General features: G+C 46.1%; 2 protein-coding genes across 4 annotated transcripts; both read right to left on the bottom strand.

Annotated features, from left to right (window-relative positions):
* Window positions 1-52: 52 nt before the first annotated feature.
* JPT2 (Jupiter microtubule associated homolog 2) lies at window positions 53-22193 on the bottom strand. Of its 3 annotated transcripts, none has more exons than XM_065411558.1 (5): window positions 22050-22193; window positions 13280-13428; window positions 11752-11894; window positions 3706-3754; window positions 53-2602 (listed from the first exon to the last, which is right to left on the bottom strand). In XM_065411558.1, the coding sequence occupies exons 1-5, from the start codon at window positions 22091-22093 to the stop codon at window positions 2433-2435; spliced, it is 555 nt and encodes a 184-aa protein (XP_065267630.1). In that variant the 5' UTR covers window positions 22094-22193; the 3' UTR covers window positions 53-2432. The 3 variants fall into 3 exon arrangements, with proteins under 3 accessions (XP_065267630.1, XP_065267631.1, XP_065267632.1); XM_065411559.1 differs by lacking the exon at window positions 22050-22193 and adding an exon at window positions 21720-21794; XM_065411560.1 differs by lacking the exon at window positions 22050-22193 and adding an exon at window positions 19257-19281.
* A 17476-nt stretch (window positions 22194-39669) lies between these two features.
* CRAMP1 (cramped chromatin regulator homolog 1) lies at window positions 39670-142947 on the bottom strand. Its single transcript, XM_065412180.1, has 22 exons — window positions 142878-142947; window positions 142065-142414; window positions 123065-123258; window positions 121693-121846; window positions 117583-117666; window positions 110956-111004; window positions 94950-95035; window positions 93611-93734; window positions 91941-92022; window positions 86264-87044; window positions 85782-86194; window positions 79874-80048; window positions 73565-73746; window positions 68963-69037; window positions 59181-59262; window positions 58236-58340; window positions 50633-50811; window positions 49844-49924; window positions 47433-47667; window positions 44469-44633; window positions 41494-41639; window positions 39670-39834 (listed from the first exon to the last, which is right to left on the bottom strand). Exons 1-22 carry the CDS (start codon window positions 142925-142927, stop codon window positions 39670-39672), a joined length of 3957 nt encoding a protein of 1318 aa, XP_065268252.1. The 5' UTR covers window positions 142928-142947.
* Window positions 142948-144179: the final 1232 nt, after the last annotated feature.

Below are 144179 nucleotides of genomic sequence, written 5' to 3'. Positions count from 1 at the left end.
TGCTATAGACTAGAACAGTGACTTATTTACAGGAGTACCCAGCTACACACAGTGAAGTAACAAAATATGGTGGTTTATTGAGAAGTCCATGATTTAACATGAATACAAGTTCCATTCCCCTTTTGCCCCTGTGTGTTTTAAAAAAAAAAAAAAAAAAAAAAAAGCAGCGTCCTTATCAAACTTAGACTTGAGACACTGAGCAGAGTGTATGCCAATGAGGGAAATGCTAGCCAACACATGCAGACAGAAGTCCATAGTAGTTTAAGACTTAGCTGGAAACTGCTGTTTAAAACAATATTTCAGCTCCTGTTAGTCTATAAGATATCAAGCTTTGAATCTAAGCTCACTGACTTGCCCACAGACAAACCCTTCAATACAAAAGCTGAAGGCAGAAGGGCAGACTGGTTGGCCTTTCCAGTATGAGCTAGGCTTTTCCAGGGGTTAGCAGGTAGGAAAGGAAAGTTAAACACTAACAAGGCAGAAGGGGACAGGAGATCCCTTACAAAATAGGAATAGCAACTAGGAAACTGCTATAATAGGGGAATATGAATCTAAAACAGATGTATTGGGATATCACTCCCTCAATCCTGATCACCATCGTCGTACAGTTAGAGGCAGCCAGCAGCAGGAGCGCCAGGCCTCCTGTGGAAGAGGCACAGGAGGCATTAAGATTCCTGCCACTTCCACCCTATAAGAGGGGATTTTCACTTCCATAAGTTAAAAGGCAGCTGCGAGTCTCTGTGGTACAGTCAGTCATTCATCTTTGCTGGGACTTTAACAATCATTATGACCTCTAAGCTGTTGTAGCACCTAGCTAAGAGATAACTATTTCTGTGACAAACTATTCAGAAGAGCTTTCAGTGAACCTGGGCTAGAACAGCTACTGGTATGTGGAGCCATTGTGTAGATAAGGCCACTTGGTCTTTGGTGTACCTGAACTCCTGTATGTAATGAGTTAGGTAGTTTAAAAAAAAAAAAAAAAATCATTACAGGTGGCCAACAGTCTAAGCACCTAGTGTTATCCAAAGTATCAATATTTGATATGTTTGAGGAAAGTCCAGTTAGAATTAACAACTGAAATTTGAGAGCCCTCCTTCAACCCCCCCCATCCCCAAACCCACATACCTAATTAGAGAAAACAATGCACATTCTTGCAAACATAATTCAAAACAGCCACTGTGCCAGAAGAGTAGTGCAGTGATCCCTAGACTGTCCCAAGCAGATGAACAGGGATTAACAGTCTTGAAATAGCTACAGGAGTATTTGTGGATGAGCAACTTGGATTGTCCACACTACCAAGGAATAACTGAGGCAGTCAAAGGCAACCCATGGCTAACAAAACAGAGGTTTCACTAACAGAGTCAGCATAGAAACAAAAAACAAAGCTACAGGAGGATACAAGCAGAACAGTCCATTATTTCTCCAAGACAGAGCAGGGGGGGGACCCTGCAGAAGCTAAAGCATCGGTACATGAGGGCTTTTAGAGGTTGGTGATGGGACATTAAAGCTGGCTCACTAGAGATCTCCCGGGACAGCTTCCAGAATCTAATTATACACTACTGTAGTTTGTCAGAGTTCTTTCAATAGATGCAACTGTGTGTAGGCAAATCACTGCCCTCCCTACCAGGAAAGCTGGAGGCACCCTTGCATGACATCAGTGAAATAAGATCTTTCCAGGAGTGCCTGGATGAGACAGTACACTAAACTATAATTTTTCTCTTTGTCTAGTGAATATCAGCACAGATTATTACTGAAGTGCTCCAAAAGTTTACACAACTTGATGGCTTGCGAGACTGCCACAGAAGAATGAATGAGAGTTTTAACATAATAAACCTGGGGAGGAAGCCTCTTCTTATGGCCAAGGACTAAGCAGAACTCTTCAGAACCCAGCACCACCACTTAGAATGGAGCATGTCTATATTAAAATGGTTGCAGATCAATTTTTAGCTTCTTAAGGTTAGGATACACTGCCTAAGAGAGCATTAGCTCCTGTTAGGCTCAATTGGACGGATGCCACGCCTGGCATCCAAGTCCCCATCCACTGGGATGGAATTTCACCATACTGACTGTACCTAAATGCTTCGGTCCAAGAGTCTGAGCTACTAACTGGCTGAAAGCTTAAGAGTATTTTTTTTTTTTTTTTAATTGCCCACCACAAACGGTCACTCCTCTTGCACCTATCTAAGCTGCTGTCCCGCCGAATCCTGCACTGTCTAGCACATAAGAGTCTTCAGTTATTTCCATAAGCACCATAACTAACAGGTTTTACAGAAGTCTTGAACATCAAGATGTCCTGCATTTGGATTAGATGAGTCACTAAAGTCCCCATCCTCCCACCTAAAGTATCTGTCCCCATACAAGTGTCTGAAAACAAACCTCAGGACCCATAGATAAAGTTTCTGTGCTGACTCCATTAGTGAAAGTGAATGTTCCTAATAGAATGCAATGCTGGATTTGCCACCAGGGGGATTGAGGACTTTGTTGTGGGACCGTGGCCTTGGTCCCAGTCTGGGTTCATGATCATCTATCTTGGGGCCTGGCTCGTCTTTCCCAAGATCTCTCTTCTCGCCTCTGTCTTCCATCTGTGGTTTGTTTTCTGTAGCTGTGTGATGACAAGGGCGGTTAGAATGGTTACACTGCAGTGCAATAACATTACCTTTTATACACATCTTCAATAGTCTGTACATTCTTCCCTCCTTCCAACCCTCACATCCTTCCGCTCCCTTTATCTCCCCTCTTCACTTATGCTGTCCCGGCTCTGAACACTCTCTCTCTACCCCTGCACTTTTCCTGCTCAAGGCCTACTTCTTCCAAGACTCTCCTATCTTGTTCTCACCAATTATTTATTCCCCTCTTTAGACATCTTAGGTCATTACTTATTCTGTAGAGTGCTGTGTAAGATTATTATATACTGTAAAATGTTGACATCACACACTTATTACTGATAGTGTGCCAACCCATAAATGCTATGCCCTGCCAGGTAGGAGCTTCGAGCTCACAAGTACAGCTTACATTATGCTCTCACCTAGCAGAGAGTAATGGAGCAATAATGCATTCTGGGAAAATCAGTTACTCCATAGCTACAGTTAAGGAAGGCCAGAATTACAAGCTATGAATGCGGGAGAAGGAGGAACAGTTTACCACAATATTTTATATATCATAAATAATTGCACATTCCCCCACTTAAATAAGGAGATCATTCCGCTCAAGATTCAGATACATTACACGAATAGCTCAACTGCTTGAGAGAGCTGCAGAAATGGGAGTTACATCTGAATTTGTTCAGTTAACTTGTGTCCTTGCTGCTTCAGAATGGGATGGTCCAAGTTGGCCCACCACATTCTAAGGGCTTGGGCTTAAGTACAAAAATAGTCTCCTATAAAAACAGACCGACCATCTAGGAGGGCAGGTATCAAGGAACACACTTCCCATATCTAGATATCAGCCTAGCATAGGGCCCACTTTCAATACCCTACCTAAAGTGACCCAGCTTAATAGAAGAAGTTGGATGGTTATTTCAGGATCACTTCCTATCATGTAACTGATACTGAAAGTCTGACTGCCCAGTTTGAAGTTCTATAGCCATGACCTTGTTTGACTGTGTTGTCCTGAAAACCAGGATTAGGCTTGTTTATTCTTCCTCTTTGCATACACAGGCCAAAATACTCTTCACAGCATCTCAGAGAAAGTTTTCTCTTGCCTTACCTTTCAGTTCCTTTGAAGCATCTCCTGCCTCTTGTAAGACAATGTGATCCTGCAGTAAAATCAGAACTGTTTTAGGGCTTCATAGGCTATAGGTCAACTACTACTCCACTGCAAGCTTTTCTTAAATCTTAGACCTAAAGGATCCTTTACACCAAGACCATGTGATTTCTGCATTAAGAGCCAAATGCTGCAGCTTGCTCTCCATGAAGCCTCCTGCAATGGCATTGTGAAAGCAACTGTAGCATCAAGTTCTTTAAGGAGACAGTGATCCCTGTGACGGGTTTGGTCACAGAGATCCCCTTGGGACTGTCACCTGATGTGCTGAGACTACCTCTGAGCCAGTTTGGGCCTTCAGAACCCTGCCTTGTTGAGCCAGACACGCAAGCCTGCTGCAACACAGATGCAGGGTCTGAACCACACCCCCAAAGCTGCAGACTTAACTCAAAACAGCTTAAGAAGTGCTCCTGTCTCCAGCACCCAGACACCCAGCTCCCAATGGGATCCAAACCCCAAATAAATCCATTTTACTCTGTATAAAGGGTAAACTCAAATTCTCCGCCCTCTATAACCCTGATAGAGAGATATGCACAGCTGTTTGCTCCCCCAGGTATTAACACAGTAATTAACAAAAGTGATTTTATTAAGTGTAAAAAGTAGGATTTAAGTGGTTTCAAGTAATAACTTACTTTGTTCTGTTACCAAGCCAAATCAAATACACAAGTCTAATCCTAATACATTAAGAAACTGAATACAGGTAAATCTCACCCTCAGAGATGTTCCAATAAGCTTCTTTCACAGACTGGACTCCTTCCTAGTCTGGGCCCAATCCTTTTCAGGCCAACATTGTAGTTTATGGCTTGGGTCCAGCAATCACTCACACCCCCGCAGTTACTGTCCTTTGTTCCAGTTTCTTTCAGGCATCTCTTTGGAGTGGAGAGGCCATCTCTTGAGCCAGCTGACGACAAAATGGAGAGGCCTCCAGGGCCTTTTATATTCTCTCTCGTGGGTGGAAACCCCTTGGTTCTTCTGTGCAAAAATCACAGCAACAAGATGGAGTTTGTAGCCACCTGGGCAAGTTGCATGTCCATGAATGATTCAGCTTTTTGCAGGCCGACGCCATTGTTTACATGTTAGTTTGAACGTTCCCAGGAAAGCTCAGATGTGGATTGACATCTCCCAAAGTCTACTGTCAGTTAAGTGTTTCCTGATAGGACTATTCTGAGTAATTGCCCATTCGCAAGAAGCTGACCAAATGCTTCACTGATGCTACTTAGAATCAAACATTGAGATACAAGTACATAGCCAATATTCATAACTTCAAATATAAAAATGATACAGTCAGCATAATCATAACTAGCAAATTCCAACCTTTTCATAGACACCTTACTTGCCCTCCTTTGTACAGGATTTGGTGCAACTCTAGGACCTTGGTTGCAACAATGATAACAGTCACAGTTCATGTCAATAACGTCACACCCTCCTCCTGAACTTACTGCCAGAGACTTGGACACTGTCCATGGCATAGGCAGTACTTGTAAAATCCCTGTTGGTCTCTTGTCACACATTCTCCCAGTACCTTTAAACCCTATGATGTCATTTACAGGTGTTCTAGCAAGGTTTGGGGTTCCTGGTCCCCAGGTGCCTGAAAACATGTTGGGGTGTAGTATTGTTAACAGAATGCAGATCACAATATCTGTTAAAGGGTAGGTGTCTTGGCATTTAGCCACCAATGCCATGAGGTGGTGTGCCTCAGTTTCCCCTTCCACACAGCAGTGTAGACCTGTTATGCTTTTGCTGCTGTGCCAAGCTTCCAGCCTGTTTACAGGTATAAGATGAAAAGCAACATGCTTGTGGAACTGTCTTGTCACCATCCTTGGCATGTACAAAAGTTTTCCCCACAAATCAGGTATGTCACACATCTTTAAAGGGTTTACCATTAGTATTAACTCCTTTGTCTTGACCCCTAGATGAAGTAGCAAAAGACGCAAGATTAACAGCAAATCTATGGCAGACAGGCTCTGTTCACACAATTTAGCTTGTTCAGTGTCTATTGCATTTCCCAATTCCTGTGTGTACCATGGTAGGGGTTTAGACACAGAGTCTCCCGTCTCTTTGGAGAAGGCTCCCAATTCAGGCATCGGTTTGAGGATTTGGCAAGGAAATGGGTGCACTGCGACCATGCCTGCCCTCCGCCCCTCCCTTGGGAATTTCTTTGGGTTGTACCCCACCCCCTTGTGAAGCTTCCAAAATGCAAAGTTTTTCTTCCCCCAGCCTTGAAGAGACAATGTTATCTTTTACAAGAGTAGCAGGAACAACATTCTTTAATGGAGTGCTTTGGATTGGTAAGATCCCCTCTTTGTTCCCAACAGGTCAGCTAGGTGGACTCTCCCCTCCAGGAGATCTAACCCCCAGTCTTCTCTCAAAACCCGATCCATAGGTGAGGGGTCTGGCATTTTAGATGCAGATCCTTCACCCTCCTCCTGGTGAAAAGCCTTCCTACAAAACGTGGGCAGACCCTCCTGTCCCCCCCCCCCCCCCCACCTTCCATCTGGACTTCCCTCTCTGAGCTCCCCTCTGAGGCTGACACTTCTGTGTCCCCCAGAAGGGAAGGTGACCCTAATCCAGCTGTGGGCTCACAGCTACCAGCTATGACAGACCCTTCACTGGCCAGCAAAATCCCCCCCTTTCACTCAGGTTGGGCTTGCTTCCAGCTACAGAGTCCTTGGGGTCTGTTCCCACCACAGCGGTTGTCAGGACCCAAACCTCCATCTCTGGGATACATGTCTCTGCACCGAAGGGCAGGCCCTATCCCCTGCTGACCTGCAGCTTCCGGCAGTCAGCAGCTGGGAACACCTCCCTGTTACAAGGTGGAACATCCCTCTCCCCAAGGAGATGATTACAGGACAGTAGCTGGCTTTATCCAGCCCTTCCCACAGGGACCTGCCTTGAGCACCGGGGCGACAGGAACTGGTTATGACCATCCCAGAGCTACATTCTCCACTGCTACAGAGGAATTAAAGAGAGACACTCCTATTCCCCCAGCAGCATGTGTGACTTTAGCCTCCCCTCTGGGGCTTTCAGCACAAGATTCCTTCTTGCTGCTAACAAACCCTGGGACAGATTCTGACACAAAGAATTCATCTCCCAGTAGAAACGGTACAAAATTGTGTGCCTCTGCTGCAACAGTCAGTTCAGCCTGCAAATCACCAGTTTCCATGTGTACTTTAGCTGAAGTTGCAAGGACTTTGTAACCTCCCACCAATTCCAATTCTGCCATTTTCCCTGGTAACAAATCCTTTTCCTGGATCAGGTACCTTCTGACCACAGAAATTTCTGCACTCTCCATCCTTGGAGCACTTTGCCATTAAGTTTAACAGCATGCATATGCTCACTGCTTGGTTGTGTAGAAGCAACCTTTACAAATCCTGTGTGGAAAGAGGCAGCAGCCTGGGATACCCCTGTGCTCTGAGAGGCAGCAGCTTCATGTGTTACCTGCTGCCTGTTCCCACTCAGCCAAGGACGTTTATTCCTCAGATGCTCAGTGGACTTACCACGATAGCACCTTTTGGGCTCCTCTGCTTGTACAGGAGATTTGGGACGAGTAACAGGGGAATGGGGAGGTGAACACCCAGCCTCCTTTTTCCCTGGGGTAAAATGGTGATTCTGCTTTCCACCAACCCTGTAGCCCTCTGCCAGTGGTTTATGTTTAATTGCAGCTTGTGACTGCTCGTAAGAGAGTCTTCAAACTCAGCTAATTCCCGCACTGCATTCACCTTTCTGTCCCACAAATACTGTTTTACATCATCACCGCACATATTCAGGAACTGTTCCTGAGTAATTAAAATCACACATTTCTTCAAAACATTTAATGCCTTTTCCCCCCCTCACCCACTTGTCTAACAAATCTCTCATTTTATTTACATAAGCCACATTACTTAATCCAGATCTCCTCTTAAGACTCCTGAATTTAACCCTGTAGGTTTCAAGTGTAATCTGAAACTATTTCAAAACCAGTTCCTTAAATTTACCATGGTTTGAAGCATCATCAATAGGCATCTTATTGAATACATCCAGAGCTCTCCTAGTCAATTTTGCAACCAAAGTGGTCATTTTTTGATCTTCAGAAATCGCATGGAGGGTGCACAGTCTCTCAAAGGTGATGAAATATTCAGCAATATCACTGGATTCATCATACTGCTGACATAACCACTCCCATTTATGGATTTTTGGGGATGTGGAGCCAGCTGCTTAAGGGTTCTGTCTCTTCCACTACATTACAGCCAGTTCATGCTTCTGGGTCTCAATTTGGGCCTGTATTTCTCTGGTTTTTTAACTCCAGGGCAGCTCAATTTGAGCCTGTTTCTGGGCCTCCATGGTTTCCCTGGCTGCAGCCTATTTCTGGGCCTCCATGGTTTCCCTGGCTGCAGCTGCTTCTTTGAGCCTCAATTCTGCCTGCCACATTTGAAACTCACGGTCCTTTGCCTTTTCTTCCGCGTACAGTCTGGCCAGCTCTAGTTTTGTAGCTGCCTCACTGGTAGTCATTTTCCTGTTTTCTTGTGCTTATTTCCCTCACCCGAAATAAACAAAAAGATGAACCAGTAACCACTTCGTCTGTTCTCCGGCCACCACACTTAAAACTCACTTAAAATCGCTACTAGTGTCTCACAGCAATCAGCTGTGCACAAATCCTGCCGACTACGCCACTGTGACAGGTTTGGTCACAGAGACCCCCTTTTGACTGTCACCTGATGTGCTGAGACTACCTCTGAGCCTGTTTTCTCTGTCAGTTTGGGCCTTTAGAACTCTGCCTTGTTGAGCCAGACATGCAAGCCTGCTGCAACACAGACCCAGGGTCTGAACCACGCCCCCAAAGCTGCAGACTTAACTCAAAACAGCTTAAGAAGTGCTCCTGTCTCCAGCACGCAGCTCCCAATGGGATCCAAACCCCAAATAAATCCGTTTTACTCTGTATAAAGCTTTATAGAGGGTAAACTCATAAATTCTCCGCCCTCTATAACACTAATAGAGAGATATGCACAGCTGTTTGCTCCCCCAGGTATTTATTAATTAACAGAGTAAGTAATTAACAAAAGTGATTTTATGAAGTATAAAAAGTAGGATTTAAGTGGTTTCAAGTAATAACTTACTTTGTTCTGTCTGTTACCAAGCCAAATCAAACACAAGTCTAAGCCTAATACATTAAGAAACTGAATTCAGTACTCTGAGATGTTCCAATAAGCTTCTTTCACAGACTGGACTCCTTCCTAGTCTGGGCCCAATCCTTTTCAGGCCAACGTTGTAGTTTATGGCTTGGGTCCAGCAATCACTCACACACCCGTAGTTACTGTCCTTTGTTCCAGTTTCTTTAAGGCATCTCTTTGGAGTGGAGAGGCCATCTCTTGAGCCAGCTGAAGACAAAATGGAGAGGCTTTCAGGGCCTTTTATATTCTCTCCCTTTTGTTCTTCTGTGCAAAATCACAGCAACAAGATGGAGTTTGTAGCCACCTGGGCAAGTCACATGTCCATGAATGATTCAGCTTTTCGCAGGCCTTCGCCATTGTTTACATGTTAGAACGTTCCCAGGAAAGCTCAGATGTGGATTGGCGTCTCCCAAAGTCCATTGTCAGTTAAGTGTTTCCTGATTGGGCAATTACTCAGAATAGTCCTTTCTCAAGAAGCTGACCCAATGCTTCACTGATGCTACTTAGAATCAAACATTGAGTACAAGTACATAGCCAATATTCATAACGTCAAATATAAAAATGATACACAGTCAGCATAATCATAACTAGCAAATTACAACCTTTCCATAGACACCTTACTTGACCTCCTGTATGTCATACCAAGACAACCCACAGAAGCAAGATACAGCAATAGTCCATTAGATCCTTAAGACTTTCTACCTTTGGATCTATATCCATTCTAGACTATTATCTTGCAAGACTCTTTCTACAAGTACCCACTGGCACCGAAAAATAGCAGGAAGTGTTCAGACCCAGAACAGCAAGCTCTTCAGTGCTCCAGTGGGTGTCTCAGCAATAAACGCTCAGTGAAGTATCCAGAGTAATTTGAATTACTGTGTCAGATGAGCCTAAGGACAGTTTTCACCCACCCTCCCTGACCCATTTTCAGATTTAGGAATCAGCTGTGATGAGCAAGCATGGCTTCAAAGGATCTCCTCACACCAAGACTGCTGTAGTCAAATCAATACAATTCATTAAAGTGCCTAGTACATCAAATCATTACGGTTCTACTGTTTCTATGATAGTTTCACCCCCAGCAGAAAGGGCTGGCATGAAAATGACATTAAAAGATTTTTTTACTTTTAACCCCCTCTTTAAAGACAGCATCACATTACCCAACAGTGTAAATTCTCTCAAGCGAGTACTCAAGCATTTCTCAATCATTGAGGTGAGAGCTTAAAGTAGGTTGCAAGAGGATACACATACTGGGCTGCATGCTCTGAGGGTGAGCAACTGACTAGAATTCTACCTAAAACCCAAGAGAATGATTTCATCCCCCTCCTCTTGCTGCTCCCACTGCATCCCTGCTCCATCCCAAATTACAATGGTCCATGCAGCCCTCCCCACATCCAGCGCTAAGTTCCAGGGCTGGGCAAAATTGTGTTTCTAGAGAGTGGAGCCAACTTCACAGCAGTGCTACCCCAGAGCTATCCAATGCAGAGGGTAGGAAGAGAAGCAAAACACACCTCCTCTAAAGTAACACCAGACCCCTGAGCAGGCATACACCCAGCCCTCAAAATTCTCAGTTTCTTCCTATGACCCAAATCCCTTGGAGTCAATACTGGCAGGACTGCATAAGAGGTTGGGACAAAGAATATTACTTCTGACTCCTGCCTCAAGTTTAGTTCTATGTTCTTAATTTAGATAATAGTAACATTGGTCAACTAGAACTTTAGAAGCAATAAAGCTACCACCATCAGTTTCCCTTCAGCAGAAATTTTAGTGGAGCACAGGTTCCATTAACACTACTGCTTAATAGATAGTATGTTTCCAAGACTCTCCACTTGTCAAGAACTTTGCCCGTATGATGGCTGACTCACTCAGTGGTGCAATTTCAACTTAAGGAACGAGTTAACCAGCCAAGATGCAGGAGCCAATCTACTATGCAAGAACATGGTACATAAGTGGCAAATATTTACATTCTTGTTTCCCCCCAGAAGAATGTTTGCTCATAGCTATGACCTTGTGTCTAATGTGATTATGCAGCCAAGTAAATTGCGACATAGTAGTCCTATGACTGCCACAACTGTGCACCAGAATCTAAGCTTCTGTACACAAAAACAGGTCTCTAACCATTGCTGTTGAGAACCTCAAAAATGAAAATATAAACCGATATATTGACATGTGCTTGAATCTGCAGATAGTGTGAAATAACGGGGTGTTGGGACTAAAGCTTAATGGAGGGTAAGGCTGACATTAAAATTAGCTATTTCATTGCTGATCATTTTAGTAGAAAGTCAAATGAATGTTGTTGTGTATATTGAGATGGGATGCAAAAGGCAGCTAGTTTATGTCAAGCCTTGTGAAGAAGGTGAATAAATAGTAAGAAATTCAGCACCTCCCAAATTTGAAGTCAGCACCCCCATTGAAAAAGCAGCAAGGAGATCCATCTCCTTCCAATTCAAAAAGCCTGAAATGCCTCCTGGTTGTCAGAAGACAGCCTCCTACACCTTATCTGGATGACAAGAGCACCAGTTCTCCTGTATCCAACTGCAAAAGCTTTCGGCTTCCCCCTCATACCTCCACAGTGCAACTGTATATTTTTACGTACAAAAATCTGCAACACACTGAGAACTGATGCAGCATAAGTGAGTTTACTATCAAAAGTAACAAGGGATCCTTGACTAGAAGAGGGTTGTGGAGGCAGTGCTGACTAATTTGGGGTTTCCTGAGGCATAATGTAGGATTAACATGCCACATAGTACATAGGAGCCTTGTTCAGAACATTAGCTCTACCAGATTATAGCAAGCCCTCTTAGCAATTTGTTTTAAACCATTTTCAAAGCCACAGCAGTACAAATACCTTGGGTTTGTTTGGGTGTGCTCGAACAGGGCTGGCAGGTACTGGAGACCCAAAGATATCACTTGTCTTCCCACCAGGCGGATTCATGCGTTGACGAGACTGGACAGGGCTAGGATCCTCAAAGATACCACTTCCTTTCCCCCCTGCAAGGTAATTAACAGTTACTTGGAAAAGGGTTTTAACTGTTCTGTATTCTTCCCTTATAACTTTCTTTAAAACGTTAACTAAGATGTGATTAAAAACAGTCAAATATCCAAGTTTGAGGTTTTCGGTATCACTAACTGAATCTGTACCTTAAGTCCAGAAATCTTAGAATTTTGCTTACTACAATATCCTGAAAATACTTAATACTTTTGTCACCAGAATTCAGAAAAATCTTGGATTTACATCTGTTAGATAGAGCTGAAGTAGTTTCTTTGTGTATGTCACCATTTCAGCTGGAAAAGTCTCTGGAATGGATCCTCCAAGTGTCTCTCCCCCCTGCCCACCTCCCCGACACTACATGGTGGCTACATTAGGAAAGAGATCTCCAATTCTCTAGTAGGATTGGGCAACCTGGTGGTATCATACCTATGCTATAGCTTAGGCCAAAAAACTACAGGCCTGAGTTCTGCCAATGCAGACACAGACTTAGACATCATACAGTAGTTACTGTATAGTCTTGAGCACTTGCATCTCAATGGCTGCAAACAGGCAGGGCTAGAAAGTTGCCTATGGTTTAAAAAAAATAAATTATTTTTTTTAAACCAAGAACTTCTAGTAAAGTCCAATGTAGCAATCTAACTTTACATGCCATTCTAATTCATGCTTTGTTCAATTCTGTACAGTAATTTCACTTCAAACAGTAAGTTTTCATCAGTGGTTTGTATAGTTAATAGCTGCCATATTGGACTAATGGTAACTATTTACCTAATGCCCCATATTTCACTGCTGGCAAGCTTATCACCACTAAAACTATCCATGTAACGAAAGCTCACACTAAATATGCAAGCAGAAACATCACCCTCATGTACATTTACACAGTGCAATATCAATTCTATTTCAAGCATAAAAATGGCTACTTCAAGGTTCTTATAAGTGGGCAGAGTAGTCTCATTGCTGCCTACAGGCAGAAAAAAGGCTACCAAAACTCTTATCCCACATTAGCTTTGTTCAATGTTTTAAGTCCTTTAAGCCTAGCGGGTAGATTAATGATTTCCCCAATCCCTATATTTAATAAAGTCAGCCTGATGGCTCATCAGGAGAAAAAGTACTCTATTTTACAGCACAAAGTTCAGTTTAGAGCTAAACTCAGCACTCATGATTGAATGTTCCCTGATTGGGTTTAGTGCGCAAGCTCAATCAGCTAGCAGCAGTGTATAGTTTACAGGGACAGCAAAAATTGCTGTTGCATTGATATTTACCTGCTACATTGCTCTAGAATACTGAGCTGGAACATGAACATTGTACAAGACCCAAATATATCTTCCAACCCAGAATCAGATATACCTCTTCTCAGTGGTTTCCCTAAAGAAACTGGTGTTCTCACCTGGAGGGTATGTTCTTTTTGGAAAGTTCTGCGGTTCCTCAGCTGCTCCAAAGATGCTAGATGCCATTCTGTGTGGTCTGCTGGAAGAGGAAACTTCTTCTGTGCTCCCAAACAGATTACTAGAGCCTCCTCCAGGGGGTTTCAATACTCTGTTGCAGAACATTAACAGTTACTGACAGATGCCAACTTATTTGAAGTCTACTGCATTCAGCATGTTTGCCACATTCCTCCCCATCCCCAAAGTTAAGATTAAATTTGGTTAAAGTGCTCAATTTTTTATACTACATAATTTGGGATTAGCAGACCAGAGTTAGGAATACTGTGTGCAGGTCTATCATTAAAATTCACATACTTGTCTGGTTGTCAAGGACCAAACTATAACAAACATTTGTAAGTCAACATTGAGCAGTAGTGGGGTGCCATATCTGCCTCTTCCAGAAGATAAAATATTCAGAATGTTATTCTAGTAATTAGTTTGACAGTTTGATACAGATACTAGTTCTGGCCTGAATATAATCCCTTTGTGACCTTATACTACTGTAATAATTCCAGCCTGAAGGGTTACATTCCAGGACTTGGACATAACCCTCATGTTAATACACAGCAACATTTCCTTTGGCTTGACATTTTCTTGTATAAAAGTGTAGATTTATCTGTAGTTTCCACTTGAGCAAAGCAAACTTAGAGATAGTAAGCAAATGAAGGAAGACCGATATACTTGCTAAAGCAAGATTAGAGTCAGCCCTATGTTAGAGGGCTTTCCCTTTACCCTCCCACTTCCCTGGTTCTTGTCACACAGACAGCAAGCAGCAAAAGACCAGAAGTCCAAAGTACAGACAATGCGATGTTTATTGGGATCAATTTCTAGCAAGCATAAGAACAGCTATACTGGGTCAGACCAAAGGTCCATCCAGCCCAGTATTCTGTCTACCGACAGTGGCCAATACCAGGTGCCCCAGAGGGAGTGAACCTAACAGGTAATGATCAAGTGATCTCTCTCCTGCCATCCATCTCCACCCTCTGACAAACAGAGGCTAGGGACACCATTCCTTACCCATCCTGGCTAATAGCCATTAATGGACTTAACCTCCATGAATTTATCTAGTTCTCTTAAACCCTGCTATAGTCCTAGCCTTCACAACTTCCTCAGGCAAGGAGTTCCACAGGTTGACTGTGCGCTGTGTGAAGAACTTCCTTTTATTTGTTTTAAACGTGCTGCCCATTAATTTCATTTGGTGGCCCCTAGTTCTTATATTATGGGAACAAGTAAATAACTTTTTCTTATTCACTTTCTCCACCACTCATGATTTTATCATATCCCCCGTCTCCTCTTTTCCAAGCTGAAAAGTCTTGGACTCTTTAATCTCTCCTCATATGGGACCCGTTCCAAATCCCTAATCATTTTAGTTGCCCTTTTCTGAACTTTTTCCTAATGCCAGTATATCTTTTTTGAGATGAGGAGACCACATCTGTATGCAATATTCAAGATGTGGGAGTACCACGATTCCTGCATTAGTAAGAGCATTGCCAGCAGATCGAGGGAAATGATTATTCCCCCTCTATTCTGGTGAGACCATATGTGGAATATTGCATCCAGTTTTGGGGCCCCCACTACAGAAAGGATGTGGACAAATTGGAGGGAGTCCAGCAAAGGGCAACGAAAATGATCAGGGGGCTGGGGCACATGACTTACGAGAAGAGGCTTGAGGAAACTGGGCTTGTTTAGTCTGTAAAAGAGAAGAATGAGGGGGGATTTGATAGCAGCCTTCAACTACCAGAAGGGGGGCTCCAAAGAGGATGGAGCTCAGCTGTTCTCAGTGGCGGCAGATAACAGAACAAGAATCATAGAATATCAGGGTTAGAAGGGACCTCAGGAAGTCATCTAGTCCAACCCCCTGCTCAAAGCAGGACCAATCCCCAACTAAATCATCCAAGACAGGGCTTTGTCAAGCCAGGCCTAAAAAACCTTTAAGGAAGACTATTCCACCACCTCCCTAGGTAATCCATTCCAGTGCTTCACCATCCTCCTAGTGAAAAAGTGTTTCCTAATATCCAACCTAAACCTCCCCCACTGCAACTTGAGACCATTACTCCTTGTTCTGTCATCTGCTACCAGTGAGAACAGTCTAGATCCATCCTCTTTGGAACCCCCTTTCAGGTAGTTAAAAGCAGCTATCAAATCCCCCCTCACTCTTCTCTTCTGCGGACTAAACAAGCCCAGTTCCCTCAGCCTCTCCTCGTAAGTCACGTGCTCCAGCCCCCTGATCATTTTAGTTGTCCTCCCCTGGACTCTCTCCAATTTGTCCTCATCCCTTCTGTAGTGGGGGGACCAAAACTGGATGCAATACTCCAGATGAGGCCTCACCAATGCCGAATAGAGGGGAATGATCACATCCCTCGATCTGCTGGCAATGCTCCTACTTATACAGCCCAAAATGCAGTTAGCCTTCTTGGCAACAAAACTCATATCCAGCTTCTTGTCCACTGTAATCCCTAGGTCCTTTTCTGCAGAATTGCTGCCTAGCCACTCGGTCCATAGTCTGTAGCAGTGCATGGAATTCTTCCGTCCTAAGTGCAGGACTTTGCACTTGTCCTTGCTGAACCTCATCAGATTTCTTTTGGCCCTATCCTCTAATTTGTCTAGGTTCCTCTGTATCCTATCCCTACACTCCAGCATATCTACCACTCCTCCCAGTTTAGTGTCATCTGCAAACTTGCTGAGGGTGCAATCCACGCCATCCTGCAGATCATTAATGAAGATATTGAACAAAACCAGCCCCAGGACTGACCCTTGGGGCACTCTGCTGCCAACTAGACATGGAGCCATTGATCGCTACCCGTTGAGCCCAATGATCTAGCCAGCTTCTATCTACCTTATAGTCCATTCATCCAGCCCATACTACTTTAACTTGCTGGCAAGAATACTGTGGGAGACCGTACCAAAGCTTTGTTAAAGTCAAGGAATAACACATCCACTGCGCTTTCCCCTCATCCACAGAGCCAGTTATCTCATCATAGAAGGCAATTAGGTTAGTCAGGCATGACTTGCCCTTGGTGAATCCATGCTGACTGTTCTTGATCACTTTCCTCTCCTCTAAATGCTTCAAAATTGATTCCTTGAGGACCTGCTCCATGATTTTTCCAGGGACTGAGGTGAGGCTGACTGGCCTGTAGTTTCCCGGATCCTCCTCCTTCCCTTTTTTAAAGATGGGCACTACATAAGCCTTTTTCCAGTCATCCGGGACCTGCCCCGTTCGCCATGGGTTTTCAAACATAACGGCCAATGGCTCTGCAATCACATCCGCCAACTCCTTTAGCACCCTTGGATGCAACGCATCCGTCCCCATGGACTTGTGCTCATCCAGCTTTTCTAAATAGTCCTGAACCACTTTTGTCCACACAGGGCTGGTCACCTCCTCTCCATACTGTGCTGCCTAGTGCAGTAGTCTGGGAGCTGACCTTGTTCGTGAAGACAGAAGCAAAAAAAAAAAAAAAAAAAAAAAAAAGCATTGAGTACATTAGCTGTCACTGTACATTAGCTGTGACATCCTGTCACTAGGTTGCCTCCCCCATTCAGTAAGGGGCCCCACACTTTCCTTGACCTTCTTCTTGTTGCTAACATACCTGAAGAAACCCTTCTTGTTACTCTTAACATCCCTTGCTAGCTGCAACTCCAAGTGTGATTTGGCCTTCCTGATTTCACTCCTGTATGCCTGAGCAATATTTTTATACTCCTCCCTGGTCCCCAATCTTCCACTTCTTGTAAGCTTCTTTTTTGTGTTTAAGATCAGCAAGGATCTCACTGTTAAGCCAAGCTGGTCGCCTGCCATATTTACTATTCTTTCTACACATCGGGATGGTTTGTTCCTGCAACTTCAATAAGGATTCTTTAAAATACAGCCAGCTCTACTGGACTCCTTTGCCCCTCATGTTATTCCCCCAGGGGATCCTGCCCATCAGTTCCCTGAGGGAGTCAAAGTCTGCTTTTCTGAAGTCCAGGGACCCTATTCTGCTGCTCTCCTTTTTTCCTTGTGTCAGGATCCTAAACTCAACCATCTCATGGTTACTGCCTCCCAGGTTCCCATCCATTTTTGATTTCCCTATTAATTCTTCCCTGTTTGTGAGCAACAGGTCAAGAAGAGCTCTGCCTGTAGTTGGTTTCTCCAGCACTTGCACAAGGAAATTGTCCTCTACACTTTTCAAAATCTTCCTGGATTGTCTGTGCATTGCTGTATTGCTCGCTCAGCAGATATCAGGGTGATTTAAGTCCCGCACAAGAACCAGGGCCTGTGATCTAGTAACTTCTATTAGTTGCCTGAAGAAAGCCTTGTCCACCTCATCCCGCTGGTCTGGTGGTCTATAGCCGACTCCCACCATGACATCAGCCTTGTTGCTCACACTTCTAAACTTAATCCAGAGACTCAGGTTTTTCTGCAGTTTCATACTGGAGCTCTGAGCAGTCATACTGCTCTTTTACATACAATGCAACTCCCCCCACCTTTTTTGCCTTGACTCTCCTTCCTGAACAGTTTATACCCATCCATGACAGTACTCCAGTCATGTGAGTTATCCCACCAAATCTCTGTTATTCCAATCACATCATAATTCCTTGACTGTGCCAGGACTTCCAGTTCTCCCTGTTTGTTTCCCAGGCTTCTTGCATTTGTGTATAGGCACCTAAAATAACTCGCTGATCATCCTGCTTTCTCCATATGAGGCAAGAGTCCTCCCCTCTTGCACTCTCCTGCTCATGCTTTCTCCTGGTGTCCCACTTCCCCACTTACCTCAGGGCTTTGGTCTCCTTCCCCCGGTGTACCTAGAAGCAATGGTCTCAAGTTGCAGTGGGGGAGATCTAGGCTGGATATTAGGAAACACTATTTCATTAGGAGGGTGGTAAAGCACTGGAATGGGTTACCTAAGGAGGTGGTGGAATCTCCATCCTTAGAGGTTTTTAAGGCCCGGCTTGACAAAGCCCTGGCTGGGATGATTTAGTTGGTGTTGGTCCTGCTTTGAGCAAGGGGTTGGACTAGATGACCTCCTGAGGTCTTTTCCAACCCATATCTTCTATGATTCCAATTTTCCCACCCACTTCCTGTTTGACTCCAGTTTATATAGTAATATTCTCAGCTATACTTTAACCAATCATTTTACTGAAAATGATCTAACCAATCCTAACATATTGTAACATAATTCTCTAACCAATTATATCCCACTATCCTAATTAACTTACACCTAGCAAAATTAATTATACAGCAGACAGAAACAATTAGAGAACCAGACAGATTAACAATAGAAAAGTGAGGGCCATAAAGATAAAACAATACAGAAATGAGGGTTTCACAACCACAATCATTGATAAGTGATTTCTTGCCAAACAGGATGCTATCAAACTAAGTTTTCTTTAACCATCTTAAGATCTGTTTCTTTATCTGGTGGTGATGGGCACCATCAAGACAGGATCGTCTTCTTAACAGCCCAATACCACCTTATTTCAATGTGACTGGATTGGAATGTGAGGATGTGACTGTACGCTTCCCAGCTAATGGCTGCCCCTGCTGCTTAGCCAAAGGCCTTAGCCTAAGAACAAGGCCTCAGACTATCCCAGTGAGAGAAGGCCAATAGACAGGCACACTTGTGATTCTGATTCTTTCTTTTATACCTCTATAACTAGCTACGTGATACAAATACACTTAAGTTCTTAAAGTACAGGCAGGCCTGAATATCTATATTCTAATCCTGAGCTGATGGTGTCAAATTTGCAGATGAACAAAGAAAAACTGCTGAGCTTCAGTTCATCTGCAAATTTGACACCATCAGCTCAGGATTAAACAAAGACTGTGAATGGCTAGCCAACAACAAAAGCAGTTTCTCCTCCCTTGGTGTTCACACCTCAACTGCTAGAAGAGGGCCTCATCCTCCCTGATTGAACTAACCTCATTATCTCTAGCCTTACTCACTCTTGCTTGCATATTTATACCTGCTCCTGGAAGTTTCCACTACATGCACCCACGAAAGCTCATGCTCCTATACGTCTGTTAGTCTATAAGGTGCCACAGGACTCTGTTGCTTTTACAGATCCAGACTAACACGGCTACCCCTTTGATACTTGACTTCCTACAGAAAGAAAATGTTATCAGGTTCATAATCAATTCTAATTAGGCAGGACAGATCAGTCTGTTACTTTTTTGCACTATTATATACTACCACTGAGATGACTAGTAAGCAGCCAACCAAAAATGCAGTAGTCGGTCAGCACACTTGGCTCTTATGAGATAGCCTTATTCTTAGAGTGCTTCAGCTGCCCGGATGTTGTTCCCTTTTCCGCTTCAACTCCCACAACAGCTAGTTCTTTGAATGGAAGCTTCCAATACCAGATGTTTATGACAAAATGCAACATCTTTAAACCAGACCTCCAGCTTTACTATCTTTCATCATACCCAAGGAGTTTTTATTACTCATTAAATACTGCTTGCTAAGTTACAGCTTTTTAGTCCAGTAAGCAAGTAGGGGTTTTACTAAATACCTACTCCCAGAGAAACACAATGTTCTTCTGCTCTGCCATTATTGATTTAGAAGTGGCATCTTTGTGTTCCAAATCAATACACACCAGTCAGAGCAAGACTTTAGCTGCCAGGTGAAGAAAAGACAAGTAATGTGCAAAGCAAAAAATAAATTAGTTCTAAAGGAAACTGAAGTTGGCACACACAGTTTTGTTGAAGATGCATAAGACAGAGCAGCACAGAACTACTATTTCTGCAGCACCAAAAGCCAACCAGGAATGATGATTCAAAATGTATGGTAAAAAAGGTACTAAGTCATTCTTTGCCATAACTGCTTTTAAAATGATAAATCTGTCATTTGGATAGTCTTTTGGCTCTATTACTTTAAAGATGATTTAACATTTAACAATGTGTACATTGCTATAGCAATCCGGGTGACGGTGAAGAACCGTCCCTGAAGTAGGTTTCTTGATTGGAAAATTACTCAGCCAGCAGCTTTAATATGAAAAGTTTTATAATGGTATTCAGTGTGCCCCATTGCAGTGTGTGATTTTTAGTAATTTCATACAAAGAGTAGTTTTTACCTCCTTTTAGAGGCTTGCTGTATTACAGAGAGTCTGTGTTAAGAGGATTTATTTTGCCATGCTTCCAGATGTTGATGATTGATTTTGAATTAGGCACACAAATAAAACAGGCCTCTAAACATGACAACTGCAAAGGGTATCTGTATTATCAATGAATAAATTGTCAGCATGCTGACTAGAATAAGTGTTGGGGGAAAAGTTCCATATGACTAGTGATGTGAATTCTTCTAAAAGCACCATTTGTTCATAGATACAGGAACCATCTCAGAGACCACAATACAGCAACAGGGCATAGATCCAATATATGATGCACTGCAGCATTAGCAAATCAGATGCCTGCCTTATTTGAAGATCCACTCAAATAAATGTTAGTGTTACTGTATACAACAGCTGAAGAAGATTTTGCCTTCCAAACGCAGCGTAAACACTGCCACGATACAGATTGTTCCTGCAACCACAGCTTCATGGTTTCCTATTAGAAGAGTTCATCCCTACAGTCCAGACTCCATGCAATACAGCCTATGAGTTATGAAGAAAACAGTTCCCAAGCTGCCAAAAGTGAAAACAGAAAACTCTTCAGGGGTTATACTGAGTGTGCAGTTTTCATGGCAGCCCTTCAAAATTCAAGTTATAGCTTATTTTGGACTTTGAAAGTTAGATAAACTGAAAGGGGCCTCATAATTTCGTAACTTTCTTTAAAAAGAAACTTGAACTGCAAATTCAAAAGTAAAACTAGTCTCCTTCCATCATATCACAGAGCCACGTGGCCCCATTGAGAAGGAAGGAGGAGTGCAGACACATTGTAAGGGTATTTGCTCATAAAGAAACCCAACAGCCACTTAAATAAAGCTTGCTGCTGCACGGGATCTCTGCAAAGACATATACAGTACCAAACAGCATGATCCAGTTCCCTTCCGCAAGCCAACCTAAGTTAGCCCTGTAGTGGGAAGTGGCACCAGGTAGCCTGGCCCTTCTTCCAGGACTAGAAACCTTCCTGGGAGCCAGCGAGGGACAGACCATCTGACTCTCCTCCCAGCAGTGTAATTCTCCATGGAAAGACTCCAGCAAGGAGTGGGGTGTGGATTCCTAGTCACTGACTCTCACATACCCAGCACCGCCAAAGCCTGGTAGTAATCCGGGCAGTCAGGAGAGACGGAACGTTCTCCAGCACACCGAATACGTGTTTACACTGTCCAGCACAATAGGGCCCCATTCCATATTGCAGCCTCGAGATGCTACCGTAATCTGAACTACTGGAGCTTCCCGTCCTCCTCCCACCGCACGCCCAGGCCAGCGCACTGCAGGCAGCCATAGAGGGTAAGCGCCCGGCCCCTTTAAACGAGAGCGAACACTCACCTCGCCCCCTCCAGGCAGCCCTTTGGGACCAGCCAGGGACACTGAGGAAGGGCAAGGTCACCCCCCCTGCCCACGGTCACACGCAGGAGCCCGAGGAACAGAACCCAGGCGTCCTGCCTCCGCCCCTGGCGGTGGGGGGAGGGTAACACCCAGATAGGGAAGGGGGATATGGGCGCAGTCCCCGGAGCGACCCCGCAGCCTACGCCCGCCCAGGAGGAAGCCTCCCCAGTCCCCAGGGCCGCTTCCCGCCGCCCCCGCGGGGCAGAAGCCTGCGCTCCCTGCGCCCCGCCCTGGGGAAGGCCGGGCCCTGCCGCCGGCCACCGCAGGTACCTAGAGCTGGGCTTGGCGGACTCGGCCTCCGGCCCCTGGAACATAGCAGCAGCGAGCCAAGAGATCGTACGCTGGTGACTCGGCTCGGCGGCTGCCTCTCGCTGGCTGAGCTCGTTCCGGCCGCCTAGACAACAGGTAGCGCCCCGGCCCGCCCTGCTAACCCATTGGCTGGCGTGTCCGCCAATCACGTCGAGCAGCCTACCACAGGCAGCACACTCCCACAGGTACACGCCCACGCGACCTGGGTGGGAAGCTTTAAAACACCCGCTTCGTGGCTCACCCTGTCCCCCTGCCCATTGGAGCAGTCACCTGCCATTCAGGAAAAGCCGCGTGGCCATTGGGCAAAGTGTGGGGCTAGGACCAGGAGCGCAACCCTCGATATTTAACGGGACAGGTCTAGGCACTTCCCCCCTTCTCTGTTCCTTAAGGAAGGCCTGTCCCTAGGATTCGTCCCCAGCTGCCCAGGCCAGGGGATCTGGAGCCACGCTGGGCCCTAGATACAGGAGACACCAGGTAGATGAGGTGATATCTTTTATTGGACCAACTTCTGCTGGTGAGCAGGACTGGCTCGAGGCAGCAGCAAAGCAAGCACGTGGTTGGGGGCGGCATTCCGGCCATCCATTTTTTTCGGAAAAATCCACCAATATACGGGGAAAAAATACCTGAAGATCAAAAAAATCTCTAATAGTGCGATAGGAGTGTGACGTGAAAAATATCATCTCACGTCGTGACACAGTCACTCATAATGTGAACGTGCGTAAATGTGTAAACGTTAATGGTTATTAATTAAATCAGATATCATGATTACTTGTGTGTACTGTGCCGCCCTATTGGTGCCATTCGCGCCAATTTCCGTGACACGTTGGTGCCAGTGGTTATAGGGCTAAAATGCCGGGACAAAAACGACTTTCCGGTGCTGCCTACCGGCTACAAAGAGAGAAACGGCAAAAAGAATTAGAAAAATTCTCTCGTACTTCAAATAAGTATTTTAAAAAAGTCGACAATCAAGGAGAAAGCTCTAAGCAATGCATTGAAAGTGATTATTCATCAACTGATGAAGACCAATCGAACCAAAGATTATCTTTATCAACTGCTAAAGATGAACAACAATCCGATCAAAGATTATCTTCACTAACTGATAAAGACAAACAATCACAATCCATCCAAATTTACTTCTTCAGCTGAAGAGTCCAGAAACGAAGAACTGTTATCCAAATCTAAAACTGAAGAACAATTATTAGAAGGTAGAGAGACTGACATAGGATCAGATCCAAGTACATGGCCGACAATAATTACTGATGCAATGCTAATGATTATTGTGAAACACGTCCTTCAAAACTAGATCCTACATTTGAATATCCATTTAATGAATCGAATCCTCGATTTATGCCATCCAGTATGAAGAAAAAAAAATGAAAAATGGGGAACAAATTAACAGATCGTGGTTAGTGTATTCACAGATCAAAGATGTCGTTTTTTGTTTTTGCTGACTACAAATTCTCTGTTTTAATTTTTTTTGTAATTTTAAATGGTAAAAAAAAAATTGCAAAGTGCAAACATGTGTAAAAGAAACAAAAAAAGGGGGGGGGAGGGGGAGCCAAATTTTTTTTTTTACTTGTGGCGGCAAAAAACCTAGAGCCGGCCCTGCTGGTGAGAGACAAGTTCTGGGTAGCTGGAAGCCTTGTCTCTCTGGCACCAGCAGAAGTTGGTTCAATAAACGATATTGCCTCACCCATTGTCTCCCTAATATCCTAGGTGAGGCCCAGATCCTAGCCAGGCCTGCTTGGGCCAAGGCAAGGCCCGCTGAAGCACCTCTAAGGCTGCCCCCACCCATCCCAGTTGGGCCTACTCCTTCAGTGGCAGTTGATGTTGTTCCATCCCTAACAGGGTTAGTAAAGAAGGCTGTTCCCAGCATTCGCTCCAGTGATCATAGTGGCCAAGAATTGCAGTTTCTATGGCTTCAAGCTCTGCGTGGAAGCGTGGGACTGTTCTGAAAACAGCAGGGTGGGGTTCCACATTTGTGTCTCCCTGAAGCCCCTATCAAACATGCTCCATTTACAAGTAAAATGATTTTTCTTTTCCATCTCCTAGCCCTCCAACCATCCCGTACTCACTGTGAAGCTGAACCTTATTTTGCATTTCACCATTATTAATAAAGATTTGACAGGCTAAATTATACCCTCAGTCTTTGAACAGATGTGGAAGAGTATTCATGACTTACTCCCCACTTACCTTGTGTCTTCTCTTTAGCACTGACCATAATAAGTAAAAACATGTCAATGGCCAATGGGAGCTGCAGGGGCGGCACTTGGGACGGGGGCAGCATGCAGAGTGGAGCCCCCTGGCTGCCCCTATGTGTAGGAGCCAGAGGGAGGCCATGCCGCTGCTTCTGGGAGCTGCGTGGAGCCAGGGCCGGCTTTAGCAAGAGCGGGGCCTGATTCCTGGGGGCGGGGCTTGCTGCAAGCCCCACCCCCAGGAATCGAGCCGCGCTCTGGCCGGGGTTGCCGGGCTTGGGTCCGGCCTGGAGCCGCGCCGCGGGGGCCGGGCGGGGGCTGCGCCGGGCCGGAGCCGCGCTGCGCCGCGGGGGCCAGGCCGGAGCCGCACCGCGGGGGCCGGGCCAGGCCGGGCCGGAGCCGCGGGGGCCGGGCCGGAGCCGCGCTGCGGGGGCCGGGCCGGGCCGGAGCCGTGCCGCGGGACCCGAGCCCGAGCTGCGCCGCGCCATGGGGGCCGGGCTGGAGCCAAGCCGGGCCAGAGCCGCTGGGGCCTGCGTGCTCAGCCGGAACCGGGGCCAGACTGGGCCGCGCCTCCCCGGAGCCCTTCTCGCGCCCCCCGCCACCCCAGCTTACCTAGTGCTGCCTGCCCGCCCCTGCTTCTTTTCAGACTTCCCGCAAAGATCTGATTCGCGGGAAGCAGGGGCGGGGGAGGAGCAGGGGGCGGAGCGTTCAGGGGAGGGGAGGAGGGGGAAGTGAGCTGAGGGCGGGGTGGAGAGCTGCGGCGCGGGGCCCTCTTGGCGCAGGGCCCAATTCAGCCGAATTGGCTGAATTGGCCTAAAGCCGGCCCTGCGTGGAGCGGCCCCTGACTCTGCACCCTGACTGGAGCAGGACAAGCCCCAGACCCCACTCCCCAGTGGGAGCTCAAGGCCTGAATTAAAAGGGCTGGTGGGCCAGATCCAGCCCATAGTTTGCCCACCCCGGTCTAGTTCATGTACATCCTGAGTGCAAAGTGGATTGCCTTTCCTCTGATCCCCAACAAGTACAAAAAGCCAGAGGTCTTATGACGAAATTCAGACATGATGCCTTTTGTGATGTATATTAGATCCCCCTTACACACACCCTAGCTATGCATAAGAGAGACTAAGTAAATTTGTGCTTAAAAAGAAGTGGGTAGCACAGTGACCAGTTGGTGAAAGTTAGTCCTTACATAGAAGAGGCCTTCCTGCAAAACATAGGATCGTCCTTGTGATGGGTTCGGTCACAGAAAGCCCCTTGAGGCTATCACCTAACGTGCTAGAATTAACTCTGAGCCAGTTTTCCACTGCCAGCTTGGGACTCCACAACGCTGCCTTGCTGAGCCAGACACACTAGACTGCTGCAACACAGACCCAGGTCTGGTCTACGCCCACAAAGCTGCAGACTTTAACCAAAAACTGCTCAGCAAGTCACCTATCTCCAGCACCCAGACACCCAGCTCCCAATGGGATCCAAACCCCAAATAAATCCGTTTTACTCTGTATAAAGCTTATATAGGGTAAACTCATAAATTGTCCACCCTCTACAACACTGATAGAGAGATATGCACAGCTGTTTGCTCCCCCAGGTATTAATCACTTACTCTGGGTTAATTAATAAACAAAAGTGATTTTATTAAGTATAAAAAGTAGGATTTAAGTGGTTTCAAGTAATAAGACAGAACAAAGTAAGTTACCAAGCAAAATAAGACAAAACACGCAAGTTTAAGCCCAATACATTTAAGAAACTGAATACAGGTAAATCTTATCCTCAGCCATGTTCCAATAAGCTTCTTTCACAGACTAGAGTCCTTCTTAGTCTGGGCCCAATCCTTTCCCCTGGTACAGTTCTTGTTAGTTCCAGCTCAGGTGGTAACTAGGGGATTTCTCATGACTGGCAGCCCCATTTGTTCTGTTATACACCCTTTTATATCTTTGGCACAAGACGGGAATCCTTTGTGTCTCTCTAGGTTCCCACCCTTCCTTCTCAATGGAAAAGCACCAGGTTTAAGATGGATTCCAGTATCATGTGACATGTTCACATGTCCTTTGAGACTTCATTACTCACTGGCTGGCACCCATGTATACATGAAGGCTTACAAGTAAACAGAGCCATTTACAACCAGTTGTCCTAGTTAATGGGAGCCATCAAGATTCCAAGCCACCATTAATGGCCCACACTTTGCATAGTTACAATAGGACTTCAGAGTAATACTTCATATTTCTAGCTTCAGATACAAGAATGCTACAGTCATACAAATAGGATGAACACACTCAGTAGATTATAAGCTTTGTAATATCTTACAAGAGACCTTTTGCATAAAGCATATTCCAGTTACATTATATTTACACTCATAAGCATATTTCCATAAAACATATGGAGTGCAACGTCACACCCTCCTCCTGAACTTACTGCCAGAGACTTGGACACTGTCCATGGTGGAGGCAGTACATGTAAAATCCCTGTTTGTTTCTGGTCACACCCTCTGTGACATTCTATACCTTGGGGGAACATGGTGTCACCCCCATATTCCTCATTTTCATATAATCATGATCTTACATATAAAGCATGCCTTGTAAGGTATCAGGGAAAGGTTATGATCTGCTGAAAGTCATTTCTCTATCCATGTATGTATATCATTAATGCATATGAAGTTATGAGAATTGTGTAGTATGGTTGTCACTAAAACATGCTGTAAGTTGGGGGAATCAGACAGATGATAGCTCCCCAGAGGCAAAAGCAAGGAAAGTAACCAGCACCCGAGCAGGGTGTGAAACAGCCCATCAACAGCCATTGTCCAACAAGGGAGCTACAATGCAATGACTCACCTGCATGAGGCCCCACCAGGGGAATTGCTCAACCTTGCTGGGAGAGACTCAGCAATGCCCCACAGACATGCCTGGACTTGTATTTTACAAGCACATGGACTGAGAGTATAAAACAGAGTGGACACATACTATGCCATTCTCCTACCCCACCTATGCTGCAAGCAACCAAGACACTGAGAAGAAGACAAGACTCCAACACAGGAGATTGGCCCAGGTTTAAGGAACAAGCCTGTATATTAAGGACTGCAATATCCAGTGGGGTGAGAAAAGCTGCTTAATCTAGTTGCTGCCCAGTCTAATAGGGTTGAGAGTTTAGACTGCGTGCTTATATTTTCTTTTCTTTTGGTAACCACTCTGACTTGTTATGCTTTGACTTATAATCACTTAAAATCTATCTTTATAGTTACATTTGTTTGTTTATTCTACCTGAAGCAGTGTGTTTGGTTTGCAGTGTGTCAGAGGTTCCCCTTGGGATAACAAGCCTGGTACATATCAATTTCTTTGTTAAATTGACAAACTCATATAAGCTTGCAGTGTCCAGGGGGTATAACTGGACATTGCAAGACGGAGGTTCCTAGGATTGTGTCTGGGACCGGAGATATTGACTAGTGTCATTCAGTTGCAAGTAGCTAGGAGCAGCTTACATACCAGAGGCTGTGGGTGAACAGCCCAGGAGTGGGGGTTCTCACAGCAGAGCAGGGTAAGGCTGGTCCCAGAGTCAAGGATTGGGGTGACCTAGCAGATCATTGGTCCAGATAACACCAGAGGGGAACGTCACACCCTCCCAGTACCTTTAAACCCTATGGTGTCATTTACAGGTGTTCTAGCAAAGTTCTGGGTCCCTGGTCCCTGAAAACATGCTGGGGTGCAGTATTGCTAATAGAATGTAGATAGCAATATCTGTTAAAGTGTAGGTGTCTTGGCATTTAGACACCAATGCCATGAGGTGGTGTGCCTCAGTTTCCCCTTTCACATAGCAGTGTAGGCCTGTTATGCCTTTGCTGCTGTGCCAAGCTTCCAGCCTGTTTACAGGTATAAGCTGAAAAGCAACATGCTTGTGGGACTGTCTTGTCACCATCCCTAGCATGTACAAAAGTTTTTCCCATAAATCAGGTATGTCACTCACTTTTAAAGGGTTTACCATTAGTATTAACTCCTTTGTCTTGACCCCTAGATGAAGTAGCAAAAGATACAAGATTAACAGCCAACTCACGACGGACAGACTCCGTTCACACAGCCTGGCTTGTTCAGCGTCTATTCCATTTTTTCAATCCCTTTGTGTACCATGGTAGGTGTTCAGATATAGATACTCCTGTCTCTTTGGAGAAGGCTCTTAATTCAGGTATGTGTTTGGGGATTTGGCAAGGAAAGGGTGCACTGCAACCGTGCCTGCCCTTGGCCCCTCCCTCTGGAATCTCTGTGTTGGACCCCACCTGCTTGTGAAGTTTCCCACATGCAAAGTTTTTCTTCCTCCTGTCTTAAAGAGACAGTTTTATCTTTTACAAGCATAGCAGGAACAACATCTTTCAATGGAGTGCTTAGGATTGGTAAAATCCCCTGGTCACCCCAATCTGTTCCCAAAAGGTCAGCTGGGTGGAGACTCACCTCCAGAAGATTTGACTCCCAGGCTTCCCTTAAAACCTGATCCACAGGTGAGGGTCTGGCATTTCAGATGCAGATCCTTCACCCTCCTCCTGGGGAAAAGCCTTTCTACAAAAGGTGGGCAGACCCTCCTGTCCCCCCTCACCTTCCGTCTGGACTTCCCTCTTTGGGCTCCCCTCTGAGGCAGACACTCCTGTGTCCTGCAAAAGGGAAGGTGACCCTGATCCAGCTGTGGGCTCACCCTTCACTGGCCAGCAAAATTCCCACACTTCCACTCAGGTTGGGCTTGTTTCCAGCTACAGAGCCCTTGGGGTCTGTTCCCACCACAGTGGTCATCAGGACCCCACTCTCCATCTCTGGGATACATGTCTCTGTGCACCCCAGGGCAGGCTCTGTCCCCTGCTGACCTGCAACTTCCTGGCAGTCAGCAGCAGGGAAGGCCTCCCTGTTACAAAGTGGAACATTCCCCTCCCCCTAGGAGATGATCACAGGACAGGAGCTGGCTTTATCCAACTCTTCTGGCAGGGACTTGGCTTTAGCCCCGGGGCTACAGAAACTGGTTATGACCATCCCTGCTGCTACCAAGGAATTAAAGAGACACTCTCCTATTTCCCCAGCAGCATTTCTGACTTTACCCTCTCCCCTGGGGCTTTCAGCACAAGATTCCTTCTTGCTGCCAACAAACCCTGGGACAGATTCTGCCACATCGAAAAAATCATTCCCTAGTTAGGGTGACCAGATGCCAAAGATGAAATATCGGGACGCCGGGGGGCGGAGCAAAAACAAAACAAGTCCGCCAGAGCGCGCCCCCCCCCCGCCCCGCCCCGCCGCAACCCTCTGCAGCCGCTGGCTGGGCCCCCGGCTCTGCAATCAGAGATGCAGCGCTCGGCTGCTCCTCTGCCCTAAAAGCCAGCCTCCCTCCCAGCACGGGCTTGTCCCTCCTCCACACACAAAGGCTGGTGCAGGAGGCAAAGTCCCGGGGGGTGAGGCCAGGAAGGCCGCAGGAGCAGGGGGCAGCGAGAACCCACCCGGGGCCGAGAGAGACCCGCAAAGGAGGCACAGACCCCCCCCTTCCCCACCCTGTAGCTGCCATAAGCTCCAGTGAACAAAATGGAGCGCTCCCCCCTTGGTGTGTGTGGGACTGCCCAGCCTAGCCGCTTCCTTCTTCCCCCGCCGCCTCCGCTCCACTCACAGGCGGGAGGTTTCGGGTTACAGCGCCCGCACCCCGGACCCCCCACAGCCACCGCGCCAAGAGAGAGGCACGGACTCGGAGCAACTGCCCGACCCTCCTCCCTCCATCCCCCCTCCACACATCCCTTCTCCGCTGGCCTCCAGGCGCAGCTGCTGCACCGCACCACCTTCTTAATCTTCATGGTGGCGGCGCCACACACGCTGGTGTCCGGCCTCCCTCCAGCGCTTGCGCCGCCGCCATACAGCTGATCGGCGCGCAAGCGGCGTGCATGGGGAAGAGGCGGGGCCAGGGCGGGGATTTGGGGAACTATCCAATGGGGAAAGGAGGGGGCGGAGTCGGGGCGGGGGGGGGGGAGCGCGAGCCAGAGCAGAGGGCAAAAATTGCTTCTTTGTCCAGTGTCCCGACCAAACATCAATCGGGACGCGGGACAAACAAGTAAATATCGGGACAGTCCCGATAAAATCGGGACGTCTGGTCACCCTATTCCCTAGTAGAAATGGTGCAAAGTTATGTGCCACTGCTGCAACAGTCAGTTCACCCTGCAAGTCACCAGTTTCCATATGTACCTTAGCTAAAGGTGCAAGGACTTTGTAACCTCCCACCAATTCTAATTCTGCCATTTTTCCTGATAACAAATCCTTCTCCTGGATCAGGTCTCTCCTGACCGCAGAAATCTCTGCACCAGTGTCCCTTAAACATTGGAGCACTTTGCCATTAAGTTTAACAGCATGCATATACTCACTGCTTGGCTGTGTAGGAGCAATCTTTACAAATCCTGTGTGGAAAGAGACAGTAGCCTGGGATACCCCTGTGCTCTGAGAAACAGCAGCTTCCTAAGTTACCTGCTCAGTCAAGGACATTTATTCCTCAGGTGCTCAGTGGACTTACAATGATAGCACCTTCTGGGCTCCTCTGCTTATACAGGAGATTTGGGATGAGTAATAGGGGAATGCAGAGGTAAACGCCCAGCCTCCCTTGTCCCAGGGGTAAAACAGTGATTCTGCTTTCCACCAACCCTGTAGCCCTCTGCCAGTGGTTTATGTTTAATTGCAGCTTGTGACTGCTCCTAAGAGTCTGCAAACCCAGCTAATTCCCCCACTGCATCCACCTTTTTGTCCCACAAATACTGTTTTACATCATCACTGTACATATTCAGGAACTGTTCCTGAGTAATTAAATCCCACATTTCTTTAAAACATTTAATGCCTTTTCCTCTCACTCGTCTAACAAATCTCTCATTTCATTTACATAGGCCACATTACTTAATCCAGATCCCCTCTTAAGACTCCTGAATTTAACCCTGTAGGTTTTAGGTGTAATCTGAAACTATTTCAAAACCAGTTCCTTAAATTTACCATAGTTTGAAGCATCATCAATAGAGCTCTCCCAGTCAATTTTGCAACCAGAGTAGTTATCTTTTGATCTTCAGGAATTGCATGGAGAGTGCACATTCCCCCAAGGTGATGAAATATTCAGCAATATCACTGGATTTATCATACTGTGGGCATAATCGTTCCCATTTGTGGATGTTTGGGGAAATGGAGCCAGCTGCTGAAGGGTTTTGTCTCTTTCACTCCATTACAGGCAGTTCATTCTTCTAGGTCTCAATTTGGGCCTATATTTCTCTCTCTGGTAACTAGGGGATTTCTCATGACTGGCAGCCCCATTTGTTCTGTTACACACCCTTTTATATCTTTGGCACAAAGCGGGAATCCTTTGTCTCTCTCTAGGTTCCCACCTTTCCTTCTCAATGGAAAAGCACCAGGTTTAAGATGGATTCCAGTATCATGTGACATGTTCACATGTCCTTTGAGACGTCATTACTCACTGGCTGGCACCCATGTATACATGAAGGCTTACAAGTAAACAGAGCCATTTACAACCAGTTGTCCTAGTTAATGGGAGCCATCAAGATTCCAAGCCACCATTAATGGCCCACACTTTGCATAGTTACAATAGGACTTCAGAGTAATACTTCATATTTCTAGCTTCAGATACAAGAATGCTACAGTCATACAAATAGGATGAACCCACTCAGTAGATTATAAGCTTTGTAATACCTTACAAGAGACCTTTTGCATAAAGCATATTCCAGTTACATTATATTTACACTCATAAGCATATTTCCATAAAACATATGGAGTGCAACGTCACACCTTCCACTTCCACTTGTCAGGTGAAGAAAAAAAACAAACAAACAGCAGAGAGCAACTCTAAGAGAGAGTTACTGTAAAGAATAGGTTTGTAAGCATCTCCCCTCCCCACAAAAAATGTCCAGGTCACATCCACTTGAAGATCCTCCCTACCCACCAACCCTAAAAGGCATACCTGGAATTGCTTCAGTTGCAGTTTAGACTAAATTATTATCTGTCCATTAACTGATCTTGGGCTTAAAGGTGCAATCCCATCACTGCTTTTGTAAAGAGCATTTGACAGAGTAGGCAGGAGAGTAACTATGTCACAAGGAACCTTGTTTCATAAGAGAAACCACCTCAAAATGTAATTGTATAAATTTAATAAGTCACAGGCAATTTTGTTGCTAAGATACTGGAAGACATTTTGGTTGAAGCTTGTACCAGTGGGTTGCTTTAATGCAAGGGTGGCCAACCTGAGCCTGAGAAGGATCCAGAATTTACCAATGTACATTGCCGAAGAGCCACAGTAATACATCAGCAGCTCCCCATGAGCTCCCCCGCTCACTCCCAGCGCCTCCCACCCACCGACCAGCACCTTCCCATCAACTGTTTCATGGCATGCAGGAGGCTCGGGGGGGGGAAGAGTGAGGGCACAGCAGGCTCAGGGGAGGGGGTGGAGTGGGGGTAGGGCCTGTGGCAGAGCCAGGGGTTGAGCAGTGAGCACCCTCCGGCACATTGGAAAGTTGTCACCTGTAGCTCCAGCCCCGGAGTCAGTGCCTATACAAGGAGCCACATCTTAACTTCTGAAGAGCCGGTCTGGCTCCGGAGCAGGGCCGGCTCCAGGCACCAGGCACCCAAGCAGGTGCTTGGGGCGGCACGTGGTAAGGGGCGGCGGGAGGAGCGCGGCTCGGCATTCCACGGGGGGGGGGGGGCGCTCCGGCAGCGCTCAGCGGGGGGGACAGCGCTCGGCAGGGGCGGGCTCCGGGGGGGGCGCTCGGCGGGCTCCAGCGGCGCGGCGCTCGGCGGGGGGGGCAGCACGGGGCTCGCGCGGGGTTCCGGCGGCGCTCAGCACGGGGGGGGGGCGGGCTCCGGCGCGCGGGGCGGGCTCCGGCGCGCGGCAGTCGGCGGGAGCGGGCTCCGGCACGCGGTGCTCGGCGGGGGGGGGGCGGCGCGGGGCTCGCGCTGGGGGGGGGTTCCGGCGGCGCTCGGCGGGGGGGGGCAGGCTCCAGCGCGTGGCGCGGGGGCGGCGCAGGGGGCAGCGCTCTGGGGGGGGTTTCCTGCAGCACTCGGCGGGGGGGCGGCGCGGCCGCTCGGCTGGGGGGGGGGCTCGGGGGCGGCGCTTTTTTTTGCTGCTTGGGGCAGCAAAAACGCTAGAGCCGGCCCTGCTCCGGAGCCGCAGGTTGGCCACCCCTGCTTTAATGGAAGATCTTCCCTGTCCTCATCTACCTGAGCACTGCCTAGGCTTTTGTTATTTTTCCACATTGTTAAACAGCGTTCAGGTACCAGTGCAGTTACTGCACAGGCTTGGTGCTTTATGCAGCCCCACAATCAAGTTAACTGTCCTCTTTTCTTCTTTCTCTGCAACCTGGTGGAGGGGTGTTTGCCTCTTTGGAAGAAAAGGAAGCATTAAAAAAGGAAAAATATAAAAGTTCTTGCTTTTATTTATATTCTCTTCCACCCTGCCCCCAAAAAATCAAATCTAGAGCTTTTGGAATTTTTGTTCAGATGGTATGAAACAAAATAATACCTCAATTACATAGCTCCACACTGTGAAACTGAGTAAATGCAGGTATGACATTAAGAACATAGGGTGGCAAGGATTAAGAGTAACAAGAAATGTCTTTATAGGGAGTCTGAACTTTTTTGTAGAATGGAACAGTTTAAGGCACTTTTACACTGAGACACGCAGGAAAATTAATCCAAATTAACCATAGGTGTGAATTTAAAGCATATTCAACCACATTAAGACCCTATATGGGCACTCACTTGGCATTAAAATGCCTTTAATTCAGTTCAACTTTATTCCTGAGAATTAAGCTAAACCAAATTAAGGTCATTTTAATTCCAGATGAGTGCCCACACAAGTGTTAATGTGATTAAATAAAGTAGTAAATCTAAAGCATATTCATTCAATCTGGATTAATTTACCTAAATTCCTCTAGCTCAGGGGTCGGCAACCTTTCAGAAGTGGTGTGCCAAGTCTGAATTTATTCACTCCAATTTAATGTTTCGTGTGCCAGTAATACATTTTAAGATTTTTAGAAGGTCTCTTTCTCTAAGTCTATAATATATAACTAAACTATTGTTGTATGTAAAGTAAATAAGGCTTTAAAAATGTTTAAGAAGCTTCATTTAAAATTAAATTAAAATGCAGAGTCCGCCGGCAGTGTGAGTGCCACTTAAAATCAGCCTTCGGCACGCGTGCCATTGGTTGCCTACCCCTGCTCTAGCTAGACAAACCCTTAGTGACTCTCACATTTGACCTAGCCCCATTCCCACCCGAACATTCCACCTCCCCTCTCATTCATCCAGCTTTGTTTTAACACCCCGAGGCAACTACAACAATTGCTTATATGTGTGAAAAGTAATATTATGAAGGTAACATTCAACTGTCTTTAGTGTGATGCAGAGCAGCTGGAAAAAGGGGCAGGATCATGTGATTAGACAGCTCCTTGAGGCCTCTAGTCCACAGAACACAGTTGAGGACTTATGTTGCTAAGACAAATAGGAGTGGGGAGGGGAGTTGCAAGATACAGAAATATCTTAAGGTGATTCTCTCACCAGTATCTTCTAGACACATGGGGTGAAAAATCTTGGCACCACTAATCAATGGGAATTTTGTCACTCACTTCAATGGAGCCAGGACTTCACCCCAAGAATTTAAATTTTGAGGACAAATCTCAATCGCATTGTTTCCAATGGGAGCGTCACCAGTCACTACCAAGTAAATACTGGTTAAAACCCAAAACTTAATGAGAGATTGCAAGGCAGAAACTGCACATGTAACAAACAACTGAACATCAGTTAGACCAAGTATTAGTATGTATTTATGCACAATAAAAACAGCTTTACAAGTTGAACTGGAAATTTAAACAGGAAGTTTAACAGCTTTTGTATATTATATTAAATAACCAAAACACCTTTTTCCAAAATTGGTAAAGAATAAATAATATAATTTACAATATGGTACAAAAAATCAGTAAGGACAGGCATTCTGCTTTATACATACACTATATATGTATATTTATAATCTATAAAACAAATTCACATTTCAAACAAGCCAAAAACCTTAGATGATATGGCTTAACTATTATTAAAAAACAGCAATAAATTTTGCTGCCAAACCAAAAGCTCTAAAGCCAGTTATCATGTTTCAGTAACTAATGATAACTTATTGCCGTAGTGCTTGCCAAGGTTTCACTTATTTAACATTTATAAATCATTGTGAACTCAGGAGATTTAAAGGTTTGAAAAGATTAAAAAAGTGCAGCACTTTCCTTACAAATGCATCTGTCTTTTGAGTGTAAAAAAAATGCAATAGTAATTTCCACTGCAGGATTGATCGTCAGTAGACAAGCTTTCTTTGTAGATTATGTTTGATCCAAGCTATTTACTTCAATTTAGAAATATAAGTAAGAAGGGTGCCAAGGAAAAGTTACACAATGCCATTTTAAAAACCAATTAAAATTCCTATACTGGGTAGATTTACTGATGGACAGAATGAATTGTTTGGCTGAGCAGAATCTGATGCCCTGGTAGCTGGCCCATTACTAAGTGCACACGTGCAGAAAAAGGCAGATGTATTCTTTAGGAGGTAATATTTTTTTATACCCAAACTACAATGACAAGTTTCATGTTTCCAACATCCCACTTTAGGGGAATACAAAGAAACCAGTTACATCATTCCATGTACACTCACAGGCTTGCCAGTCAAACAACTGAGGTAAAAAAAAAAAAAAAAAAAATCTAAACTTTAAGTCAGAGCACAAGCTTTACAGGAACTTACATCAGAAGTAGAAGCCAGGTTGTCAATGTCTATTCCCCCCTCCCAGCCTCCTCACAGTGCCTCATGAAGATATGAAAATAATGGAGTAAGCATTACTCCCCTGAAACAATCCTGCCTGCAGTTGACTAGCAACATACTTGAACATCTGTTCAGAAAAAGCTGAAAAGGTTACCCAAGTTGTTCTGGTTACTTAGTCATGTTGGAGGAGCTGAAATAGCATAATTCAACTTTTATTTTTTTTTACTTTAAACAAGATGTTAGCTTTCCCCACAGCAGCCCTAGGTACAGTCTGTTGAAGTCCAGCATACAATGGGGCATCTGCTAGAGATCCACCAATTCCTAGAGAAAGCTATCTCCCAAGGTGTGTCTACAAGTAACTTCACGAAGACTGTAAGTTCTCTATTGATCTGAATTTAAAATTTTGTTTTAAAATTTTCCCTGATGACAAGAAACTTTGCATTGTAACAGCAAAACCCAAGCAAAACAATGTGCAGGGTATCATAACATTCCTGAATCAGAGACCAGATATAGCAGGTGGGAGTATTCTCTGTGCACTGCAAATATCAGGAAGAGGGGAGCGAAGGAGGGGGCCATGGAGACCATGGGGAGAGGAGAGGATGTTCAAATATGTATTTATAAGAAGAATTTTTTAAAAGGCAGATGCTAAGCACATTTTTATCATAGAATTTCTGGGTGCTGAAAGGTGGCTCTGCCCTATTGTTCACATTTGCCTCCCCACCTAGTGCTCCTGTTCTGCCTTGAGAAGTCCAGGATATTAAAATCTGCTGGCCTCATGGGCCATTACAAATATCCACTACATTGAGATTCATCCTGTAACAATTTTTTTCCTGTGGCAAGGCATATGGGCTGTAGACAGCTCCCTACATTCTGGCGATAGACTCATAAGCAGATCCTGGTGAAATGTCATACCCTTCACTTGCAACAGAGTTGGCACTCTTCCCCGCAGGGGGTCTAGATTATGCCTCACAAGATCAATGTGACATCCATCCTATTATCAATATCTATTTTGGGGGGCAGGGGAAGGTTGAAGTAACTAAATATACTTGCCAGCATAAGGCTAACTTCTCAAAATGTAAGACATAAAAACCAACTGAAGGCTCAGATTTGTTGCACTTGACTAAAACTTGTCACTTCTCCTCCTTCTACATGTGCTAAATGTCATTATGTTTCGATAATCCACAGGCACATCTATACTAGGAAGCCTCTGTTAGTTAGCAGAAGTATTTCTGGAGAATACAGACGGCATTACTAATGGGGGTAGCCAAAACCTGGAGTTGGTGCTTTGAGAAAGACTGGACTGAAAGACATCTGAACTACAACAATCACTGGAAAGATTCAGACAGTGGGATTCTTGGGATTAATGGAAATCCTGGTTTCTCCCAAGTTTGAACCCTTCAGAAACAAATATACATGTCTAAGTGTAGATTTGACTGGCAACCTTAAATATGTTTGTGTTCTAGGACTGTGTGAGACCCTGTAAACTGGGATAGGATTTTAGACCGCATGTTCTGAGAGGAAAGAACTCAGGTGACCTATAGCCAAAGAAGGGAGTTAGCTTATTAGTATGAAATCTGCCCCCCCTTAATGTGCAGACCCACTGCTTGCTAGTGATGCAGGTCTGAGTCCCTGCTGGGAATACCCAACTGTACGAATGCGGTGTCTAGCTGGGCAGGTGGTTCCAACATCCAAGAGAAGAACGAAGCAACCAGACACAAGGCATCCTACAGCATGAATCAAAGGAGTGGCCTCCAAGTCTTTCCACCCATTAGAGAAGGAGGTAAATAAACCTGCTCTGGGTCACAGAGTATGAACATCAGAAAACTGGTTAAATTCTCTCTTAAAGCTAGAGAAGCACAATGCAAAGAATATGCCAACCAATATCAAAAATGTCTAACTAGGTGGGGGTAAAGTGACAGGGAACATTGTATGCCCAATCAGTGCTTTGTGGTCAACATTTTAATAAGACTCCCAGTCAAATGCTTTGTAGGAGTGGGTAGAACTACATCCAGAGCATAGCACAAGTTGAGAAAATGAAGCCCTGGTAATGGCCTTAAGGATAGAGGGGTTTATGTTTGACTCATTAGCAAACAGCTATGTATATAAAAGTTTGAGGTTTATACAGGACTAGCATCTATTTTCTTCAGAGCTACCTAAAATAGTCAAGGGGAATCCTTTTACTGGAGGCTGCAGATAAATGCTTTAAAAACAGGTACAGTAAAAGTATCCTTTTCAAGACTGATGAGAAAAGCAATAGGAGAAGGATGTATCCTGAGCTATTAAAAGCAAAAGGAAAACCATCTGTAAAGGAAGTAACGTTACTAGAACTCCTTTGGACCTGCTGATATCAGGACTTGGGTCTTTCAGGCATTAAAACACTATACCATAGAAATGCATAACAGCTTAGCTGGGAACTTCTGGACCCACCAGTGCCAGGGAGGGACTACAGTGAAAAATGATGCCCTGAGGTACCACAGAGCATCTAGGTAGGCCACGACAGGGTGAAGAGGTCAGATTAAGATGAGACTTGACACCTCGCCTCCTCATTTGAAAGACATAAGATTGTTGAAATCTAACTTAGTTAAAAAATATTATTTATATGAACATTATTCTTTCCTATCTCCTCTCCCATAAGAATCCCCAATGAGATGCTGGATCTGGTGTTTATGTGGAGAAAGATGGTGATATACAGGTTTCCTAACAAAAACAAAACCTATTAAGACAAAGCGTTAAGAGTGATTCCAGGAAGACCCCTTTCTGCAGTGTTTTCTCTCCTGGAAAGTAACCATCTTCCAGGGAAAACAGACTCCCATTGGTGGGGGGTGACTCACGGCACTGTCCAATGCGATGAAGAATCCTGTGTCAGCCTGCTAAAAGGAGCAAATAGATTCAGTCAGAAGGATGGTGGCTGTGATGTAGGGTAGGATTTAAAAAACAAGAAAAATCCACAGAGATCCCCCCCAATATTTAGGGGAGCCTACATGCGCCCCAAAACAAGAATGCAGGCATCTGCCCCACTGGAATGTTCAATAAACAAGGTGTAGCCAAAGAAACAATGTTTTTTAAATTGCAGCACAAGCATCACAGAGTAATGGTGCCTTTCAGGAGAGTGCAAGAAACTTCAGTTTGACTGATTCGACAATCGTGCCAAACAGTACGTTTCAAGATGTGAATAGAAAAAGGATTTCCCTCTCCCTCCACCCCTCAATTTCAATGTGGATCCCAAATCATGGTATGTTGATCAGCATGCAAAAAAAGATTCAAGTCGAAGAAGTTTCTAGCCATACTCTTGTCCAAGCGTCTTGCCTAGGCCATGCCAAAAGTACAAATCCAGGACCACCTCAAACTCATTTATTCACCATCTTATATCATTGATGCAGACACATCACTCCCTGTAATGTTTCACGTTACATTTTCCCCAGCGTATTGCACATTCTAGGACTTGCAGATACTTCTTCAGACCTCTAAAGACAATGCTGCTCTTCTAGAAAGGCGTGCACTGGACGACAGCATTTGGACATCAATTGCATATCCTCAACTTGCCTCTCAGATCCAGTACAATAAATTCCACTAAGCTGAACAGTCTCCACCAGCGTACTGGTCTCTTATGCTCACTGTGAGAGGTCACCAATGGGGGGGCCGCCTCCTCCTCCATCAAAGAGGATTTCCCTACGGGTTGGCTCAGGTATTGACAGCTCCTGGGCAAGATCGTTGAAACGAGATATGTAATCTATGCTGTTCTCATTCATCATGCAAGCCAGCTGGGAATCCACCACCTAGAAAATGGATAGGAGAAAAGAAACCCACAGATCAGCAGAGGTTTGTCTCATTCATTTGGGTTAAAGAGAGTAACACTTGCCTGTGAGTACTAAGGGACCAGATAATTCAAGCTGAGATCAGGGCCACATAGGAAAGTACAAGATTTTCACCTCCAATTCATCTGTTCCAATGCAGCCCAGCTCAACAGTTATCTGCTGGCTCTTCAGTGGCCTCTCTGAAATGAATTAGTAGCCTCAGTCCAATTTTAGCTGACAAGTGTCCACTTCACACAAAAATTCAGTTTGGTATGTCTGTGGCCACCTAAGCCAACAGGCTAAGAATGAATGGAACATACCAATACATCTTTACAGCTGACCCTCCAGATCAGCAGTGGGATGCACTGGCAGAGTGATGTGGGGTAAGCTTGCACAACTGCTGCCTGCACTGTACCTGTTCTGTACATAAACAAGACTTCCTTCTGCAGGACCCTTGATGACAGACCTTTTAGAACACTGTTTTTGTTAAGAATATTATTAAACTGTTGTGGCTGCTTCCCCCACCCCCAACAACAACATGACAGCTTGCCTAAAGTAACAGCTAACATATCACCTTCTCTTTGAAGGGAATGTTAACCAGATGACTGCACTGAGTCAGTTAAATTCTATACAAGTACAATGCTATGAGCTCTGAGTTAACATAGGCTTCATTAACTACAGCAAAAACTGGCAGTCTTTGCTGACAGAAAGTTGGACTGGAGGCTGCAGTGGCATAAAGGTGCTCACTCTCTCACCTCCCTGTCCAGAGTGGAGGCATAGTTATAACAGCCAGCAATGTATATTGAATCAGCATAGTTCTGCTGCAGGTCTATGGATCAAGGTATGGAGAACAGCTGGATTAGAACTCCCTGTATGCTGAGTTCAAAGCATATCATCTATAGCAGCATTTCTCAAACTGGAGTCATGCTCCACTGATCAACTCCTCCCACTCCCTCCCAGCACCTCCTGCACACCGGGGAACAGCTGTTCAGCGGCATGCAGGAGGCCCTGAGAGGGAGGGGGAGGAATGGGGATGAGGCATGCTCGGGGGAGGGGTTGGAATCATGTCCTGGGGCCTCCAGCCACGCTGATCAACTCCTCCCCCTCCCTCCTAGCACCTCCTGCATGCCGGGGAATAGCTGTTCCATGGCATGCGGGAGGTGCTGGGAGGGAGGGGGAGGAATGGGCCGCGCTCAGGGGAGGGGGTGGAAGGAAGCAGAGAAGGGGTGGGGGCTTGAGGGAAGGCATGGAGTGGGCACAGGGCCTGGGACTGAGCGAGAGGCTTGGGGGTCCCCAAAATTTTTTAAATCAAACTGGGGGTTCTTGGGTTGCTAAAGTTTGAGAACTGTTGATCTATAAAATAGACCTGATCTCCACCAGCCAGCGAGGCAGGAGTCATAAGGTTGCTCACAAGAGTTCCACATAGCAACTCATGCAGAACATACCACCAGTTCATTTCGCACCTTCTGTGTAATTCTGTTTCTCTGCTCTGTTAAATGTAAAGCCTGGCATCTGCCATAAGCATCCCAAGGACATATAATGAGTAACATGAACAATATTATTAAAAAGGGAAGCAAGCAGGCCCATTCAATGGTAATTATTTCAAGTGCAAATACAGCCTGATGTGATTTGACCACTTACCTCTGCTACATCTGCCAGAGATCGAGACACAAAAGAGTCCCGTGAGTTTCCATCCAGCAGGCTGGGTCCCAGTAAGGAGGTGCCACTGGCAGTTCCAACAGGAGTTGGCAACATTTTCCGGCCCTTCTCGGGAGAGATGAAACTTGCTGTATAGAGAGGAAAAGCATAAGAACATAAGAATGGCCCTACTGGGTCAGACCAAGGGTCCATCTAGCCCAGTATCCTGTCTTCCAACAGTGGCCAGTGCCAGGTGCCCCAGAGGGAATGAACAGAAAAAGGTAATCATCAAGTGATCCATCCCCTGTTGCTCATTCCCAGCTTCTGGCAAACAGAGGCTAGGGACACCATTCCTGCCCATCCTGGCTAATAGCCATTGATGGACCTATCCTCCATAAACTTATCTAGTTCTTTTTTGAACCCTGTTATGGTCTTGGCCTTCACCACATCCACTGGCAAGGAGTTCCACAGGTTGACTGTGCGTTGTGTGAAGAAATACTTCCTTTTATTTGTTTTAAACCTTCTGCCTATTAATTTTGTTTGGTGACCCCTAGTTCTTGTGTTATGAGACGTAGAAAACAACACTTCCTTATCTACTTTCTCTATACCAGTCATAATTTTATAGACCTCACAATCATATCTCCTCTTAGCCATCTCTTTTCCAAGCTGAAAAGTCCAAGTCTTATTAATCTCTCCTCATATGGAAGCCATTCCATACCCCTAATCATTTTTGTTGCCCTTTTCTGAACCTTTTCCAATTCCAATACATCTTTTTTGAGATGGGGCGACCACATCTGCACACAGTATTCAAGATGTGGGCGTACCATGGATTTATATAGAGGCAATGTGATATTTTCTGTCCTACTATCTATCCCTTTCTTAATTATTCCTAGCATTCTGTTTGCTTTTTTGACTGCTGCTGCACATTGAGTGGATGTTTTCAGAGAACTATCCACAATGACTCCCTGATCTCTTTCTTGAGTGGTAACAGCTAATTTAGACCCCATCATTTTATATGTATAGTTGGGATTATGCTTTTCAATGTGTATTACTTTACATTTATCAACATTAAACTTCATCTGCTATTTTGTTGCCCAGTCACCCAGTTCTGAGAGATCCTTTTGCAGCTCTTCGCAGTCTGCCTGGGTTTTAACTATCTTTAGTAATTTTGTATCATCTGCAAATTTTGCCACCTCACTGTATACCCCTTTTTCCAGATCATTTATGAACATGTTAAATAGGACTGGTCCAGAACAGACTCCTGGGGGACACCACTATTTACCTCTTTCCATTCTGAAAACTGACCATTTATACCTACTCTGTTTCATATCTTTCAACCAGTTACCAATTCACGAGAGAACCTTCCCTCTTATACCGTGGCAGCTTACTTTGTGAGAGAGCCTTTGGTGAGGGACCTTGTCAAAGGATTTCTGAAAATGTAAGTACACTATATCCACCAGATCCCCTTGGTCCACATGCTTGTTGACCCCCTCAAAGAATTCTGTAGATTGGTGAGGCATGATTTCCCTTTACTAAAACCATGTTGACTCTTCCTCAACAAATTATGTTCATCTATATGTCTGACAATATTGTTCTTTATTATAGTTTCAACCAGTTTGCCCGGTACTGAAGTCTGTAATTGCCGGGATCACCTCTGGAGCCCTTTTAAAAAATTGGCGTCATATTAGCTATCCTCCAGTCATCTGGTACAGAAGCTGATTTAAATGATAGGTTACAGACTACAGTTAGTAGTTCTGCAATTTCACATTTGAGTTCCTTCAGAACTCTTGGGTGAATACCATCTGGTCCTGGTGACTTATTGCCGTTTAATTTTATCCATTTGTTCCAAAACCTCCTCTAATGATACCTCAATCTGGGACAGTTCCTCAGATCTGTCACCTAAAAAGAATGGCTCAGGTTTGGGAATCTCCCTCACATCCTCAGCCGTGAAGACCGATGCAAATAATTCATTTAGTTTCTCCGCAATGGCCTTATCCCCCTTTAGTGCTCTTTTAGCACCTCGACTGTCCAGTGGCCCCACTGGTTGTTTAGCAGGCTTCCTGCTTCTGATGTACTTAAAAATTTTTTTGCTATTACTTTGAGTCTTTGGCTAACTGTTCCTCAAATTCTTTATTGGCCTTCCTAATTGTATTTTTACACTTCACTTGCCAGTGTTTATGCTCCTTTCTATTTTCCTCACTAGTATTTAACTTCCACTTTTTAAAGGATGCCTCTTTGCCTCTCACTGCTTCTTTTACTTTGTTGTTTAGCAGCAAGTCAGTGTATTGAACTTGTACATTTGAAGGAGGAGGAGGAGAAGTACATGGAAATGTAGCACAAAGGAGATCTAAAGCCATCTCTCTCCTCTACCTCCTCAGAATAAGAAATTACTAGCATGAGCACTACCAGCAGGCTGCCAAATGGATCAACTAATCACCTTTGCCCAAAGGAGGTAAACACACATTACACTGGAGACACTAGCCATAAAGCTATTCATTTTTTGAGCTAACTCAGAAAAAACAATTCTCTCACCTCCTTAGAATTATACACCATGCATACAATGAAACCTACAAGTTCCAAACAGAAGAGCTGGTGGCATCATTTTGCTGTTTTAGCAGAACACTCAAAATGTTTCAACCTAAAAGATGAGTCTGACTTGCAAAACCTAGCAGACTACAAAAAGGTCTCAGTTACTCGCTCCAAGGTATATGCTGTTGCCCCGTGCCAGCTAAGCAACTTCTATTTCAGGAGCAGACTTCCAAATCTGGGCTGAATGAAAAATTAAGTCCATCTAGGGGTAACAATTCCAGTTAGAGAGGAAGGTGGGAAGGAAGGGGAGAAGTCTTCCAATGTCCTACTGAGTTTACTCTCTTCCAGGGACTCCCTCCAAGTCAAGGGACTGGGGCTGGGTGAAGAGAAGCTCTTTAGAAAAGATAGGACCATTCCTCCATCATAGTTCTCTGTGTACTGACACTCACAAAACAGGCTGCTGAGAGATGAGTCGGTAGAGTCGTTGGGGTACCACTGTGGATCATGGCTCGGAGAGGCAATCCAGTTCTGCTGAGGACTGCTGGAGGGGGATGGAAGACTTTTGGAGCTGTCACTGCCATTCAGTTTCGCAGGGGAGAGGGAAACACCTTCATCTGTAAGCCAATGCAAAGAATCAATGACCGAGTCAATTCTGTAAAGCTACCAGGACAACTTCAAGTACTTTGGGGTGTTCAACACATTTTCAGGCAACTGGAATCAAGGCACTACATAATACTCTTAGTAGTAATGCCATTGTACAGAGAATCAACCAACACCAAGCTATTCTGAACTACAATGGCACTACTCAGTGGAGTAAAGGGAACTGGATTTAGTCCTAAACTAACTCATCTTAAGGATATTGACTGGTTGATGAAAGAATTTAGCTATGGTGCAGTGCAATTTCCCGAGGGAGGAGTGTGATAGTGGAAGGTGGGGAACTGAAAGGCCCAATTTAGCTCAGTCCTAATTGGACTAGGTGTGTCAAGATTTCTGTGGGAAAAGGAAATAAGATGGAAGCTACTGTCCATACTCATTTAAAGAAACTATAAGCAAACTGAAAATATAAAACCTTTAGAGGACAGTTGGTCAACTGGGTAAGTGGCACAAAATCACCATAGTGTGAAAGATCATTTGATGCTGTATCCATTGGGTGTTGGGTCTCTCTATAGGTTGTCTGCTAGTAGGTGAAGAGGTTTAGGCCCTTATTGACTGCCAGGTAAATGAGACCTAACCCACTCCTGCATGCCCAATAGGGAAGGGTTCTGATGTGCAACTGGGCTAGCCAGACATCTGGAAAAGAACACCAAGTTGCTCAGAATTCAGATCCACAATTCTTTTTTAAAAAATTCCCCAAGATGTAAATTTTTAAAAACTGATGTCAAAATTTTTTTGCGTAAAGAATATTGTTTTTAGAAGCATACACCATTACATCGTAAAGCATGTTCACAAATGAGAAACAATACAATTATTCAATCTAATGCAACACTTTAAAGGTGAACTGCAAATCTGAACAAGTAGAGTTAATCCCAGATTTTTATGCCAAGTATGAGTGGGTGCTTAGTCCTGCGGGAGGTTTTGACTGACTTGTTTTAAAACTGCATCCCCCACTTCTCAGTACATGCTGCAACTTCATAGATAGTTTACTAGATCAGTTACACTATCCGGCTCCTTACAACCCAATCCATAATACTTCTGGTATCTGCAATATCCAAAATTTGAGTTTCAGGCTCTGACACTGACTTTTTGTGGGGTCTTGGGCAAATCAAATTAGTATGGCATTTTAAATGACAAAAAGTGATATGATGGGCTCTATGTTTTTTTTCCATCAACATTTCTAGATCAAATTTCCTCAGCTGACCAGTAAAAGGATGTTTTAAATGTCAGTCCTACAAAGTCACCCTGGAAATGGCTCTTTCCTTCTTCTGTAACCTCAAAGATACTAAAGATGATGTAGGTCAAACTATGCAACCCCATTGACCTTTATTACCGATGAAGATGCAGGAGAAGTAAAGAACCCACTTTGAGTCTCAGATCTCAAGGTGAATTTGCAGACCTGAATTTAAAACACATTTTTCCTGGTAAACTGAGCAAATTTTACCTGGAAACACTGACACACAAACATAGAATTATAGAAGTGCATGATGAAAGGGACCTCGAGAGGTTATCAAATCCAGTCCCCTGCCCTCAAGGCAGGGCTAGTAATAACTAGACCATTCCCGACAGGTGTTTGTCTAACATAAAACACTGTTTCAATACTCTGTATTTTTACAGAGTAATATTTTAGAGCAGTTCACTTTAACCTCTGTCTCAGTTTTCCCTATCTGTGAAATGGGGATAAATGTTCCATTCGCTTGCATATTTATTACTTTAAAAAATCCCTTACATATGAAAGTCACGGTATAAGACCACCAAGGCCATGTCTCTGCAGGGTTAAATGAAGGACAGGATGACAATACTTAGGCCATATCTAAACTAGCACTTATGTTGGCAAAACTTTTGTCGCTCAGGGGTGTGAAAAAACACACCTCGGAGTGTCATAAGTTTTGCCGGCATAAGTGCGTTTGTGCACAGCACTCTGTCGGTAGGAGACGCTCTCCTGCCAGGGGCGGCTCCAGGCACCAGCGCAGCAAGCGCATGCCTGCGGGAGGTCCGCCGGTCCCGCGGCTTTGGCGGCAATTCAGCGGCGGGTACGCCGAAGGCACGGGACCGGCAGACCTTCTGCAGGCATGCCGCCGAAGGCTGCCTGACTGCCGTGCTTGGGGCGGCAAAATACATAGAGCCACCCCGTCTCCTGCCAACATAGCTACTGCTGCTCATTAAGCTGGTTTTATTATGTTGATTGGAGAGCTCTCTCCCGTCGGCATAACGCAGCTACAATAGTGCTCTTACAGTGGCACAACTGTATCAGTACAGCTGTGCCACTGTAAGCTTGTAAGTGTAGACATGGCCTAAGTTCAAAAAATAATTTCTTATGAAGACCCATGGTACCACTGGTCAAAAGGCTGCCTAATTCACGTAAGGAATATGTAAGGAGCCATATTCCCTTCCTCATGTGTGTCTACAGGGCTACCACTGAAATCAATAGGTAACCCACAGGGAGATCAGAGAGAAGATTTTGGTCCTTACTATTTAGTAAGCTATGGAGGACACTGCTGCAGAGCTGTTCAGTAAGTTCAGAGAGCTACCAAAGCTCTCTGCTAGGCCAGCAACAACTTAAATGTACATTAATTTAAAATGCACAGTCAGACTCGTTAAGAAAAAGGGGAACTACACAATTTAACTTCTCAAAGGATATCATTAAATCCATGATGATGCCGCCTAATAAGGGTTTTTCTGATATTTAGAACATGCTGCAGTTAATAGCATTTTTCTAACTTTAAGTCAAGATAAGGCATTCTCATTACTAGTCTTACTGTATTGACCAGAGCTGATAGCGATTTCAATGATAGAGTCGCTTATTTGAGTGGCAGGTTCTCCCTGAGAAAGCACATCTTCAGGTGGTCCAGGAAGAGAGATATCCAGCAGAGCAGAGACGTTGGGAGGACACAGATGGGTACTGGAGGCCTGTGACGGAGGAAGCGGAGGAGTGGAGAGACCATTCTGGAGAGGGGTCTTGGACAGTTCTGACAGAGAAAGGACTGATGTGTCCTGCTGTAAGAGTCAGAGAATCAACGAGTCACTAGTTTGCATAGGACTTGGACACTTCTAAAATTTACAACAGACAGATCATGTGTTGCGGAGATCCTGAGCATTGGGTTGAAAGAGAAGAACAGCTGGATGCAACAGAAGCAGAATAAAAATCAAGCAGAACAGACTCCTAGCATACCCTGTTCTGCCAGTCCAACTACCTGATGAAATATTTTTTTCATACCAAGAATAAGAGATCTACAGGTTCTATGCTCTGGACACCCATCAAAAACTTAAAACCACATAAAAGGACAGCTCACAAGCATACTCATCCCACTACTCAGCCCATACCCTCCTCAATAGCCTGACAAAAGTTGGGTTTTGCATCACACCCAAATGCAACTGATTTAAACTAGAGCATTTCCAAAACCTTCTACAACTGAAACCAGTGAGAGAGTTAATGAGAGGAGTCCCATTATACTACAAGACCATTCTTAACAGCTGAATATTGAATCAGGCTTTGTCAGCTGAGAAATATGCAGCTGCTTGGATATCACCCCTGATTTAATAAGACTTATTTTTCTTGACTAGACCCAGTGTCAGAGAATGGCTTTCCCCTTAGTAACACTACACCCACAGGGGTGGGGATGATCACTTCAGTACTATAAGCATATGGAATACTGCATGGCCTAACAAGTGGGAAAATATGGAGGACTTCTGCAGCCAGCAGGTTCCACTCCAAAAGTTAGCCCTACACCTTCTTCCACTAAAATAACTGGAGTTCCACCATTAAGTGCTCACATATATGTCCTTGACGAGTGTCTCAACATCACGTTTGAAGTTGCATTAGCCACCAGACTGGTCTGAGGTTATAAAATTAACATCCATCGAACAATCCTTGCTTCTGTAATTAGCCATGAGCTAGACACAAAGCTAAGTGTTTCTCTTAAGAAGATATTGGTTATGCAACTAGTACTTTCATCAAGATTACCTATTGGATAATGTTCCTCCTGCAGTGATACACAATGACAGCACTGCCAGAATGCATAGTTTACTCCTGGGGAAATTCTGCATCACTGCACAATGCAGAATTTGCACAGAATTAATGTTCTGTGCAGAATTTCATTCCCCCCCTCCACAGAATTGATGCTGCAGAGCTGCTGGCTGCCATTAGGGGCTGCTGGACCCAGCAGAACCTGCCTATCCAGCTCACAAATACAGGACACCATGGGGGAGGGGGTCAGAGCTGGAGGGTTCTGGGCAGCTGCAGTTCCCAGCATGTCCTGAAGGAAGGAGGCAGCGTGCAGGAACACCATATGAGCCTGAGACCCAGCATCAGGCTGTTTCTCTCTCTGGATCCCTGGGCTCTGGTAGGTAGGGGGTGTCCCGTGGCTGGGCTCTCGGAGTAGGGAGTGTGGGTGTCTGAGACCAGAGGAGTAAAGTTCCCCCCCCCCAAAGATATGCCCATTTGGCACGTGTGACACACTCACACTGAGGCACACAATGAAAACATAACAGAGAAACAGGAACTAAGTTGTTGTAGGGGTTTCTTTAACTCTCTACTTGCTGGGGGAATTTTTTTTGTTTTGTTACAGACATACTTGCTGACAGGTATTTTGAAATAAATTACCAAAATAACTGAAACTAGTTTGATTATATTATGTTATTTTGGCAAATAAAATATGCAGAATTTTTTTATTGTGCACATAATTTTTAATTTTTTGGCGCAGAAGTCCCCCAGGAGTAATACTTATTTCAGTTCCTGGAGTCTACTTTCCCTTCAAACAATGTTTAAAATAGACTGGTGCAGTATAAAGGTACTTGTTTGCTTTGCTAAACACCTCCACTGTACCAGTCAATGCACAAGCGCAGCATTAAACAAGATTGGTTTGCTCTTCAGAGATCAGAACTTGTCAGTTTCACTCTGCTCTGAGTAGTATAAAATCACAACATAAGCAGCTGTCCACAGCAACCTGTGAGACTTCCATTCCAGCACAGTAACAGTCATGGAAAAAAATTACCCTGATGGCTGTAGGAAGGGCCATATGACCTGCAGACTATTTCTACGAGAATGGTTAGAAAATGGGGGCATGGTGAAAAGGGGGCACTGGAATATGAGTCCCTAAATAATGCTTGTCTGAAGAACATCACTGCTATAAACTTCATGCAGCTGCTGTTTGATCAGCTCATACTGTACCTGGAATCCATCAGGGACCGCCTTCTGCTCTTGCTGTGTGGGTAGGTTAATGAAAGGAACCCGACACCTACTGCTTGAACCCTAGAAGTGCAAAAGGGACTACATGAGTTACACTTATACACCAACTATAGCAAACTTAGCAGGAGCTACAAGAGACAAGCACATATGATCATCCTTGCCACAATTTCCCCCCTTATCCTCTCTTCTGAGATGGGATCTCAGGGATACTGCTCTCTCCACTACCTCCCTGGGATGGTGGCAAACACTGACACCTGTTCTAGGTATGGATAAGGGAAACAGTAAGGGCCATCACAACTCCCACTTATAAAGTAGTCTCCTGAAAGAGGATGCAGCTGGAAACAGAACGCAGGCACTTGGAGACCCATGTGAATATTCAATCAAGGTAGAAGAAAGCTGTTCACTACTAGCACTCTCTTGTTGTGCCCACAATTCCTTACTCAATACATCTTTCTCAAATGGTGCCTTGCCTTTTGGCTTCAGACTTCTGGAGTGCAGATAAAATTGCATGGCTGTAAGACTCTACAGGATGGAAACCTATTTTCCAACACAGCAGTGCCTGTTTCCCTAGATTCTCCCCACCAGGTCCTGAACATCACACACCCACCAAGCCACTCCGTCCTGGGCTAGGCTTGCTCTGAAAAATGCATCCATTCAACAAGCCTCAAGAGGAAGCTGACCGCAGAGTCACAATTAATACAGGGACTGGCTTTTTACACAAAACAAAGGAGATGATGAATGCTTTGACAAGCCTATTCAGGAGATACTGACCCCTACTGTGCCGATGGAGCTTCCATTCTGATCTGCCTCGGCCGACTCCTGCCCCGTGACCACTGCAGCCACACCGTCTGGTGACAGCGGAGACACACCTGACAAGCCCTCAGAATCCAGGACAGGCAAGGGGCTGCCAGGGATAATACCAGCACTCTTAGCTGCCAAGTCAATAGCACCTATGGTAAAATAGAGAGAAAAAGATATTAGAGATCTTTTCTTTCATTGACTGCCCATCTCTCCTATAAATATCTTTGTGGAGGAATTGAATCAGGCCATGTAGCTAAATCTTAACATAAGCATAGAGATACAGAAGTGGTCATATTAGTTCAGATCCTGCAGACATGCTGGTTGTCCATATTTAGGAGGTGCAGCATTTTTAGCAAAATATTTATCATTTTTCCACTCTGTCCCCTTAAGGCACCCCCAGTCCATTGTACTGCATTTCAATGGAGTTTAAAAGAGGTATCCCTATTTTTCTCCACAAATGTTCCTAGAAGCATTTACATGTCAGATATGCTGTTTGTCCACCTGGTTTTAAATTTTGCAGTACTGTAATGCAGTTGGTTGTGTAATTTCTGGGAAGTGCCTATAGTTTGAGAGAGGTGCTGTAAAACCAACGTAACAGTCTCATCTAGTACCTTGCTTCTGGCTGCAGCCTAGGCTTGATATTTCTGTTGGAGGAAAAACCCATAATGCACTTGGCCAGCTGTGTTATTCTGCATGAGGGAGGAAGTTTTCTCCATATTAGCTGGTGATCAGCTAATATGGAGAAAACTTCCTCCCTCATGCAGAATAATTAATATGCTTCAGCTTATTCTCTGAAGCATAAAGTTGTGCTCTGCATTTTAACTTGCACAGGGCACAGCATTTAGGGAACTTAAGCTTATCCAGCTCTTTCACAACCCACTTACTTACAACATTTAACTGTGTCTTCCTGTGGCAGAGAATTCCCTAGGCCAACTGCACACAATATGAAACAGGATAAAACGGTTACCTACCTTCTGTAACTGTTGTTCTTCGAGATGTGTTGTTCACGTCCATTACACATTAGGTGTACGCGCGTCGTGTGCACAGACGTCAGAAACGTTTCCCCTCAGCGGCTCCCGTCAGGGTCCCCCCTCCCGCCAGAGCGGCGCCCTGCTCTAGCGTATATATATCCCTGCGGGCCCGACCCTCCCTCGGTTCCTTCTTGCCGGTGACTCCGACAGAGGGGAAGGAGGGTGGGAAGTGTAATGGACGTGAACAACACATCTCGAAGAACAACAGTTACAGAAGGTAGGTAACCGTTTTTTCTTCTTCGAGTGATTGTTCACGTCCATTACACATTAGGTGACTCACAAGCTTACTATTGGAGGAGGGTAGGAGTCAAGGAACAACTGATTGAAGCACAGCCCTGCCGACCACCGCATCCTCTCTGGTCTGATGATGGATCGCGTAGTGGGCTGTGAACGTATGCACCGACGACCAGGTGGCCGCTTTACAGATTTCCTGGAGTGGAACCTGCGCCAAGAAAGCCGCCGAGGACGCTTGGGCCCTAGTCGAGTGAGCCCTGATCTCCGGGGCTGGTACGTTGGCGAGCTCATAGCAAGTGCGTATGCAAAGCACAATCCATGCTGACAAGCGTTGCACCGAGATAGACTGGCCTTTCATTCTCTCCGCAATGGCAATGAACAGTTGCGTTGACTTGCGGAATGGCCTAGTCCATTCTAGATAAAATGCCAAGGCTCTACGGACATCGAGGGTATGCAGGCTGCGGTGGCTTGGGTCCGTATGGGGCTTAGGGAAGAACACAGGTAAACAAATGTCCTGTCCCATATGAAATTGCGTGACCACCTTAGGAAGGAATTTGGGGTGCGGCCTCAGTTGGCCCTTATCCTTATAAAAAACTGTATAAGGAGGTTCCGAAGTGAGGGCTCTCAATTCCGATACCCTCCTAGCTGATGTGATGGCCACTAGAAACGCTACCTTCCATGAGAGGTGCATGAGGGAGCAAGAGGCTAGGGGTTCAAAGGGCGGCCCCATGGAGTTTAGTTAGGACCAGGTTAAGATTCCATGCAGGGACCGGCAGGCGCGAGTAGGGAAACACCCTCTCCAACCCCTTGAGGAATCGGACTACTGTGGGGTTGGAGAACACCGAAACCCCCAACTCTCCAGGGTGGAATGCCGATATGGCAGCCAGATGCACTTTAATTGAGGCGGGGGCGAGCCCTTGATGCTTGAGGTGCAGCAAGTAGTCCAGTATTGATGGGACGGAGGCCTGCAGAGGCTGTATGTGATGAGGCTCACACCAGTGGGAGAACCTCTTCCATTTGGCAAGGTAGGTCGCTCTTGTGGAGGGCTTCCTACTACCAAGAAGAATTTGCTGGACCTGGTGGGAGCACCTGTGCTCTGTATCGTTTAGCCACAGAGATACCACGCCGTGAGATGTAGCGATGGTAGGTTCAGGTGGAGTAGGCGACCCCGGTCCTGTGTGATGAGGTCGTGATGGAGGGGGAGGGCGATCGGGGCGGTCATGGACAGTTCCAGCAGGGTCGTGAACCAATGCTGGCGTGGCCATGCCGGTGCGATGAGGATGACTGTCGCCTTGTCCCTGCGGGTCTTGAGCAGGACCCTGTGGATGAGCCGGAATGGTGGGAAGGCATACCTCAGGCTCCCGCCACACGGAATCGCGAAGGCATCTGCCACTGAGCCCGGGCTGAGGTTCTGGAATGAACAAAACTGAGGGCATTGGCTGTTGTCCTTGGTGGCGAAGAGATCCACCTGGGGAAACCCCCACCTCTGGAAGATTGAATGCAGGACGTCCTCTCTCAGAGTCCATTCGTGCATGTGGTAGGACCGGCTGAGGCGGTCTGCTAACCCGTTTTGGACCCCTGGGAGATATGCTGCCAGTAGGTGGACTGAATGTGCTATACAGAAGTCCCATAGGAGGAGCGCCTCATGACAGAGGGGAGAGGATCGGGACCCGCCCTGCTTGTTTATGTAGAACATGGCGGTAGTGTTGTCCATCAGAACTGACACGATGTGGCCTTCTATGGTAGCGTGAAAGGTCTGGCAGGCGAGGCGAACTGCCCTTAACTCCTTCAGATTGATGTGAAGCAACTTTTCTTCCCTGGACCATAAGCCCTGGGTCCGTAGGTTCCCAAGGTGCGCACCCCAGCCCAGGTCCGACGCGTCTGTTACTAACGTCAGAGTGGGTTGCGGGGTGGCAAAAGGGACCCCTTCGCAAACCTGCTGCTGATCGAGCCACCAGTGGAGGGAGTTCAACACCCGAGCTGGGATTGTCACTACTAGGTCTAAGGGGTCTCTGTTGGGGCGATACGTTTGGGCCAGCCACAACTGTAACGGCCTGAGTCTTAGGCGGGCATATCTGACTACATGTGTGCAAGCCGCCGTGTGCCCCAAGAGTTGCATACAGCATCTGGCCGTGGTCGTGGGGAATTGTTGGATGGAGCTTACGACCCTTTGAATGGCCAAGAACCGTGACACTGGAAGACTTGCCCGTGCCGCCACCGAGTCCAGGACTGCTCCTATGAAATCCAGTCTCTGCGTGGGGATCAGTGAGGACTTAGGTACATTGACCAGTAGACCGAGCTCGCGGAACACCCGTAGTGCCAGTGTCATGTGGGAGCAGACCTCGTCCTCCGACCTGCCCGCGAGGAGCCAGTCGTCCAAGTACGGGTATACCTGCATCTTTCTTTTCCGAAGAAAGGCTGCCACCACGGACATGCATTTCGTGAACACTCGCGGGGCCGTTGCTAGGCCGAAGGGCAATACCGTAAATTGGAAATGGTGTTGGTTGATGGTGAAGCGCAGGAACCGCCGGTGGGCCGGGCGGATGGCGATGTGAAAGTACGCATCTTTCATATCGAGGGCAGCGTACCAATCCCCCGGATCCAGGGATGGGATAATAGCGCCAAGGGAGACCATACGAAAACGTGCCTTGACCAAAAATTTGGTTAGTCTGCGTAGATCCAAAATGGGACGGAGGCCCCCTTTTGCTTTGGGAATGAGGAAATATCTGGAGTAAAACCCTTTCCCCCTTAGGTCCGGAGGAACCTCTTCCACTGCTCCTACTTTGAGGAGGGCCCGTACCTCCTGCATGAGGAGTTGCTCGTGAGAGGGGTCCCTGAAGAGGGATGGGGATAGGGGGTGGGAGGGAGGGGGCGAGGAGAACTGAAGGGTGTATCCCGCCTCCACCGTGCGCAGGACCCAGCGGTCCGATATTATACGGGACCAAGCATGGTAAAAATGGGACAGGCGGTCCCTGAAACATAGAGGGGGATCTGGTATAAGGGTTGGTACGCTGTCCTCGATTGCAGCTTCAAAACCCTTGCTTATTTCCCGGCTGCGGCTTGCCTTGGCCGTGGTTTTGGCCCTGGTTATGCGTGTTGTTACGTCTACGCCTGTTATCCCTGCCCCTTCTGCGGTACGGTTCCTGTCTAGGACGAGGGTGGTATTGCCTCTGCGGTGGTTGGGGCTTAAAGGGTTTCCTCTGTGTCACTGGGGTGTGCATTCCCAACGACTTGAGGGTTGCTTGACAGTCTTTGAGGCTATGTAGTCTGGCATCCGTCTGGTCCGAAAACAAGCCTGACCCCTCGAATGGAAGGTCTTGCAAGGTGTTTTGCACCTCTGGGGGAAGGCCGGAAGCCTGTAGCCATGCCGAGCGCCGCATCACTACTCCTGACGCGATTGTCCTGGCAGCTGCGTCCGCGGAGTCAAGGGAGGCTTGTAGAGAGGTTTTGGCTACTGCCTTCCCTTCGTCCACTATGGCCGCAAACTCGGGTTGTGAACCTTGGGGCAGGGATTCCTTAAACTTGGAGACTGATGCCCAAGAATTGAAGTTGTGTCTGTTCAGAATCGCTTGTTGGTTAGCGATCCTCAACTGGAGGCCCCCGGACGAGTAGACCTTCCTCCCAAATAAGTCCAAGCGTTTTGCCTCCTTGGCCTTGGGGGCCGGGGCTTACTGGCCATGTCGCTCTCGTTCGTTGACCGCAGAGACGACCAGCGAACAGGGTGTTGGGTGAGAGAAGAGGAAGTCGAACCCTTTAGAGGGGGCGAAGTATTTCCTCTCCACGCCTTTCGCAGTTGGTGCACTGGATGCCGGTGTTTGCCATACTGTTTTATAGTTGGACTGTACCGTTTTTATGAGCGGGAGCGCGATCCTGGAGGGGCCCTCCGGGCTTAGGATGTCCACCATGGGGTCCTCCTGCTCTACCGTCTCCTCCGCCTGCAACCCCAGATTGTGGGCTACTCAGCGGAGCAGTTCCTGGTGCGCCCGATGGTCAATCGGGGGAGGGCTGGACACTGTCGTGCCCGCCACGGCTTCATCTGGTGAGGAGGAAGAGGTTAGGGCCTTCTGTGCGTCTTCCTCTTCCTGCAACTCCTCACCGACTGGGCGCTCCTCCGGAGTCTGCCCTATGATGTGGGTCTGAGATGGTGCCAGGCTCGGTGCCGAGTCAGCTCTTTCTCGCTCCGGTGGTCTGGAGACCGTGGCCTCCTTGCGAGAGGAGGGGCGCCCCTGCGGAGAGCGGGACGGTGTCCCGAGGGCCCAGATCTCGAGGTCCTGGACAGGGGGCCTTGCTGGTGGTAGGCCCAAGGGGTCCAGAATGGCCATTGTCCTGGCTGGCCCCATTGTGGGTGCCAAGCAGCTTCGTGTTCCCTACTGGACGGTGCCCTGTGGGTATATCTGCTGGACCGGCCCGAGTCTGCCTCCGAAACCGCGGACGGTGACCTGGAAGGCCACGGCGATGCCGTGGGACGGTGCCGGTCCGGGGTCGGAGAGTAGTGCCTCCGTGACCGGGACTGGGAGTAGCGTCTTGCCGACCTGGACCTGGATCGGTACCGGTGACCTCGGGACCGGGAACGACTGCGAGTGGTCGGTCTTGGGGATCGCGTGGCTGACACGTCCCGGTGCCTACTCGAGCAGGGCTGCTGGGTCGGTGCCGGGCGCTTATTGGGGCCCAACGGCTGTGTGGCTCTCTGCACGGAGGGAAGCCGGGAGTCCACCGAGGCAGAGCTCGACCGGGACCGGCGCCGTGAATGGTGCAGAGATGGTGACCGTGATGGGCGCACCATTACCGGTTTGCCTCTGGATGGCAGTCTTGGCGGATTGTCTTTAGCTTGGAGGGGGCCCTCAGCGGACAATTCAATGAGATCCTTTGCTGCCTCAAACGTGTCTGGGGTGGAGGGCTGTTCCAACAGCTCCTCCAGTCCTTCCTCCTCAGTCGATGCGCCTATCCCGGGGCTCGACGGGCCTTTCGGCGCCGGAGCCACTGTCACCGGGATCTGTGCTGGGGCCGCAACGCCCTTAGGCGCACTCGAGTTCTTCGCGGGCGCTACCCTCTTATGTGGGGAGCGTCCTCGGGCCTTGGGTTGGCCCTTCGATTTTGCCAGCAAAGACGACCGGTGCCAGGGGTGGTCCTGCTGTTTCAGTGCCGTAGGCTTAGGGTGCCCCGCCGGTGCTGGATCACGAACCGATGCCGGGGCACTCCGCACCGAGGTTGACGGTGCCGCCGAAGTGGAGGGCTGTAATGCCATCTCCATGAGCAGCTGCTTAAGGCGAAAGTCTCTCTCTTTTTTAGTCCTGGGCTTGAAGGCCTTACAGATCTTGCAGCGCTCTTTTTGGTGTGCTTCCCCCAGGCAACGGAGACACGAGTCGTGGGGATCGATTATCGGCATAGGCTTGCGGCACGTGGCACAAGCCTTGAAGCCTTGGGAGTGCGGCATGCCCCGCCGCCCAGGGCCGGTGTCGGGATTGACCAAACACCTAAACAAAGGAGCTTAAGTACTTCTAAAGATCTGATAACACTAGCTACTAAAGAACTGAGAACTGCTAAGATTAACACTAACTACTATGCTAAGGGACACTCTCAGACGAGAGACAGAGTTGTTCCAACGCCGCCACGGACGGTAAGAAGGAATTGAGGGAGGGTCGGGCCCGCAGGGATATATATACGCTAGAGCGGGGCGCCGCTCTGGCGGGAGCGGGGACCCTGCCGGCCCGACGGGAGCCGCTGAGGGAAAAAGTTTCCGACGTCCGTGCACGCGACGCGCGTACACCTAATGTGTAATGGACGTGAACAATCACTCGAAGAAGAATCCTGGTTACATGTTCTCACTACCAGTTCATTTAATTAAGGGGCATGTTCTTTTGTTATGGGGCAGGGTAGAAAAGGAGGGATTGGTGAGGTCCCCTCCATGTCCAGTATTCCAAATCTTGTCTTGGTGGATAAACTATTAGGGCTTAAAACAAAATGTAACACATACATATGCAGAGCTGAACCTGAGCCACAAAGTCTGTATTCTAACTTTCCCCAGAGATCAGGGGATCCATGATCCTGGGTCTGGTTCAGATCCATAGATACATCCATTCATCCATATGCCAAGTGTTAGGATACGAGCATGGTATGTGATACTAGTTTGGAGTGTGTCATCAGTGCCCACTCTCCTTCCCTACAGCAAATCTCTCCATACCTATTGTGATGCAAACTGTTTTTATGTACAGCATATATAAAAGCAAGCAAAACATTTTAAAGGCACCAAGAATTTGTACCTGAATGCAGGAAATCAAAATATGCCACTTTTATGAGGGGAGACTTACTGGACAGGTGATTGGTAGCTTGTGTTGGAAGAACCTTGGGCACAATGGGTCGAGAAACGGCAGCTTTAGTCAGTGAAGACTGGATTGGCCGAAATGAACCTCTCCCTAAAGAGTGAAGAATTAAATCTCAGAAGGAGCCAAAACTGGACATCTTCCTTAAACCAAAACACAGCACAGTTAAATGGGAGCAACTTTAACAATCAAGAGGTAGAGGGAATTCTAAGCAGCTTCCAAACTAAGCTGCCACTGAAAGCAGTGATGAAGTTAAGGCTTCAAATAGTAGCAGCACAAGCTAATCAACAGTTCATTGCCAGGCAAGGCAATGGCAATATTGCATGTAACCACAGCTGCATGCCATTATTTCCAATTAAAATAACCTTGAAGTTCTAATGCTGATTTTGAGATCCATGGTGGGATGCAAATTAACCTGTGTCAGTGCTATATTCAAGAAAAGGCCAGAGGGAAAGGCCAAATGGCAGACAAAATACTGGTCAGTGAATCTATTTCACCATATGAAATTCACATAACATTCTGACGCTAGACAAAGCCTAACGTAAAGTTGAGTATGACTACTCTCCAGGGAAAAGAATTCCTGGCTCAGTATTTTCACCCACAAATTCTGTTTCTTTATGTAGAATCCCATGGAACTGGGGTTAGGAAAGAGGGAGAGAAACCGAGGAGAAATTACTACAAGCTATGTAAAAATCATCAAGAAGCAGAAGCTTGTCACCCCCAGGACATGACTCAACTAAACTGGTGAATGGTTGTGGTTTTGAAAGGACTTTTTTCCCCCCCCCCTTTTTCTTTTAAAGATTATTCCCTTACTCCTCACCACACACAGTGGTAAGAGAGCCTTTCTAATTCATCCCAACGCAGCATCAGCTCAGAACTTAATATTTCCCCACTATGGATCTTCATTTTGTAATGCAGAAAGGGCAGACGCACCGGTTATGGAAGAGTTGGATAAGATGGAGAAGGAGCAGACATGCTGGGACGGATTTCCCGATGGCCTGGGGAGCAGTGTTCTCTGCATGGGGGAGATAACAGACCAAAACAAATTTAAAAACAGAACAAAGTGAGTTGGTTTCATATAGTGCCTTTTGCAGTTGTGATGCCTTACAGAATAAGGAGTTGAATGTCAGTACAGCAGAGACTATGTGGGCACACACCAGTCAGATGCGGCAAGAACCCTTTCTGCTTCTGTTTGAGAGGAAATGTAAGCAACATGCCTCTTCTTTCTCTGCAAAGTACCATGACATTGAACTTCCATCTAGACTATATCCAGAGATAGATGTGAAGTCAAACTCAGCTCCTGTCTCACTGTTAGTATAGCAGTCTCCGAGTCCCTAGAGCAGTCGTTCTCAAACTTTTTTTTTCACGGACCACTTGAAAATTGCTGAGGGTCTCGGCGGACCACTTAATCATCTTTCCAAATGTTGTCTGTACCGTTAGCTAACTATTGTAAAGTGCTTTGGATAAAAGTGATTTATATATATATATATAAATAAAACAACGTAATAAACTTTTTTTTGTTCTACAAATAAAAGCCCACAACTCATATTTTAATATCAGTAGTCTTACCTTTCTAATGCGATGATGTGCCCTCTCTCCTCCTCCACGGCAGCCACAGAGCTGAGGCTGGGGAGGAGGGGGGTCTCTCCCTCTCTCCCCCACCGTAGCAGCCACAGAGCTGAAGCTGGGAAGAAGGGCCATCTCTCCCCAGCAGCCGCAGCCCTGGAACTGGGGAAAGTCGCCTCTTTCTCTGGCCGCTGCAGCCCTGCACATCCCAAATTCCTCTCATCCCCTCTTCTCACCCCACTGCTCCCTCCCACCTACCCCTTATTACCCCCAAGGCCACCACCTGCATCTTCTCCAGGGTCCAGACATCTAATTAGTGGAACCATGCCTGCACAGCTCCACTAATTAGGTGGGTGGCCCTTCATTCTCTTGTGTGCAGCCGCCCAGGCACGCACCTTAGAGGGAACTATCGGCAGACCACCTGAATGGAGCTCGTGAACCACAATTTGAGAACCTCTGCCCTAGAGTATTACACTGTAGTGTCACCTTTGAGCATGGGCACAAGCTTTTGTGTGGGACTTGATCCTCTGTCATGGTTATTAACTAAATGATAATAAACGTTGAAGGAAACTACATTCAGAAATTTTAAAAGATGGAATTGTATGGAACAGAACATCTCACTGAGGCCTGTCAAATGCAATTTCTTAGACACCGGAGACCTCTAAGGCAGAGCGTGGACTCTCTCTTCTTGTCCCTTACATATAGCTAAGGGGACTAAAGAGCCCCTGGTCACATGCTAGCATTTCATAAGACTTTCAAACAAAATGTCAAATAATTTCCCCATTTTCTTATACTTTGTTGTTCCTGCCAGTCACATCAGCCCCGAGTCTCCCCTTCCCCCCACCATCTGTGCTTTTATAATCATATTTTCCTTTTTGGCTGGGATTTGCAGGGAGCCTTAGAGAGGCCAATGATAACCACCTACCAGTGAAATTCAGAAGGAGCTGGACACCTTGCTCCCTTCAACCCCACTGAAATTCCCAGCCTTCATTTTTAAATTAGTGCCCCTTTGAACTGAGTTTGTTTTTTCTGGTATAATCTGCCTCCCCTGCATTCTGTAGACCAACCCATGCAACAAACCTCGATGCCAACTCTGCCCACATATCTACACCAGCAACACCATCACAGGACCTAACCAGATCAGCTACAACATCAACGGCTCATTCACCTGCACGTCCACCAATGTTATATATGCCATCATGTGCCAGCAATGCCCCTCTGCTATGTACATTGGCCAAACTGGACAGTCACTACGCAAGAGGATAAATGGACACAAGTCAGATATCAGGAATGGCAATATACAAAAACCTGTAGGAGAACACTTCAACCTCCCTGGCCACACAATAGCAGATGTAAAGGTAGCCATCTTACAGCAAAAAAACTTCAAGACCAGACTCCAAAGAGAAACTGCTGAGCTCCAGTTCATTTGCAAATTTGACACCATCAGATCAGGATTAAACAAAGACTGTGAATGGCTATCCAACTACAGAAGCAGTTTCTCCTCCCTTGGTGTTCACACCTCAACTGCTAGCAGAGCACCTCACCCTCCCTGATTGAACTAACCTTGTTATCTCCATACTGATTTATACCTGCCTCTGGAAATTTCCATTACTTGCATCTGAAGAAGTGAGGTTCTTACCCACGAAAGCTTATGCTCCTAATACTTCTGTTAGTCTCAAAGGTGCCACAGGACCCTCTGTTGCTTTTTATAGATTCAGACTAACACGGCTACCCCTCTGATACATTACAGAAGTGTTTAATACAAGTTCAAGACCCATTTGGAGAGTCTTTGGGCTGATATTGCTGTGTCTTTAGACCTTTCTGCAATGGAAAGGAAAAGCTTAGGAGATTTCCAAAAGGCCTTCATCCTGTCCAGGTAAAAGGCCAAAGCTCTCCTAACATCTAGCATGTGCAGTATAGCCTCCCTGTTATCACAGTGAGGCTTAGGGTAAAAGGTCAGAAGATGAATCAGTTGGTTCATGTGAAAAGACAAGGTCACCTAGAGGATGATCTTTGGATAGGGCCAAAGAGTAACCTCATTTTTAAAGAATATTATAAAGAGTGGTGCACCATTAGTGCCACTATTTCCCCTGTTCTGCTTGCCGAGGTGAAGGCTACCAGAAATGCTGTCTTCATTTACAGGTATGTGAGTGAACAAGTGGCCATAGGCTCAAAAGCACGACCTAGTGAGACTCTTTAAAACTAGATTTAGGTCCCACATTGCAGTGGGATGTCTGGGTTGGGGAATGAGGTTCACTATGTCCTTGAATCTTTTTGTAGTTGAGTGGGAGAAATCTGAATATCCCTCTACTTGTTAATAGAAAATAGCTGTGGCCGCCAGGTGTACTTTGAGTGAACTGAGGGACTGATTGGCCTGACCTCTTGAGGTCAACACACAGCATGGGAAGGGTAGAAGATGCCAGGGTAATCTGTCTGGAATTGCCCAAACCTGAAACCTAGTTCGCTTCTGCAGGTAAATATGACAGGTAGTAGATTTTTTACTGTGTAGGAGCACTTCCTGTACCGCCATGGAGCGGCAGCATTCTGTGTGTTGGTACCACGAAGAAGTCAAGCCTTGAGCTAGGATATCTGCAGGTTGGGATGGAGAATGTGTCCTTCGTTCTGTGAGAGGAGAGAAGGAGTGGGCTGAAGAGAGATTGGTGGACACATTGCAAGCTGTGACAGGTACAGGTATCATGTTTGTCTCACTCAGGTGGGAGCAATCAGGACGACATTTGCTTTCCCCCTTTTTATTTTTAACAGGACTTTCAACAACAGCAGAGGGAATGGAGAAAAGGCATATAGAAGGTCCTTGTCCCATGGAAGAAGGAGAGCATCCCCTAACAAGTGCTTTCCAAGGCCAATCCTGGAGCAGCAGTGTGGGAACTTCCTGTTCAGTTAAGTAGCAAACAAGTCTACTGTCGGTGTCTCCCATTGATAGAATATGCTGTGGAGTACTGCTGGGTTCAGTTCCCATTTGTGGTCATGTGAGAACTTGCGACTCAGAGTGTCCGCTGTTGTGTTCTGCATTCCTGGAAGGCAGGCTGGCTGCTGATATTAGAACATTGTGGCAGATGCACCAGTTCCAGAGCTTTAGTGTTTCCGCACACAGGGAGGCCAATCTGGCGCCGCCCTGACAATTTAGATAGTATATGCACACAATGTTCTCTGTCATGACCTTCGTGTTTGTACCTCTGATCAGTGAAAGAAAGTGAAAGCAAGTGTTCGAATATCAGAGGTTGATGCGGAGAGTCGCCTCCGTGGACGACCACTTGCCGAGTTGTGAGGTTGTTGAGATGTGCACCTCAACATATGAGGGATGCAGTTGCAGTGAGAAGTAATGTCAGGATTGAAAGTTGTGTGAACTTTGCATGAACACCAATGCAAACATTTGTTGGGTCTTTCCACCAATCCAGGGAGTGTTTGACCCTGGAAGGCATCGAGAGAGGTTTGTCTAATCTGTCTGTTTTGCCTGTAAACTGAACTGAACCCTGTCTACAGACATCACATGTGAAGTCTGGCATGATATATTACAAACGTGCCAGCTGCCATGTGTCCTAGAAGCTGGAGGCAATGTCTGGCTGATGTTTGTGGACTAGTTTGAACGGTCTCTGAGCGTTGACAGGCTGTGAAATCTGTGTTGTGGGAGGAGCGCACACACATGCAGTGCATTGAGATCGGCCCCTATATACTCCAAGTACTGTACCAGAGTTAAGGTTGACTTTTTGATGTTGATTTGTAGCCCTAGCTTCATGAATAACCCCACTGTCCTGTGGGTGGGCCATAGGGCGTCTCTGAAGGAGCGGGCCCTGAAGAGACAGTCATCCAAGTATGGGTAGATCATGATCCCCAGGGTGCATAGGAGAGCCACTACTGTGGAAAATACTCTGGGAGCCAAAAGAGGCCAAAAGGGTAATGATCCTGACCTAGGGTAAGCCAGAGGAATTGTCTGGAAGATGATAGAATTGATATGTGGAAATAGGCATCCTGAAGGTTGAGAGCTGAGAACCAATCTCCTTATTCCACAGATGGAATAATCACTGGTAGTGTGACCATCTAGAATTTTTTGAGCCTTCACATATTTCTTCAATGCTCTAAGATCCAGTATGGGTCTCCAACCTCCCTTTTTCTTGGGGATCAGGAAATATCAGGAATAAAATCCTTTGCCTCAGAGATGTGCGCGAACAGGTTCTATGGCTCTTAGAGATAGGAGGTGATTTATTTCCTGTCTTAATAGTCTCTTGTGAGAAGGATCCCTGAAGAGAGACAGAGAGGAAGAGTAGAGAGGATGGAGGGAGGTGAAGTGGACAGAATACCCATGGGAGATAATTTCCAAAACGCATCTGTCGAATGTTGTGTTCCCAGCTCTGATGGAACAGAGCCAGACAGCATCCAAAAGGGATGTGAGAGGTCGAGAGAGCTGGTGTTTTAGAGTCTGGCATCAAAATTGGTGTTTTGAGGTGGAAGGCTGTGACATGGAGGCCTGATGGTTTGCGGCTGTAGCAATGTGATGGGTAATTGGGCGGACGTGACTTCTGTGATGGCTGAGGACTAAGTTTCCTTTTTTGTCTGGGCATATAGATCCCCAGCAACTGAAGTGCGACTGTGGAGTATTTCAGAGTGTGGAGTGCAGCACTGGTCTTGTCCACAAACAATTTCAGGCCTTTGAAGGGGAGGTCCTTGACCATCATCTGAATCTCCTTCGGCAGTCTCAAAAGATGCAGCCACGACAGCTGTCAAGATCAAACAGGCTGCAGTTTCCACAGCATCTAATGTGGTCTGGAATGCTGTTTTTGTACGATGGCCTGAAATTGGTCCCTGTGTGACTCCGTCAGGTGATCAATAAAGGTGTTAAGCTTTGCATAATTTGTGCAGTCATATGTGGCCGCTAAGGCTTGGTAGTTTGCAACTCAAAATTGTAAAGTTGCAGAAGAATAGGCCTTCCGCCCAAACCAGTCAAGTCTCTTCCGATTCCTATCATAAGGGGTGGATTTTGAGTAGTCCTAGTGGCCATGGGAGTTCACCGAATTCACCACGATGCAATTAGGTGGTGGGTGGGAGAAGACATAATACTTCTTGTTGGCCCATTTGCACGTTGGTTTGGCCGATGCTGGAGTTTGCCACATGAGTTTGGCTGGATCCAAAAGCGCCTCGTCAATGAGGAGGGCGATCTTTGAGGAGGAGGGTGTATGTAAAATGTCCAGCAGCTTCTGGTGGGTGTCCCTCACCTTCTTGAGAGGGATTTGTAATGTATCTGCACCCTCTTTGTAAGATCCTGAAAGCACCTAAAATTTTCTGTCATGAAAGGAGGAGGGGACATCACTTCCTCATCTGGAGAGGAGGAAGAGAAATTAGTTGATGGTGTGGTCTCCTCTTTTAGCTAGATCTCCTGTTGTTCGGATATTTCCTCAGGAGTTGCTGAGGCTCTAGATGTAGAGGCAAAAGGAGAGCGCCTCACGGATTCCCAGTGTGTGACTGTGATGGGATCCCAGGGTATAATCTGGAACTGGGGTACTGCTGTGCCCCCTTAACTCTCCAGCCTGGGCTGTCTCTCACAATGCTTTGCTAGTGACAAGCAGCAAACCCCTCTAGGCGAGGTTATCACTCAGTACAACAGCATGTGGAGCCCCACACTCAGCTGAATTGCATGAATGTTCCCTGAGCCACTCATGAATATCACAGAGAAAGGAACCAGCAAATCTGCCAAGCCCCCAGAACTGTATCGTCTTGCCCGGTCAGAAGTGTGACCAGTATAAGTTCGTTACCCGGTCCACCCTCTCTCAGTGTGGAGAGGACACACACTAGCCTTCGTAACCTGAGCAAAGATTTCCCAAGCACTTCAACCAAAAAACACCGTTTTAGGTAAAATATAAAACAGATTTATTAACTACAGAAAGATAGATTTTAAGTGATTATAAGTGGTAGGCTTAAAAGTTCAGAGATAGTTACCAAAGAAAATAAAAACTAAGCACACAGTCTAAATCCTAGACCTTATTAGACTGAGCAATATTTGGATCAAACAGTTTCTCTCACCCCACTGGATGTTGCAAGTAGGTTACAGTCCTTAATACACAGGCTTTCCCTTTAAGCCTTGGACCAGTTTCCTCAGTTCAAGTCTTTGTCTTCCCAGCATTCTTCTTCCCTTCAGCATAGGTGGGAGAAGAAAAAGGTGAACAGTGGCATCACAAGGACCTTATTTTATACTCTTAGTCCATGCCTCTGGAAAAAATACTAGCCCAGGCATGCCTGATGTGCCTTGCGGAGTTACAGGGTTGAGCAATCCCCATTGTGTGGTGCTTCTCTTACACAGTTGTAAATCCCTTGTTTACAACTCCCCTGCTGATTAATGGTCTTTTAACACCTGTATGGGTGTGGATCACCTCCTTTGTTGCCACTGGATAACTAACAATGGATGATGCCCAAATTTGCAACATATTTCAATAACCACTATACAGCAAAATCTCATAAGATCATACACACTGATGTACATATTTTCATAAGATCATGATTTTTTCTATGATATATTATATGGCACGCTTTGTATGAAATATCAAAATCATATATAAATGATGAATATGGGGATTACAGGGCACTACTTTGAGGTACACAGTTCTACAGTGACCCTGGATGCCTGGGAGGCCTGGTGTGGCCACTGTGGCAGTGGAAAGGGCATGGGTGGCAGAGCCCATGGCTGGTCATACCGTGGGGTTGGGATCCAGAGTGAAAATGTGCCTGGGAAGGTCCGAGCTGATGGTGGGAGGGAGCATAATGTGAGTGAGAGAGAACCTCCTGCTGGCCGCTATCATTTGGAGGTGCAGATAAGGAGACTGGAGGCAAACTGCTCAGTACTGGTGGTGATTTAGGGTTTGAGATGCATCCAGTACTGAGTAAAGGAAACTCTGGGGTTTCAGATATCACCAGGTTCTTAGAAAATCTGAATTCCTGCAGTGCCATGGTCATCAGTACTGTCAGGGCTTGCCAGTGCTGACTCGTCAGTACCGAAGCAATCGGCGATCTTGACCAGGATGAGTGGTCCAATGAGGTTTAGTTGGTTTTGGTACTGAGGGTTTCCGTATCGGTGCCAACTTCCCATAGGCAGTACTGTCTGTGCTTCTGTCTGACAGGCAGTACCACTACCTCAGCACCCGTGCCCAGAGGGTCCTTAGGCTTACTCCAGGTGTCCTCACTGGATGACCCACACGACTTGTTTAGGAGCCATCGGTACCAAAGTGACCGAATGTGATGGGGATCTCCTCTAGCTGGTTAGGGACTCACTGTGAGGGCTTGTGGCTCTCTTTTTGGAGAGGTTTCACAGGGAATCTGAAGGTTTCTTCCTCAGTTCAACCGCTTTGGAAGTAGAAGGCTGCAGTGATGGCTCTCATCGCTGAGGAGACTCAGGACCCAGGTCAACTGCAGGTTGCAGAGCTCCCACCATCAGAAGTAGTTTTAGCTTTATTTCCCAGTTTTTCCAGGATCTGGCTTTCAGTTGCTGGCACAAAACACACTTTTGGGGAATGTGGGCCTCCCAGAGGCACCATATGCAGCAGGACTATCCATCTGTTACAAGTATGGACTCCTTACAGGAGAAGCACCTCTTCAACCTGAGGGAGCTGGGCATGCCCCTTGATGGGGGCAATCCCCAGTAAAGGGGGAAAAAGTAAAATAAAAACTTGGGGGGGTGGAAGGTAAAAGAATAGCAATGGACCCTATCACCTAAGAAAACGCACACGAAAACACTAAGGCTATGTCTATGCTGCACTTTTGTTAAACTTCTGTTGGTTAGTGTGTGGGGGGAAAAACCCACCCCTAACTGACAAAAGTTTTAGTGACAAAAAACGCTGGTATGGACAGTGCTTTGTTGGCAGGAGATGCTCTCCTGCCAACAAAGCTTCTGCTTCTCATGGGGGGTGGCTTTATTTTGCAGGCAGGAGAGATCTCCTGCTGGCAAAGAGCAGCTACACTGCATACCTTAGCCGCTGTAAGGTACGCAGTGTAGACATAGTCATTCTTAAGCTAAGAAAGGATTTCTAAAGATCTAAAGTATCTGTGAACGGACTGCTAATCGCACCATCTCTAGCCAGGAGTGGTTGGGAAGGAAGTAAAGGCGGCTCGCTGCGCATAATTAATTAGCCTACAGGCAGAGCACGAGGAGAGAGCACGTGTGTGGGCCGAACGGACACTGCTACTGAAGATCTCCGATCAGAAACACAGGGACGCATACACACCTACAGTGGAGCACCCATAGGGACACTACTCAAAGAAGAATCCTTGTTCCCTACGACTCTTCAGTTTTATTTCCCCAGAGGACATGACAGAGAAAGCTAAACTCTTATTTTTAGGTTTCAGAGTGGTAGCCGTGTTAGTCTGTATCAGCAAAAAGAACGAGGAGTACTTGTGGCACCTTAGAGACTAACAAATTTATTTGAGCATAAGCTTTCGTGGGCTAAAACCCACTTCATTGGATGCATGCAGTGGAAAATACAGTAGGAAGATATATATACACAGAGAACATGAAAAAATGGGTGTTGCCATACCAACTGTAACGAGAGTAATTCATTAAGGTGAGCTATTATCAGCAGGAGGGGAAAAAAACTTTTGTAGTGATAATCAGGATGGCCCATTTCCAACTGTTGACAAGAAGGTGTGAGTAACAGTAGGGGAAAAAATTAGCATGGGGAAACAGTTTTTACTTTGTATAATGACCCATCCACTCCCAGTCTTTATTCAAGCCTAATTTAATGGTGTCTAATTCCAATTCTGCAGTTTCTCGTTGGAGTCTTGCGACTGAGATCTGTAACTGAGTGACCAGGGAGGTTGAAGTGTTCTCCGACTGGTTTTTGAATGTTATAATTCTTGACGTCTGATTTGTGTCCATTTATTCTTTTGCACAGAGACTGTCCGGTTTGGCCAATGATAATAGCTCACCTTAATTAATTACTCTAGTTATAGTGTGTATATATCTTCCTACTGTATTTTCCACTGCATGCATTCAATGAAGTGGGTTTTAGCCCACGAAAGCTTATGCTCAAATAAATTTGTTAGTCTCTAAGGTGCCACAAGTACTCCTCATTCTTCTTATTTTTAGGAAAACCTCACTGACGGTCTACACAGCAAGCAAACAAACTCCAGACTCAGTCAATTTCTCTGACCTGTACCACCAATGGCTTCCGCAGGTGCCTGTTCCGCAATCTCCTTGGTTTTGGCAAGAAGTAGTCTGACTGCATCTAGGGGTGGGGAGGGGGGAGGGAAGAGAAAGAGAAAGGAAACATATTACACAGTATTTTGACCACCCAGTCATGAAAAATTCCTCCCTACACTCTGTTGATGAATAACGTATCTATTAAAGACACCAGAAACAAAACAACAGCTCTTTACCAAAACACCCCAGCAAGAAGCTGGGAATGGGCAACAGGATGGATCACTTGATTACCTGTTCTGTTCATTCCCTCTGAAGCACCTGGCATTGGCCACTGTCGGAAGACAGGATACTGGGCTAGATGGACCTTTGGTCTGACCCAGTATGACCGTTCTTAAGTTTCAAACCAGTCTAAAGTTCTTCATGCCAAAACTACCTGCAGACCATATATACCTCCCTCATCTTTGGTGTATGTACAGAGTATTGAAAATGTATATTATTCTAACTGCAGGCTGCTTAAAGTTAGACTTCAATGAGGGAAAAGCTCCACTGAACTATGTACACTATGTTTAATTTCCCTAAACTAGAAATTGATACTTTAAGGTCATCTTCCAGGTCTCTGCAGCATTGAAGCAGCTTGGTCCAACTGACCGGGCATTAGACTGGGAATCAGGAGACCTGGGTTCTATTCCTGAGTCTGCTCCCAACTTGCTGTGAGACTCTGGGCAAGTCACCTCACCTCTACATGCTTCTGCCTCCCCTGCTCCCCCATACTTGGTCTGTTTGTCTATCTACACTTAGGCAGTTTGGGGCAGGCCCAGTCTCACTGCATGTTTGTAGAAGGTCTAGCACAATGGGGCCCTGATCTCTTTTAGGGCCTCTAGGAACTACTCCAATAACTTTTTCTGTCAGGAATACTCATTTTGTAAACTGAGCAATACATTCTTTTACCAGCTTTATGGGGAGGAAGCTCACTCCCAAAGGAAATGTTTTACTAACTACTCATCTATCATGGTTTGGTATGAGGTTACTTACCTGTTACTGGAGGTTCCTGGAGATGAACCTGTATTCCGCTGTGGATTACACATGCGCAACAGGCACTCAGAATTTGAAAGTAGTGTCTGTTGAGCCACACATCCGCCCCAACTTGCTTCGTGCTTCTGTCTGTAGTGACAAAGGGCAGGGCAGATCGCATCTCCAGTTCCTTCTCCAATGTGAATCTGGCAGATCCGAAGCAGAGGAGGAGGAGAGCGGGAAGTGGAATACAGATGGTGACCACCCATCTCGAAGAACCTCTAGTTAGAGGTAAGTAACCTCTTCAAGTGATGGTCCCTATCGTTATTCCATTGTGGGTGACTGACAAGCAGTACCTATGTAGGAGGAGGGTGTGAGGATGACAACAGAAGGGTCGTGTGGAGAACCACCATGCGAAAGGAGTCATCTGCCATCAAGTCCTGCACCTGGACTTCCTGATTGTTTTTGTTCTCTGTAGGTAAAAGGTCAAAGCCTATCAGACACTGAGGGGAGACAGGGATGGTCTAGACAGTATTTGGTCCTGCCATGAGGGCAGGGGACTGGACTCTGACTTCTCGAGGTCCCTTCCAGTCCTAGAATCTAGGAATCTATGGGTGTGTGGGAAGAAAACAGGTAGGTGAATGGATTGGTTAATATGAAACCTTTGGTAATAAATAAAATTTCAGGAGTAGGTGCAGAGACTTTATCCTTGAAGAATATTGTAAATGGCAGGTCCACCATCATAGTCCTTAGTTCACCAACCCTTCTCGGTTAAGTGATGGCAACAAGGCAGGTGACCTTCATGGAGAGGAGGAACATGGAGCAGGACGCCACTGGCTCAAAGGGGGATTTTGTCAATACTGAAAATATCAGATTCAGGTCCCACTGAGGTGTGATCATTTGTACAGTGGGAAGGTTCTCAGGAGGCCTTTCTAAAATCTATCGGTTACTGGGTGTGTAAAAACTGAGTAACCCTCTGTTGGAGGACGGAACACACTAATTGCTGCTAGATAGACTTGCAAGCAGCGGAGAGTGAGACCTGGTATCTTTAGGGACAGAATGTAGTCCAGGATTAGGGAAATCTCTGCAGCTTCTGGAATCACACCTTTATGCTGTGGGACGTTGCGGGGTTCCCATGGCATGGGGCACCAGCAGCTCCAAGGAAGGTGATGAGATAGCTCAGTGATTTGAGCATTGGCCTGCTAAACCCAGGGTTGTGAGTTCAATCCTTGAGGGGGCCACTTAAGGATCTGGGGCAAAATCAGTACTTGGTCCTGCTAGTGAAGGCAGGGGGCTGGACTCGATGACCTTTCGGGGTCCCTTCCAGTTCTATGAGATAGGTATATCTCCATATAGAAGATAGTTACTACCATGGTTGTGCCAGTCTCTGTGGTGGTGCATAGGAGTGGTATGGGAAAGGCGATTCTTCAGTCAGTACAGATTCATCCGAAAAAGAGGACTGGTTCCAAAGGCAGTACCATTGGAGCCAATGGAGAGGTGTATAGCATACATGTGAGGGGGCGATAGCCCCTGTACCACAGGCACGTCTTATGACAGAGATCTGAGTTCCCTGGAAGTGGAAGGACCCGATGGGAGGAGATGACTATGGATCCAGTAAAGCAAAGACATCTTGGGGTGCAGCCACAGCTCAGGATCTCCCTGGCAGAAGGGACACTACACTCTCATTTTTGGCCGCTGGTACTGATGCTTTACTGGTGCTGGAGGGTCTCACGTTTTGTGAGGTGCCGGAGATGGCGGTACCAAGCGGTCCACTGCCTGGAACCAGTGTTCTCACTGTTTGTGGGCCTTTTTCTTGTGCCTGTGGAACGTAGAACATATGTTGTCCCATTGGGCCGAGCTGGTGGAAGGAATGTTTCTTTGAGGTAAGACTTGAAGGAAAATTTAGTCCCACGCTTATGGGAGTGCTTCCTAATCTCCCAAATAGGCCCCTGACATCAGCTCTGTGGGGGTGGCTCCGCCGTTACCAGAGTTGGATGTAGTAGCAGCAGGAGGCACACTCCTCACTGATTCTGGCAGATGTTTGGGGGATTCTCCAGGCTGGGTCTCATGGCCTTCTCCAGGAGATACTTCCGGAGACAAAGTGCTTGACCTTCTCTGCTACAGCTGGGAAAAGACTGACAAACACTGCACCTAGCTGCAATGAGAGCTTCTTCCAGGCTGTAGAGACAGCACTGGTGGTCATCGCTGACTGAGAAGGATTGCAGGCAGGAGGTGCAGTTTGAAATGCTGGGCATAGTCCGGTACTCGAATGAGGTATAGGAGGCATGGGGACAAGGGGGAAGTTGCTGACCTCTATTCTGAACTGTTAAAACTACAACTAAAACTGAAAACTATGTACAATTAAAGGTATTAGAGCTGCATCAGAGATGACGACACTGGAGGTTCCAACCCAGACCACGTAGCGGTGAGAAGGAACTGGAGATGCCGTCGGTCTGCCGTGACTTTTATCACCTCGAACAGAAGCACGAGGTGAATCAGGGTGCATGTGCAGATCAACGGACACTTCTTTCAAATTCTCTGACTCTGGGTGCATGTGTAACCCACAGTGGAATACAACAGGGACCATCACTCGAAGAAGAACAAGTAGTTATTGAGTCAACAAAACTTGATGGGACATTTCAAACTTTGATAAATAAAGACAGATATCAACTAGTTTTTCTACATGTGTAAATAAGACAGAACTTTGGCTTCAACTGGTGAACTTTAATTAGCAAAGTGCCAGTGAAACGGCATTCTGGCTTTCAAGTTGGTGTAGCTTTGAAGCTCAGCTGTATGCTCAAGCACCTGACAAGCTTCTTCCAGTGTAATGTCAGGTCTGAACACTGCTGGAGGCATTTCTTCGTAAGGAAGACGATGCTTTTTAATATTCAAATCAGTCATTCTTGGACCAGTAGGATTTTAATCCCCACCAGGAGCTTAGTCAGGCTCCAGCATGCTACATTTTTTGTTCACTGGTCTCTGTAAGAGGGCGTGCCTGTCTGTAGTGCCCCCTGCTGGCCAAGTGTGGCTCTGTAGAGGCCTGTCTCAATTTCCCCTTCTTTCAGGACTCAAACTCCACACAGGCTCTCTCATGGCTAACACCATCCTTGCTTCAGACTGGTTCAATAACAAACAGTTCACAGCAATTCTCAAAGTCCCACAATAAAGTCCATCACCACAACACGAAAGTTCATATTCAGCCAGTTCCGGAGGTCTTCTGTCCCAGTCTGCTCTCCACCAAGCAGCCACTCCCTGCGCTTCCTAGCTGGAGATCGGCCTTCAATTCTTTTTCTCTGGATCAGAAAAATCAGCAGGCAACCCCTCTTTGGGCTCTCTTGGCCCTCCCCTGGTTACTCTGGGTCTCCTGTGGGAGCCTCCTGCTCTCCACAGCCTCTGTCACAGCTTCTTCCTCTAGCTGCACCCTTACCTCTCTGGGTTGAGACATCTGTGGGTAGCCTATCTTCTCCTGCTGCTGTCTCCCCCTATATAAGGCCCAGGTGCCATCCCTTAAACCCAGTTGGGCAGCAGGTAATCAGTCAGAGGTGCACTGGACCCTGCTCCCTCTTAAAGGTGCCAGTCACCCTGCAACAGTTTCACTTACACTAATTGTGTCCAAGTGCTGTCGGAAGGTCAGTTCTGCTTCCTTGCTAGGCAAGAACAGCTTTCCATGTCGGCTATTAGGTGGTAGAGTCGTGGGAACTGCAAAGAGCCCACCGTCTGCATCAGCTCCTCCAGAACTTGAGGGACCAGCCGCCAAGAGAGGTCTAGGGGGGTTCCTCAAACCTGGAAGATTTTAATCAACCATTTAACAAAATAAAAACTAATGGAATTATATTTAGTAGATGGAGAACAGAACTGGGAGTCAGGACTCCTAGATTATATTCCGGGCTCTGCTACTGACTGACTCACTGTGTGACCCTGGGCAACTCTCAATCTTTGTGCTTCAGTCTCCCCATCTATACAATGGGGATACACTTATCTACTTCACAGTGATATTGCGACTCATTCATTTGCTTTGAGATCTTTGGATGAAAAGAGTTAACCAAAAGCAACACATTAATACAGACACGGACATCTATGGATCTGATTCAGTGTTTCACATGACTATACTGAGAAGTGTCTCTCTTATATTTGCTGAAACAGTTGAGGGCGGGTTTCCCAAATGGTAGATGTACATGACTAATACTTTCACTAGCAAAAGGAGTGTAATGCAAATATGGCCTCAGTGTCCAAGACTCTGTATTGTTTATTTCTGGTTCAGATTGATACTGTATTTGAAAAAACTAAAGTATGAAATATAGTTGAACAACAAGGTAAATACAAGGGTACAATCCCTATGTAAGTTTCTGATTACAGTAAATTGAGAGACCATTGCTCAGTTCACTAGAAACACCCCGCCACTATTCCCAGAGGTACAAGGCAATAGATTTTTGCATAATTAAATACGGTTATGATGGTTTTGTGATAATTTCATTTTTTGAAAATTAAATGTAAATGGAAAATATCTTGGTTTGGACAACAATGCAATGTCACACTCCCAGCAGCCAATCAATTTTGAAAACACACTGGCTGAAATCCAATATTGCTAATATGCTATGATGACAACTGGAAAGTGTGTGAAATTTACATTGTTCATATAAAATTGGGTCTCTATATAACAGTTTATTATAATGCATAATACTTTACTTAAAGAGTGCTTTGAAGAACATTAATCCTGACTTACCTAGTTTGCAGTGGATATGTTTTCCCCATTTTACAGATGCGGACACTCAGATACATATGAGATAAAAGCGTAGGGCCATATTTCAAATGAGCTCAGCACCCAGGAGCTCCAGCCCTTTTGAAACCATAACTACAATCGTGGATGCTGAACTCTCCTGAGAAATCTATTTCAAGATTTTGAAGAGCTACTGAGCAACACAATTCTCATTGACTTCAATGAGACAGTTTAAAAAAATAAAATAAAATAAATTCATAGTAATTTGGTTAAGGCCACACAAGTCAGTGGCAGTGGCCAGGTTCAGTTAACTAGGCCACACCATCCTTTCTAAAAATCACCTAGAGGTTTTGGTTACAAACCAGGAGAGCAAAGCCCACATGGTTTGTGATGCTACTAGTTACCAATTTTTATTTGGTAAAAAGAGTTAAACAAAATTGACAGCAGAAGGTATTTTCTTATATAAAACAGTAAAAAGGGGTATCAAATGTACAAAGTAAGACACCATTCAGTGGATGCAATATAGTTTATGGGATCAAATTTAATTTTGTTTAAACTTTCTAGTTCACACTGTATCTCTCCTACTGCTCTGCTTGTTTTTCCCCAACAGTGTACAATCCCCTTTTTCCTCATCCTGGCCTCCTTTGCTGCTGCTCTGAAGCTGCCTGTTAGTTAAGGCTTTCAATTCCCCTTAGACTTAGAGTGTGCACAAGCTGGCTTTCAAATTGTTACTTTCTGTTGGAAAAGCAAACTCAATTTAGCTATAAGAAGAAGTTAGAAGTCAGAAAGGCTCAGGATAAAAAGCACTGAGAAACGACAGCTAGAAGGTTCATTTCTAAAAACCTGACAATTTATTTTCTGGCAGCCATTATACTGCAGACTTTTAATAGCACTTTATGCATGGATGAGATGGAGTTTGTTACTGTGTACTAACAAAGTTATTATTCAGACCACTGAAAATACATCTTAGATTTACTATCTGGGAGTAATTTCCAAATTCAGCACCCAGATCAATGCTACTAAGAACCGTACTGATAGTGTAAAAAACTACTTACATTCAAGTTATGATTTTACATTATTTTCACCTTAGTGAGTAAAATCCTGTAACATAAAAGTGGCACTATATCTCTATATGTTGTGATTAGCAGGTGTGAATGATGCAGGCTAACGTATAAATAGTAAGAGATAATTGTATGTGAACATGAAGCTATATAGAAGCAGGCACCTTTTTTTTTTATTTCTAAGGGACAGATATACAATATAATATCTCAATTAGAGCTGTGTAAATACTGGATTTTCTGTTTCACTGGCAGGAACATCATTTCAGATTTTGGTGGCGGGAGCAACTTTAACCATGATTCCAGGGGCTACTTAAGCACCTGAAAACTTACTTTGCAGATGATAGGTATAGTGCTCCTGTCAGCTAATTTCTAAGTTAACTCCTATATAAAGAAAGAAAATTAAATGAATATCTGACATCTTGTGGCTAGTCACTTAAGGGACACTGTTTAACATTGGAATAGATCATTTCACTTTTGGAAACATCCTACTAGGAGAAGGCCTGGTGATTTTATACTGCAGCTGCATGGAGCTCTAGGGGTGTTACCAAAGGCCTGGTCTATACTGGGGGGTGGGGGGGGGGGAAATCGATCTAAGTTACGCAACTTCAGCTATGTGAATAACGTAGCTGGAGTTGACGTACTTAGATCTACTCACTGCGGTGTCTTCACTGCAGTGAGTCGACCGCTGCCGCTCCCCCGTCGACTCTGCCTGCGCCTCTCGCAGCAGCGGAGTACAGGAGTTGACAGGAGAGCGTTCAGGGGTCCATTTATCGCGTCTAGTCTAGACGCAATAAATCAACCCCTGCTGGATCGATCACTGCCCGCCGATCTGGCAGGTAGCATAGACATACCCCAACTACAAATAAAAATAGGCTAGAAACTGACTATAAACAGGAGTGAAACTGACACTTTTAAGTCACTTTCACTTTGGTTTAAAGGCTAGTTATTTTTCAGAAGGCTCTTAAAACAACACTACAGTGATTGAGTTGCAGTTCTCACAGGAAAATAGTTAAAATCGAACACCAAGAGAATTCCACATTTTAAATTTGAGGGAAAAAATTGAGCCTTATTATTTAGAGTTTGTGTGTGTGCATATATAATTTTTTTTTTAAGTACCTCTGTGTTTGGAAGCTGTGCCTCAGTTCCCATTACTGTAACATGGGAATAATAATACTTGCCTGTCTGCCGTATCGAATTATAAGGGAGATAATTATAGAGATCTGTGGGACAGGAACTGGGCCTTCTTAATGGTTTGCATGGTGCTTAGCACAATGGGGGACTCCTACTGATTAAGGTCTTTGGGCACTATTGTAACATTAGTCAGCTGTTGAGATGCCTTCTGGTGGTAGCTGAAGGAGACTTATCTGGCGAGCGGGATGTCGGTGGAGGACAGGTCAATCTCTGTGTTGGCCAGCAGTGCAGCCTTCATCCCCCACGAGCTCAGCACTGCTGGCAGAATTTGCAGCACAGCACGGACACACACCTGTCCTTGAAGCTGCAACTGCCAGTGGTCAAGATGGCTGTGGACCAGAAGGGTCTGTCCACAGTCTCCTCCCAGGGAGAGGTGAGGGTGCTCCCTGCTACTCTGAGAGCAAACTGACCCCCATCCTTCTTCAGCTCGCCCTCCCTCAGGATCCTTGCCCCAGAGACCGTTTCCCTTCAGCTGCTCCTCCCACACTCACTGCTCGCCCCCTCCCTCAGGGTGTAGTCCTATGCCCTCACCTCTCCTTTCCCCTGGTGATTGACTCCCCTTTCCCACCCCACTGCCCCCATTTCTCTTTTCACTAACAAAAAGGTTTTTTACAGTTAGACCTAAAAAATTACTGGGCTCTTTCCTGAAAATTAAAATACACTCGTCTGCAAACAAATGCAATGAAGATTTAAACTAAGGTGAAACTGCTACATATTACTCTATAATGAGAAACACACAGAGCCCTAAGTACTGTGTTTTATAGCATTAATTAAATTGCTTATTAAGGCACTGGCATTACAATAATGATATAAAAAAGCTTGACACCTTCATGGTCTGTTCTGCAAGCCATAAAATGTGTGATGACAAAAGCAACTAGACTGAGAACATTGAAATTCTCTGTCCACACAGTTGCAGCTGACAAGTGACTAACTATCCCCTCTAGTGGAATAAGAAGGCAATTCATGCTCATTCAGTATTCCAACTTGGTAGAATGACACAGGAATGTCTCATTTTAAATGTTATTTTACCTGATCTTAACTAGGGTGACCAGACGTCCCGATTTTATCGGGACTGTCCCGATATTGCCTTGTTTGTCCCGCGTCCTGACCGATGTGCGGTCGTGACACTGGACAAACAAGGAAATGCTCCGGAGCCCAGAAGTGCTCGCCCCCCCACCCCGCCCCGACTCCGCCCAATCCTCCCCCGATTGGCTCCCTCCCTGAATCCCCGCCTCTTCCCCAGGCTCACCATTCCTCCTCCCTCCAGCGCTTGTGGAGGGAGACCCGGAGACGCAAGGGAAGCGCGGGGCCAGGGTGAGTGAGAGTCCGGCCTGGCCCCGAGCAGGCAGGACTCAGTCGGGCGGTAGGGAGAGGAGGGGGGCGGCCCGCAGGGCCAGGCAGCGGCTGTTCTCCCCCCCGGGCAGCGAGACTCGGGAGCAGCCGCTGCTGCAGCTCCCACTGCCGCGGGGGGAGAAAGCGGCCGATGGCCAAGCTCGGCGGCTGCGGCTCTGGCGCCCGGGCCTGCTGCGGGGACCTAGCAGCGCGCACGCTGCGCCCAGCCCAGCCCCTGGCCAGTCGCCTCTGAGCTGCTGCTCAGCTGGTGCTATCCCGCAGCGGCCCCGGGGCGGAGGCATCGGCAGCCCAGCCCCGTTCGTTCCCCTGCGGGACCCGAGCGGGACGGGGGGGGCTGGGGCCTGCTGCCCCCACTCCTCCTCCTGGCCAGGGGCTGGGCTGGGCGCAGCGTGCGCGCTGCTGGGTCCCCGCAGCAGGCCCGGGCGCCAGAGCCGCAGCCGCCGAGCTTGGCCATCGGCCGCTTCCTCCCCCCGCGGCAGTGGGAGCTGCAGCAGCGGCTGCTCCCGAGTCCCGCTGCCCAGGGGGAGAGAACTGCCGCTGCCTGGCCCCACGGGCCGCCCCCCTCCTCTCCCTACCGCCCGACTGAGTCCTGCCTGCTCAGGGCCAGGCCGGACTCTCACTCACCCTGGCCCCGCGCTTCCCCTGCATCTCCCGGGCCTCCCTCCAGCGCTTGTGGAGGAAGGGTGTTTTTTGTTTTGTTTTGTTTTTTGCCCTGCCCCCCCCCCCGCCACGCCCCACCCCGCCACCCTCCCCTCCTCCCTCCCCCCCCGCGTCCCGATATTTGACTTGGGTGATCTGGTCACCCTAATCTTAACCAACATACTTATTATCCCCACATCCTTCACCCTTATAAAACACTGTACAATCCAACATCAGTCATTATCTCACAGAAGCAAGCTTTCCCAGGAAGACTGACTAGTGAGCGGCTTCCTTGATTGGAAAATGTTTTAAAGTCACGTAATGTTAACCTACAGCATTCCCACATGTAAATTCATTATTGAGGTGGGTAGTTTGTAGGATTCAAAAAAATAAACCTGTATACAAGTAACTTGTAGTCACTCTAGATAAATTACCAGGGATATGTGTCTTCTTCAACTGTCAAGAATGAATTATCATCCCTTCCCAACCAGACACAGAAATAATATTGCAGAACAGACCAGGTGCATTATGGGTAAGTTTAAGATTTTTGTCCCGGTTATTTTTAGTAAAAGTCAGGGACAGGTCACAGGCAATAAACAAAAATGCACAGAAGTCCATGACCTGTCCCTGACTTTTACTAAAAAAACCTGACAAAAATGGGGCTGACAGTGGGGTGAGAGCCCAAGCCCTGCTGAGGGATGGAAGGAGGGTGGGGGGTTCAGCACCCACTACCCGCAGCGGCTGAAAGCTGCAGGGCCCCCACCACCACCTGCAGCAGCTGAAGCTGAAAATGTCATAGAGGTCTCTGGAAGTCACGGAATCCGTGACTTCCATGACATAATCTTAGCCTTAATTATGAGAAGGGTTTCCTCTGAAGGATGGAACACTGGGGTAGTGACTTAGTGGACCAATGGTATGATCCACTGAAGTCATTCCCATGGGTGCTCACCTGAGGAGCTGGAACTAATATTGGGAGAAAAGGTCTTGTTGCGAAGAGCAGATTGGTTTCGTGCACAGCCTGGACTCCTGGTGCTGACGGCAATCACCTTTCCAGGAGGAGTCAGTGATTGCTCTTCTTGAGTAGGTTTTATAGGGGATGTGGCGACAGAGTTCATCTCAGGGGTCTGAAAAACCAAGCACAATTGTTCAAAATGCTGCCAGACTATCACAATAAATTTAACAAATGCCCTCCCAGGAAACTTAAAAAGTCATTAAGAACTTATCCATTATAGTGGGACTGATCAGCATCTTCCTGCATTTGGTTAATGCATACCATATGTGTAGGGTTACCATATTTCCCTATGCTGAATACGGGACACTGGTAAAATTAGCCCGTTAAAAAGAAATACTACATACAGTAACTTCTCACGTAAAGTCGTCCTGGTTAACATTGTTTCCTTATTAGGTTGCTGATCCATTAGAGAACATACTTGTTTAAAGTCGCACAATGTTCCATTACAAGGTTGTTTGGCTTGCCCCGCTATGCTCACCCGGCGAGCGAGCAAGCCTCCAACCCTGCTCCCTGGTAGGAATGCTGGGCGGGCAGAATGGGGCAAGCTCCCGTGCCCTGACCCCACTCCCTGGCTGGAACACCGGGCGGGCAGAGTGGGGCAAGCCCACATGCCCCAACTTTGCTATGCTCCTGCCTCAACCACGCTTCACAATCATCACTGGTGAGTATTAAAATGTTTATATACATATACAGTAAAGTTTTTAAATAATTTTAATGACTTTTGTCTGGTGAAAATTTTTTCCCTGGAACTTAACCTCCCCTATTTACATTCATTCTTATGGGGAAATTGGATTCGCTTAACATCGTTTTGCTTAAAGTAGCATTTTTCAGGAACATAACTACAACATTAAGTGAGGAGTTACTGTAGTTGGATTCTTTTTATTTACCTTATCTTTAAGGCTTTAGGGTTCACACCAGGAGGAGTGATACATATACCCCTACCCCCCCCCCCCCCCCACAAACACACGGGGAGAAGTAACACACACACACACACTCCTCTACAACTCTTATATGGGGGGGGGGGTGAATGACCAACCCAACCTTCCCTGCCCGGCATTCTCCGCCCTCCATGCCTGGCTGGGCCCCGGGATGGACCCGCCTCTCCTGGTACCGCGTCTTCCAAGGCAACACACCGGGGGGGGGGGCAGTCACATGGCCCCCCTCCCCAGATTTCTGCCAGGGTTCACACCAGAATGTGGCCAGCAGCTAGGGTGACCAGATGTCCCGATTTTATAGGGACAGTCCCGATTTTTGGGTCTTTTTCTTATATAGGCTCCTATTACCCCCCACCCCCTGTCCCGATTTTTCACATTTGCTATCTGGTCACCCTACCAGCAGCAGCCTTTCAGCACTGTGTGGGAGGGAAGGGATGGGAGTTGCTTCCAGTTGTGGGGGGAGGGGGGGCGAGGGAAGGGTTGACTTAGCCCATGTCTTTGCAGAGCTCATCTCTTCTCCTTCCCCCTGGCCGCTGGAAGTAGCTTATCCCTTATTGCCTACAAAGTGTTGAAAGGCAGCTAACACCTCCAGGCTGCTGCTGGCCGCAGACATAACCCAGCTGCCTCCTGTCACTCGGCTACAGCGCGGGCAGGAAGGGGTTAAGCCCTAAGGATGCATTGTGCACCAGGGCCCAGAGAACCTGATTGCAGGGGCTTCAGCGAACCCAGCTCAGCAGAGGAGGGTACCTAGGGGATGGAGCAGCCCCACACTCCCTGGGGGTAGGACCCAAGGGGGTGGGCAGGCAAAGAGGGTGCTAAGCCCCTGCCTGGGGGGCTGCTGTGGAGCCTTCAGGGTCAGGGCACAAACAGGCTGGAAATTGCTTCCCACCACCACTTCAGAGCTTAGCTGACAAGCAGAGAGGCTTCCCCGTGCCAGCACTCTGTGGGGCTTTGGCACATGCAGGGTTCGGCTCCTCCTGGCCAGGGCCCCGGGCTGGAGGGTCTTGGGCTTTCCCGGGGCACCAACCCAGCCAGAGGCAGTGGGGGAAGGAAGGAGCCTGCCAGCCAGGCTGTTGGTGAGCTGAGCACTCCGACCAGGGGCTGGTTCTCCGTGCAGTGCTGGGAGTGGGACGCACTCCGCCTGAGACAATATGGAGGCCAAGTGGGGCTGGGAAAGGGGTGTGAAGGGGCACAGCAGGGAGAGGATAGCGAGAAGGGGAGTACGTAAAGGGACGGGGGGTGGGCAACAGAGGTGATACGTAGCTGGCCACCGCCTGGAGCCTGCCTGCACTTACCAGTCACCGCAGCTCGCAGTGCGCAGCCAGTGCCGGCTGGAAACAGGACGGGGGATGGGGCCCTGCTGGCCAAGAGACGGCATGCAGCAGGGGGCTGTGCTGACGGAGCAGCAGGGGAAGCTGCTGGCCCCGTGCACTGTAGTTTCGCCACCAGCCTTGCACACCCACCCCCATCCTCGACAACTGGACCCTCCCACTCACCACTGGTGGGTGGGCAGCTGGCGAGAAGAGATCCAGCCAGCAGCAGGACCCGCCATTACTGATGGGGGGAGAGAGAAAATACAGGACATTTTGCTGATTTTTAAGAAAAAGTCAGGACACCTGCAGGAGGGCTTAAATATGGGACTATCCCTTTAAAAACGGGACATCTGGTCACCCTACATATGTGAAACTTATTTTGTTAGAATCAAGCTGGCATTTAATAGGCCTCATCATAGTGCCAGTGGTTTGGGATCTTATCAGAAAAAGCCATAACGGAGGGAGGATAAAGACTTTCTTTAAGCTACAAAAAGTTCTGCTTTTAGGTTCAGTAGCAAAACTGACAACTTAACTATCACATACTCAGTAACCATCCAGTCAGGGCCAGCTCCAGGCACCAGCGAAGGAAGCAGGTGCTTGGGGCGGCCAATGGAAAGGGGCGGCATGTCCGGGTCTTCGGCAGCAATGCAGCGGCAGGTCCCTCAGTCCCTCTTTGAGCTGCCGCCTAAGTGCTGCCGAATTGCCGCCGATCAGCTTTTTTGCTGCCCCAAGCGAAAAGAGGGGGGGAAAAAAAAAAAAAAGGAGCTGGCCCTGCATCCAGTTGCTTTCTTTTGTTGCAAAGATATGTGGACAACAAAGTCTGGTTGTAAAATGAGCTATTCTGACTTGGCATCAAAGGTGATCTGTTCTGAAATGCTGCCATTTTCCTATTTCAGATTATATCATAGCAATTAAAGTCAGAGCCACATGTTGAGGCTCTTTGCTAATGTTCTAGACATATACAGTTAATTTCACTACAAAAGTTGTTTATGATGTTTTCTAACAAAGGCTATCTTTTAAAAGAATCCGTATGTAACCACAGGCATAAAATTACCTCCCACACTTAATTGCAATGCAATTTGCTACAGTTTGTTTTATGCTGATAATCTTCATTTAAAGAAAAGAATCACAGCACACTTAGCCATTCTGGCTTGGTTAAAATCATAGAATATCAGGGTTGGAAGGGACCTCAGGAGGTCATCTAGTCCAACCCCCTGCTCAAAGCAGGACCAATCCCCAAATGGATCAGATTTTTGCCCCGGATCCCTACATGGCTCCCTTGCAACTCCCATCTGAGTTGCAGCAGGTTTAAAAGAATAAAACTGCAGGAGGTTTCCAGATCTATAATTGTTGCAATTAAAAAGTAAACATTTCCTCCCATAATGCCTGTCATCTCCCCACAATATCACAATACAATCCATATAAGAATGTTTACTTTTTACTGTCAGCCACTGTCATATAAACTGGCTCTGGTCATATAAAGAAATGGGTGCACTTACCTTTTAAGTTTTATTATCTGAAAGGACTGTTAATTTTTCCAGGATATTTCATTACCCTGATGAATGAAGCTGAAATGTCAGGAATGTACTTCCAAGTTAATGCCTTCACTGGGCTTTTAATTAATTAATTATTTTATTATTATTATTAATTATTATTATTATTAAAGATATTGTTCCTCTTCCTACTTTGCATCTACTCACATTTATAATGAATGTGGTTTTCCTGGATGTTACATATGTCTCCAGGTGTGAAGCTTTCTATCACTAACTGCTATGAGAAGAAAGATCAGCACAGATCTGTACGATGCCTGACCACAAGGCAAACCAGAATGAAAGGTGAAACACCTCTACCCCGATATAACGCTGTCCTCGGGAGCCAAAAAATCTTACTGCGTTATAGGTGAAACCGCGTTATATCGAACTTGCTTTGATCCACTGGAGTGCGCAGCCCCGTCCCCCGGAGTACTGCTTTACTGCGTTATATTTGAATTCGTGTTATACTGGGTTGTGTTATATCGGGGTAGAGCTGTAGTATAAATCTAAAGCCACAATTCCACCAGGAATCAGTGTTCGGGGAGGAGCTGCTCAGGAATGCAATCAGCAAAAACACTACTATCTAATGAGCTTTGGCTGATAGGATCATGTCTGCTCCTTGGTGGAGAGGACTTGGGACTCTGCTCCTCAGGTTTAGACATTAGAATCAGAAGAGAGTTCTGGAAAAGAACCAAGTCTCCACCAGCAAGCAAAGATCAAAAAACTACAAATTTTCCAGCACAAATTATTAATGTGCAATTTAATTTGAAATAACTATGTAAATATCACCTTTAACTCAAGTTTATTCAGTCATACCTGTTATATTCTAATTCCTTCCAGCTCATCAACAGAATCATTTATTAAGCTCCAATCAGCTACACCATGGAAAACAACAGGCTGAATGGGCATCAGAGGGCAGAATTTGCCCCGTAAAATCCTTAATATTGGTGGATGATGTTCAAGGAAGGAAGGAACACAGACTGACTCAAATCCTATGTTAGGTCCACAGGGCTGGCAGTTAAGAAAAATATTTTTTACGTGTAAACTGAGCACATTTATTCTGGAGTCACTAAGATACAAACACACATTGCCACTTCTAGGGAACCACTTTCAGAGCTCACTCCTAGACCAGTTGTTTTTATATATCACCTTGGAGTCAGAAGCATTTATCATTTTTTACCACTGCAGCAGAATGGAGGACCTGAGTGAGAAATCAATTCATTTTCATGCCAATACTTTAAAAAAGTCAAATTAACAATAGTAATCAAGGGTTTATAGTCCCTCCTAATGGATTAACCCTAAATAGCCTAGCATGCTGCTAATCTCATGACTTGGCTGCTACAGCAGCCATGTTAAATATTCATCATAACTAAGGCTATGATTTGGTCATGGAATCCGTGACTTCCGCAGACCTGTGACTTTAGCCCACAGCTGCTGGGAGCTCCAGGGTATCCCCACCTCCTATGGTGGCCTGGAGCTTCAGGGTACACCTGCCGCCACCAGCGGGGGGTGTGTGTGGGGGGAAATCACCCGGCAGCTCCCCATTGGCTGGGAGTTTTGGGGTACCCCAGTCGCCGAGGGCAGTGGGGGGGAATCCCCCGGGAACCGCCCAGCCTCCGCAAACAGTGGTGAGATCCCCCGCAGCCACTGGGCAGGGGCCACAGCTCTCAGTCATAGCAGGGCAGGGTGCTGGACCCTCCTCCCTGTTTTGTCACGGACATTTTTAGTAAGCGTCAGGTAGAGGTCATGGCTTCCATGAATTTTTGTTAATTGCCCGTGACGTGTGACTTTTACTAAAAACGTTCATGACAAAATCGTAGCCTTAATCATAACAGCTATTGAAGCTGAAGACACATGGAATATTCTGTTAAAAGTTAAAATGGGATAAAAACTAATAGCTGCAGCATATAGTGGAAGGCGTCTAACTCTGCTGCAAGCTGCCTAGGATGGTTTTCAGACAGAAATCTCTAAGGTCTCCATAGGGCTTACCATGGAAACAACAGGAACAAGCAATTGTCTCCAAAAATCAAGTGTCATGCATAGGTCATCAGTGCTAGTTACTTACTGGTTTGGGGTTGACTTCGGTGGAAATGAGTTTTAAGAGGCAGTTGAGGAGTCTTTGTTTGTGAAAGATGGAAGATGTGGGGACAGCACTGGGTTCGGATGTTTCCTCCCTGGAATCCTGGGTTTCTGGCCCTAACACAGCTCGCCAGTCATATTCCAGCTGCAGCTTGTTTGGCTTGCCCATCATGAGGTAAACCTCAGCCAACGTAAGGCTCTCAGAGTTTCGTAGATTCCATCCCTCCTCTCTGACCTGTTGAGCAAGTCGGCTCGGGTCATCCTTGAGAGGCTTTGCAGAAGGTTGTCCCGGAGGTGAATGCAGAAATGAAGAACTCAGCTTCTCTTGAGTCTCCTCCACTACTGCATCTTGTAAAACCTTAGTAAAAGCATCAGGCTGTGGTCCCTGGCTGTGGCTAGCTTGAGTTTCAGATCTGGATAGGCCACTGCCAGACGATGCTATCCTACCTCTTGCCATCTGTGCAGAACAGGGGTCAGCTGCCTCTGTACTCTCAGCTGGAAGAGCCACAGGAGAGGCACTCCCAGCTGAGGGACCAGGATCTTTCCCTTGCAGTTTGTCTGTGCAAAAACATTTCTCTGGGACAATCAGAGCTTGACAGGACTTCATATACCGAGGGAATGGATCAAGCAGAGAGAGTTCCTCCAGGTCAGGGATCTTGCTGCAAACACAAGCTGTATTGCATGATGGTAGCTTGGTTGCTTGGTCACTGGCCAGGGCCTCCTCGCCCTCGGTGCAGAAAACCACGGGGATCGGCTTCTCCAGACTCCCTCCCGGGTCCTGAAGTCCAGAAGGTGGTTTTTCGAGAGAGTTTGTGATGCTGAGATCAGGGGGGCCTTCTGTCAGGCCACTCTCTGGGGAGACATCTCCAGGGCTTGCAGAGACTTCCGCTATGGGCTGAGAGGTTCTGCCTGGCTCTATAGTGCTCTCTGTCCTTCCGCCACTCTTACCCTCTGATCCCCGAGGGTACTTCAGCTGCCCTCTGGCTGTCCCCTGACCACTCTGTATGCCTAGGATTTGAGCAGGAGGCAATAAGTGAGAGTCCTTTGTGTTCTGTTTGCATTTGCCGGTTTCCTGCCAATGCACTGTGCAGAAAGCCTTGGAGTGGACTACTCTGGCCACCTCAGGGAGAGGGGTGAGAGTACAGTTCTCTCCTGGGAAGAGATGAAGCATCACTTTCTCCTCTGAGAGGTTGCCTCTTGCTTCTGAATCTCTGGAGTCCTGAAGCTGCCGTTCCTCTAGTGTTTGACGCTAAATATACTTTGTCAAAGATTACAACCAACTTACATTATGCAGATTACCTGCAGCATCAGCCACAGATACCCCTAAAAAGAACATCTGGCCGCCCAATTTGTAGTTTAAGAAATTAATAAGCAGCTCTCCATTCAGGATAGATGTGTATGTTCTGTAATCAGGAATTATGCCTTTACATGTTGAGAAGGGAATATACCCAAGACCACAATTTTTCCATGAACAGCAAGCTGATCCTACATTCTAGAACAAGGTCATTGGTCTCAGCTTCACTTACAGATTTATAGTTTAAGGTCAGCAGGAACAATTCTGATTATTTAGTCTGACCTTGATAACACAGACTATAGGACTTACCTGAATTAATTCCTGTTTGAATTAGAGTACGTCTTGTAGAAAAACATCCAACCTTGATTTAAAAATTGCAGGCGATTGAGAACCCATTGGATCTTGTTATATCCTTGTCCGCTAGACTGAAGAGCCCTCTACTATCAAATTTCTGTTCTTCACGTAGGTAGTTACAGACTGATCAAATCACCCCTTAACCTTCTCTTTGATAAGCTAAATATATTGGGCTCCTTAACTCTATCACTATAAGGCATGTTTTGACAATTCTTTAATCATTCTTGTGGCTCTTCTCTGAACCCTCCCCAATTTACCAACACTCTTGTGCAGGAGACTAGAAATTCCATGGCAACTTTGTTTAAATTAAAAAGGGAAGTTTTCACTGATTTTGGTACAAAAATGGACTACAAAGTCAGTACAGTAGCCCCATGTTATATATTTTCACCTTGGTATCGGTCTCCACATGTAAGGTGCTACTCTGCAGCTGCTGCAAGGCTTACAAGTTAAAGGCTTACAAGTTGAAGAAAAAATAAACTAACAGAAGCGTGAAAGAGCTAGGAAGAAGAGAATAGTTGGCATCTTACAAGTGTTTTTACTAAATTACAAAGATTAAAGTTTAGAGGTAGGGATATTAAAAAATACATCTTTGTAACAAGCGCTGGGGCTTTGTGATGGGTTAACAAGGGCCTGAGAGGTTAACTGGTGTCACCTGTGAGAGGGAGAGCCAGGGTTAGTTAAGAGTGAAGCTCAACTGGGAAAGGCTGGGATTGCAATATAAAGGTAGGAGGCTGAAAGCAGAAGGGAGGAGCAGAGAAAGAGTTGCAGTCACACCCTGGGAAGTCAACAGAGACAAAGGAAGTAGTCCAGGAAGAGGGTAAGCCCTGAGATCCTGGAGCAAGGAGTCTGGCAAGAGGCTATGAGGAGGTGAAGTAGCCACAGGGAGTACAGTAGGCACCCATGGTAAATCCAGAAAAAGGCAAGAAAGAGAGGCTGTGTAGGAAACTCCTCAGGAAACAGCAACAGGGATTGGTACTGAGCAGACCTGGACTGCTGGTTATAAGGTCCCTAGGCCAGAACATTGTAGTGGGTAGGCTTGGATTTCCCTGACACCACTGGTATAGTGGCACTGAGCCCCAAGCTGGAGTTGAACACTGTCCAGAGAAGGCATTTGGACAGTGGTCCTGTTAGACTTTGTCACCTCAGAAAGGGTGGTCTAAATGGGGACATATCTGGACAGCCAACTTACTAGAAAAGGGCCATCCAATGCCCTGAGAGCTACTTTCCCAGAGCTAGACATGAGGTGGTGCACTAGCAGTGACCGGGAACCTTGTTACAAGGACTGTACAAGAGAAAGTTAGTCACCTTGTGCAATAACAATGGTTCTTCAACGTGTAGCTCCCTATGGGTGCTCCACTGTAGGCATACCTGCGCCCCTAATTGGAGATTTTAGGTAGCAGCGTCAGTTGGCCTGCACATGCACTCTCCCTCCCTCGTTGTCGGCCTCAAGACTATCTAGTGCTGCACGGGCAAATTGCCCCCAGTTCCTTCTCTACCACAGAGTGCCACATTGAGAACTCTGAAGTAGAGGAGAGGATGACGGGTTATGGAGCACCCATAGAGACACACATCTCAAAGAACCATTGCTGCTGCACAAGGTGAGTAACTTCCTCTTCTTCTTCTTCAATTAGTGTCCCTATGAGCTAAGTTCCCTCTAAGCTGTGCGGCCAGTCGGCCGCCCAGCAAGCTATCAAGTGCTGTGCACGGCAGGTGTCCCTCCGCACACTGCTGTGCTGCTCCTGCCCTTTGCCCTGGAGCTGCTCCCCGAAGCCTCCTACTTGCTATGCAGAGTGGGGTGGGAAGGGGGGTGCTGATGGCAGGGTGTGCCCCTCCCCCCACCTCTGTACCCAATCTCTGAAGAGCCGGGATAGGGAGGGGAACGCGACAGGGCTCAGGAGTGGGATGGAGGGAGCTTGCTGGTGGCTGCTGCTGTGTCTGCTTTGAGTGCAGATCTACTTAAAAGGGCAACGTACAGCAGCAAATCAAAGGGCTGAAAAGAAACAGCGCTCAGGGTTTTAGTGAGGCTCCATTTTGCCATCATCTGAAATTCTGCACTTTAATTAAAGTAATCCCTGAGTTTCTATATTTTTCCATTTTGAATACAGAGTCATAACACTGTAAATTGATGTGTAAACACTAGAATGACAGTAACCTCAACAGAGCTGCCTCTGGTGGAGAGAAAGGGGCTAGCTCCTCTGTAGAGTAAGGAAAAAAGGGCCCCTTTCAGTGAAGAATGCAGTCTGGGAAATGTGTTCTCCCACCCTGGATCCATGTTGCCTGGGACTGGGGCAATGGCCGGACTTCTCTATCGGCATGCAGCTCCATGTCAGAGCTGTCAGCCAGGACTCCACACTTAGTGTGTACCGATACTTGAAGTTTTAGTCCCCTGACAAAGACTGGGAGGAAGCCACTCCACTTCTGCCAGAACTCAAGGACATACTGTATATATACACATACTTCTTCCTGAATATCATCCTCCTGTGCCAGTGCATACACACTGGGACTTTAAGGAAAGCCACCATATAGCATAAGAGTTAGCAATATTGATTACCTGAAGGATGCCCCAGAGCAGCTGCAGTCCACTGGGGAGTCCTGCCAGGCTGTGAACGTACTTAGAGGGGAAACGCATGTCTGTCTTGCACACACGCATGCGCGCGCACACACACACACACAGTATCTGTGTCTCACATACACACACACTTTCACACTCACCTCTTCACATACTTTTATTATCGTTGGTGGTGTTACTTCTTGATACTTCCTGCAATGCACATATATTCTCTGTAATTTTAGGCTTTCAAAGGGCTGTTATTTGAGTTTTTTGGCTGGTCTATGTATTTCATAATTTTTATTTCTCTCTTACGCTTAAATTTAATTCTTTGAGTAGTGAGTTCTAAAATGCCTAACCTGTCCTGGCTGAAGTAATTACCCCTATGGTAACTTTTTAAAAATATATATTATATCTAGGTTTTGTTTCTACTGGTGGCGCACATCTGCACATTACCTCAATAATTTAGTGCACATAACAAAATTCATTCCACACATGGATGGAAAAAATTAGAGGGAACATTGCCTATGGATGCTCCACTGTAGATGACTTCACAGCAGTATCCCCCCGGGGGGCTGGATTTCAGAGTGGAGTCTGTTATGGCAGAGAGTATGCTGGAGCCAAAGATGGAATGGGAGGCTGAGGCTCTCATGAAACATCATGCAATCACGGAAGTGTGGGCAGAGGCCCAAGTTGCTGCTCTGCAAATTTCCGAGACAGGGACATCTTTAAGGAATGTGACCGAGGTAGAGATTGACCTCTTGGAGTGCATACAGACTCCAGAGGGAGGCAACAGGTTGCGCCCCTGATGCCAGTGATTAATATATTAATGGTGCACTTTTATGGGATGTGTGATTCTTCCAGACACTTTAAACAGTAAGAGTGCCCATATGTTACTAAGATTGCTTCCTTGCAGGAGAGAAACCTCTTGAAACTGGGGGAGCCGGGCATGCCCCCAGGGGGGTGGGTTTATCACCCTGCAAAAGTGAGGAATGCAGAAGAAAGTTGGTACCTCTTCTGCCCCCCTCCCCCCCTTTTTAAAAAAACGGAGAGGACAGAAAGTCTAAACGACTAAACGCCCTGGGAGGGGGGAATCCCCTGAGAAAAGGCGGGAAACATGAAATAAACGTGGGTGTTTTTTTTAATCTCAATGGGGTAAACGGAAACTGTAGCTAATTAAGGGAAACAAAAAGGACTAAAACTACTACTACTTATGCTAATGACACAGAGAAAGAAGAGACAACTGCTCGCTCTGTTTGAGACCAAAGGCGGTCGAGAAGGAACTGGGGGTGATTTGCCTGCGCAGTGCTAGACAGATTTGAGGCAGACCACGAGGGAGGAAGAACGCATGTGCGGGCTGAACAGACACTGCTACAGTCTCTGATTAGGGGCTCAGACACACCTACAGTGGAGCACCCATAGGGACACTACTCGAAAAAGAACATACAGATATACCACAGGTGGCAGCAGTACAAGCTTCCAGCCAACTGTCCAACTAACAGTCTCACAAGACCATGATTAAGGAATATCTCTAAGAGCAAGGTGCTAGATCAGTCCTCCTTGGCCTCTTCGCTGAGGCAGCCAACCGAAGGGCCAATCATCATGATGGATTTTGTAATGTGAACATCCATCTATGAGCAATTGGACTGAGCCCACTGGGGAAAAAAAAAATGGTGAGCTTCATTTAAAATCAAATATATTTTTCCTGGGAATTCAGGATAGAAGAGCTGAAGGAAAGGGAGAATGCTTCTAGATTCCCTGCTAGAGATTTCTTCACTTCACCGGCTCTGAGATATTGGCATCTTACCTTTAGTAAACAGGGGACTGGTGTTCCTTTAATGGAGATTTGTGTGAGAGAGAAAACAGTGAGGTTAGAATAGCGAGAGAATTGCCCTGAACATGGTACACAAAGCAGACTAACAGTTTTGCTCTAAACAGAAAAAGGATACAATGCGCACTTCATGGAGAGCCCACTTCTGTTTCAGGAACTCAATGAGGCTGGAGACCTTCCGATGTAACTCCACTATCATCCTGCACAGGAGATAAACAATGCAAGAGAACTGAGAACTCAGTCAGCAGAAACTCAAAGCACAATCTGCTCCCAAAACAGAATCAAGGAGAGAAATTGGATTAGCACAGTATAAAATAGGAGCAGAGACTGCAGCAATGTACACACTATGCAGAGTTATCCATGCACCTACCCCTAACTTACTGTAACCCCCATGAGAAACAGGAGGCAGTTATAATGCACAACACTAACATGTAGGTAACTCATGATTTGTGAGTAAACTCAAAATTCTCTGAGATATATATTGCAGAGGTGACTTGGGCTCTCAGTTTCTCCTGGAGGAAAGAGAAGAGGAGGGGAACGTTAGCTATGACTCTTAGCAAGTAGAACACGAAACTACAATACCAAGGGTGGTAAGGAGGATAAAATTGGGATAACATTTTTGTTTTCTTCCCTTGTCCTCAAAATGTCTGGCCTCTATCACATGGTAGGAGGATAAATCCTACCCTAAAATACTAACTCTCCCCACCCCAGCACCACCACCTTATGGCATTTGGTTATTATTTCTGAATTCTTCATTGAGGAAATGAAAGTTACACTGACCAAGGTCCAGGACTTGTTATACTCAGTCCTGGACTAGTGCTAAGAAAGTGCTGGACAGCGTTAGAGTGATATCATGAACTCCCAAAAGAATGTTGTATATCCCTGGAAATCTTTGCTTTTCATCAGTATGTAGCAATTGCCATGTCCAGAATCACAGAAACCTATCATTTCAACTGCTATTTTGCTTCTTTATCCTCCCTCTCGACACACTAAATCCAATACATCTTAACCAGAGCTAGTGCCACAAGCCAGTGATCCACCTGGATCCCCTCAACACTTATTAATGCTTTGTGTCATCTATGCTATCTAACTTCAGTAGTTCAGGAGAGAAGCTGGTAAAGTCATATGTGAACCAAAATAAGGGGATTTAAAGCAGAATGGTAATCAGAATGATATTTTAAAGTCTGATATCACATGACCCACTAGAGAGGTGGTTCTCAACCAAGGGTATGTATACCCCTGGGGGTACGCAGAAGGCTTCCAGGGGGTACATCAACTCATCTAGATATTTGTCTAATTTTACAACAGGCTACATAAAAAGCACTAGCAAAGTCAGTACAAACTAAAATTTCATACAGACAAAATGAGAAAGTAAGCAATTTTTCAGTAATAGTGTGTTGTGACACTTGTATTTTTATGTCTGATTTTATAAAGAAATAGTTTTTAAGTGAGGTGAGACTTGGGGATACACAAGACAAATCAGACTCCTGAAAGAGGTACAGTAGTCTGGAAAGGTTGAGAACCACTGCACTAGAGTCAAGCATTTTGACAGACAAGCACAAATGCTTTCAGGATCAGCAAATTTAAACATGCTGGTTCTGGACTGGTGATTAGAAAGTATTTTGATTTAACTCTCTGCAACCCTATTTGCAGATAGAATGCCACAGGCACCAGGAGAGGACAAATCCTCAAATGAGAGGGAATGAAGTTGGAAAGGTGCCCTATACCACACCTGTACTTTTCCTCCCTTCATTCTCAACATATAAGATCCATCTTGCCCTTGGTTACCTGAGCCGTGGGTTCTGGGCAAGGCTCTGCACCCGAGCCCATGCATGATTATTTCGTGGCTGTAACTCCACAGGGACCCTCAGAGGAAGACGTACTGGCTTCTGATCCTCCTCATCACTAATGCCTACAGGAAGAAGGAGAGCAAAACAATGGGTCAAAGCAGACAGGTGTTCCTGACAAATGCAACTCGGTCAGAAATGGAGCTAAATATTCAGGCAGATGAATTAAAAATTGTAGGTGGGGAAAGCATTATAAGAGCATTTGGGCAGCTCAAATTCACCAGTGGAGCCTACTTCCTCAGATTACCTCCAGTTCTGATGCACCAATATTGTCTTTGGACACTGCAATTGCACTAGAGCTGACAGTTGATTAAGCAGTGCTATGTCAAAACACAGATGGCTAGGAACTGACAAGTGTAATTGTTCAGATCTTTAAATTGCATTTAATATTGCTCGCTGATGAAAGCGTGCTTTGTATTGAGGTGGAAAGAGTAAAGAAGATCTGAAATGTTCAGTGCTAAGCAACATGCAGCTGTTCATTTGCTGGCACTAGGATGAAGACAGCCATCTACAAGTACAGAACAGCCTGAGTAAAGGTCTGCTTGTGCCTAATTTTTAAGCCTGAACTGGTTTTGAACTGGACCCAAGACCACCCAACCCAACCGTAATAGAGTCATTAACTGACCCTTCCCCCCAACCTGAGTCAGTGCCGCCGCCTCCTGCCTGTAGGGTCGGCACGTTGGCAGCCGCATGCAGTGACTGCATGCCTTACTCCTACCAGCCACCGTCCCCACTGCGCTGTGCACACACTGCGGAGTGAGAGGCACTGCACACACTCTGCAGCACACCTAGTACAGCGAGGTGGTGGCAGCTGGCAAGAGCGGGACACACAAGCCACTGCACTGACCCCATGGGCAGGAGGAGGAGAGCCAACCTGATCCTGAGTGGGTCAGGTTGTTTTCTGACCCGACCAAAACCTTACATGTAGTCTGGTCCTGTCAGGTTCAAGTCAGGTTGCAGGGCTCTAAGCCCGAGATGCAAAGCAAAAAGGATTTTCTCCAACGTAGCAACTTCTTTTCCAATTTCTCTATTTGCATGGTACTTTAGCAGCCAGCATCAGATCTTGAGATCTATAGAAGTGGATTTTTCTCAAAGCTGTATCACTGGTGATGCAAATGAATGGGGCAACTAGAGAACAGGAACATCCAGTGCCCCCAAAAGAACCTGAGATAGCATGAATTCCCTTGCCAGAGAGGCACACACCAAAGAAGCCCCACTGCCACTCACGCTCTCCTGATCATCTGTTACAACTCTTTCCCATTTCAGCTTCTCTTACTTACCATCTGGGTCACAAAGTTTCTTCAGTGCCCTGCACATTGGAGCTTTGATCCGAAGGTTTCTCCCTTTGTAGCGAACAGTCGTGGCCCTAAGTAGATTTGAAAGAGAAATATTTATAGGCACTATGACTAAAGCAACATATATATAGTTCAGTGAAAAAGCTGGATACCAAGAATCCTACATGACTGGGCAGGAATGCAAGGGGTTGCTGGGCAGGAATCCAGACTTACAGGGACACGTTGAGGCCTTTTTAGGCTCCTGAAAATGAAACAGAAGTGACTCTTGTACCTCTGCACTGCTAGACTCACAGGAAGCACGATACAAGAGGCTGCCCACTGAATGAGAGACCCTATATGAAAAACAGGCTTGAATTCTTTGTCACCTTGGCAGGAAGAGATGATCCTCAAAGCCAGCCTTTTTATTTTGGGGTGGCCATAAAAGACCATTGTTTTGTCTTACTTTCCCCCCCATGATTGCACCACAGGGCCTGCTTGAAGATTCCGAAGAGTCTTTAGATTTGAGAGCATGCAAAGAATCCTCTCAAAGGCCATCACCAAGCTCCTCTCTAGCAGAAATGAAGCCCAGCTGCTTCTTTCCCCACCCCCACTCCCCTTAGGCTGTCCTGCTCTCTGGTTACAGGCCCATGATGCAGGGGCTGACAGCCCTGAGCTGCTGATGGTGGTAACCAGAAGGGGAATCTAGACTGTGCAGAGGAGATCCTGCAGAGTGTGAGAAGAAGCAAAGGAGTGCTGGAGGCTGCCCCTACAGCAGGGCCACCTTCTTTGTTTGATGGAGGGAAGAAAGATGGACTAGTAAAGGGTTCCTAACCTAGGCTGCTAAGTGGGGAAGCTGCTAACAGGGGGGCTCTGGAAACTAAGCAGGCCAGGGGAGAAATGCAACAGATCAAATAATGAAGTAGACCCAGATGTGTGAACCATTAAACTGTGGGTTTCAGCAGATTCAGAAACTCCCAGAGCTGTCAGAGTAGATTTTCATTTGCACTGAGCTGTCAGAAGCAAGGAGAGCTCTTTTGTACTGGCATCATTTGATGAACTTTTGTGATACACAAGAGGTGATGACTGATTCCTTAATTTTTTTTTTTTTTTTAAAAAGCTCTCAAGTGAAATAAAAAAAACAAACCTTTGTTGCTTGAAACAAAAGCTACTTGCTAAGCTGTGAAACGTGCTTCCTACCCTCAGTCTGCTGCAGACCTGTCAGCCATGGGGCCTTCCCAACAGTACGCAAGGACTGATATTTCTTCACACTGATGCAATATATTGTAACTGCTATAAGCATAGCATTGCTGCCTTTTTTTAAAATCTAACCAAACTTGGGATTGTTTGGTGCCAACTATTAGTCCCTGAGGTCCATCAAGTCTAACACCAGGTCTCTGGCAGTGACCAATACCTGAGCCTCAGAGGAGGGCACAATACACACCTGCCTGTCTATGCAATGAAGCAGTTGAAGGGTGGGATTCCTTCCTGACCACAACAGCAGAGATCTTATGCCCCAAAACATGAGTTTTGATCCCCTTATCCTAGCTACAAATATTACTGATCATGAAGTCAGAGTCCTTTTTAAAAATCAACCTCCTGCAAGCAAGTAGATTTACATGAAACTAGCATGTGATTTAGCAACCCTGGTTAAATACAAACAAGGACAGAACTGGCATGAATGAACCTCATTCACAAGGATTGAAATCTATCTTCCTAGTGGGCGCACAGTGTGAGAAGGCAACAAACCCAGTTGAGAATGCCTCTATCAGGCTGTTTTGCCTGAGTTTAGCTGGCAAACGTTTGAGTTTTGCTTTGGACAAGCATAGAACCTCCTCCTCGTGTCTGACTCACCAGATGTATGATATCAATCACTCACCTTTCATCAGAGACCCAAGTTTCCATTTCCATTGGAGTTTGGGGACCTAAGCAGTTTGCAGGTGTCTGTGCTAGTCACAGTGCCACCATCTCAAGAGTGATACTGGGGATAACAGCACTGAGGATTCTGCTCTAGGCCATGTTGTCTGGAACGGGAATTGAGTTGGAAAGATCTAGTGAGTCTGCAGTCAACAAAAAGCTCTGGATATATATTATCTTTGTTCAATATTTATTATGGTTTCTCCTTCCCCCAAAATAGTAACTACAAAAACTTAAATGAACTGCAAGGTTGTCTTTTACTGTAACTCTTACAAATGTCCTTGAATTCTGATACTTTGTAACATTCTACAGCAATATTTACCAGAGATTCACAATGCTTCCAGCAACAGGAATATCCCAAAATTCTGTCTATGCAAGGCAAAAAGATGTCACAACCAACCACTGCTTGGAACTCTCCATCTACACAACAGCTGGGACAGCTATATTATAAGTATTGGTTGCAAAGCAAGGTCTGGATCAGGTTCTGTTGCATCAGTACAGTCTCCCCAATGAGGACATAAAGGTACAAGCACTAGACATACAGTACACTGCTGCAGCTCCCTCCTACAATGCAGTGCCTCATGTTTGGTAATCATCAAAAATCCTCATTCCCACCAACAGTTCTGGGCATTATGGGAGAAGCCTTTTATGAAACCCATGTTGGATAGGATAAGGTGCAAGAACACACATCATGGTTGTAAGGGGTGTTATGCCTGGATGCACCAGAATGGTTCTAGCGGACGCATTGCTGCTACGTGGACATGTCAAATCATTATGTGGACAAGTGGGACAACAATGGATTCACACAATCAGCACCCCGGTAATCATTTTTTTTGCTCAGTAGACACACTCAGTTTTCCACTGGAGTAAGAGGGGAAACCATCGGTGTAATCACACCTGCACTTATAACCTGATCCAAAGCCCACTGAAGACAGTGGAAAGTCTCCCACTGAATTTAATGGGTTATGGATAAGGCTAAGATTTTGTCACAGAATCCGAGACTTCCAGAGACCTCCATAACATTTTCCGCTTCAGCCCCAGTGCAGCGTGGGGCCCCCACAGGTGGCCAGATGCCATGGACAAACCCTGGAACTCCCAGCTGTGGGCCCACAGCTCCGAGTAGCCACAAGTGGCAGGGGGACCCCAGCACTCAGCCACAATGGGTGGCCCCCTGGAGCCCCAGCAGCAGTAGGTGCTGGACCCTCCTCCCTCCCCATTTTGTCTCAGTTATTTTTTTTAGTAAAAGTCAGGGATAGGTCACAGGCTTCCATGAATTTTTGTTTATCATCCATGACCCATCCGTGACTTTTACTAAAAATATCTCAGACAAAATCTTAGCCTTAGTTATGGATCAGGCCTTTTAGGTACAAATCTGAAAAAATGTGGAGAAGCCCCATAGGAGGTGTAAATTATCATAGCACCATCAACTGCCATGACAATTTAAAACAGCTGAGGATCAGCTCCTGCAACTAGATTTTAATTAAATCAAAATTTCTCAGACAAGTGTCTTCAATGTAGTATCACACATAAATTTACTGGTGCTGTACAACTGTATCACACAAGCCATCAGCTCAGTTTAAGTGCCTGATCCATGTCCAGATAAGGGTACATTATTGACCCTACACAAATAGCTTAATAATTTCAAGGTAATAACTGGAGCTAGGGTTGTAAAAATACAACCACCACCCTAACAGATCACTATAGTTTTACCAAAAAACCCAAACACTAGGAAATTCTAAGATAAGGTTAACACTTTGTCAATAAAAAAAATCAGATTTTTTGAACCCTCCCTCCCCCATAGATTATGTCTTCATTTTTCATTTCCTGTCTCCCTATCCATTTAAAATATTTTACCACTTTTTGCCAATTTATTGCATCTCTTATGTAATGTAACTGATCCAAGCAAAAGAAAAAAGCATTGGTCATTGTTTGTATTTTTGTTGCATTATGAATTTTAACAGCGTTGCCCACAAAACATTTATGCATGTTGCACCTGCCACATATAATGGTCTACCTGCCATGCTTCCTGCTCAGCTGTCTGCCACCTGCTCAGACACACTTTGGGCAGCAATAACTCACCAGCAGTAACCACTACTGAAACATCACTCTGGCACTGTACACATGTATCTGGCTACAAAAATAAGGGCAGCTGACCAGTATACCATGTGATCCTAGGCATGATTCTCTCTGCAATACATCAGATGTAAGAACTGCAGAGACAGCAGAGAAAGGGGAAATAAAGGAAAAGAAAATAAACCAAGGATAGAGGAAGTAAGATAAAGGCAAAACTGCTGGCAGCACTACTGCTGGAGGACCACATCATGCTGCCCTGTGTATTTCATGGGCTACCACAGTTTAGAAGCAAGCAATCAAGTTGTGCTCCACCAAATTATTATACACTAAAACTATTTATTTACCTCAGGTAGCTAATCTAAAAGGATGAGAGAGAGATGAAGAATGCTACATCAATATATTCACATGGAAATTCACCATGTCTACCCCTGGATATTATTTCATGACATTAGCACTCAAAATTTCTACTTTTTACCCTCCTTTAAAATGAAAGAAAAGAGCTCTCCTTCAAGTTTACATGTCCTGCTGTGGTGGAATGATTTCTCTTACTCCCTTTTCAGTAAGGCATGAGGTTTTTAAATAATATAGGAAGGAGTCCAATAATCAGTTATTGCAACTTTAAACTAGTGTAAAATTAAATATGGCTGAAGGAGGTAGATTCCTAATGCAAACACATGACACAGCAGGGATAGGGGGAGGAGTAAATTAATTTAAAAACAGGACAGATTAATGAGTGAGTATCAAAACAAAAACATCCTGCAACTAAAATAGTTATCTTAAAAATATGCTCTTCCTGCTTAGCTCTTGGTTTCTTTTAATCGGGGATGTTTCCAAACCTAACAAAGTGCTGAATATTCAAAAACCGATATTACACAAAACATGATTAAGAATCTTTAGTATTAGTTCACATCCTCAGCATTTCCTATCTGCTGAAATAGAGCTTGTGATGTTTGGGGGCTTTCTGCAGTATAGATTCCAATTTGATTTAGGTATTGAGAGATTAATTGAGAGTTATCAAACATGAATGTCAAATATATCAATTTTAATCCTACAGTATGCCCAAGCACCCAACTCCCAGCGAAATCAAAGGGAACTGAAGCACAGGACCTTGCAATACCATTCCTACACCAAACAAAGCAACCCTCTGAGTTTAACCGAGAATGCAAGCATTCATCAAATGGACACAAAATAAAAAATTTCTTACTTGTGCTATTAACATTATCAAATTATTTGAATTCTTTGATTTGTCAGAGATGCTGTACACATTACCATTGGTGGTGGTTATTTTGTTTTGAATTTCTCTCAGTTTAGAAATAGAACATCCATCTACCCACATACACAGCCCCTATTACCACAGTATCCAAGCACCACACAATCTCTAATACATTTAACATTAGCACACCGCCCTATGTGGGCACTTGAGGCACACAGAGATTAAGGGATTTACTCAAGTTCACCCAGGATGTCTGTGGCAGAGTAGGGACTTGAACATAAACCTCCTACACGCTAGGCTAGTGGTCCTGCCCACTGGTTCATCCTTCCTCTAACAGATTACTTGGTTTCACTTTCTAGGCCTTATGAACTAGCACGCAACTAACACTGGATTTACAAAAACACAGCCAGAGTAGGTTTAAATCCCCCACGTGTCTTCAGTGAATTTAAAAAATCCACAGAAACATTTCTCTTGAGCCTAGGCTTTCTAAAACCTTTGTTTACTAAATAAAACATAAAATATGGGGCTAAATCCACCAGCGTCACTTTTAACAACTCTAATACAATATGATGTGATTGGAATAACAGAGACTTGGTGGGGTAACTCACATGACTGGAGCACTGTCATGGATGGGTATAAACTGTTCAGGAAGCACAGGCAGGGGAGAATAGATGGAGGAGTTGCACTGTATGTATGATAGCAGTATGATTGCTCAGAGCTCCAGTATAAAACTGGAGAAAAGCCTGTTGAGTATCTTTGGGGTAAGTTTAGAGCCGAGAGCAACAAGGGTGATGTGGTGGGCGTCTGCTATAGACCATCAGACCAGGAGGATGAGGTAGATGAGGCTTTCTTCAGACAACTAACAGAAAATTTCAGATCACGGGCCCTGGTTCCAATTGGGGACTTCCATCACCCTGATATCTGCTGGGAGAGCAATACAGCAGTGCACAGACAATCCAGGAAGTTTTTGGTGTGTTGGGCACAACTTCCCGGTGCAAGTGCTAGAGGAACAAACCAGGGGCCATGCTCCTCTTGACCTGCTGCTCACGAACAGGGAAGAATTTGTAGAGGAAGTAGAAGTGGGTGGCAACCAGGACAGCAGTGACCATGAGATGGTCGAGTTCAGGATCCTGACCAAAGGAAAAAAGGAGAGCAGCAGAATACGGACCCTGGACTTCAGAAAAGCAGACTTTGATTCCCTCAGGGAACTGATGGGCAGGATCCCCTGGGAGACTAATATGATGGGGAAAGGAGTCCAGGAGAGCTGGCTGTATTTTAAAGAAGCCTTATTGAGGGCGCAGGAACAAATCATCCCAATGTGCAGAAAGAACAGCAAAGATGGCAGGCGACCAGCTTGGCTTAACAGTGAAATCTTCGGTGATCTTAAACACAAAAAGGAAGATTACAAGAAGTGGAAACTTGGACAGATGACTAGGGAGGAGTATAAATATATTGCTCAAGCATGCAGGGGTGTAATCAGGAAGACCAAAAGCACAATTGGCATTGCAGCTACCAAGGGATATGAAGGGTAACAAGAAGGGTTTCTACAGGTATGTTCGCAACAAGAAGGTGGTCAGGGAAAGTGGGGACCCTTACTGAATGGGGGAGGCAGCCTAGTGACAGATGATGTGGGAAAAGCTGAAGTACTCAGTGCTTTTTTTGCCTCGGTCTTCACAGACAAGGTCAGCTCCCAGACTCTCTGCACTGGGCAGCACAATATGGGGAGGAGGCGAGTAGCCCTCAGTGGTGAAAGAACAGGTTAAGGACTATTTAGAAGAGCTGGACATACACAAGTCCACGGGGCTGGATGCAATGCATCCGAGGGTGATGAGGGAGTTGGCTGATGTGATTGTAGAGCCATTGGCCATTATCTTTGAAAATTTGTGGCGATCGGGGGAGGTCATGGACAATTGGAAAAAGGCAAACATAGTGCCCATCTTTAAAAAAGGGAAGGAGGAGAATCCGGGGAACTACAGACCGGTCAGCCTCACTTCAGTCCCTGGAAAAAATCATGAAGCAGGTCCTCAAGGAATCCATTTTGAAGCACTCAGAGAAGAGGAAGGTGATCAGGAACAGTCAACATGGATTTATTTACCAAGGGTAAGTCATGCTTGACTAACCTGGTTGCTTTCTATGACGAGATAACTGGCTCTGTGGATATGGGGAAAGCAGTGGACGTGATATACCTTGATTTTAGCAAAGCTTGATACTGTCTCCAGTATTCTTGCCAGCAAGTTAAAGAAATACGGATTGGATGAATGGACTATAAGGTGAATAGAAAGCTGGCTAGATCGTCGGGCTCAACGGGTAGTGATCAACAGCTCGATGTCTAGTTGGCAGCCGGTATCAAGCGGAGTGACCCAGGGGTCAGTCTTGGGGCCAGTTTTGTTCAACATCTTTATTAATGATCTGGATGATGGGATGAATTGCACCCTCAGCAAGTTTGTGGATTACACTAAGCTGGGAGAAGAGGTTGATTTGCTGGAGGGTAGTAGGGATTGGGTCCAGAGTGAACTACACAAATTGGAGGATTAGGCTAAAAGAAATCTAATGCGGTTCAACAAGGACAAGTGCAAAGTCCTGCACTTAGGATGGAAGAATCCCATGCACTGCTACAGGCTGGGGACCGACTGCCTAAGCGGCAGTTCTGCAGAAAAGGATCTGGGGATTACAGTGGACGAAAAGCTGGATATGAGTCAGTGTGCCCTTGTCGCCAAGAAGGCTAACAGCATATTGGGCTGCATTAGTAGGAGCACTGCCAGCACATCGAGGGAAGTTGTTATTGCCTTCTATTCGGTACTGGTGAGGCCACATCTGGAGTACTGCGTCCAGTTTTGGGGCCCTCCACTACAGAAAGGATGTGGGAAAATTGGAGAGTCCAGCAGAGGGCAATGAAAATGATTAGGGGACTGGGGCACATGACTTACGAGGAGAGGCTGAGGGAACTGGGACTATTTAGTCTGCAGAAGAGAAGAGTGAGGGGGGATTTGATAGCAGCCTTCAACTACTTGAAGGGGGGGGGGTTCCAAAGAGGATGGAGCTAGGCTCTTCTCAGTGATGGCAGAACAAGGAGCAATGGTCTCAAGTTGCAGTGGGGAAGGTCTAGGTTGGATATTAGGAAAAACTATTTTACTAGGAGGGTGGTGAAACACTGGAATGGGTTACCTAGGGAGGTGGTGGACTCTCTATCCTTAGGCCTGCTCTACACTAGGCGTTTATGTCGAATTTAGCGCCGTTAAATCGAATTAACCCTGCACCCGTCCACACCACGAGGCTATTTAGTTCGACATAGAGGGCTCTTAAATTCGACTTCTGTACTCCTCCCCAACGAGGGGAGTAGCGCTAAATTCGACATGGCCATATCGAATTAGGCTTGGTGTGGATGGAAATCGACGGTAATAGCTCCGGGAGCTATCCCACAGTGCACCACTCTGTTGACGCTCTGGACAGCAGTCCGAGCTCTGATGCTCTGACCAGCCACACAGGAAAAGGCCCGGGAAAATTTGAATTCCTTTTCCTGTCTGGGCAGTTTGAATCTCATTTCCTGTTTGGACAGCGTGGCGAGCTCAGCAGCAGTGGCAACGATGCAGAGCTCTCCAGCAGAGATGGCCGTGCAATCCCAGAATAGAAAGAGGGCCCCAGCATGGACTGATCGGGAAGTCTTGGATCTCATCGCTGTGTGGGGCGAGGAGTCCGTGCTTTCCGAGCTGCGCTCCAAAAGACGGAACGCAAAGATCTATGAGAAGATCTCGAAAGCCATGGCAGAGAGAGGATACAGCCGGGATGCAACGCAGTGCCGCGTGAAAATCAAGGAGCTGAGACAAGGCTATCAGAAGACCAAACAGGCAAACGGACGCTCCGGATCCTAGCCCCACACATCCCGTTTCTACGAGGCACTGCATTCCATCCTTGGTGCGGCTGCCACCACTACCCCACCACTGACCGTGGACTCTGAGGATGGGATATTGTCCAGGGCCGGTTCCTCGGACATGTTAGCGGACGGGGAAGATGAGGAAGGAGATGAGGAGGACGAGGCAGTCGGCAGCGCTTACCAAGCTGATTTCCCCGACAGCCAGGAGCTCTTCATCACCCTTACAGAGATCCCCTACCAACCCTCCCCAGCATGTAACCCGGACACAGATTCAGGGAAAGGATCAAGCGGTAAAGTGCTTTAAACATATAAACCTTTATTTTTTACAAAACTTGAATATTAATACTAATAACAATCTTTGATTCATGATTTCTTCCCCCTGGGCGCTTAAATAATCAGTAACAAGTATTTGTAAAAAAATCAAACAGTGTCCGGTTGTGCATGATTGTGCTGCCCAAGCTGCTCCACTCTTTTGTCGCTGCTACTGCAGCTATATGAAAAGCCGGTCTATATGTCCGGGGATAGAGCAGTAGTCCTCCACAGACATCTCAACAAAGCTCTCCTGCAGGTAAAGGGATAGCCTGTTCATCAGGTTCCTGGGGAGAGCGGCTTTACTTGGTCCTCCAAAGTAAGAGACGTTCCCGCGCCAGGAGACAAGCAGGTACTCTGGAATCAGTGCCTTGCAGATCATGGCGGCATAGGGCCCCGGTCTCTGCATGCTTTCTCGAAGCATCCTCCGGATCTCGGTGTCCGGGATCCTCATGAGGGTGATGTCGGTCATGACAACCTGCTTTGAATTAGGTAGGGGACTGTTAGTATTGGGACTGCTTGCAACAAGTTCCTTTACAGAACTGTGACCGCTGGTTTACAGCCACGCGGTGGGGGCAGGAGAGGGTCAGCATCCAGGGATCTTTCCCTGGCACATCCGCGAGGGGGTGGGACAGGGCCACAGTTCTTGCTTGGCCGACTGCTGGCAGCACAGACTGGCATTGCTTTCAATGTGAAAGGTGGCCAGTGGTACTCCTAAAGTTTTAATCTGCAACAAGTCTACGGCTTACCATCTTTGCCTGCTACAGAGAGTACCGTGTCCTGCCCCGGTTCCCAGATCGGCAGTGCAAAGGCCCAGGCACTGAAGGCGAGGTTCGAAAATTCGACCTTGTCCTCAGTGCGCATGTGATAGGTGTGGTTCATGGTCTTGTTCACGGAGAAAGACTATGTTCTTGTGAATCAAGGTTCTTGATTCACAACTACATTTATCTTTCGGAGGAATTCACTGCCTTTTCCTCATTCCCACAGCCACATCTGCAACTGTCTCCCAACCCAGCCTGGAATCACACTCCCAGAGGCTAGCGCACATTAGGCGGAGGAAGAAGAAGACGCGAGAGGACATGTTCTCTGAACTTATGGGCTGCTCCCGAGCCCAGGCAGCACAGCATAACCAGTGGAGGGAGAATTTGTCCCAAATGCACCGGAAACACATGGAACGTGAGGAGAGGTGGTGGCAGGAAGACCAGCAGGCGACTCAAACGCTGCTTGGACTTCTGAGGGAGCAAACGGACACGCTCCGGCGCCTTGTTGATGTTCTGCAGGAACGGAGGCAGGAGGACAGAGCCCCGCTGCAGTCTATCAGGAACCACACTCCCCCGCCACCAAGTCCCATACCCCCCTCGCCCAAAGTCCAAAGAAGGAGGGGCGGGAGAGTCCGTGAAAACTCTCACTCCACCCCTGCAGACTGCTCAAGCACCAGAAGGCTGTCATTCCCCAAAATTTGAAAAGTCCTTTCCTGGCCGCCTCAAGCAAGCCCCCGTCCAAGTTTCACCCCCCAGTTTCATGTGTGGTTGTTAATAAAAAATACGTTTTTGTTCATTACTGTTTCAGTCATGCTGTTTTGAGGGAGAGTCTGTCTGCAGGGGGGGAAGGGGCTTGGTAATTGGACAGGACAGTCACCTTTAGCAGGCTACAAAGGCGGGGGCAGGTCCAGCAGCAGGGCACATACACAGTGCACTGACTAGTTACCCTGGTCAGTCTGGGAGGTGGTTTTCATGTTGTGTGCGTGGGGTGGGGGTGGGGGGGGGTTGCTCTGTGACTTTGTGGCGGGGGAGGGCAGTTACAGATGTTATGCAGCGGTCCTTGTCCTGGATCACAGAGCCACGCAGCAGGGGATCTGTAACCCTCCTCCCCCTGCCATCAAGTCACATAGCCCCCCCATACACGCAGTCCCGCTCAGGAGGGCTGGCAGGCTCCGTGGAAACAACCAATCCGCCACTGCGATTCCTGTCATTCCTGGAGTTTAGAAGGATCATTTGCATCACTACACTACACCCGCTCCCCACCACAGTCTGCGTCCCAGGTTTAAAACATTCCCCCGAAAACAGTAATAAATACAACGGTGTTCATTAACAAAATAAAACTAAATTTATTTTTTTGGAAGGGGGTGGAGGGGGTCTGTAACTGGAGAGGATAGTCATCCTTAACTGGGTAAAGAAACGGGGGCAGGTTCAGCTGCTCTGTACAGAAACTTAAAAGTCACTGGTCACCCTGCTCAGTGTGGAACCAGGCTTTCAAAGCCTCCCGGATGCACAGCGCGTCCCGCTGTGCTCTTCTAATCGCCCGGCTGTCTGGCTGGGCGTAATCAGATGCCAGGCTATTTGCCTCAACCTCCCATCCCGCCATAAAGGTCTCCCCCTTGCTCTCACACAGATTGTGGAGCACACAGCAAGCAGCTATAACAATGGGGATATTGGTTTCGCTGAGATCACAGCGAGTGAGTAAGCTTCTCCATCTCCCCTTGAGACGTCCAAAAGCACACTCCACCACCATTCTGCACTTGCTCAGCCGGTAGTTGAAGAGTTCTTTTTCAGAGTCCAGGGCGCCAGTGTAGGGCTTCATGAGCCAGGGCATTAGCGGGTAGGCTGGGTCCCCGAGGATCACTGTAGGCATCTCCACATCCCCAAGAGTTACTTTGTGGTCCGGGAAGTAAATACCTTCCTGCAGCCGTCTAAACAGACCAGAGTTCCTGAAGACGCGAGCGTCATGAACCTTGCCCGGCCATCCAACGTTGATGTTGGTAAAACGTCCCCCGTGGTCCACCAGTGCTTGCAGCACCATTGAAAAGTAGCCCTTTCGGTTGATGTACTGGCTGGCCTGGTGGTCCGGTCCCAGGATAGGGATGTGAGTTCCATCTATAGCCCCACCGCAGTTTGGGAATCCCATCGCGGCGAAGCCATCTATGATCACCTCCACGTTTCCCAGGGTCACTACCTTTGAGAGCAGTACCTTGACGATTGCGTTGGCTACTTGCACCACAACAACCCCCACGGTAGATTTGCCCACGCCAAACTGGTTCGCGACAGACCGGTAGCTGTCCGGCGTTGCAAGCTTCCAGAGGGCTATGGCCACTCGCTTCTGGACAGTCAGGGCTGCTCGCATCCGGGTGTCATTGCGCTTCAGGGCAGGGGACAGCAACTCACAAAGTTCCAGGAAAGTCCCCTTCCGCATGCGAAAGTTTCGCAGCCACTGGGATTCGTCCCAGACCTGCAGCACTATGCGGTCCCACCAGTCAGTGCTTGTTTCCCGTGCCCAGAATTGCCGTTCCACAACATCCAGATGACCCATTGTCACCGTGATGTCCTCGGAGCTGGGTCCTGTGCTTTGTGAGAGGTCTGTGCCCCTCTCAGAGTTCAGGCCCTCACCGCGGTGCCGTAGCCTCCTCGCCTGGTTCATCTGCATCTGCCTCTGGGAAAGGTGGATGATAACCTGCGAGGCGTTCACAAGTGCCACAACTGCAGCGATGGTCGCAGCGGGATCCATGCTCGCAGTGCTGTGGCGTCCGCGCTGTCACTGACCCGAAAAGCGCGCGAACTGATTTCCCGCCGGCGCTTTCAGGGAGGGAGGGAGGGCGGTATTGACAGACGGATGACGACAATTACCCAAAAGCACCCTCGACCCTTTTTTTTTTTACCCAGAAGGCATTGGCGGCTCGACCCAGAATTCCAATGGGCAGCGGGGACTGCGGGAACTGTGGGATAGCTGCCCACAGTGCACCGCTTCCAATGTCGACGCTTTCCCCGTTAGTGTGGACTCACAAAGTCGAATTACTGTCCTTAGTGTGGACACACAAGTTCGACTTTGCAATATCGATTCCACATATTCGATTTAAGTGAAATCGAAATACCCTTGTAGTGTAGACATACCCTTAGAGGTTTTTAAGGCCCGGCTTGACAAAGCCCTGGCTGAGATGACTTAGTTCGGGTTGGTCCTGCTTTGAGCAGCAGCTTAGACTAGATGACCTCCTGAGGACTCTTCCAACCCTAATCTTCTATGATTCTACAAATACATGTACACAAAAAGCTCTGTTCTCAGTTTGGTACCTCCTGTTTACACAATCCAGGGACGCAACTCCAGTACTATAAAAATAGGTTGTAAGGGAGGTGTGGGTTGGCTAGAAAGTGATGAAAAGTCCCAAGAATGTTTTACAATACTTTGTTCCATAGTTGCCCAGTATAGAGATTCTAGCTGGCCACTGTTGGAGCAAAGACTAGATGGACCACTGGTCTGAACTGGTATAGCAATTCCAACATTCCGAAATAAGTTAGAATTAGCTCTATTTTGGCCTATTTTCTAGACCCCCACGGCTTCAGGTAACTGCTGACAGCAGTGCAAAAAGCTTTACATTTGCTCAATTCTAGATGTTTCTGGGATTTTTAAGGTAACTAAATCAAGTGTGACATTTTGTGCAAAGGATTCTTAATTGTCTGAAATAATTAGTGGATTAAGTTTCCAATCAATACTTGCTATTTGCAGCCCGGGTTTTCAGCTGCAAAGATTCTGACCAATATATCTAGTCATTTAGTTTTGATAAATAATGAGTGAGGATCTTGTAGAAAGTCAGAGATGCTGCATGGTCTAAGTAGAATGAAAGAGGTCAAGACCCTAAGTTCAAGTCCCAGCTATGCCAGTAACATGCTGGGTAATTCCTCACAGTTCCTCTGCATCTCAAAGTTTCCACACTTGTCAAATAAGGCTAATAGCTACCTATCTCATGAGGGGATTGCGAGGATAATCTAGTTTCATATATGTTTCCTGTTGTGTTTGGGAAGGGGGAAGAGAAAGATCGCCTGCAACTAAGAGTGTGATTATGGCTTTCTAGCACCACAGGGGGTAATTTCAGCAGCACAGTGAGCTGGAGAAAGAAGGTTTTAGTCCATATTGTATTTGACTGTGCATGTGGAGTTGCGGGGCTGTGTCTCTATCCATCTTCCCTGGATTAATGTACACAGACTGCCATTTGGGTAATGGAAATACAATTTTACACACACTGCTGTAGTGCAGTTTGCTCATCGGAATGACAGGAAACTTTTCGGGCAGAAAGAGGATGTCCCTCTTCTGCCTGATAAGAGCAGAGTCAATCTGCGCTATTTCATCTGCCAAAGAGTAAATTATTCTGGATTTCCCAATAAGAAAAGTAAAATCTATCTACACTCCAGGTCATATTAAGAGATTGAGTTTTAATATATTTAAGTGCAAGAATCCAAGTTTCTGAAATGCTTGGATATGAGACAAAATCTTTGTAAGATAAATATCTAACTTTCTCCCAGACAATCACCATTTGGTTAGAACAGATGAGATTAAAGAAAACTAAGGCCCCAGTCCAGCCAAGTGACACTGACAAGAAAACCCCTGAGCCTGTAAACACCACACTACAGGAGTGGGGCCTAAATTTGCTAAAAATGAGCAAGTTCTTGTCATCATGTTGTGCTGGTCAGAGTGCTTGGATGACACTGACTTTATAAGAGATCCCCAATCCACCATATATACCTATGTCCTAAAGTCTAGGTGTTAGAGTAATGAGCCATTTAGAAATGCCTAAGAGCTAAAAATATAACTAGTACTCCCTTAGCACAAATACAGTATCTAAATAGGCCTACAACTGGTGAAACTGTTCATATACGCTAATACAGTTATGCTTATTAAAAAAATGTTTAACTGAACCTACGTGCAAGAGCACAAAAACGGCTATAAAAGCAAAATAGTGATGGGAAGAAAAAAAGAAAAGCAGACTAAAAATCCCAAAATTTAAAAAAAGGATTATATGTAAAATTACATGGCTGGCACACAAGATCAAACCCAAGTGGCAATTTTTAGCACATCACTTTTGCTCTAATTTTAACAGACAGAAGCAAACTATCTAGAGAACAGCCAACAGGCTATTCCAAGATTTGTGAGCCTATCACAAGTCTTACAAAAAAAGTGCACCCTGGAGAGGGGAGGTCATTAAGATGAAGGTCAAATGCTCCGTTGTAAAGTTCATGATGACTGTATACAAGGAAAGGATTCGAAGAAACTGTCAGCATTGAAAAGCAGAACAATTCAATTATTTAACCCTCCCTCCACCTCCCAAGAAGTATTTCATGCATTCATTTCTAAAAAGTAGTAGAACTTCCTACCACTTATATAATCCAGGGGATAGTGAAGTTCAGCAGTGAGGCCCCAATCCTGCTTGAAGTCAAGGAGACTACTTGTGCTTACAGTTAAGTACATCCATAGGTGTTAACAGGATCGGGGCCTAAGGTACATTGGCAGAGCTGTGTGAAGGCCTAAAACCACAGTAGCGTCGGTGCTGAAAGTCATATTCTGTACATTCAAATCAACTTTTTTTTTTTTTTTTTTTTTTTTTTTTGGAAGACATCTTCTACAAAGCATTCACACTATCAAGGAATATCTTAAACTTTACCCCTGGTGTATTTACTATTTAAATTAGTTTGCCTCTCAGGAAAAGGTAGGGGAAAATATGAAACAAGGTTATTTCATATTTTTCAGCATATTAAATCAAATTACAGCCCTTACAAAGTAATAAATGCTCTCTGCACTGGGCCATCAACTCAGCAAACAAGCTGCTTTATGGTCTGCTTTTATTAGTTGCGAAAAAAATTCTTACTTACCCAATTTGAATCAGTTCATTAAGTTTTGTTGCATTTTTATCATCCATACCTTTAAGTGAAAAAGAAAACAAATATAACACACTATATTAGGAATTAAATAACAGGACACAAATTATAATCATGTCTGCTTGCCTTATAGTTTAGGATGTTGTATTACAATGGGAAGATGCTTTTGATTAGCATAAAAATACCAGGGCTACAACGAAGTTCCTGAACATATTCTATTCATATGCCTCAGTATAGTACAATTCAGTTTAAGCAAGACACGTAGGATTTATACACACCCTGCTGTGTTAATTACATTTCAGTCACAGATTAAAAGACAAAAGTTCATCAGTTCTGCAAAGGCCCTAGGTTACTCGGTGTGGATTGGACATTGCAGTATTGACAGCAAAGATACCTGCTCTTCATGCTCTGAATCTATGTTGCTAAGGCAGCATAGCACTATGGAGAAGCCTGAAGCCCTCACAAGTTTGGATGCCATACAAGAAAAAAATAAAAACACACATACACCCCCACATCCTATGCAATGTACTGCACATTTTGAAACACACATTATGATAACCTGATTTATATCCTCTAGGGCAACAAAGCCTGGATCTACTTGCAGAGGAATTGACCTTTCCCCAGCAATGCTGGATGTCATTCCTGACACGCTTTCATCCTTCCATGGCATCTGCAATTTCTGGGAATGCAGACGACTGCCTACTTTCCAAAGGAAAGATAAATAAGCCGATTCCGGCAAGCAGCAGGGCAGACCTGCAATAAATAATACCTGGGAGGGGAGGTTGCTGCTCAAGTCTATTGGGCAAACAGAAACAGAAAGAATTTTCATAGACAACATGCATGCATCCTCAAGATCACTGGGCATGACTGATGATTTCCTGTCACATTCAAGATGGGGTCAGTTGATGCTCCTGGTCATTCTAAGGGTATGTCTACACTACGAAATTAGGTCGATTTTATAGAAGTCGATTTTTAGAAATCGATTTTATACAGTCGATTGCGTATGTCCACACTAAGCGCATTAAGTCGTCAGTGCATCCTCACTACCTTGGCTAGCATCGACTTACGGAGCGGTGCACTGTGGGTAGCTATCCCACAGTTCCCGCAGTCTCCACCGCCCATTGGAATTCTGGGTTAAGCTCCCAATGCCTGATGGGGCAAAAACATTGTCGCGGGTGGTTTGGGGTACTTGCCCCTCCCTCCATGAAAGCAACAGCAGACAATCGTTTTGCGCCAGACACGAGGGCAATTAGAAGAGCACAGCAAGGAGCGCTGCGCATCAGAGAGGCTTTGAAAACCAGTTTCATGACTGGCCAGGCTTCGGTGTGACAGTTGTGTGTGTTTCTCCTTGATGCAAACCCGCCCCCTTTGTTGATTTTAATTCCCTGTAAGCCAATCACCCTCCTCCCTTCGAAATAAAGTAACTATTGTTTTGAAACCATGCATTCTTCCTTTATTAATTAAAAAAAATATGAGATAACGGACAAGGTAGCCCAGGTGGGGTGGGGACGAGGGAAGGACAAGGCCACATTGCCTATTGTAGCCACACTAAAAATCAAACTGTTTGAATGACAGCCTTCTGTTATCTGGGCCATCCTCTGGAGTGGAGTGGCTGGGTGCACGGAGCCTCCCCCCCCACGTTCTTGGGCATCTGGGTGAGGAGACTATGGAACATGGGGAGGAGGGTAGGGGGGTTATACAGTGGATGCAGCGGGGGTCTGTGCTCTTGTTGGCTTTCCTGCAGCTCCAACAGATGCTTCATGATGTCGGTTTGCTCCCCCATTAGCTTCAGCATCGTGTCCTGCTTCCGCTCTTCGCGCTCACTTAATTCTTTCCTGGCCTCTGCCACTGAATGCCTCCATGCATTAAGCTGTGCCTTATCAGTGTGGGAGGACTGCATGAGCTCAGAAAACATGTCATCGCGAGTGCATTTTTTTCACCTTCTAATCTGCGATAATCTCAGGGACAGAGATGGTAGGGGGAGCGTAGAAACATTCTACGATTCTGGGGGGACTGCATGGTCACCTGTGCTGCTGAGTTCGCCACGCTGACCAAACAGGAAATGAAATTCAAAAGTTCCCGGGGCTTTTCCTGTGTACCTGGCTAGTGCATTGGAGTTCAAAGTGCTGTCCAGAGCGGTCACAATGGAGAACTCTGGGATAGCTCCTGGAGGCCAATACCGTCAATTTGCATTTGCACTACCCCAAATTCGACCCAGCAAAGTCGATTTTAGTGCTACTCCCCTCGCCGGGGAGGAGTACAGAAGTCGATTTTAGAGCCCTTTAGGTCAACGGAATGGGGTTGGTTGTGTGGACGCATTCATTTTTAAAATCGACCTAATGCGGCTAAATTTGACCTACCCTGTAGTGTAGACCAGGCCTAAGACAAGGTGCGGAGAAGCGGGAGATACACTGCTGGTATCTTCTATTGACAATGCAACCTGCCCTGCCTTTGTCATGAAGCAGATCAAAATTGCTTCTCCAAGATGGATGAGCACACTGGAGATCTTTAGACTAACAGAATAAAGTGAATGTGAACAGTCTAAACAGTTCAATTCATGAGACAATAAAGTAAAATCCCCTAGTGAGGAGAGAATGTAGTAAAAAGTCCCCAGGGGCACCACTATACAGTAGGGAATTCAAATGATCCACCAATTATGCCTGTTGTGGTTGTTATTTTATAAATAATGCAGTCTTTAAAAGGAAATAAAAGTTTAGAACATTCTACATTTAGTTCCCACATCCCACCAGCAAAGCCATACACATAGATGCTACACCATCCCCGCTAAGGCACTGGTCCCACCAAAAATGCTTGGGTCCAGACTGAAAGAAACATAGGACAAACTAGTGCGGACACGGCTAAATAAGTTGATTTATTTAGAATGCATCTTACCGAACTGTTTAAGTTTTTATTGCTGATTATGACTGATAACGTTTATTCGTTTAAAGTATTTATTGTTATATAAAGATTTAAGGCCTGACTTGGAAAACAGCATCATCCCAGAGTGTGATTTTGCAGGCACAAATAATGGCAGATGCATGTGATATAGTTTATATATTTAATTGCTTGATTTTCAGGAACAACCAGGTAGCCAGATATATAAATTAAATGTATTTCACCTGCAAAACTGTGGATGGTTCTTAAAACAAATAAATAAATAAAATAAAAAAAGAAAGGACAGTTACTCACCTTCTTATAATTGTTGTTCTTCGAGATATGTTGTTCACATCCATTCCAATCAGGCATGTGCGTGACACATGCGCGGTCGTTGGAAAACTCTTCCCTCAGCAGCTCCCATCGGGTTGGCTAGGGAACCCCTGGAGTGGCACCCTTAGGGCGCTCAATATATGACCCTGCCGACCTGACCCCCCTTCAGTTCCTTCTTGCCGGCTACTCCGACAGAGGGGAAAGAGGGTGGGTATTGGAATTGACGAGACCACCACATTTCAAAGAACAGCAGTTACAAGAAGGTGAGTAACCGTCTTTTCTTCTTCTTCGAGTGTTTGTTCATGTCGATTCCAATCAGGTGACTCCCAAGCTCTCCCATAGGGGTGGGGTCGGAGTTAAGGAATCACTGTTTGGAGACCTGCTCTGCTGAAAGCTGAGCCGTCTCTAGAATGCAGGGTGATGGCATAGTGAGTGGTAAACGTGTGCACCGGGGAGCAGGTTGCCGCTCTGCAGATTTCCTGGATGGGCACCTGGGCCAGGATAGCAGTGGACAAGGCTTGAGCTTGTATCGAGTGGGCCATAATAGCCAGGGCTGGGAACTTGGCAAGGTCATAACAGGTACGGATGCAGTCCATGATCCAGGAAGAAATGTGTTGTGAGGAGACCAGAAGCCCCTTCATGCGGTCTGCCACTGCTACAAACAGTTGGTTTGACTTCCTGAAAGGCTTTATGCGCTCAATGTAGAATGCTAGTGTTCTCTGCACATCTAGCAAGTGAAGCATCTGCTCCTGTGCATTAGCATGTGGCTTGGGAAAGAAAACTGGTAGAAGAATGACTTGGCCGATGTGGAATTGGGATACCACCTTGAGCAGGAAGGCTGGGTGCGGCCTGAGCTGTACTTTGCCCTTGAGGGGGTGGGGGTGGGGGTGGGGGAGGAGGCGGAGGTTAACGCTTTTAACTCTGACACCCTCCTAGCCGATGTGATGGCAACCAGAAATGCCACCTTCCATGACAGATACAGAAGGGAGCATGTAGCCAGTGGCTCGAAGGGGGCCACCCCATTAGCCTAGCTAGGACCAGACTGAGGTCCCAAGCAGGTGGACAGGACTGTGGATATAGCCATTCCATGCCCTTAAGGAAACGGCCCACCATAGGGTTGGCGAATACCAAACAACCTAACTCTCCTGAGGCGAGAATGTCCACCATCGCGTCCTCTGATTCAATGATTTCCTCCATCTGTAGACCCATGTTACGGGCAATGCGGCGGAGCAGGTCCTGGTGCGCCCTGTGGTCAATGGGTGGATGATCTGAAGCTGACGCTCCTGCCACCGCCTCATCAGGTGAGGATGACGAGGAAGCAAGTGGGAGTACTGGGTCCCCGTGGCCCTCTATGTGCTCAGATTGCCCCTGGGTTGCATTGGACTTGTCCAGTGGTTCGACAGATGTGACCTGGGCTATGGGAGGGTCTCCGCTGTCTGCTCTGTAGTATGAAGGGGCAGTCTGGACAGGGTCGCCTCTGTAACCCGAGGAGCAGGTCTATCCATCGGTAACCAGGAAGGATGACGTCCCGACGCCACCAACCTAGAAACCCTCGAAGGGGTACCCTGGACCTGATGGTAAGCCCAGGGGTCCAGAAGGGCCATTGCGTGGCGGGTAGCCACTGTGGCTGCCAGGCCGACTAAGCATGTCTCCGGCGCTTATCCGACCTATGTCTACTGCACCACGAGTAATAGGAGTCGGCCTCAGAGTCTGAGGATCCCGAGGGCGATGACCACGGTGATGGCAACCATCCCTGAGCCGGCAGTTGATGCCGAGAAGACGAAGTCGGGGATCGGTGCCGCGACGATCATGTTGAGGATCGGCACTGGCTGTCCCATGACCGAGACCGGTGCCGCGTGTCTGGTGCCGGAGAACGGCTGCTATGCTCTGGTGCTGTGTCTCGGTGCCGGCCCAGCAAGGGTGTTTGCGATTGGTGCCGACCCCTCAGTGCCGGAGACACAAATAGTTGCACTCCCGGCGCCAGGGAATCTTGTACCGAGGCCGGTGCTGGGCACTATTGCGGAGATGGAGACCGGGAACAGTGCCGGTCTGGCAATGAGGAGAGCCTCATCATCGTGGGCTTGATGGCACCCGTCTAGGCGGTGCCAGAAGCTTCTCTCTAACAGCAAGGGGCTGAGGGACAGTAATTTCTATAAGCTCCTTGGCAGCCTCAAAAGTGTCTGGGGTCAAGGGGGGCTCCAACGCCTCCACCAGGCACTGCCCCGCTGGACAGTCACTGAGTGCCAGGCTCAACGGTGCCACCTGGGGCACCGGAGTCAACGGCATGAGATCTTGCTGCTTGGAAGTTGAGGCCTTCCTCTGGGGCAGCAAAGTCTCCCCTGCTGGTCTCACTCTCTGAGGAGAGCGCCCTCTGTCCGCCTTCTTATGGCGCTTGTGGGGCACTGGAGATGTTGACCAGTGCTGGGGCGCTGCTCCTTGCTGCAGTGCCGGGGATCTTTAGTACCGAGGGTCTCTCGCACCATAGTCCTTCCTCAGTACCGATTCACGGACCGATGCCAGGGCACTCCGCACCAAGCTTGAGCTCGGACCTTGGCGGTCCGGTGCCGCTGGACCGAGTGTGGCTTCCATTAACAACTGCTTCAAATGGAAGTTGCATTCCTTTCTAGTTCTGGGCTTAAAAGCCTTACAAATCTTGCAGTGCTCAGACTGATGCGCCTTCCCTAGAAACCTCAGGCGCGAGTCGTGGGGATCGCTATTGGGCATAGGCTTTCTGCATACACCGCAAGATTTAAATCCTTGGGCTTGAAGCATTCCCTGAAGCCCAAGGTGGGGTGAGGGGAGAACGATCACCAAGTCTATACTAACTACAAACAACAATAAATTAATTACAAAACAAAAACAGGGTAGGACTAGGTAATAGGCTAAGGGAACACTTGCAAGCAAGCAAAACGCAGTTCCAATGCTGCCACGGACAGTAAGAAGGAACTGAAGGGGGGTCGGCTTGGCAGGGTCATCTATTTAGCGCCATGAGGGCACCAGTCCAGGGGGCTCCCTAACCGACCCGACGGGAGCTGCTGAGGGAAAAAGTTTCCAATGACCACACACCTGATTGGAATCGACGTGAACAAGCACTCGAAGAAGAATAAAATAAAATCAGGCCTGTGTTTTCTGTATTATCTGCATAAAGAAAGCTAAATAAATATTATGTTAAAAGAAAAATGGGAATTCCATGTAACTGGCCAAAAAAAATTCTTATAGAAAAAAAAATATATATATATCAAAAATCCCTTAAGAAAGCTACACAACACAGAACTGTACCAGAATACAATGGGCAGACATTTTGAAAGCCACCAAAGCACAACAGTACAAGGCAAGCCCAGCCCTCAATGTAGAACTCCATGATTCTACAGTACAAAAAACAAATTTCCACCACTTGAGGAAATTCATACTCACAGCCCCCAATCTTCTTCCTTAGTTCCCCATAACAGACTAAGCCATAAAGCTCCAGGGAGGATTTTTTCAGCCCTTGAGAAAACACTGCAAAACAAAATAGGTATCAGGTGAGATATGAGACAGAGAGAGGGAGAGACAGAGACAGAGACAGAGAACCTTCACTGCAGATATGCCACGAGCCGTAACAGATCAAGTAACTTTCCAGCAAAAACACCCTCAGTGAAAGGGACAAAAATCCACATATTTAATCAATACACAAAGATCTCACTGCAGATAGCCCTAAGTCCTATTTCACAGTAATGCTAAATAAGAGGAGTGCATGTATTTCGGAGCTATGACTTTATATCTGTGAAATGCAACAATTTTATATAGGATCAAAAACCAAGAAGAGATTTCACAGAATTCAACAAACAACGTTTCAGCAAAATGAACTCAAGTTAGCGGTGACAATTTGCTATTACCCCACAACTCCATCACCACTTAAGTTAGCTGTCTATAACTATAATCAAATTAAGTTTCAAGACACATTGATGCCTTCTGGAAAACTCAAACATACATACATCTATGTGTTGAGTGACATACACACACTTGAGTTTTCTAGAAGATATCAGTACATTTTGAAATTTTATGTAAGTATTTTTTTCTAATTCTTGGGTCAATTTCTGTAATTTTTTCTTCCAACAACAGAATACATTGGTGTGGGCATTTTATTTGTATTGTGGTAGCATGTTCCAGCTTATATCCATGGCTAGTGGTAAAAAAAATCCTTTGGCATACAAATCAGACCAAGAAATACTTATACCTGATGCTGCGGTGACAATCGCAGTTCTCTTTGATTTGCAGACTACCAATAAATCCAAAATTCAGCCATATGCATTTTCACCAGTACTCAAGTTTAGCCACATGCGCCTCAGATTCTTAAACCTCTACACTGGCAGCTAAGAAGCTTTCATACCTTGCAGATTTAGGTATTTTACCTTCATTTATTCATTTCTGCTTATCCAGACCACAACTGACGATCTACTTTGGAAGGACTTCTGAATTTATATGCAGATAGGTTTCTTCCAATGCTGGATTTGCAGGGTCATTTATTTTTAAATTAAAAACTAAGACTTCTTTGATCTCACAAACTGTGACCATCTTCTGAGTATAGAGAGAACACTCGAAGAATACCTATGCTAACTGTACTTTACAAATGGAAATCTTCTTAAACATCCTAATCTAGGGACAAGACCAATCAATTTTTAAAGAGATTTTACTGTAGAGCCTTTACATGCTTCTTCTGCTTTTCCTAGAAGCATGTTGTAACACATGCTACAGCATGACTTTCATTTGCAACTGGTCATCAGCACTGAAAATCTTATCTGTTTCTCTCAGACAAGCACATTTCTTTAACAAGAGTGGGTTGTACCTGTAAAAATTAATGGGATGAACTGATTGTGGGGATTATGGCAAAAGTTAAAGAACTGTTTAAGGGCAAATGTACTTAACCACCTTCTAAATGTAACAATATATACTCCTGAGGGAATTCTGCGCTACTGCACGTGCATAATTAATGAGCCTAGCATATTTTTAATTTTTTGCGCAGAAAAAAAGCTTCTGTTGAAATGTTGCTGCAGTTCTGCCTTTTGCCCACCAGAGGGCACTGTGGCAATAGAACAGCAGCAGCTCCCAGCCAGCGAGGGAAAAGAAAGAGCTTGCCTTCTTTGCAGCACCTGTCAGGCCAGATCAGGAGACCAGGGCTATGGGGAGACAGACAGCGTGGGGTGCTGGGCAGTCAGACAGGGGCTCATAAGGGCTAGTGGGGGAGGACAGACTGGGGCAGGGGCTGAATAGGAGTGGAGGCACAGGACCACAGTGGGGAGGGAAGTGCAGGGCTAGTGGGGGAGGACAGACTGGAACAGGGGAGTGGCTAGGTGAGGGCACAGGGACACATGGGGACAGAGGGAGGGGGTGTGAGTGGGAGTGGAGGGACATGTGGACAGGGGGGGTTCAAGGACACATGGGGGTGCAGGAACACCTGGGGACAGAAGCAGATGTGCCTGACTGAATGGGAGAGACTAGGGGTCAGCCAGGGTCTGCATGGGGGAAGCTCCCTAAACCCCCCCCCCCAAAAAAAAACCCAACAACAACCACCACCACCACCACCTGTTCCATACTTTTCCCACTTGTACCCAACCCCCCCCCCCTTCCAAGTTCACACCCGGGCTCCTTCCCAGCAATTTACTTCCCACTCCCTCAGCTCCTCTGTTACCCCTGACTCCCGCAAGCCTTTGCACTGCTTCTGAGGGGTGTGGGAAATAAGGTTCTATATTGTAGTTTAAATGAATTATTACTCAGAGTTCTGTATTAATATGCCTAGTAAAGAATCTATGTCAAAAAATATTTCCTGAATCTTTTTTGTTGTCTGTATTGTTAAACATACTGGCTGTCAGGTATTTTGAAATAAATGACCAAAAATAATTAAAACTGGTGTGATTATACTGTGTTATTTTGACAAATAAAATATGCTGAATTTTAAAATATTGTGGTCAGAATTTTTTTTTTGGGCGCAGAATTCCCCCAGGAATACAATGTACGACTAGAATACAGGATCAGTAGAATATGAAAACTAAGGGGACCTGTATTTGCTGCTCAACATAAGAAGCACTCCTGATTAGTTCTTTTGAATGTTAAAAGATATTACATGTTAGGAATTCACACACTTTGCTAGATACATTTTTTTAAGTCCATCATCTAGACAAGGTTACCAGCAAACAGTCCTGGACCCTAGTTTCACCTTTACTAAGTACAGTAACTCCCCACTTAACGTCCTCTCGCTTAATGTTGTTTCGATGTTACATCCCTGCTTCGTTACAGAACATACTCATTTAAAGTTGTGCAATGCTCAGCTATAACGTCGTTTGGCCGCCTGCTTTGTCCATGGCTGGCAACCCCCTATCAGTTCCCCTACACCCCCCTCCCAGCACGTCCTGCCCACCAGCAGAGCCCGCGGATCAGCCCCTTCCCCCGCCTCCTGCCTGTGGCAATCAGCTGGTTTGCGGCATTCAGGAGGCAGGGGAGGGAGGAGGAAGCTACGCGCCATGTCCTCGCTCCTCCCCCCAGCCTCCTGAACGCCACAAACCAGCTGATTGGTTTGTGGCGTTCGGAGGCTGGGGGGAGGAGCGTAGGGGAGCTGATAGGGGGGCTGTCAGCCTGTTTAATACCTGTATTAAATTGCTTGTTTAAAATGTATGTAATGCCTTTTGTCTGGCAAAAGAAGTTTCCCTGGAACCTAACCCCACCCCGTTTACATTAATTCTTATGGGGAAATTGGATTCGCTTAAAGTCACATTTTTCAGGAACATAACTACAATGTTAAGTGAAGAGTTACTGTACATACAAGTCAAGTGAATTCAGAACTCAGTTCGCACTAATTACTATTACAGGTATAAATCACTATTGCCAGTTACTTGGCTATCTGGTTTCCCCACCACTGTCCAACAAGGGGAAAAAGCATACATTGCTTAGGATTCTTGGATTGTCCATTCAGTGAAATAAAGTAACTTAGATGTTTATTGAATGGACAAGTGCAAGAAAAGTTCAACATTTCAGCCATATGTTAGCATGCAGACACTTTGCTTTTTTACTGGATTTTGCTTGACCCAAGAAGTTGGGATCACTGAAGTCATGATTAGCTACAATGCTCTGGCTGTCTATCAACGAAGTCGAAACCCTTGGAGCAGTGACATCCAGGATATGTTGGAAGAGACATCTCTTTAATCTGGCTTTTTGCTGATTAAAGAGATGTCTAGTTATTCAAATATTTATTATTATATGGATATTTATTATAGGTGCGTGGAGTTAGTAACAGGAATGGTCTTGTTTTGTAACCGGCTGTTGGAAAATATTTTGTTTTAAATTTGTAAAAGTGAGCCTACTTGTGGCCATGACAGGTACAGTACAAGGTATTCAGCGATATCTTAATAGTATCAGATATTTATTTTTCTTATCTTCACCGTTCCTGTGCTCTGAGACCATATTAAAAGACAGGGCTCGTACTCTGACCAGAACGAATACTTATCCCAGACTCTGAGCTGGTCATGGAATCCACTCCCACTGCATACTCACCATTATCAAAATCAATATATTTAGAGATCTTGTGCCAGGTGCGGTAGTAGAAGTGCCGGACCTGCTCTTTGTTCTTCACCATGCTTGCTGGTTTGCCTTTCTTCTTGTACTTCAGAGCAATGTTGTTCTGAATAGCTTCAAAGTCCTTCCCATGCTGAAAAAGTACAAGATTCAAAACCAATTGAGGAACAAAAAGTGCAGAGGATAAAAAGGATGAGGAATCCCATCTAATGACACAGACTATCATCTTCTGGACTTTATGATCTAGCTAGGGCTTTTCCATTTCTCCTATCCAGTTATAGACCGGGCCAGATCCTGTTTAGGAGTTTAAGACTGTGTGACAGCAGATGTGTGAGGGTTGTTCTCTGCCAAAGTTGTTATCCATTTCTAACTTCTATAAAACTCCATAATAAAGAGCTGAGGTTATGCTGCCATGTAAAAAAATAATGCAGCACAATTGTATACATTTTATTTCTGAAGGTTGGGATGGGGGCACCATATGTATTTTTCCCCATTGGAAACAATTTACACTACTTATAAATTGGCTTTTATTACAGACATTTTGTAAATAAAAAATAAAATACTAATCATCACATGATTTCATTGTCGGGGCTTCTGTGTTCATTATGGAATGCTCACATCTATTAAGTATCAGAGGGGTAGCCGTGTTAGTCTGGATCATTAAAAAGCAACAGAGAGTCCTGTGGCACCTTTAAGACTAACAGATGTATTGGAGCATAAGCTTTCGTGGGTGAATACCCACTTCGTCAGACGCCTGACGCTTATGCTCCAATACATCTGTTAGTCTTAAAGGTGCCACAGGACTCTCCACATCTATTAAGAAATTCCTGCTGAGAATTTAACGTTTTGCTTTTTCAGGCAGATGGAATAAAATAGAGAAATGGCCCTAGCATTGCACAGGAATGATGCAACCTTGTCCATTACATCTGGAGACAGGAACTTTATTGTAATAGACAACCTCAAACATGTACAAATTCTATGGACAAGGTAAGAAAATATGAAGTTTGGGGATTGCATGCATATAGTAAACTGATTTCTTCTTCTAGCTTCACAGTGCCTGATATTATTAAGCAGATAGCTTTGGTTCTGCCTCAGTGCAAGAAGGTGGACTTGACTTCTCAAGGTCCCTTCCAGCCCTACCTTCTTATGATTCTATGGTTCACATGCATTGTGCAGCCAGTTGTGCTCACTTGTATACAGAATATGTGCACTTAAAAAACTAATTTGAAATGTCATCCTCTACAAACTCCCAAATCAAGTTTTCATTTGAACATAAAACCAAGCCAGCCAAGTACGGGCTCCATAAGAAGCACCAGGCCAGCTGCCTGCCTTTCTTCTTCCATATACACACCTCATAAAGTCCCTCGAAGAAGGTATTCTTATCCTCTGTGCTCCATGATTCCCACTGACGTCTGACTTTCTTTCCTTCCTCCTTCTCTCCACCTGAGGTCCCCAGGTTCCTTGTGGCAGTCTTAGAACTCCCAGCAGGAGCGCTGGGAGGAATTCCTGATGTGCTACCAGATGAGGTCCCTCCATTATCTGTCCCTTTAGACAACAAAAGTGAATTTAGAAGCATTGAGAGAGGTCACGTATAAAGGGGAAAAATCCTAGAGAATTCAAAGAAAAATGTCTGATTTCTTGACTGTACCATGTTTTCCAAGGTTTTCACCTGAAACATTAGGCAGATGATGAGTTGCTGAAAGCTATGAAAAGCAGCAGTATGCCTGGTATATAATAGAAGTACATATGCCCTGGCACAGCTGAAAAGAACCTAAATACAATGTTGAATACTGATGTACACATGAGTAATCCACTGAACTGAGGGCTGCAAGATCTGGCTTTAAAACTCAAACTGCAATATCTCAATTGATTAAAAAAGAAACACTAATAAATGATCACATCATTCAGTGGAGAAGTGTTCTCAGTAATCCCATCTTCTGTACATAAAGCAGCATCTTTGGAGTGTGACAACTCTGAAGTTGTGAGCTGTATCTCAAAGATGAACAAGGCCCATCGTCAACACCCAGTCCCATTTTGGTCTGACTGCTCTCCATAAACACAACTGCCTGTCTGGAAGCAGCACCCTTGTCAATTTGTCAACACTCCAAAAGGCAAGATTCAGAGCGTAGCACATTAATTCGGCGGTGTGCGTCCACGTACCGGGGCTAGCATCGATTTCCGGAGCGTTGCACTGTGGGTAGCTATCCCATAGCTATCCCATAGTTCCCGCAGTCTCCCCCGCCCATTGGAATTCTGGGTTGAGATCCCAGTGCCTGATGGGGCAAAAAAACATTGTCGCAGGTGGTTCTGGGTACAGCCTCAGCTCTCCATCCATGAAAGCAACGGCAGACAACCATTTCGCGCCTTTTTTCCTGGGTGAACACTGCAGACTCCATACCATGGCAACCATGGAGCCCGCTCAGCTCAAGACAGCAGTCATGAACATTGTAAACACCTCGCGCGTTCTCATGCAGTTTATGCTGAGCCAGGACCAGAAAAACGAGGCGAGGAGAAGGCGGCGACGGCAGCGCAGCGACAAACGTAATGAGGACATGGACACGGACACAGAATTCTCTCAAACCGCGGGCCCCGGTGCTTTGGAGATCATGTTGTTAATGGGGCAGGTTCTAGCCGTGGAACGCCGATTCTGGGCCCGTGAAACAAGCACAGACTGGTGGGACCACATAGTGTTGCAGGTGTGGGACGATTCCCAGTGGCTGCGAAACTTTCGCATGCGTAAGGGCACTTTCATGGAACTTTGTGACTTGCTGTCCCCTGCCTTGAAGCGCCAGAATACCAAGATGAGAGCAGCCCTCACAGTTGAGAAGCGAGTGGCGATAGCCCTGTGGAAGCTTGCAACGCCAGACAGCTACCGGTCAGTCGGGAATCAATTTGGAGTGGGCAAATCTACTGTGGGGGCTGCTGTGATGCAAGTAGCCAAAGCAATCACTGAGGTGCTGCTACGAAAGGTAGTGACTCTGGGAAATGTGCAGGTCATAGTGGATGGCTTTGCTGCAATGGGATTCCCTAACTGTGGTGGGGGCGATAGATGGAACCCATATCCCTATCTTGGCACCGGAGCACCAGGGTACCCAGTACATAAACCGCAAGGGGTACTTTTCAATGGTGCTGCAAGCACTTGTGGATCACAAGGGACATTTCACCAACATCAACGTGGGCTGGCCGGGAAGGGTTCATGACGCTCGCGTCTTCAGGAACACTAATCTGTTTAAACGGCTGCAGCAAGGGACTTACTTCCCGGACCAGAAAATAACCATTGGGGATGTTGAAATGCCAATAGTTATTCTTGGGGACCCAGCCTACCCCTTAATGCCATGGCTCATAAAGCCATACACAGGCAGCCTGGACAGGAGTCAGGAGCTGTTCAACTATAGGCTGAGCAAGTGCAGAATGGTGGTAGAATGTGCATTTGGCCGTTTAAAAGGTCGCTGGCGATCGTTACTGACTCGCTCAGACCTCAGCCAAACCAATATCCCCATTGTTATTTCTGCTTGCTGTGTGCTCCACAATCTCTGTGAAAGTAAGGGGGAGACCTTTATGGCGGGGTGGGAGGCGGAGGCAAATCGCCTGGCTGCTGATTACGCGCAGCCAGACACCAGGGCGATTAGAAGAGCACACCAGGAAGCGCTGTGCATCAGAGAAGCTTTGAAAACCAGTTTCATGACTGGCCAGGCTACAGTGTGAAATTTCTGTTTGTTTCTCCTTCATGAAAACCTGCCCCCTTTATTGACTCATTCTCAGTAAGGAACCCACCCTCCCCCTTCCCCCAGCTTGCTTTCAAAGGAAATAAAGTCACTATCGTTTAAAAATCATTTATTCTTTATTAATTGATTATAAAAAGAGGGAGAGAACCCGGGTGGGGTTTGGGAGGAGGATCGGCGGGAAGGAAAAGGCCACTAAAAAAAGGTTAAAAAAATGACAGCCTTTTGCTTGGGCTGTCCACTGGGGTGGAATGGGAAGGTGTACGGAGCCTCCCCTCCGCGTTCTTACACGTCTGGGTGAGGAGGCTATGGAACATGGTGAGGGGAAAGGGGGGTTATACAGGGGCTGTAGCGGCACTCTGTTATCCTGCTGCCGTTCCTGAAGCTCCACCAGACGCCGGAGCATGTCTGTTTGCTCACGCAGCAGCCCCAGCGTTGCATCCTGCCTCCTCTGATCTTCCTGCCGCCACCTCTCATCTCAAGCGTCTCTCCTCTCCTCACGTTGGTCCCTCCTGTCCTCACGTTCACTGGCTTCTTTCCTATACTTTGAAACCGTGTCCTTCCACTCATTCAGATGAGCTCTTTCACTGCGGGTGGATTCCATGATTTCTGCGAACATCTCGTCTCGCGTCTTCTTTTTCCGACGCCTTATCTGAGATAGCCTTCGGGACGGAGGAGGGAGGCTTGAAAAATTTGCAGCTGCTGGGAGGGAGGGAAAAAAGGAGAGAATTTTTTAAAAAAAGATACATTTTGCAGAACAATGCTTATACTCTTTCACGGTGACCAACACAATTCACTTTACATAGCACACATGATTTCTGTGCAAGGTCGCATTTTGCCTCTTAATATTGAGTGCCTGTGGCTTTGCTGCTAGAGATCACAGACGCAGGTCCGGGCAACAGAATTCAGCTTGCATGCGGCCATGGTAAGCCATTGTCTTTCGGCTTCTGCGCCCTCCTTTCCCACATACCAAGCAAAGCCCGTTGAGTGCTGCGGTTTTCCTGTTAACCTTCAGCAGCAGAAAACAAACTAACCCCCCCACCCATCCAATTCTCTGGATGATGGCTTTATCCCTCCCCCCACCGCGTGGCTGGTATCAGGGAAGATCCCTGCTAGCCAAACGGAAAAAGCTCTGGGCCAATTCCACCACCCCCACCACCCCCGCGCTTGGCTAACTGCAGGGAAGGATTTCTTTTCAGCCACAGGCAAACAGCCCAGTAGGAACGGCCACCTCTGTCCCCTTAATTAAATTCCCGTATTTCAACCAGGTTACCATGAGCGATATCACTCTCCTGAGGATTACACAGCGAGATAAAGAACGGATGTTGCTTGAATGCCAGCAAACACCGGAACCATACGCTGCCAGGCTTTGTCATGCAATGATATCAGATTACTTGCTGCAAGCATGGCGTGGTCAAGTGTCCTACCATGGAGGACGGAATAAGGCTGCACTGCCCAGAAACCTTGTGGCAAGGCTTTTGGAGTACCTCCAGGAGAGCTTCATGGAGATGTCCCTGGAGGATTTCCGCTCCATCCCCAGACACGTTAACAGACTTTTCCAGTAGCTGTACTGGCCGCGAATGCATCCCAAGTCCTCAGGGCAAAATAATCATTAAAAAACGCTTGCTTTTAAAACAAGTTTTATATTTTAAAAGGTAAACTCACCTGAGGTCCCTTCCATGGGGTCATGGTCTTGGATACTGGCTTGGGAGAGTTGGGAGGGTACTTCAGTCAGGCTGAGAAAAAGATCCTGGCTGTTGGGGAGAACGGAGTGCTGGGTGCTCTCCGCAAGCTCGTCCTCCTCCTCCCCGTCCGCAGAATCCTCAGGTGTAGCTGACGAGATTATCCCCGCCTCGGAATCCAGAGTCAGAGGTGGGGTAGTGGTGGCAGTCCCCCCCTAGAACTGCATGCAGCTCGGCATAGAAGCGGCATGTCCACGGCTCTGACCCGGAGCGACCGTTTGCCTCCTTTGTTTTTTGATAGGCTTGTCTGAGCTCCTTGACTTTCACGCGGCACTGATCTGAGTCCCTATTGTGGCCTCTCTCCATCATGCCCTTGGAGATTTTTTTCAAAAGTTTTGGCATTTCGTCTTTTCGAACGAAGTTCTGCTAGCACTGAATCCTCTCCCCATATAGCGATCAGATCCAGTACCTCCCGTACGGTCCATGCTGGTGCTCTTTTTCGATTATCGGCCTGCATGGTTACCTGTGCTGATGAGCTATCTGTGGTCACCTGTGCTCTCCACGCTGGGCAAACAGGAAATAAAATTCAAATGTTCGCGGGGCTTTTCCTGTCTACCTGACCAGTGCATCCGAGTTCAGATTGCTGTCCAGAGCGGTCACAATGGTGCACTGTGAGATAGCTCCCAGAGGCCAATACCATCCAATTGCGGCCACACTAACCCTAATTCGAAATGACAATATTGATTTTGGCGCTTCTCCGCTCGTCAGGGTGGAGTACAGAAATCGATTTTAAGAGCCCTTTATTTCGAAATAAATGGCTTCGTTGTGTGGCCAGGTGCAGGGTTAATTCGATTTAACGCTGCTAAATCCGAATTAAAGTCATAGTGTAGACCAGGCCCAAGATTTGAAACTATCTTGTCCCCTTATTGGTCCTTTGGGTCAGGTGTCAGCCAGGTTACCTGAGCTTCTTAACCCTTTACAGGTAAAAGGATTTTGGTGCCTCTGGCCAGGAGGGATTTTATAGTATTGTATACAGGAGGGTTGTTACCCTTCCCTTTATAGTTATGACAAGGTAGCTTAAAGAAAAATAAAAAGGAAATGATAGGGAAGATGAAAAGAGCTATACTAAGTGCTGCGGCAGCACTGTGACGTGGGCAGCGCAGACACGCTTTATCACTGGGGGAGAGCTCTCCCAGCAATAAAAAAAACCCATCCCAAATGAAGGGTAAAGCATGGTTCCCAGCGATAAAGCGCTGTCTATACTGGAGCTTTTCAGCACTAAAACTTGTCACTCAAGGGGGTGGTTTTTCACACCCCTGAAAAACTAAAGTTTTAGCACTGAAAGTGGCAGTGTAGACACAGCCTAAGTCACAGTGCAATAAGGTTCCATATTACCATTATTTCACAATAACAAAAGCCTTTTAGCTTCTGCACTGTTCTGGTATGATTGCTTTGGGTTCTCATGGGCTCTAGAATCCTAGTGGCTTCCCAACTAGTGCCAAAGTAGAAAAAAATTCTCTCCTCTTTCAAGAATCCTAAGTGTATTAATCCCCCACAATTCAGATGTCATTGAAGAGAATTGGAGCTCTTCTCTATTCACCTTAACACAGTGCTTTAGTTAGAAAAACCCTAGATTGACAATCAGTGATAAAATACAGCATAATACTAATTTACAAATCTGACAGTTCTCACAAAAAACATTGCCCCACCCCACTTCTCTATAAAGATTTTAGAATGTTTACTTACTACATTACATTTAAAAAAAAACACACCATCTTCAATAACATGCTATGAAGCACTAACATTTTAAAATTAGACTACCACTGTTTAAATAGAGATACATTTTGTCACACAACAGCCTCTATTTTAATATCAAACCTGAGTTTAATATATCATAATACATTACACTTATTACCATTACTCTAGCTAGCTATCACATTTGGTTGAAATGTTGGATACTCATACTATCCTCACACATAGTATTTACTTTTGTGTCACACAACAGCCTCTATTTTAATATCAAACCTGAGTTTAATATATCATAATACATTACACTTATTACCATTACTCTAGCTAGCTATCACATTTGGTTGAAATGTTGGATACTCATACTATCCTCACACATAGTATTTACTTTTGTGTCATTTTGTATGCCCTGCTTTCCTGTTATTTTAAGGAGAATATGTTGCCTCAATTTGTTTTTATTATTATTATTGTTTGTGAAATTTTGTGAACTGATGAGTAAGCAATCTACAGTAAAATTTCCAAGCTCTTTGTGTGAATTAGCAAGGTTCTATTATATATATGCTTAGGTTTAAAAATAACGTTTGAAATTAAATATTTGAAAGCAGTTTTTTAAATTTACCTACCAACTCTGGAGTTCAAGATTCTGTGTTCCCCATATAAGAGTTGGGGACATCGGACCCCAATAGCATTGCAACAGAGTGCAGGGAATTGAACTGTTCTAGGTTTATTACGTTGTGCAAGGGAAAGAGAAACCTGAAAGCAAAACTTAGAGGAAAGTGTGACTACTTTTGTTTCAAAAGACTAATGGTTACTAATCTGGGGTGCTAAAAATAGTTTTGCTTTATATTTTAAATAAGATAATTTTGATTCAAATGTAACACACAATATTCCAAACTAAATTGTTTAAAAATATTTTGTAAGAAAACTTGCAATTACATATTTTTCTTTTGAGTGTAACTATACAATATTTCATATGAAGTGCATAGTTAACAGCAACAATTTTAAGACTATTTCTTACGGTCTCCTAGTTTAGACTTGATCTTTCAGCAGAAAATATTACTACCTTGGGGAGATGTGTGAACCAAAAGGAGGTTCAGTTTACCAGAAGTAGAGAAAAATCAATTTAATTTTTAAAATACTTTGCAAATAAACAACTTCTCTATCCCCTGACCCTACTCTCACACATTCATAGAAAAGTTTGAAAGATACAGAAACTGTGAAATAAATAAAATCCCCAAAAGGCTAGTATTTTGACATTAAGACGTGATAGCTTTTTAGAGTAAAACCATTCAGCACTGCTAATAGGTGGCTGAGAAGAAAAAAAAAACTGGTTTAAAACCAAGAATTGCTTATCAAAAGAGACAGATCTGAAATGTTTTTTCTAATATGTTATTTGAAAATGACATTTCAATCTATCATTACTATAAAGATTTCTCTCAAAGACATAGGTAGAGCCCTGCAAATCTGAGCTATCCGCTTTATATCCACAGATATCCGTGGACCATGTTTGCGGACTGGATGTGGATACAAATTTTGTATCCGCATAGCGCTCTAAACTTAGGGGGAGATCCTGTAGACAATCTATCCCTGGGAATCAAGATCCTAGTCTTCAAACCTCTAGCCAACAAGGGGAATTCAAATCTATCCTCTTTTTGGATACAGTCTCTCCTGCTAATGGCTGTCAGAGTGAACTCTTCCATTAGAGCGAAGAGGAGGCGAGACTCAAACCAGGGAAGTATTCTTTTGAACGCAGTCCTCTTTTTACTTTCTGAATGAATGGTTTTTAGGTGTCCATCTATACTCGATTAATCTCCACAGCCCAAGTCAATGGCCAGGCACAGATTTAATCAAGGTTTTTCTACAGGCCGTACAGTATGTTTGGTATCTAAAACTTTCATCCTAAAACATGAAAAGCAAACTTAATGACGTCTAAGCATCTAAAAATTCCAATAAAAATTAAAACTATTTTTCAGAAATTAAATCAGTTTTTTTTAAAAAATACTTATCACTTTCATGTTCCGTTTCATGCAAGTGAGGATTCTAATGAGATTTTCTTCCCCATGCGGGTTTTAGAAACTTCATTCATTTAGCTTCTAAATATTATGCTATTTAGTTCAAAGATGCTTCACCCTTCCTTTCTCATCTCATGTTTGGAATAACTAGGCTCTCTGAAACTACAGGTTCCAGTCCTAGAAAGGTCAACTCAGCCCTTTATCTTCTTAAAGTAGATACATTACATTTCATGCAGTATATCATGCATGATTCTTTTGGGTAAGACCTTAAAACCCAATGTTCTATCAACTCTGCAAAGGCACTAGAACCCTTTTAACTCTTCCTAGAAACAGAAGTTTGCAACAGAGTCTTTTGCAAAATCCTCCTCCCTCATTATTGTGCACAATGCTGTTCACCAGCTGGTTGCCATGATCTACCCTAGTGTGGCTGCATTTCAGTGGGGCAGTGTGGATTATCCCTATCACATAACTTTATAAGTATTTTGGATGGAAGGGACTGAAGAAAATGAAGGTATTCATGCATCATCATCTTTTGCCTTCGGAAATCCAGGATTTAATTTCTCGCTATACTATGTATATATTTTATGCGCACACATGTTGTCGCTAATGAATAATTTGAAACTCAAACAAAGCATTAAATCAAAAAGCTCCATTGAAGCTCGCCATCTGTTACAAAGTTGTTGGATACTGGAAGAGGAATATTTCAAGAATCTCAGTTAGGTGCCTATTCTAAAAAAACATTTATAAAAGGGCCTCGTTACAGATGAGATACAGAGGCTTTTCTTGATCTGTCTATTGACATCAAGTTACATGAGTCCCAAGACTGGTCATCCCACATGATCATACCTCTGACAATTCCTTCCACTACCCTGCACATGGGAGAAAGAACTCTTGCACAGTAGGTAGAAAGCACTGAGTTTGGAAGCAAGAGTTCTTCGCATTTGGTTCTTGTGCTATTAATTGTAAATGCAGAAGTTTCTGTACATGCTGATATTTGCAATGACCTGTAAGGTACAAGTCCTAACATAACTACACATATGACCCCTACAACACTGGTGTTTTGGCTCCGTTTACTCATTTTGTTAGTGCAGTGGTCCCTACACATTTATACGCCTGGTAGTACTGGTACATCAGACTTCTGTGACTGGTATTTTGGGTCCCACTGCCTAGCTTCACCATGTCCCTCTGTGCTGGGTCTCTGGGCCTGCCTCTCAATCAATTGTGCAAATTTAAACCTCTATAAATTCTGGACTGTTGGTAAAACCTAGTACTTAGCCTGGTAAACAAGTACACATAAATAAAGAGGTCAGAAATCACATTAGGCTGGACAGGACTCAATTTTTAGTATTCCATCTGGCCTTCAGAAAACTGAACTAGTTTCCTTCTTGTGTGGCTTGAGTTTTATCTTCATGATCATCATGTTCTGACTGTGAGAACCCAGATGTTCTACTTAGAAGCGTGAAGACAGGAAATTTGCTTAAAAACGGCACTAAAAAAATGTAAGGATTGAAATGCAAAAACCTAACATGCACATTAGAAACAATGGAATACCACATACATCAGATACAGTAGATGAGTCAGAGACAACATTGGTGTCTCATAAAGGCTAGTCACGAGGAGTTCTTCCATCCAGGCTCCAGGTACAGCTTAATGTTTGGTCTCCCACACCCCTTTTAGAAGTCAGAAAATTCACAGCTTCACCTGATGGGTCCAGCATACAAAGGGTCACTCTCCAATAGAGAGTTAATCTCCCCTGTACCAGCCTAACTGAACATACATTAGATTAGGCTCCCCTTATCCACATTCTACAGGCCAATATTAAAATGAGTACAGTATGCAAAATGTCATTTTCAAGGGTCACTTGTCAGCGGCCTGCTAAACATCTACCAGGTATATCTGTTGGAAAAGAATGGGGCTTTTACAGTTATTCGCATAGAACAAGGGCAAAATTAAGAGTTAAATTTGCTTTTGTCTCCATTTCCTAAAGCATATCTATTGAATACCATCTTTTAAGGCATGTGGAAAGATTCTTTTTGAAGGTTTCTTTTTAGATCTTTTGGTCTTTCATTATAGCAATCAGTAACACTAGGACTGCATATAACTTCTTCAGAAGTACTTCTTAGCTGAAGGATTGCATTAGAAAGACTATGGTAGAATATTCCTTCTTGGCTCTAGGATTTTATGTGAACCTTTGAATTAGTTTTTAAACAGTCCAGCACAGTTACATAGCAAAATACTTATCCCTATGGCCCAGGTGCACTTGTGTAAGGTGTAACGGATTAGGTTTCAGAAAGGTTACAAAAACACCCTGCTATGTGCATAGCGATATCTTTCTTGTTGAAAAAACAACCAAATACAAGACACGTGTTGAAACCTTTTCCTCACTGCTCTCCAAACAAATAAGTCCCATTGTTAAACCGCAGTCAACATCCTTTCATTGGCCAGATACAACACAACACACTGCAGTGGAAAAATTAATCTGTCAACCCCACAAAAAGCATGTACTTCAGGAATTCAGTAAAGCATCTTGACCTGTGGGGCAACCCTCCAAAGCTGAAGCCTGGATCTGATTTGCTTTCTGCCCAGAGAGGGAAAAGCAGCTCCAGCTAGGAATAGGATAAAAAGCAAGCATGGCTGATGCTTCCATTTGAGTATTTGCCCTGTAATGGGAAAACTAGTTCATAGCCTGTTTGCCTTTTACAGCAAAGGGCATGGGCCTCTCACAAGTATAAGTCTAGGACAGCACTAGCCCCTGGATATGTTCACACACTGTTTTACTACTGACACCTGATGCTTCAAACAAGGCAGTTAAATGGCCAATAAAGATGAAGCCTAATAGCAAGCTTCTTCCATCTCCCCTACACTACATGCACAAATCAGACAGCTGAAGTGTAGCTAAACTTGTTTCATTCTAATTGCTGTCAGGGACCTAATACCCAAAAAACATCTTTAGAAGTGTTCTCTTCACCAGTGGTTTTCAAACTGTGGGTCGCGACCCAGTACTGGGTTGCAGCAGCTCTGGTCAGCACCTGCGACCGGGCTGTTAAAAATCCCGTCAGCGGTGCTGCCCGGCTGAAGCAGGTTAGTCCCTACCTGTTCTGATACTGCACTGCACCCGGGATGCGCCAGCAGCAGGTCCAGCTCCTAGGCAGGGGGGCAATGGGGCTCCGCGTGCTGCCCCCGTCCTGAGCAGGACCTGGGGGGCAATGCCTGCGGACGAGAGCCACATGGAGCCACTTGTGTGCCTCCGCTTAGGAGCCAGACCAGCTGCCAGTCACTTCCGGGGCGCAGCGCAGTCCGCGGTGCCAGGACAGGCAGGAAGCCTGCCTTAGCACCCCCGCTGCACAGCTGACCGGGAACCACCTGAGGTAACCCCGGGCCCCAATCCCCTGCCCCAGCCCTGAGCCCCCTCCCACACCCCAAACGCCTACCCCACCCCAGAGCCCTCTCCCACACCCTGAAGCCCTCATTCACAACCCCACCCCAGAGCCCTCACTCCAACCCTCTGCCCCAGCCCTGAACCCCTCCCACACCCCAAACTCCTCATCCCCAGCCCCGTTGGGTCACGGACATCAACAATTTTCTTCAAATGGGTCACCAGAAAAAAAAGTTTGAAAACCACTGCTCTACACAGTACATACTTTAACAAGTGCAGAGATATACATGGCTAGTATGGGCATGGTACATCTGCATACATTGTACACCATTTTAAATAAACGTGGCATGAGGCTCCCACCCATAGTAAATCAGTATTCACTTGCTCTCACATTAAAAGAAAGGGCTAAGAAGAGGTGTGCATTTTAGACACCAGCACTAGACATACAACTGAATGCTCATTTGTATTTCCAACTTGCAAAATTACTTAGCAAGTTTAAGACATGATAGAGATACCATTAAGTTTACGTGATCACTTCAACTATAATCTCTTTCACTTACACACACCCCTTACAGGATTTTATAATATGGCTGGGGGGAAATGCAATCAGACAAAAAATAATTAGCATACAATAGCTCAGCCTGCAAGAGGTTTTTTTATGACAAAATTTAACACAGAATTTAGCTAAGTTGTACATACACAAAGTTGGGATTTATGGACATATTTTGTGTCAACCCACCTGGGGCATAGTTTATTTAAAAGAGTATCAGATCCCTTATTAATTTGTTAATTAAGATTCCTTATTAATTTGTTATTAAGGATATGATTTAGTCATGGATTCCCCTCGCAGCTGTGGCAGAAGCTGGGGCTGTGCAACCCCACCCCCGCAGCTTTGGCTGGGGCTGTGCCCCCGCCCCGCGCTGGAACCTGGGCTGTGCGCCCTCCCCACCCCCACGGCTTTGGCCAGGGCTGTAGCCAGGGCTGTGCCTCCGACCCCCTAAGGCTGCAGTGTTCCAGCTTTCATTCCTTCAAACTCTTTTTCTCCCGGTTATATTAGGGTTACCATTCGTCCGGATTCCCCCGGACATGTCCGGCTTTTAGAGTTAAAAATAGCGTCCGGGGGGAATTTGTAAATGTCCGGACTTCCCCTCCCCCATGCAGAGCGCGCGCGGCTGACAGGGCAGCCGGCCGGATGGTGCCACTTACATGGGGCTCCGACAGCCAAAGAGAGCCCCTCCCCCGCTTCCCCTCCTCTCCCCTGCAGCTGAGAGCACTCCCTCCCTCCCTTGCAGATCACCAGCCCGCCGTTCGCACCGGCAGTCTGGAGCTCCTCCCCCTGCTCCTCCTCCCCGGCACGCTGATCTGAGCAGCAGGGTAAGGGGGCCAGGGGGTCGGAGAAGGGGCAGGGAGGTTCTGGAGGGGGCAGGGGGTCGGAGAAGGGGCAGGGAGGTTCTGGAGGGGGCAGTCAAGAGACAGGTAGCGGGGGGGGTGTCGGGAGTTCAGGGGGGGGCTTTCTGGGGGTGGGGGTGTGGAGAAGGTTTTGGGTAGTCAGGGTACAGGTAGGGGGTAGGGTCCTGGGGGGCAGTTAGGGTAGGGGGGGGGTCTTAGGAGGGGGCAGTTAGGGGACAAGGAACAGGGAGGCTTAGGTAGGGGGTGGGGTTCTGGAAGGCAGTTAAGAGCAGGGGTCCCAGGAGGGGTGGTCAGGGGACAAGGAGCGGGGGGGGGCTGTCAGGGGGCAGGGGTGGGGAGAGGGATCGGAGCAGTCAGGGGACAGGGAGCAGAGGGGTTTAGATGGGTCGGGAGTGGGATCGGAGCAGTCAGGGGACAGGGAGCAGAGGGGTTTAGATGGGTCGGGAGTTCTGGGGGGGGGCTGTCAGGGGGCAGGGGTGGGGAGAGGGATCGGAGCAGTCAATGGGACAGGGAGCAGAGGGGTTTAGATGGGTCGGGAGTTCTGGGGGGGGCTGTCAGGGGGTGGGGAGTGGTTGGATGGGGCGTGGGAGTCCCAGGGGTCTGTCTGGGGGTGTGGATAAGGGTTGGGGCAGTCAGGGGACAAGAGGCAGGGAGGCTTAGGTAGGGGGTGGAGTCCTGGGGGGCAGTTAGGGGCAGGGGTCCCAGGAGGGGTCAGTCAGGGGACAAGGAGCAGGGGGAGGGTTGGGGGTTCTGAGGGGGGTGGGAAGTGGGAGGGGCAGGGACGGGGCTAGGGCAGGACGGGGGCGGGGCTCCTCCCGTCCTCTTTTTTGCTTGCTGAAATATGGTAACCCTAGGTTATATTAACAGAAGTCATAAACAAAACTTCATGGGAGTCATGACCTGTGTATTGCCCACAACCTGTCTGTGACTTTTACTAAAAATAACCGTGACAAAATCTGAACTTTATGTATTTAACACACAAAAGTTATATCCTTAAGTGGAAAGGTACAGTTCCCATCAGTGTTCCCTCTAAGCCACATGCCTGTGTAGCCACACCCCTTACAGGCATGCACCAAGTGCAACTCAGCACCTTGTAGGCAAGGGAGCTGCACTTTGGTGCTACTGTTTGGGGGGGGTATAATGGGAGAGGTTCTGCAGAGCTCTCCTGTTCCCTAGTCAGAACAAGGGAGAGGGTGCAATAATAAACACAGAACACGTAATGAATTGGAGCAAGTCAACGGGGAGGAAGGAAATGGACTGAGAGAATGAAGGGATAGACTGAATTAGACAGAGAAAGGCTATGCTGATAGGTTTTAAACAGTTATTCATTCTCCAGAGATTAAACCAATTTTCAAAGCTCAAGGGTAAAAAAAAAATCAAGTATCTCAAAAACGTTTCCTGTTTGCATGAGTGTAATTTGCAGTCAACCAGTGCCCTAATACATGTTCTATAGCACACGCAACACATGGAGGCCCGAGAATCAATTTGGGGTTCCTCTTTCTAGTGAATTTTACAGGGCCAGCTAGAGAAGAATATTTAGCAAGGAATGTGAAGGGTAACAAGAAGAGTTTCTACAGGTATGTTAGCAACAAGAAGGTGGTCAGGGAAAGTGTGGGACCCTTACTGAATGGGGCAGGCAACCTAGTGACAGATGATATGGGAAAAGCTGAAGTACTCAATGCTTTTTTTGCCTCGGTCTTCACAGACAAGGTCAGCTCCCAGACTGCTGCACTGGGCAGCACAGTATGGGGAGGAGGTGAGCAGTCCTCAGTGGTGAAAGAACAGGTTAAGGACTATTTAGAAAACCTGGACATGCACAAGTCCATAGGTCCAGATCTAATGCATCCAAGGGTGCTGAGGGAGTTGGCTGATGTGATTGCAGAGACATTGGCCATTATCTTTGAAAATTTGTGGCGATCGGAGGTGGTCCCAGATAATTGGAAAAAGGCAAATATATTACCCATCTCTAAAAAAGGGAAGAAAGAGAACCTGGTCAGCCTCACTTCAGTCCCCGGAAAAATCAATCTATTCTGAAGCACTTGGAGGAGAGGAAGGTGATCAGGAACAGTCAACATGGATTCACCAAGGGCAAGTCATGCCTGACCAACCTGATTGCCTTCTATGATGAGATTAATGGCTCTGTGGATATGGGGAAAGCAGCGGACATGTTATATCTTGACTTTAGCAAAGCTTTTGATATGGTCTCCCACAGTATTCTTGCCAGCAAGTTAAAGAAGCATGGATTGGATGAACGGACTATAAGGTGAATAGAAAGCTAGCTAGATTGTCGGGCTCAACAGATAGTGATCAATGGCTTGATATGTAGTTGGCAGCCGGTATCAAGCTGAGTGCCCCAGGGGTTGTTCCTGGGGTGGTTTTGTTCAACATCTTTATTAATGATCTGGATGATGGGATGAATTGCACCCTCAGCAAGTTCGCAGATGACACTAAGCTGGGGGGAGAGGTAGATATGCTGGAGGGTAGGGATAGGGTCCAGAGTGAACTAGACAAATTGGAGGATTAGGCTAAAAGGAATCTAATGAGGTTCAACAAGGACAAGTGCAAAGTCCTGCACTTAGGATGGAAGAATCCCATGCACTGCTACAGGCTGGGGACCGCCTGGCTAAGCAGCAGCTCTGCAGAAAAGGACCAGCGGACAAGAAGCTGGATATGAGTCAGCAGTGTGCCCTTGTTGCCAAGAAGGCCAACAGCATATTGGGCTGTATTAGTAGGAGCATTGCCAACATATCAAGGGAAGTGATTATTCCCTTCTATTCGGCACTGGTGAGGCCACACCTGGAGTATTGCGTCTAGTTTTGGGCCTCCCACTACAGAAGGGATGTGGACAAATTGGAGAGCATCCAGCGGAGGGCAACGAAAATGATTAGTGGGCTGGGGCACATGACTTACGAGGAGAGGCTGAGAGAACTGGGGTTATTTAGTTTGCAGAAGGGAAGAGTGAGGGGGGATTTGATAGCAGTCTTCAACTACCTGAAGGGGAGGGTCCAAAGAGGATGGAGCTAGGCTTATCTGATACACACAATGCACAAGATAAATCGCTCAGCAAGTGTAAAAGTGGGCAGGATGGAGAAAAACAGCATTGAGGTTTCACTTCAAGATGCTGCTTATGTCACCTTTTTCCCTAAACTGCAAAATGCAACAACTCAGTGTGCTAATGGAGCAAGAGCTGCAACCCAAGAATCCAACTGGAAATACGTTCCAACTTATTTTAAAGTCAAAGTTCCCAAGAGATTTCCCTCTGCTGAACAGAATCTGAGAAAGAGGATGGATAAAAAGTTCCCTAAACTCCACTGATTCCTCTTCAAACTATAGTCAAACTATTCCCCCCCCCCCCATCACTTTTGATTATATCCTAAATATAAGTTTATTATTTATATAATTGATTTACTAAAATGATATGCCCAAACAGCACAAATTGCTACAAATAAAACTGATTGGTTTAAAAAAAACAAATAAATAAATAAACATCACTTACAGGTAAATCATAACAAATAAATGATGAGGCCCAACCAATGCACTGTGACGAGCTACTATTTAAAAGAAATTAAATGCCATGTTTAATGATTGTACCTTTGCTAATTTCCCTCCTGACACCCTCAAGAATATTTGGAAAGGTAATCATGAGTGTATTAGGGATGTAAGAGTTTAATCGGTTAACCGATAAGCTTGATGCTTATTGGTTCCTGTTAATGGTTAAACTCCACCCAGGGTCCCGGCAGCCATGCGCCAGGAGTCCCAGCTGCTGCCTGCGTGCCCGGGGTCCCTCTGGACTGCTGGCCCCGTGGCTGGGATCCCTCCGGGCTGCCAGGGTCCATCACGGTTGGCGGCCCTGTACCCAAGGTCCCAGCTGCCACCTTGCTGCTGCCCGGCATCCCAGCGCGCCTGAGGTCCATCCCGGTTGCCGGTCCCACGCCCGAATTCCCAGCTGCTGCTCTGTTGTCACCCAGCATCCCAGCACGCCCGAGTTCCCTCCGGGTTGCCAGGGGGCCGGCAGCAGGGAGCCCCGCGTAAAATGTAGGAGTGCTGCAGCACCCCCCGCACTCCTAGTTCCCCAGGTAAACGTTTAACCCCGTAACCGATAGAATTGTAATCTGTTACTGTTTTTAAATGTTATTTACATCCCTAGAGTGTATTATTGGAAGATCATAACACAAGGTGGATTTCTGATATGGTCCAAATGTAGCTGCAGAATGGCCAGTGTTAACATGGCCCTTGCAGCTGTCATCTGGCAGCAACATGCCAATGGAAAGGCTTGAGCTCTGATAGCAGATCCAAAGGTTTGGGGAATCCCACATGAGTACTGCAGCAAAGCACAAGCTGATGACAGTAACCAGCTCAGATGCATAATTTTTTGTGGGGGTGGGGAGGAAGGGTTTGAGTATGGGATGGGAGAGGAGATAAAGAAAACTGAATTTAAAAAAAAAAAAAAAAAAAAAAAAAAAATCGCTGCTCTAAAAGCCTCCTTCCTTCAATTTGTTTCCTGCAGGAAGCTCACACCGTGTGGTACTTCACTTGGAATGTAAACACATTTAAAATTTGATCACAAGACATGTCATTATCACAGAGAGAATTTAGACAAACCAGTAAAATGTTTCAGAGCCTACAACTTTGGACATAAAGAATTCAAATTCGGAAGCATCCCACACTCCACAGCTCCATTCTCTAAGATTCTGACAGATACAACGACAGCCATATCAGAGGAACCACCTCCAATGCCTTCATAGCAAAACTAGCCAAGTGGAGTTTCTAGCTGCTTTCAATTTGAAATGTGTTATTGACTATCCTCAATGATTTAATAAAATTCCCCAAAACATGGACAAAATATAGTCAGGTACAGTGATTTGTTTCTCTAATTACCAAAAAGATTCTAATCATTAGATTGTACTGTGCATAACTTTCTTTTGTTAATTTCAGTATATGAATCTTAAAATAAATGGAGCTTGCTCGCTGATTTAGTGTAAGCAAGGCCATTTCAAGCCACTCCACTGTTTTGAAAAGGTGTGTATGCATTTAATATACAATATACACAAATACATACACATTTACCATGCTGATTATGGAATATATACATCCCAGAGAGATAACAGTAATACTACTCACAATCCTTAAAATAATTAGCTGCATCTCAACTATTCTTCTGTTTATTTTGTTTAAGTGCATTGGGTAGAGAATTATCTAGACTTCTCAATACTAGACACCCCACATTGAAGATTTCGCTGAGCCTTTAAAATATTAAGTAGAATTTACTAACCTATAAAAAAGTACTTTTGTAAACTTTACAAAAATATTTGCCACACAACATACTTAAGGTTTTGTTTAAATACACCTAATGGGACATGGTACCCTGCAAAGTTATATTTTATTTATTTTTAACGCAAAGCTAATATTGGTTCTCAGCATTTTTTCCTTCTGTATACTATGTGAAGATTCAGTACTTGGGAAAGAAGAGGTAAGGTGACCGCTGAAACATATTTATGAAGTACTGAGTTATTTTTAAGGACAGGTGGAGGTAAGAATTGCTTACTCAGATAAAAAGGTTAAGAACAACAAAGCATTACTTATCCTCAAAATAATGAAAATACACTTAAGTATTGGTGCCCAAAGTATTATATCCAAGTATCACTCAATTATGGAGCCAGGTATCAACCAGAAAGCACAGTTTGCACATAATAGTACCAAGTCTCTCAAATATCCTTTCCCCTGTTCCCTCTATCTAAAGAAGCAACAGCTCTGAAGAAGTCATCCATGGAACTAAAGTGAAATAACTAATTGAAAGGGTTAACGTACAAGTGCCCTGGACATTTCTGAATTAGTAACACACTAGCAGAGGATGCTGCACAGAACCTAAGGCAACATGGTTAGACATGTTTACAGAATGTACATTTCAGACAGGTTTCCAAAGCCAGAGTTCTTTGTTGCAATAGTCTCACAAATTATCGTGTGGGGGACAGACAGCAACCTCTCTTTCAGATATTATCCTGCACACCCAATAAATATCCCGTTATAGCCCAATGCTAGTAATTCTGTGCATAATCACCTAACCTAACCCATTTTGCCACAGTCTAATTTACTAGCCAAAATAAAGGAATTTACAGGGTAAATGCAGGTGCTAAATATCCTCATTGATATTAAATGGAGAGGGGGAAATATCCATGCACACATCCAAAGTGCCCATTTTTGCAACTTAAACATGAGAGTGGGCAGCATTCAAGCTGAAACCTTGGGGGTCACAGAGGAATTCCTCTACTACAACAAAACAAAAACAAAACAAAAAACATCACAAAAGATAGCATCTGAAGGACAGAACTGTCAGCCTCTGAAAATGCACTTGACCCCCACCTCCACCCCTTGAGTGTGTTTTAGGGGTGACAGAATACGGTACCTTTTCCTTTTGCAGTAGTGCTGCTGCTATTGCCAACTGAGCAGGATGCCTGAGAATCCTTCCTTAACCTCTTGCTCTGAGGTCTGACACTGGACCTGAGAAAATGATGCTGGTCCTGGCTGTGGGAGGGCTGGAGAGAAGATGGGGCTTGGGGTAAATTGGGGCTGGATGAGGGGTTATTAGTGTTGTTGTTAATAATCTTCTCTTCTTTCTTTGTGCTGCTCCTGCCTGGAGCTGCCTCTCCTCCTCTTCCTGCCCCTTCTTCCAGGGACTCCTCATCTCCTCCTGCTCGCTTGCCTAGCTTTTTCACCCCTTCCTCCCCGCTGCTGTCTCCCAGCTTCACTGTCATCCTGTTGGGGAGGAGAGAAAGAAAAGAGGGGGGCACAAAGTCAAGCCACAGACCCCCACTAGAGAGGGAGGAAAATCCCTGGGCTGAGAGGGGAGAAGTTTAGCTGCAGAAATTCCTCTCAACATGGCCGCCGTTGTTTGTTACTAAATCCCCTTTCGTTTGCTGTCCCGACCCAACAACCTGTGCCGAAGGGTGGGAGGGGAAAAGCCACATAGGAAACCCCCCAAACCACCCCAAAAGGGAGCCAGGCGCCCCCGGCAGACCCCTGGCACCTTCCTGAAGGGATTAGGAGCGCCTTTGGCAGGGAAATTGCCAAGCCAAACTCAGGCGTTTGGAAGCGCTCGACAGGCACACACACACAGAGAGAAAAACAGCCACCAAACCCCCCCGCCCCCAGCGGAACAGGGGGAGCGCAGAGCATGGACAGGGGCTCCTAAAAGTGACTCGCCCCCACCCCATCCTACCCATTGTGCTGTTCCTCTGGCCCAGGGGGGCTCTTCTTTCTCCTCACCATGGAGCCGAGGTGATCCGACCTGCTGAGGGGGGGAAATTCATATTCCTAGATGCAGCAGCAGCTTCTCCTTCTCTCTGTCTCTCTCTCTCTCTCTCTCTCTGGGGCTGGGACTGGCCAAGGCTATGAAGATTTCCAACCACCCCCCTTCAAATTACTAGGCACCTTTCTGCTTTACCCTAAGCTGGAACTTTTCCCCCAGGAAGGTGGCAGACCGTCGAGTACACAATGAGCCCAAAAGCTCTGGTGGCTTTGCAAAGGAGCATCGCTTTGGGGGCTGATCGCCTGTCAACGTTTGCATTTTAAAACGGCACACCGGGAGAGGATTTGGCTTTCCAAAGCCATGAACTTTACTTGCTACGTCATCAACTTCCAGCATTTTTATACTTATTGTAAGCCCCCACCCCAATTAAAAAAAAGCCACAAAACGCTCAGATCTAAACATTTGCTGTCGTTTTTTCAACCCTAAAGAAAACCGTTCAGCTCAAAGAGATTCTGCAATCACTTTGCCAAGTAAAAAGTTTAAGCACATTATTTGTTAGAAGTCCACTTAACTGGGCTCTGTTGCCACTGGAATGCATTATACATCATCTTTAATTCCAAAATTGACATTTGGACCCACTGTAGCCGATAGCCTGACCACTCGCTTTGCTCTGGTTCATAAATCTGCTCAATTATTATTTTAAATTCAGTGGAAAATATCACACTACACACGAAAGGTTTTAGACACTGAGACTTTTAGCAGATTTAATTTTTACAGAAGGGGAAAATATTGCAGACACTATATCTAACAACAACAAAACTACACCTTTCAAGAAAGACGCCATACTAAAATAAAATAGAACGATCTAGCAACAGCAATGCAATCGCCTTATCACAAAACCAGAATCCATAGTCTAAATTCAAATAAGAAAAACCAACTGCCAACAAATTAATAAAATTCCAAGTAACAACAAAACTAAAACATTTACTACACACTGAAGTGAACACAGAAAAAGCAGACACGAACATAATGCATTTTTAAAAGGAGTCTGTTGGCTGCACAACCATTGTATAGTACAGTGATTTTGTTTAAAAGGGGTGACGTTAAAAGTACATGTTTTTCTCTCTATGCTTTAAATTAAGCCATTATATTTACAAGTGTAGAATTATTTTGGGAAATGTTCTGTCAACAGCGTACACAACCCTTAATACACATTAAAACGTGGTAAGCGATCCATATGACAAATCACCCCAACTACACACAAGGCAATTT

Source organism: Emys orbicularis, chromosome 10 (assembly GCF_028017835.1).
Source record: "Emys orbicularis isolate rEmyOrb1 chromosome 10, rEmyOrb1.hap1, whole genome shotgun sequence".
In the NCBI taxonomy this organism is placed as follows: domain Eukaryota; kingdom Metazoa; phylum Chordata; order Testudines; family Emydidae; genus Emys; species Emys orbicularis.
The sequence above is the reverse complement of the archived record's forward strand: the minus strand, read 5'-3'. Positions and strand labels throughout refer to the sequence as shown.

Coding starts and splice junctions, on each gene's coding strand:
- JPT2 (XM_065411558.1), bottom strand. CDS start 22,093: ATGTTCCAGGGGCCGGAGGCCGAGTCCGCCAAGCCCAGCTCTAG. Junction 11,895..13,279: donor AAAAAGAACATACCCTCCAG/GTGAGAACACCA, acceptor ATTACCTTGCAG/GGGGGAAAGGAAGTGGTATC. Junction 2,603..3,705: donor TGCTTCAAAGGAACTGAAAG/GTAAGGCAAGAG, acceptor GTCATCACACAG/CTACAGAAAACAAACCACAG.
- CRAMP1 (XM_065412180.1), bottom strand. CDS start 142,927: ATGGTGAGGAGAAAGAAGAGCCCCCCTGGGCCAGAGGAACAGCACAAT. Junction 95,036..110,955: donor AATGAACTGATTCAAATTGG/GTAAGTAAGAAT, acceptor AAATCTACTTAG/GGCCACGACTGTTCGCTACA. Junction 47,668..49,843: donor CGGTCCCTGATGGATTCCAG/GTACAGTATGAG, acceptor CTCTTACAGCAG/GACACATCAGTCCTTTCTCT.